At 40.7% G+C, this 144,179-nt stretch overlaps 2 protein-coding genes, 1 long non-coding RNA gene and 1 pseudogene across 5 annotated transcripts; 1 reads left to right on the top strand and 3 right to left on the bottom strand.

Moving 5' to 3' along the window:
* Positions 1 to 1,234: 1,234 nt before the first annotated feature.
* On the bottom strand, positions 1,235 to 2,944 carry LOC127216518 (zinc finger protein 664; the record flags this gene model as incomplete). The annotated part of the gene is made up of 2 exons (XM_051177220.1): positions 1,235 to 1,592; positions 1,761 to 2,944. Coding segments are annotated over 2 exons (1,515 nt in total), but the record flags the coding sequence as incomplete, so codon positions are not given.
* A 37,545-nt stretch (positions 2,945 to 40,489) lies between these two features.
* On the bottom strand, positions 40,490 to 100,860 carry LOC127216548 (zinc finger protein 431). 3 transcript variants are annotated; one of them, XM_051177255.1, is made up of 5 exons: positions 100,727 to 100,860; positions 89,585 to 89,711; positions 89,319 to 89,379; positions 87,961 to 88,778; positions 40,490 to 41,111 (listed from the first exon to the last, which is right to left on the bottom strand). In XM_051177255.1, the coding sequence occupies exons 1-5, from the start codon at positions 100,727 to 100,729 to the stop codon at positions 40,822 to 40,824; spliced, it is 1,299 nt and encodes a 432-aa protein (XP_051033212.1). In that variant the 5' UTR covers positions 100,730 to 100,860; the 3' UTR covers positions 40,490 to 40,821. The 3 variants fall into 3 exon arrangements, with proteins under 3 accessions (XP_051033212.1, XP_051033210.1, XP_051033211.1); XM_051177254.1 differs by lacking the exon at positions 40,490 to 41,111 and adding an exon at positions 87,172 to 87,876; XM_051177253.1 differs by lacking the exon at positions 87,961 to 88,778 and having other exon boundaries at positions 40,490 to 42,532.
* Positions 67,897 to 69,472, bottom strand: LOC127216592 (uncharacterized). The gene is made up of 3 exons (XR_007834036.1): positions 69,347 to 69,472; positions 68,304 to 68,344; positions 67,897 to 68,065 (listed from the first exon to the last, which is right to left on the bottom strand). It is a non-coding gene; the product is annotated as an uncharacterized LOC127216592 (long non-coding RNA).
* Positions 100,861 to 111,802: 10,942 nt separating the features above from the next.
* On the top strand, positions 111,803 to 122,181 carry LOC127216517 (eukaryotic initiation factor 4A-I-like; annotated as a pseudogene).
* The last annotated feature ends 21,998 nt before the right edge of the window (positions 122,182 to 144,179 follow it).

The raw sequence follows: 144,179 nt of genomic DNA, 5'->3' as shown, positions 1-144,179 counted from the left end.
ACACACACACACACACACACACATCTTTGCACCACTTGCATACCTGGTGTTTAAGGAATCCAGAAGAGTACATTAGAGCTCCAGGATAAGGTTTATAAGTAGTTCTGAGCCAACTGATGTTAAGAACCAAACTTGTTTAGCTAACAGCAGCAGTAAACTGAGTAAAATCCTCAATTCTCAAATATGTCATTGTAATGAAGATGTGCCATTACTCTTTCTGTCTTCTATCACTTGGAGGTGATGAAACTCTCTGCTATATGGACAATGAAGGATTGAATGGATTTCTATTCCTTCATGAACAATCTTTGCACATTGTTTATTATTGTCATTGTTAACATAATTCTCTTAATGTGAATGAAGACAATGAAAGACTTGAGATGATGCAAGACTATATTAGATAAAGTTTCATAATGTGATACATTCTTTTTTTGATAATTTATTTTACATGCACAGGTATTTTGTTTGTATGTAAGACTGTTAGGGTGTTGGGTAACCTTGAACAGGACTTACAGAGAGCTTTACCACATTGATTACATTCATAGGGATTATCTCTTTGATGCCTGTGGGCTCTGTGCCTTCTGGAAGAACAGCCATTGTGTTTAATTGCTGAGCCATCTGTCCACAACTTTTTTTTTCTTATTTTAGTTTTTGGAATCTTAGATTTTTGGCAATGAAACACAATGACCAAAAGGCAAGATGGGGATGAAAGGGTTTATTTGGCTTACACTTCAGCACTGATGTTCATCACTGATGGAAGTCAGGACAGGAACTCCAACAGGGCAGAGACCTGGAGGCAGAAGCTGATGCATAGGCCATGGAGGGGTGCTTCTTAATGGGTTGCTTCCCATGCCTTGCTCAACCTTCTTTCCTTATCTATCACATTTAAAAATATGCCCAACAGCCAGATCTTATGGAGGCATTTTCTCAAATGAGTTTCCATGAATATAACTGTAGTTTCTGTTTGAAATTGACATAAGACTAGCCAGTATGACTGACCACTTGTCAACTTGACACAAAAACATCACTTTTATTCCACCTTCCCTTTCTTATTCATTCCCAAGATTTCACATTGAAAACATAAATAACCTTAATTAAATTCAACTCACTATATATTCAAAATCTCTTTTAAAAGTTCAAAGTCTTTCAACTATTTTACAATTTTTGATTTGTAAAAATCAAAATTAAATCAAATACCTTCTCCCTTCAAGAGGGAAGCAGCAGGGCAGCCATAGTCTGAAAAACAAAACCAAATTGACTGGTTCTATTTCACCACTACTAACGGTCTTGGTGGACACCCCATGATACTGGCATCTCCAAAATGATTGTCTCTGTCTAGTGTGCAAAGGTTTACCTCTTTTTTATGTTCATGGGATTTTTCTCTAGTATGTATTTCATGATTTTGAAGATGAGTGTTACATGCAAAAGCTTTACCATATTGATTACATTCATACGGATTCTCTCCAGTATGACTTCTTTCATGTCTGTGAAGATGACTCTTCTCTGCAAAGGCTTTACCACATTGAGTACATTCATAGGGTTTCTCTCCAGTATGAGTTTTTTCATGACTGTGAAGATGACTCTTCTGTGCAAAGGCTTTACCACACTGATTACATGAATAGGGTTTCTCTCCAGTATGACTTCGTACATGCTTTTGAAGAGTACTGCTATCTGCAAATGCTTTTTTACATTGTTTACAAACATAGGGTTTCTCTCCAGTATGACTTCTTTCATGCTTGTGAAGATTAATCTTTTGTGCAAAGGCTTTACCACACTGATTACATTCATAGGGTTTCTCTCCAGTATGACTTCTTTCATGCCTTTGGATGCTACTAGGATATGCAAAGGCTTTACCACATTGATTACATTCATATGGTTTTTCTCCAGTATGATTTCTTACATGTTGTTTAAGATTGCTGGAATTTGCAAAGGCTTTACCACATTGATTACATTCATAGGGTTTCTCTCCAGTATGATTCCTTTCATGCTTGTGAAGACTACTGCTATCTGTAAAGGCTTTGCCACATTGATAACAAACATAGGGTTTCTCTCCAGTATGACTTCTTTCATGCCTGTGAAGATTACTCTTCTGTGCAAAGGCTTTACCACATTGATTGCATCGATAGGGTTTCTCTCTAGTATGAATACTTTCATGCCTATGAAGATCATCAGTACTTGCAAAGGCTTTGCTGAATTGGTTACATTCATAAGGTTTCTCTCCAGTATGAATTATTTCATGTGTTTGACGAGAATTGCAACAATGAAAGGCCTTATCACACTGATGACATCTATATTGTTGCCCTCTAGAGTGAGTTTTAGGTTCTTGAAGATAACTATGACATGCAAAGGCATTATTACCTTGATTGTATTCATAATATTTTAGTTTCAAAGGCGTTCTTTCATGTAATTGTAAAGAGGAATCAGATTTAAATGTTTTATCCCCTTGTTTACATTCATAAGATTTGTCTTCATTATGGGATCTCCTGTATGTTTGAAGATACCTGTGATGGTTAAATCCTTTAGCACATGACTCACATTTACAGCATCCTTTACCCATATGAAATATTTTACGTGTTTGAAGAGAAGTAGAACTCAGAGCTTTACCACACTGGTTGCATTCATAACATTGTCCTATAGTGGGAATCACATTACATGTGCAACATGAACCAGGACAGAGAGAAGAATTTCCATATTCCTTGTACTCATAAGGCTTTTCTCCAGTGTAACTATGTTGATGTATTCCCAGTGAAGATGGAAATCCAATTAATTCTACATTTGTATCATGAACACACTGTCTACTAATAGTGTTAACTACTACATATCTTCTAATTTTTCTGGGAGAGAGAGAGGCACATTGCTTCTTTCCATATCCCTCATGCTCATTTGGCTTATATCCAGAGTGACAGATGATATACCTATTAAAGGAACAATTACAAACAAAAGGTTTTCACATTGCCTTCACACACTTCAAAGTTTTGTTCCTCATAGAGATATGGAATAGGGATTAAGATCTCTTCACTACAACTTTCTTGATTCTCATAAACTGTCCTCATTACATTGTGGTAAGTCACTAGGAGTATATGAGCAACACTAGCTTTACTGTGCACTATTTGCTTATAAAAGGTCTTAGATATATCCTAATACCCTAATGAATGTGAATGCCTTCACAATACTTGAATGGAATGAAACTGTATGAATAGGTATTTCTGCAACATGGATCTCAGGGGGCTATAATTAATATGGTGATATTTGTTAAGGCATTCTTTCCTTGTCTTGTTTCTTTGAAGACTGTATTGTAAACACGGATCAGCTACCTGAAACAGAAGTACACAATGTTTTAAGAATGTTTTAAATATTTATTTATTTATTCATTATGTATACAGTGTTCTGCCTTCATGTATGCCTGCAGGCCAGAAGAGGGCACTGGATCTCATTATAGGTGGCTGTGAGCTACCATGTGGTTGCTGGGAAGTGAACTCAGGACCTCTGGAAGAACAGTCAGTGCTCTTAACCACTGAGCCATCTCTTAGACCCAATGTTTTAAGAACTTAGTAATCACCATAAAGCTGTAATTATTTATACTGTTGCTTTTCATTAAATATTAGGGCATATTAAATTTTTTTCAAAGGCATAAATGTATGTCTTTGCACATGAAAATTACCTTCCATATCTTCTAGAACTCTGACAATGTTCTTCAATATTCTGGTCTTCCCATTTGTAGCCTAAAACATATTACCAAAAATGTATGATATATTATTGGAAATTATGCCAAGTTTGAGTTATTTTCAGTGATTGTTTTACAAGCATGCCTGACTCATTCACTACATTCTTCTTCTCTAACAGTCAAAATCACAGCAGAACACCAATCTCAAAGAAAGGTTAGTCTTAAGTTACAAAGATACAGAAAGTTGGCATTCTTACCTATAGAAATGAGGTTCTCACAGGTTTCCAGCATCACATCTTTGTAGAGACTCTTCTGGGAAGGATCCAGCAAAGCCCATTCTTCATGAGTGAAGCTCACATGCACATCCTCATAGGTCACTGCATCCTAAAGTATCCGATATTGAACATAATAGAAATGTTGAGACTGACTTCATTGTAAATGTAAACTCCACTGTGAATATATTTACACAATTCTGTGTGCTGAAAAATTTATTTAATAGCACAGAATTTCAAATGCACTCACCAAGTCATTTTAGAAGGAAACAGAAAAGGTGGACCATGACTCTCATTTCTGGGCCCTCTGAATAGTATATGACATGGCAAGAAATGCTGACTTACACATTTATAGAGACATATAAACAGAGCAATAGTACTGAGCAAACATCATCAAAATTGTATCTAAGTTACTGACATCAAAAAAGGATGGACAAGGTGGGCATGGTGGTGCACAGTTTTAAACCCAAAACTCAGGAGGCAGAGGCAAGTAAATCTCTGTGATTTCCAGGCCAGACTGGTCTGGCCAAAGGTACATATTGAGACCCTGTCTCAAACAAAGAAGAAGAAAGGAGAGAGAGAGAGAGAGAGAGAGAGAGAGAGAGAGAGAGAGAGAGGGAGAGGGAGAGGGAGAGGGAGAGACAGAGCGCATTCAGGCTCACTCTGCATTCCACCAATGAGATAAACACTCACTCCATAAATGTAGTTGTCTTCCAGAAAACTGGAGTGCCTCATGTAAACTCTAATGGTCATATGATATTCCTATGAAGGATTGTATTTTTAGTAAGCTAATGACTGACAGATCAAAAGTGTTCTAAAAACACTAGTAAGTAAAGATTAATCCCAAAAAAAAAAAAAAATCAATCAAACAAACAAAACCCAGTACAGTATAAAGATGCTTAAAGAGTTACAATTACTTGTTACTTTTGCATTGGACTTGGAAAAATCCCAGCACTCGGAGCTTCTAACAATTTGTAACTACTGATCAAGAGAATTCTGACTTCAGTGAATACCACACACACACACACACACACACACACACACACACACACACATGACTCATGCACACATTTCAAAATTTAAAAAAAATAAAACATGCATAAAGATATGGAGATGTTATACATCGGCAACGTAATGATTCAGGAGATCAGTATTAATGTCATGGATGCATGCCATCCTGGTAGAAACATGATACTTTTTTTTGCCAAATTTTAAAAGTAAAGACGTGGGTAAAGCTCAGCATAAGAGTAAATGCTTCACACATATAAGAACATCATTCTACCAGTATAAATAACAAATAAAAATATCATGGAAGAAAAATGGCTTAGCAAAAAAAAAAAAAAAAAAAAAGCAATCACATCGATTTTACTTTACATTATTTAGGAATGGGGTCTGTTATGGTGGGGATGTAGTGGCTTTTTGTCCTACTGGGCCCATTGTTCCGCTGCTCTGGGTGAGCACTGGGCCAGATGTGGGTCCAACAACCCTTCCACATCCATAGAACTTCCTGGGTCTTCTCTGAGCACACTGGACCTGCCTACCCACATGGGAGCAACCTGAGGCCACACTGGCCTGATCTTTGGACCACATCGCCAGCCCTCTGCTGGAATAGAGACCTACAAGAGAACTTGGATCATCCAGAGTACAGACATCGAACTCCTGACCCAGCTACAACCACCTGGAGAGCAGGATGGAGAGAGAGACTCCACCTGCACTCACTGGAAGAAGTGATGGGAAGATGGTAATACAAGAAAATACCCAAAAATAGAAAGACAAGCATGACACCACCGGAATCTAGGGATTTTACACCAACTAGACCTGAACACACCACAGCAAATAAAGCAGAAGAGAATAACTTAAAAAATAACTACATAAAAATGACAGAGGCCCTCAAAGATGATATGAGACAATCCCTCAAAGAAATGGAAGAAAATAAAATTGGAAGAAATAGAGGAAAAGACCAAGCAAAAAATGCAAGAAATGAACAAATCTCTTTAAAAAAGTAAGGAAAGCCAAGAAAAACAAACAGATGAAAGAAAAATATAAACAGTTCAAGACCTGAAAACTGAAATAGAGACAATAAAAAGAAAAAAAAAAAAAAACTAAGGGAATGCTGGAAATAGAAAAACTGGGTAGACAATCAGGACTACAGACACAAATATAACAAACAGAATACAAGAGATTGAAGAGAGAATGTCAGGTGTGGAAGATAAACTAGAGGAAATAGATTAATCGACCAAAGAAAATCATAAATCCAACAAAACCTTAACACAAAACATCCAGGAAATATGGGACACCATGAAAAGGCCAAATCTAAGAATAATAGGCATAGAAGAAGGTGAAGAAGCCCAGATCAAAAAGTGCAGAAAACATATTCAACAGAATCATTGAAGAAAACTTTCCCAATCTTTAGAAGGACATGCCTATGAAAGAACAAGAAGCATAATGAACAAATAGACTGGACCAAAGGAAAAAGACCCTTCGTCACATAATAATCAAAACACTTAAAATACAGAACAAAGAAAGAATACTAAGAGAAGTGAAGGAGAAAGGCCAGGTAACATAAAAGGCAGACCCACAAGGATAACCCCAACTAACAATCTGAGCAACAGTGGAAAGGCTACTTTATATGCCCTTCTCTGATAATGAGATTGATAACCAACTTATATGCCATCATGGAGCCCTCATCTAGTAGCTGATGGAAACAGAAGCAGACACCCAAAGCTAAACACTGAGCTGACCTCCTGGAATCCAGTTGCAGAGAGGGAGGAGTGATAAGAAAAGGGGTTAAGACCAGGCTGCAGAAACCCATAGAGACAGCTGACCTGAACAAGGGGGAGCTCATGGACCCCCAGACTGATAGCTTGGAATCCAGCATTGGACCAACTCAGGACCCCTGAACATGGGTTTCAGTCAGAAGGCCTGGGCAGTCTAAGGGACCTCAGACAGTGGAACCAGGATGTATTCCCGGTGCATGAAAGGGCTTTGGGAGCACATTCCCTATGGAGGGATACTCCTTTACCCTAGAGGCAGGGGGGAAGGCCTAAACCCTACTCCAAATGATTTGACAGATTTTGATGATCCCTCTTAGAAGGCCTCACCCTCCCTGTGGAGTGGGGGGGGGGTTGTCATGGGAGGGAGATGGGAGTATGGGAAGGTGGGAGGGAAAGGGAAATGGGATCATATGCAACAATATTAAAATATATTTACATTTAAAAAAGAAAAAAATTAAAATCTCAGATTTAACATTTGGATTTCTGGCTGGAGAGAACTAAGGATCCGCTGTTCAGAGTAGATAATGTTTTCTCTGGTAACTCAAGTTTAATTCCATGACCTATATCAGGCTGAGAGAACCTGACTCAAAACAAAGTACAGAAACATAACTTTAAGATAGACTCGCACTATGCAGCAGTTGCTGGCCTAGAACTTTCTAGGTACTGTTTGGGAAAGAATAAAGAGACCAAGCACCTAGGAGAAAAGCTAGAAATCAAAGCACAATTAATACAGAGTCAGTTTTGACACCTGCGGTCAGGAAACCCAGAAGTCTGGCGTTACCAACACAGATGACTGGACCACCCTGCCATCTCCATGCAAATGAGTTAATGACACAGACTTTACGCCCTGCACAGAATTAACTGCAGGCGGATCCTACACCTGAATGGTCATTGCCAAATGCAGAACTTCTGGAAACAGCAGAGAAAGCAAGGCTCCTTCGGTTAATAATCTGCCTTCCACTGCAAAGATGAAAGCTGCGCGTGCGCGTGCACTGCATGACGACGTCAGCAACAAGGACAAATCATCACACAGTCCACCCAAGCCCGTGAGTGGAGGGAAACAGCACTGACCTCACGTGACCTCACCGGCCCTGGTTCCCACAGCCCCAGGATGACCGAGACCGGCTCCCGTGGCTCCTCCCCGCGTGGGGACGGCGGCCCCTCGCTCACCATGGCGGGTTCCGAGCTCACCCCGCTCTCCTCACAGCTCCTGGCAGCGGACTACAGCGCAGAAGAGAAACACGAGAAACTCCTTGGAGCCTCCGAACCTGCAGCATGGCGGGCCGGAAGTACCTCCCCATTTTGATTGGCAGTCCTCTTAGAGGCCCTGATTGGGTAGTGATGCCTGAGTGACAGGATCAGCTCCTTTAGTCACAGAGCTGATAAAGGACACAGCATAGTTTTCAGCCCTAGTCACAGAACTGCCCCAGACATACACAGGTGGGCATTGCAGCAGAACTTCAAAGATCCCCGAGTTTTGTAACAGTCCCAACATTGTTCCAAAGTCCAAAGTTTCTTCTGATAATCAAGGCAATGTCTCAAATGTGGCATCTTGTAAAATTGAAACATAAATTATATATGCCCAACATGCAGTGGCACAGAATACACATTTCCCTTTTAAAGAAGGAAGAAATTATCTGACCATGGTGAGACTGAAACCCTTCAGGGAAAACGCCAAATCCTGCAGCTCCCTATCAGACACTAGGGGCTTCATTTTCAAAGGGCATAGATTGCTCTTTTTTGTGTAACTTCTCATGCGTCTCTCTCGAGCTGCTTCTACTACTTTCACACAGCTGATCTATTCTCTTCTTTCTTCGTTATTTTCTGCTATGCAGTCTCAAAGATGGCGTATCTCAAAATGCTATGTTCTCAAATGCACCCAGGCACAGATGCATGCAATGAATTATCATAGACTCCTCACTGGGGCCTTGACCCTACCAAACAGATGGCTGCAGGAGGAGTCCATGACATTTAAATATTTCATCTTTCTTTGTTCAAGAAAATGTAGCACATAGATAATAACACCACATGGGGTTCCAGCTTTGAATGGACCTGGCCTCAGTGGAACAGAACAGCAGCAGATTCTGTATGAAATTTGGTTTGGGGGCTAGTAATCACTTTCCTTTTCCTTCCACAGTTAAATGCTCGGCTCAATAGGTCAACAGCGTTTGTATATTCCCAAGGAAGAGCAGGTATCTTCTCTTTAATGGCCTGAACAACCTTGATGATCACAGTCACTGTTTCAGCACATGACTGACATCTGAAATTACCTGTTGTGGGTTTCTCTTTCCAAACCGCACAGGTTTCATTAATTTCTGCCTCTGTTATTGGTCTTTTTCATTATGGATCTGTATGAGTCATCAGTAATAACTGTGCCATGACTAGATGTTTTTTTTTCTTTTTTTTGTTGTCATCTTTGATCTTTTTTAAATTTATTTAATTTATTATTTTATATGTCGATCCCGGTTCCCCCTCCCTTCTTCCCTCCCTCCCTTTTACCCTCTCTACCCTCTCACATGCACCCTAACCACCCTTCCCTCCCATCCCCCACCCCAATTCCATATGTAGGGGAATGCCATTCAGTTGGGGTCATGTAGATCTGACAGGTCATGTGAAGTAGGGACTAGGGCTTCTCTCCTGTCTCGACTAGATGTTTTTTCAAGACAGTTCATTACACTTTAATTCAGCTTTACTTATATCATAGGACATGGGCTCAGTACAAAGAGACAACACACCAAAATATTACAGACAGTCTGGCTTAGTGACTTTTCTATTGCTGTGAAGAAACATTATGACCAAGGTGACTTTTATACTTGAAGGTTTGTAATTTGAGGTTTGATTGCAGTGACAGAGGATTAGTTCACTCTCATCACGAATGGCAGGCTCACAGTGGGGAGGTTTGACACCGAGATTTACATATTGATACATAGGCAGGCAGAAAGGAACACTTCCCTTTGCACGGGTCTTTTGAAACTTCAAGTACCATCTATAGTGACACACCTTAATAAACAAGAACACACCTACTTCCACAAGGGTATATATCCTACTGTTATAACTAATATTTCAATGTAAGGCCTGAGCATAATATAAATTATGAAAGGAATATATCCTAAGTAGAAAGGCTCTATAGGAAAGACAGAGTGAATGAGGGAGAGAGAGAGAGAGAGGGAGAGAGAGAGAGAGAGAGAGAGAGAGAGAGAGAGAGAGAGAGATCAAAGGAAGCAAGCAAACATTTCTCAGAATTAGGGTGGATCCGGTTCCTTTGTCAGGGCAATAGGCATGCTTAATTTAACCCTTTCTAACCCATCTAAGAAGAAATTAAACAATGTAAGGCCTCCAAGCTTAGCATGGCATTATCCCTTGTTTTCCTCCGTGTCCAGTTGTCTCAGGAAACCTTGGACCAGGACTGGTGGAAGCAAAGAAGACAGTATTTTGGTGTGGTAAAGGGTGACTGTTGCAAATGATGACATCTGGAAGCTGCATTAACTGGGTAGAATTGCCTCACAAATTTACTAAGATTTTAATTTAACTATTTTAACAAGTTCAAATGTAAAGGCATGATGATTTATTTGATAATAGGTTGCTGTAGGCTCACAATGGGCAGCTCAGATTGCCTGGTAACTTCATGACCCATTTTCAAAAATTCATCTTTTCCCAAGGCACACAGTAGATGAAATCTGTTTCTCAAAAGGAGAACAGTTGTCTGAAGATGATGGTACAGTCTTATTTAGAAATTTCAAAAGTCACTACCCTTCCATGTGGAACATCTTGAGCCTGCCGTCACCTGACTTTTGGGCCCCTTTGCCTAACTTCTGCCTGAGGCGAGTCTGCGATCAGCCCAGGCCAACCCCTCCCCACATTCTTTCCTGGGAAATCCTTGGGTTAGTGCCACATCTCAACCCACCTATACTCTTGGCCTGAGGGGTCCAGTCCTGGTACTCTGGACCATCCACCACCCAGAGCCTGCCTTCCCCTCATCCTGGGCCCTGCTCGGGGTAAGCATTTGGTCAGAGCTGGGTCCAACACCCCCATCCTCTCCTTGGAACTTCCTGGGTTAGCTCTGATCATACTACACCTACCTTTCCACAAAGGTCAATCTTGAGCCTGCCATCACCTGATCTTTGGGCCCCTTTGCCTGCCTTCTACCTGAGGTGAGTCTGGGACCAGCCCAGGCTGAATCCCCCCAATTATTTCCTGGGAACTCCCTAGGAATAGCTCCACATCTGGACCCCCCCCCCCATACCCTTGGCTGAGTGGCCCAGTCATTGGTACTCATACAGTTCACCCTCTGGAGCCTGCCTTCCCCTCATCCTTGGCCTTTCTGGGCCCACTGCTCAGGGTGAGTGCTTGGCCAAAGTGTGGATACAAAACCCCCACCATCCCCTTGGAACTTGGTCTCTAAGCATACTGGATCCGCCCCTCCATGCAGGACCATTTTTTGCCTACTCTCACCTGACCTTTGGGCTCACTTGCCTGCCTTCTGACTGGGTGTTTGAGATCATCGGGAGCCTGCTTTCCTCACATCATTGACCCTGCTGTGGCCTCTGCTTGAGGGACATCCAAGAGAGCTCGGATCATCCAGAGTTATTGGCATCAACCTCATGACCTGCCTACACCCACTGGGAGAGCAGGAGAGAGAGGGACTCCAGCTGCTTCCACTGGAAGAAGCAAAGGGAAGACAGCAATAAAAGAAAACACTCAACACTAGAAAGACCAGTATGACACTACCAGAATCTAGAGACTCTACACGAACTAGACCTGAACACACCAAAGCAGAGGAAGCAGAAGAGAATGACCTAAAAAATAACTCCATGAGGAACCCCATCACTGGGCCTCTCCCAAAGAGGCCTCAGCAGGAGGGTGCCAGGCCCCAGCTAGATCTGCCTATCAGTGCAGAAACATCCTGAGTATCAGCCTAATCTTTGACCCCCATCGCCAGGCCCCAGCTAGAGGTGAGTCTGGGACCAATTGGGGTGGACTCCCCCCACTGTTCCCTGGGAACTCCCTGGATTGGCACCTGAACTCTCTCCCCCTATGTCCTGTCCCGATGGAGAGCGCTCTTGGAGCTCTGATACACACCCACCCACCCCTACCAAGAGCCTGCCCTCCCTCTACCCTGTGCCCTACCCTGCCCACTGTCCCACCGCTCTGCTTGAGCACAGGGACAGAGGGTGGAGTTAACAATCCTGCCACCTTTTGCGGAACTTCCTGGCGCTGCTCTGAGCACACTAGACCTGCCTATCCACACGTGACCACACGGAATCGGAATCCCCACCTACCTGATCTGTGACCCCCCACTGCCGGTGGTCTACTGGAGTTCTAGGCCCCTCCCAGAGATCTGCATATCCCCATGGGGCCACTCTGAGTGCTTGTGGGCTGGAACCTTGACCCCCATCGCCAGGCCTCTGCTAAAGAGGCTTCAGCTGCAGAATGCCAGGCCGAGGCTAGATCTGCCTGTCGGGGCCCTGGATAACCTGAGTCCCGTAAAGAAATGGAAGAAAACATAAACAAAAAATTGGAAGAAATGAACAAATTTCCTTTATTTATTTATTTATTCATTTTTATTTTTACATGTCGATCTCAGTTCTGCCTCCCTCCTTCCCTCCTCCCTCATCCCTCTTACCCTCTTTTCCCCCTCACACGCACCCTGAACACCCACCCATCCAATCCCCCCACCCCCATTCCACATGTAGGGCTATACCATCCAGGTGGGGTCATGTAAATCTGTCAAGTCACTTGAAGTAGGGACTAGACTTCTCTCCTGTCTCTAGGTTAAGGGAGTATCCCTCTATGAGGCTTGTGCCTGCAAGGTCCTTTTGTGTACCAGGAATACATCCTGGTTTCACTGTCTGAGGACTCTTAAACTGCTCAGTCCTTCTAACTGAGATCCATATTCAGGGAGTCTGAGTCAGGCCCATGCTGGATTCCCAGCTATCAGTCTAAGGGGACTGTTAGCTCCTCCTTGTTCTGGTCAGCTGTTTCTGCAACCTGGTCTTGTTCTCTCTCTGCATTTGGATTCTAGTTTGACTCAGTGTTTAGTTATGGGTGTTTGCTTCTGTTTACAACAGGTACTAGATGAGGGCTCCATGATGGTGGGTAAGTTAGTTGTTGATCTCATTATCAGGGAAGGGCATAAAAGGTGTATTCTAAGAGATTCATATAAAGTCCCTCACAGAAGGGGGAAGGGACAAGTCCCCCAGAGCACATGGGAAGTGGGGCGGGCAGTGAATGGAGAGAGAACTAGGAGAAAGAGAAAGGGAGGAGAGGAAAGCACATACGACTAGGAAGATTGAGTCAGAGCATGAATAGAAGACAGGAGAGAGAGAGAGAGAGAGAGAGAGAGAGAGAGAGAGAGAGAGAGAGAGAGAGAATAAAGAGGGAGCCACTATTGGTTTGAAGAGAAAACTGAACCTAAAGAAAGGTCTAGAGACCTACAAGACTGGCTACAACTAACAAATTTCTTAAAGAAAGTACAGAAAACCAAGAAAAAAACAATTAAACAGGTGAAGGAAATGGTTCAAGACTTGAAAACTGAAATAGGGACAATGAAGAAAACACAAACTGAAGGAATGCTGGCAATAGAAAAACTGGGCACATGATTGGGAACTACAGACACAAGCATAACTAACAGACTACAAGAGCTGGAATAGAGAATCTCAGGCATGGAAGATAAACTAGGGGAAATAGATTGACCAAACAAAGAAAATTGTAAATCCAACAAATCCTTAACACAAAACATCCAGGAAATGTGGGACAACGTGAAAAGGCCAAACCTAAAACTAATAGGCATAGAGGAAGGCAAAGAAGCCCAGCTCTAAGGTGCAGAAAACATATTCAACAAAATAATTGAGGAAAATTTTCCCAATCAGAAGAAGGACATGCCCATGAATGTACAAGAAGCATACCGAACACCAAATAGACTGGACCAAAGAAAAAAAGACCCCTTGACACATAATAATCATAACACCTAACATACAGAATAAAGAAAGAATATTAACAGCAGTGAAGGAAAAAGGACAGGTAACATATAAAGGCAGACCTATCAAAATTACACTTGACTTCTCCATGGAAACTCTCAAGGCCAGAAGGTCCTGGATAGAGGTTCTATAAATACTAAGACTTTATGGATGCCAGCCCAGGCTACTATACCCTGCAAAACTCTCAATCACTATGGATGGAGAAAACAAGATATTTAATGTCAAAGCCAGATTTTCACAATACATATCTACAAATCCAACCCTACAGACAGTTCTGGAAGGAAAACTCCAACCCAAGGAAGTTAACTACACTCACAAAGACACAGACAACAGATAATCCCACTTCACCAGAACCCAAGGGTAAAGCAGAACACAATACCACTGCCAAGAAAAAAATCTAAAACAAACAAGCATTAACAATCAATGGTCCTTACTATCTCTCAACATTAATGGTCTTAACTATAAAAAGACACAGGCTAACAGAATGGATACAAAGACAGAATCCATCCTTCTTCTGCATACAAGAAACACATCTAAGCTTCAAAGATAGACATTACCTCAGGGTAAAGGGCTGGTAAAAGATACTGTGGCCTTGTAAAAAGAGTTTGATAATGAACCTTCTGTTTCTATTGTGCGGAACAATTTAAGGAGTATTGATATGAGCACTTCCTTGCATTTCTAGTAGAATTATGCACTGAATCCATTTGGCCCTGCGCTTTTTTTGGTTGGAAGGCTTTCAATGACTGCTTCTATTTCATTAGGGGTTATAGGTCTATTTAAGTTGTTTTCTGTTCTTGATTTAATTTTGGTAAGTGATAGTTTTCCAGAAATTTGCCCATTTCCTTTGAATTTTCAAATTTTGTGGAGTACAGGATTTCAAAGTATGACCTGAAAATTGTCTGGATTTTCTCTGTGTCCATTGTTATGTCCCCCCTTTCGTTTCTGATTTTGTTAATTTGCATGTTCTCTCTCTTCTTTTTGGTTTGTTTGGATAAAGGTTTGTTTATCTTGTTGATTTTCTCAAAAGATTTTTTTGTATTGTTTTCCTGGTTTCTATTTTATTTACTTCAGCCCTCAAATTGATTATTTCCTGAGGTCTACTCCTTTGGGGTGAGTTTCCTTCTTTTTGGTCTAAGGCTTTCAGTTGTGCTGTTAATTCTCTAATGTGACTATCCTCTATTTTCTTCATATGGGCACTTAGTGCAATGAACTTCCCTCACAACACTGCTTTCAAGGTGTTCCAGAAGTTTGGGTATGTTGTGTCCTCATTCCCTTTGAATTTTAGGAAGTCCTTAATTTCTTTCTTTATTTCTTCTTTGACACAGGTATGATGCAATTGCGCATTGTTCAGGTTCTATGAGTTTGTAGGGTTTCTGTGATTTGTGATGTTGCTGAATTCCAATTTTAAAGCATGGTGGTCTGATAAGATACAGGGGACTATTCTAATTTTTTTGTATATGTTGAGGTTTTTTATGTCACCTAGTATGTGCTCTGTTTTAGAGAAGGTTCCATGTGGAGCAGAGAAGAAGGTATATTCTTTTGTGTTTGGATGGAGTGTTCTATAGATGTCTGTTAAACCCAATTGAGACAAAACTTCCGTTCTTTTGTTTCTTTGTTAAGTTTCTGACTGGTGGTCTTGTCTAGTGGTGAGAGTGGTGTGTTGAAGTCTCCTACTATAAGTGTGTGAGGTTTTATTTGAGCTTTGAACTTTAGTAGCCATCCAGGTGGGGTCATGTAGATCTGACAGGTCATGTGAATTAGGGACTAGGGCTTCTCTCCTGTCTCTAGGTTAAGGCAGTTATCCCTCCATGGGGGATGTGTTCGCAAGGTCCTTTTGTGCACCAGGGATACATCCTGGCTCCACTGTCTGAGGTCTCTTAGACTGCTCAGTCCTTCTGGCTGAGACCCATATTCAGGACGATCTGAGTCAGTCCCATGCTGGCTTCTCAGCTATCAGTCTGGGGGCCCGTTAGCTCCTCCTTGTTCAGGTAAGCTGTCGCTATGTGCTCTGCAGCCTGGTCTTGTCCTCTCCATCTGCATCTGGGTTCTAGCTCGACTCAGTGTTTATGTATGGGTGTTTGCTCCCGTTTCCAACAGGTATTAGATGAGGGTTCCATGGATAAGTTAGTTGTTGATCTCACTATCTGGGAAGGGCATTTATGCTAGCCTTTCCACGGTTGCTCAAAATGTTAGTTGGCAGCAGTCTGGTAGTTCTCTAGACCTTTCTTTGTGTTCAATTTTATCTTCAAACCAATATTGGCTCCCTGTTTTATGTTCTCTCTCTCTCTCTCTCTCTCTCTCTCTCTCTCTCTCTCTCTCTCTCTCTCTCCTGTCTTCTATTCCTATCCAGGCTCAATCTTCCTAGTTGCCAGTGTTTTCCTTTCCTCCCCCTCACTTTCTCCTACTTCTCTCTCCATTTGCTGCCCCCCCCACTTCACCTGAGCTCTGGGGGACTTGTCCCTTCCTGGTTCTGTGAGGGACTTTATATGAATCTCTAAGAATACACCTTGTATCCTAGTTCCTCTGGTGGTGTGAATTATAGGCTGGTGGTCCTTTGCTCTAGGTCTAAAATCCTTTAATGAGTGAGTATATACTATGTTCCTCTTTTTGTGACTGGGTTACCTCATTCAGGATGGTTTCTTCAAGTGCCATCAACTTGCCTGCGAATTTCAAGATACCATTATTTTTTTCTGCAGAGTAGTATTCCATTGTGTAGATGTGCCACATCTTCATTATCCATTCTTCAATTGAGGGGCATCTAGGTTGATTCCAGGTTCTTGCTATTATAAATAGTGCTGCTATGAACATAGTTGAACAGATGTCTTTGTTGCATGGATGTGAATCCTTTGGGTATATGCCTAAGAGGGGGATTGCCGGGTCCTGTGGCAAACTAATTCCCATTTTCCTGAGGAACTGACATACTGGTCTCCAAAATGGCTGTATGAGTTTGCACTCCCACCAGCAGTGGAGGAGTGTTCCCCTTTGTCCACATCCTCTCCAGCATGAGTTGTCACTGGTGTTTCTAATTTTAGCCATTCTGCCAGGAGTAAGATGGTATCTCAACCACACAGTTCTTATTATATAGGCCTTTTACTTGTTTGGTAAGAGTTATACCAAGATACTTTATGTGGCTTGTGGTTATTGTAAAGGGTGATGTTTCTCTGATTTCTTTCTCTATCTCTTTGTTGTCTGAAAAAAGTAGGGCTACTGATGTTTTTGAGTTTATCTTGTATCCTGCTAGTTTGCTGAAGGTGTTTATCAGCTATAGGAGTTCCCTGGTAGAGTTTATTTGGTCGCTTATGTAAACTATCATATCATCTGCAAATAGAGACAGTTTGACTTCTTCCTTTCCAATTTGGATGCCCTTGATCTCCTTTTGTTGTCTTATAGCTTTAGCTAGAACTTCCACTACGATACTGAGAGATATGGAGAGAGAGGGCAGCCTTGTCTTGTTCCTGATTTTAGAGGAATTGGCTTAAGTTTCTCTCCATTCAGTTTGATGTTGGCAGTTGGTTGCTGTATTATGTTGAGGTATGTTCCTGTTATCCCTGACCTCTCCAAGACCTTTATCATGAAATGGTGTTGAATTTTGTCGAAGGCTTTTTCAGCATCTAGGGAGATAATCATATGGTTTTTCTTTTTCAGTTTGTTTATATAGCGGATCACATTGATAGATTTTCATATGTTAAACCATCCCTGCAATCCAGGGATGAAGCCTACTTGGTCATGGTGGATGATTTCTCTGATGTATTCTTGAATTCGGTTTGTCAGTATTTTATTGAGTATTTTTGCATCGATGTTCATCAGGGATATTGGTCTGTAGTTTTCTTTCCTAGTTGTGTCTTTGTGATGCTTGGGTACCAAGGTTATTGTGGCCTCATAAAAAGAGTTTGGTAATGAACTTTCTGTTTCTATTTTGTGGAACTGTTTGAGGAGTAGTGGTATTAGTTCTTCCTTGAATGTCTGGTAGAATTCTTCACTGAATCCATCTGGCCCTGGACTCCTTTTGGTTGGAAGGTTTTCGATGACAGCTTCTATTTCATTGTGGGTTATAGGTCTATTAAAGTTGTTTTCTGTTCTTGATTTAAGTTTGGTAAGTGATAGTTATCCAGAAGTTTGTCCATTTCCTTTGAATTTTCAAATTTTGTGGAGTACAGGTTTTCAAAGTATGACCTAAAAATTGTCTGGATTTCCTGTGTCCATTGTTATGTTCCCCTTTTCGTTTCTGATTTTGTTAATTTGCATGTTCTCTCTCTGCTTTTTGGTTAGTTTGGATAAAGGTTTGTCTATCTTGTTATTTTTCTCAAAAAGCCAACTCTTCATTGCATTGATTTTTTTGTATTGTTTTCCTGGTTTCTATTTTGTTGATTTCAGCCCTCAAGTTGATTATTTTCTGCCCCTTTGAGCTGGGCTTCTTTGCCTTCCTCTATGCCTATTATTCTTAGGTTTGGCCTTTTCACATTGTCCCACATATCCTGGATGTTTTGTGTTAAAGATTTGTTGGATTTACATTTTTTTTTTGGTTTGATGAATCTATTTCGTCTAGTTTATCTTCCACGCATGAGATTGTCTCTTCCATCTCTTGCATTCTGTTGGTTATGCTTGTGCTTGAAGTTCCTGATCATTTGTCCAATCTTTCTATTTCCAGTATTTTTTCAGTTTGTGTTTTGTTTAATGTCTCTATTTCAGTTTTCAAGTCTTGAACCATTTCTTTCAATTTTTAATTGTTTTTTTTTGTACTTTCTTTAAGAAATTTATTCATTCTTCCAATGTTTTGTTTGTTGTTTCTTTCATTTCTTTAAGGGATTTTCTCACTTCGTCTTTGAGGGCCTCTATCATTTTTATGACCAAAATTTTTAAGTCTTTCTTTTCTGCTTCATCTGCTTTTGGGTTTTCTGGCCTAGATGGTGTAGAGTCCCTAGATTCTGGTGGTGTCATGCTTGCTTTTCCATTGTTAGGTGTTTTCTTGTATTGCTGTCTTTCCATTGCTTCTTCCATTAGGTGTAGGTGGGCTCTCTCTCTCTCTCTCTCTCTCTCTCTCTCTCTCTCTCTGGTACTCTACAGGTGGGCTTAGGTGGGTCAGAGGTTCGATGTCTGTAGCTCTTGGTGGTTCAAGCTCTGTAGGAGGTTTCTCTTGAGGCAGGGGCCAGGTGATGGGGATCAAAGATCAGGATCCAACAGAAGACAGGCGATGGGAGTCAAAGATCCCAAAGGCTGGGACTCAGGATGTTGCATGGGCTGATAGGGAGATCTAGCCTGGGCCTGGCACTCTCCAGCTGAGGCCTCTTTAGCAGAAGCCCAGTGAGGGGGTTTAAGGATCCAGCCTGTAGGGGCTCAGGATGGCCCTGAGGGGATAGGCAGATCTCTAGAAGGGGCCTGGAACTACAGTACAGGACTGGCGGTGGTGGTCAGAGGCCAGGCAGGTGGGGATTATGTGTGGTCCTGCATGGCTAGGCAGGTCTAGTGTGCTCAGAACAGCTCCAGGAAGTTCACCAAAGGTGGCAGGATTGTTGGCTCCACCCTCTGTCCCTGTGCTCAAGCAGAGCAGTTGGACAGTGGGCAGGGTAGAGCACAGGGTAGGGGGAAGGCAGGCCTTTGGTGGGGTTGGGTGGGTGTGTATCAGAGCCCCAGGTGTGCTCTCCATGGGGACAAGACACAGGGGGAGTGAGATCCAGGGCCAGTCCAGGGAGTTCTCAGGGCAGAGTGTGTGTGTGGGGGAGTCCACCCGAATTGGTTCCAGACTCACCTCTAGCAGAGGCCTGGTAATGGGAGTCAAAGACAATGGGGGTCAAAGCCTGAGCTCCTTCTTATATACCTCTTTAGTGCTGGGATTAAAGGCATGAGCTCTCTTTCTTAAACTGATTCACCCTCATATAGCCTTGAACCCACAGACTTATGTGCTTCTGCCTCCTTTGTCCTGGGGTTAAAAATGTATGCCACCACTGCTCAACTTCTATCTGTGGCTATCTTTGCATTTTGATCTTCAGTGGCTTTATTAATTAGATCATAAACAATATATCACCACAGCTGAGAGGTGTGGGCAATTCTAGGCATTCCTTATTGAAACGGATGATGCCTAGTGATGTGTATTGCCAGAGGCCACTAAGAATACAACAGATGACAACCAATAGTCTACAAGCCGATCCACCAGATTAATACCTCTCTGCTGAGAGCCACACTAGACAAAGACCATGGGGTTACTGGCTGTGGAAACCGCCTTCTTCTGCCTGTAATTTTTCTCATACATATAGTAGCATCTCACCTTCCCAGTGAATTTGTGTTAGTGGAAACACCCCTTTGTGCGTGGCTTCAGGTGTGGATGTGACTTCTTGAAGGTAAAGAAGGAAGGAGTGCCCACTCTCTTGCGTTGTGGGGTTCACTGGAAGGGCAGACTGCCTCTTCTGAGGCAGGAATGCTGCAGCTGTTCTTTATATTATGTATGTAAGTTGTTCCCCAATAAAACACCCCTTTATCATTTATCTTGGGTCTAGTGAACTCATTATTACACTGCCTTCAATTGGCACCCATATGGGTGAATTCTCATGATCAGCCAGCATGGCCAGCTTCCAGGAGTTCCAGAGCTAACCACATCTACCAGGCTCACTGCGTTCTGGGGTCCCAGAAAAGGACTACATATGTTTCTGTAGTCTGTGCTGCCCCAGTCTGCTAATTATCTGAAGTCCAACTACATGGGGGGATTTGCGTGCTAAGCTTGAGTGGGAGGTTGTGTGTTGTGATTTAACTGTGCACGTGTGTAGGAAGTAGCCACAAAGCTTCCTGAGTTGCAGTGGTTTTCCTTTCTGTTGTGGATTTTTTTAAGCAGTTGCAGGGTTCCCTGAGTGGCAGGAGCTGTAAAGAGCTTCTAGCTGGTAAAACTGCTGCTCAGGTCCACTGGACCAGAACCACTGGTAGTTTGCATGAGCTTTGTCCCCTCTCTTCTCTCTAATAAAAATTCATTTGGTTTTGTGTTTGTTGAGTGTTGTTTAGCAATTACAGATTGTAACACCTTAGAGACAAGAAAGACTTGAGCTGCTTTGCCTCTGGACTCCTTTCAGTGGTACACCTGCGGCACATGCTGGCCAAACATAGTTACTGCAAGTTAAGATAAACAAGCAAGCCCGTAAGCACCCAGACCTCAGCCTTCCGGGATTTTACTAAAGCTAATAAATAAATCTATAATACATATAATATATACATAATAATACATATATAATACATATGTTTCATTTATCAACCACTAAGAGAGACACATATAAGAAGGACATCCTCCATCATCCAATGGTCCTGGGTTCTGTATGAAACAGGCTTGGCAGGCCATGGAAAGCAACAGAGTAAGCAGCCCTCATCTATGACTATTGTATCTGCATCCACTTCTGCCTCTGTTTGAGTTCCTATTATGACTTCCTGTGATGATGAAGAATGAGAGAGAAGTGTAAACCAAATGCAATGTTTCCTCCACAATTCATGTGTGGTCAGGATGTTTCATCACAGCAATACAAACCAAAACTAAGACCTCTAACAGACACCTGCCTTTTGTGAAATTACCATTTGTGAAAAGTCAAATAAATTTCTTAATGACTGGGAGACATTGGAGAATAGAAGAAAATACAGACTAATGATTTATGTAAAAAATAAAAAGATAATACTGTAGTGCTTACATGAGGATGACCCCCATAGGCCCATGTTTTAATACTTAGTCATCAGGAGTGGTGCTTCTAAGGAGGGATTAAGAGGTGTGGCATTGTTGACATAGGTGTGGCTTTATTGGGGGCAAGTGTGTCACTGGGAACAGGCTTTGAGGTTTTAAAGGCCCAGTAGAGGCACAGTGCCTTGCTCTCCTCCTGCTGCCTACAGATCTGAATGTAGAACTAATAGCCATTACGTCTGCCTGTGTGCTGCCATGCTTCCCACAATGATGACCATACAATAAATATTTGACAGTATAATTATATTTTTCTTTAAAATAATTACTCTAGTTATTTTTTCTCTTCACAGCAATAGAATACTGGACAAGAAAGAGTTTGGCACCAGGGAGCAGGCCAGACCATGTTGCTTGTCTGCAGAATGTGTTCTTTGGGCTTTGGATTAGTATGTGGACTAGAGAGACTTTTCCTGTCCTGTCTTTTTGGCAAAAAAATGTGGCTGCTTTCTGAAGCAGGGTAAATATAAGGTTTAATTAATTGCATTGGCAAAAGAGATGTCAAGAAATCCTAATATCACAAGACCCTGTCTTGTGATGTTTAGTGTTCACTCTTGTGCAGTTATAATGAAAGTCACAAATCTGAGCAAGGAAAAATATACACTTTTGAGCAGGAAAGCAAGGAGATCCAGGAAGTATAATGGAGCCAGTTCTGGTCCACAAGGAGATAAAAAGTTTAAAGAGAAGCCTGATGATAAGTGGAATAAAGGGAGTGGTAACCTCACAGCAAGGATCCACTTAGCTAAGATTCCACATTGTGAAAAGGAATTCAAGAAAGCACAAGCAGGTAGGCCATCATCAGCAATGGAAAGCTTGTGCAGATGTAATTGAAGAGATGACTAAGTTCAAACCCAGCAAGCAGCAGAACTTGACAGATATGGCCTTTGTTCTGGCTTAATGTCAAGAATATATATAAAAAAGTGTTGTGAATTCTCCCTGTCAGGCTAAGAACATCTTCTGAAGCCAGGCATGTGCCAAGGATTTATCTCCATGGAAGCACAGAGAAACCATTACATGAAGCTCTGAAGGTGAAGCTTGGATATTGTTGGAGACCCCAAGATGTTGGAGAAGCCAGAGTCATTAGACACCTGCCAAGAACACTTGCTTGCAGGGTGTGGAACCAGCCCAAGGGAGGGAAGAGTGCAGTGAACCAAGATGAACTGAATGGAGATCTGAAGAGTGCTTTGGCATCAGACACGGAGCTAGAAAATTTGTAGTCTGCTAAGTTGCTTTTTGTCTTATTTTGTTTCAGTATTTCCTTACTGTGCTTCCATTTCACCCTTTTGTGACAGTAAAGTTTATTCTGGGAAACTGTAAGCTTGAAGTATATGATCTTTTGTAGAGTATCCCCAAAGGGAAAAAAAAATTGAATGTTTAGATCATGGAATGCTTTGGAGGGATTATGATGTCTGGCCTTTTGGCATAAAGATGCTCTTTTTTGAGGAAATGTTCCACTGTGGGTGATCTTTCAGGTTTCAAGGTCCCAAGCTAGGGTCCGAGCCTTTATCTCTTCCTGCTGCCTATGAAGAAGGATGTTGAAGTCTTAGGCAACATGTCTGGTTATGTACTGTTATGTTCCCTGTGATGACAAAAATGGACTAATCATGTGAAATTGTAAGCAAGCCCTGGTTAAGTATTTTCCATTATAAGAGGCCCCATGGTCATATTGTCTCTTCACAGCAATGGAACACAGACAGATGCCACCACTTAGCTTTAAAATGAGATGAAGTAACTATAGGACGCTTAACTGTTGTATAATGTTTGTACATTGTGTGAAGGTGTTGCTGTGATTGGTTTAATAAAGAGTTACATGGCCAGTAGCTAGGCAGATGGTATAGGGGGGACTTCTGGGCACAGGAAAAACTCTGAGAAGAAGGCAGAGTTGCCAGGCATTGCCAGTTAGACTCAGAGGGCGTCAGAGTTACAGAATGCAGGGAAGGCAAAAAGCTGTATGGTGGAACATAGATGAAAAGTTAGTTAGAGACAAGCCTAATCTAAGGCTGAACATTCACAATTAGTTAGAAATCTTTGTCATTAGTTGTAAGCTGGCTGGTGGGATAGAGAAAGACTCGTTACACCTAGCAATACTGAATTATAAAAGACAGTAGCATCTTTCCTGGTAATGAGAATACCAATAGCAATAAATTGTATTTCCCCACCATATGTAAAATTTTAGCTTGGGAGTGCTACATGCTGAAACACAAGTCACAGCCAAATGGCCTTGTGTCTCAGTCTTCTCACCAGACTGAAAGTGAGACAATCAGGTTTCCACTTACCGATAGGAGGGGTGCCCAGTTGGAAATTTCACTGGCTCAAGCTAACCTCTGCAAATTTTATACCCACCTATTTGGTTTTCCTTCATTCATGTGTTATGAATTAGTGTGTGTGAAGAACCTTCTTTATAACAGAGACTGGTTCAGCTCACTGACATAATCTTAAACAACTTCTAATGTAGCTATTACCTAGATAGTTTCCTTCTTCTGTGTACACAATGAACTTTCCCTTCTATTCTTGTCTCAAATGAGAAGTTGTGCTGCACACACTAATTATTTACCTGTTATTGCAATGGACAGTCCATTGTGTGACTCAAATGGCTTCTATCAGAATTGTCTCATGTTACAAGCATTTAATACAAGAATTTAGGAGGTTGAGTCAGGAGGACAACAAAGTCAATACCCTGTGTGACTACACATGGGGATAAGGAAACATAACTTTCATAAGAAACTGTCTCAAAAGTATCTTTCTAAAAGGCTTTGGTGAACCTTTTTTGGATTTAATGTGCCTTCCCAATGGTAAATCATGCCACACACATAGCTTAATGAAAAAACAGGTTCTTTAATAATTACTATTCTGTATACTGCTGAAGAGGATCTCTCCAGGAACACATTTGTTAATGCATATACACAATAGGCTTAGGCATTGCACATATGGTGTAAATCTGGAGAAGTGCTTTCTGCCCTGCTGCTACCATAAACTGCTCAGTTTCCTTTCTTGTACATCTAAGGAGCAGCTGCCCAGGGAGAGTGGCACCAGCTACAGTATGACACTCCCTATTATATTAATCATTAATCAAGAAAATACTCTATAGACTTGCCTACATGTCAATTTGTTGTAGGAATTAAGCAGAGTCCCTTTAGCTAGGGTAAACATTACAGTGAATAATTGTTTTCAGTATGTGGCTTTGAATATGCATGTACGCATGCGTGTGCGCGCATGTACACACACACACACAAATTTTGATAATCTGTTCAGTTCAGAACTAGAGATATTGCTTAGTAGTTAAGTCTACTTCCTCTTCCTGTAGAAGATATGAATTTAATTCCAAGCACTAATACTGTGGCACTCAATCATGCCTATATCCTGTTATAGGGGATCTGATACTATTTTCTATGGGCACCAAACATACAAGGAAGCAAAACACACAAAGAGGTGAAATAAACATATATATATATATATATATATATATATATATATACATACATACATATACATATACATATACATATACATATACATATATATATATATATATATATATATATATATATATATATATTAGACTAAAAGGATTCCCCTATGTTTCTTTTATGTCACAATGAACAAAACTGCCAGAAATGTATATAAATGTTAAAAAAATATTTATAGGACTAAACCATGCCACCTCTTTGAGGAATCTAGATAGAGCTTCAGTCCTAAAAATGCCCCATAATCTTCCTTAGAGTTTCCTATGCAAGAGTATTTACCCCTAAGTCACAACATTTCCTGGTTTCCTTAAATATTGCATAGCACTCATGTTTACTGCCATAACTGAACATGTTCCTCATAGTTTTAAAATGTTTGGGAATGTAAAAAATCCAAATAAAGAAATATTGTGTGACACTTGAAGTGATTCCATATCACCTTTTGATGTTCATCAGTAAAGTTATGACTCACAGCTCTGCCTACTTACAGTACAGATTTCAGACCCTGTGTGACCTAAATGTCAGCAAATGCTTTGTCTATCCATGCCTCACCTATTCTTAAGGTCTCCGTTGGCACAATTCAGGAAAAACTAGAGTCTCAGGGAACACTAGAGTCTGGATTTGCTTGGCCATGCCCAGTAACCCATAATGTCAACTTGGATTTTACTATCAGATGTTTGGTGACATCCACACATGCACATGCATACAACAAGCACAAATTACTCACCTGGGGGCAAGACACTTGCTGGCAAGCCTTTCTTTCTACCTGAGCTCCATCTCTGTGACCAACATGGTTAAAGAAAATGGAATTAGGTAAGTTATTCACTGACTTCCATACATGTGTGGTCTCACCCCTAAATTAATAAATATATGCAATCTTAAAACTTTCCAAGTGTACTGATGGGAAACTTGGGTTCAAATCCTGGCATATAATGCAGTTAGTGGCTGTGTAACTTTGTGTGTGTGGCTGCATCTCCTTGTCCTTGTTATTAAGAATGATGTAAACACACCACACTTGTTACCATAGTTATAACAGCCAAGCATCAGTAATCAGAATTGTTCCAGGTGAGACTCTCCTTCTTCGTATTTCAGTTTCCCATGTGAAAAGTGGGAGGCTTTTGCAATACCTAGGCATCTGGGAGGTTTTTCAGTTTTGTATAATCTCAGTTTAGTAGGCCCTGACAGTGAGCAGGAGGGAACCCCCTTTTTGTCATTTTTATTGTCCTTGCCCAAAGACGCCTGAGCATAGCTCTGGACCTGGCATGCTCCTTGGGCTCTATAAGAGGCCACTGAAACTGCAGCTTGGCCATGGCCAGGTGGCCCTCTGTTGTGTCCCTCTTTCTTCATAAACAATACTTCACATTGCATTTGTGGCCTTAGTCCACATAAGATTCTCAGGACATTTAGACTCCAAAGAGGAGTGGATCCTGGGCCTCTTCCCCCCCTTCTAGGCTGAACTGATGGCATTGCACCGCAAGGAAGGTTCTGAATTCCAACCTGAACCTAGGACATTTCTAATCTTGACATGCACTTCTGGCTATGTATTCCCAAACAAAAAGTTGAGCCTCTCAGTGCCCTTGCTTCCTCCCTTGGTTGTCCAGGCCTGTTCTCCTGTTACTAAGAAGCTGAGGTGAAGAGGCAGGAGAAATTTAAGGGCTACAGTGTGGGTTCTAAGCCAGCCTAGGCAACTGATATTCTGACTCAGAACATATACACACTAATTTTTAATAACATTTTTTTTCAGACGGGGTCTCAGTGTGGATCAGTGTATCAAAATGTCAGTTACATGAATGTTTTCAGCTCAGATGGGTCTCATTCAGTAGATCAATAGCTCTGCATATATAGAGCATGCTATTGAAACCTGTCATCCCAGCAACTAGAAGTGAAGGCAGGAATGCCATGATTTCAAAGTAAGCCTGAACCTCATGAGCCTGTTTTAAAAACCTCAAAAGCAATGATTAACAAAAGAGATCAAGGCTTGCAACCAAGTCTGGTGGATGTGGTTTGGGTCCACATGGCAGGAGGGGAGGACTGTGTCACACAGCTTTCATCTGATTTAAAAATGTACACATTCACAAACACAAGAATAATGCATCAAATCTTAAATAAAAAGAGATACAAGATGGTTTCCCTAGTTTAGGGATTATCCTGCTTGACAAGGTTCCAGAGTTTCAACATTGTAGACCACAACTTTCCAGCATCTTTTTACTTTCATTTGTAAAGAATTCTCACTATATCTTACGGGATTTTCCTTATGGCTTTTCATTTGGGAAATTTTCCGTGGGCTTCAGTGGGGGAATAAGAATGTATAAAATAGCAGTCTCTTTGGAAAAATCCCCACTACCATTGAACCATATAGCGAGGTAATTCTGCCTACTCCACATAAGAATCTGCATTGTGACCCCAATGACACAGAGTAGAGAACTGGACACACTTGGTCCCAGGGATGAAAGCACAGTATGGATGGAAACAGGCTCACATCCAGATATACATTTAGATACTTGCTGAACCTACTGCTTTTGCTTCAGGAAAAATGCTGTGATAAAGTTGGTGGCTGCTTTCATGCTAGAATCATTAAATCTACTTTCAATCTTGCTTGTGGCTAAATTATTTTCCAATCCTAGAGTACAAAATGTGTGTGGTCCTTTTAAAATAAAACACCAGTTATCCTCATTCACCCCCAGATCCTGTCAGTCTTCTTCTTTTGCTGACTCCACAGCTCCTCTTTGGGACCTGAACTCCAATGGAGCTAGACTCTGGCAAGTTTCTCTTGAAGTAAAGAGATTATTTCCAGCACCTACATGGCAGCTCACATCTGTAAGTTCAAAGTTCCAGGGAATTCAACCACCACTTCTTGCTGAATGGATAGTGCCCTTGTGTGTGGACAGAAATGCAGATACTCATGCTCATGGCTGGACCCTGGGTTCACCAGCTGCCTCTACAGTTGGGTTTTTTGGTCTGGCAGGATGTACAGACCATGTGCTCCAGCTCTTTTTTTTTAATTTTTTAATTTTTATTTTACATATAGATCCCAGTTCCCTCTCCCTCCCTCCCTCCCTCCCTCCTTCTCTTTCTCCCTCTCCCATCCTCGCATGCACCCCGACCACCCTCCCCTCACATCCCCCCCATTCCACATGTAGGGGATGCCCTCCAGGAGGGTTCATATAAATCTGTCAAGTCTTTTGGAGTAGGGACTAGGACTTCTCTCCTGTGTCTAGGCTAAGGGAGTATCCCTCCATGGGGGATGTGCCCACACAGTCCTTTTGTGCACCAGGGATACATCCTGGTTCCACTGTATGAGGTCTCTTAGACTGCTCAGGCCTTCTAGCTGAGACTCATGTTCAGGGGGTCTGAGTCAGTCCCATTCCAGCTCTTACAGGGTGAACTCACCACCTCCCAAACAGAACATCTTTATGCATGTTTGTGCAATTACATATTTGTAAACTATCACATTTTATTTCTTTTGTATGTATCTGCAAGTGGATACACAGATGCCACTTTGCATAGGTGGCAGGCAGAAGACAACTTGAGAATTGGCTCTAACTTTCTACAATGTGGGAAGCAAACTTAGATAAGTAGGGTTGGGATCAAGCAACATAGCCTGCTCCATTTTGCTGAATTTGACTATACATTGTGAGAAATATGGAAGTATTATATTATAGTAGGTATCTTGAGTATCACTGGCATATTTATATACATAGGGAATGTGTGATTTGTGTGTCAGCTTGGATGCCATCTTTGCTTGTGTTTGGAAGTCTTCATGGGTGTTTGGATTTGTGGGAGTCTTGTTGTGAATACACAAGTTTGTCTGTATGAAGCTCTAGCAAGTCAGGGTGGCCGGGTACTGACAGACCTGGTCAAAATTATCAAGCCCAGCTCAAGTGTCTTGGCTCCTGCACTTGTAGTTTCAATTTCTCTCCCTGTCCCAGCCTCTGCCCTGACCACTAATGGATCTACCTTGGGTGTGGCTCTGCACAACTTGCCAATGCCAGCACTAGCTCCAACCACTATGAGGAATGCCCCAATCAACCCTGTCCAAATGCTTCACCAACTGTCCTCAGACTTCATCCCATATCCAAGTGCCCAACCACATATACCCTCTATTCCTGTCCCCAGCATCTAACCCAACTCTTCCTATCCTCTGTCTCTGTGCTCACAGCAACACCCCAATATTTTTCTTCCCCTTCTTGCATAATCCTCCTGAGAACCACCAACTTTTCTGTATCCATAGGTAAATAATTGGCAGCAGGGGAATTGTATCAAGAGTAAAAACCTTAATATTGTCGCGCCCAACCTCGACCAGCGAGGAAGACGAAACTCAGGGGAGATCTTCTTCTAGCAGTTTATTCAGGATCCTTGAATAAGCTTCTTCTCTAACTCCGGGGAAACGCCCGCACAGGCTTAAATATCCTCGTGCTTACCAACTCTAGTGAGCCACATGGACCCTGCAGATAGGCTGCTCTTATACAGAAGCAAGCAAGCTGAACAGGCTTAGCCAAATAAGGACTTGTTTATGACAGAGAGTGCTCACCATCGGAAAGGTGGAAGGCGGAAGCCAGCACCATCTTTAAGGCACGGCACTTCACAGCTCTCTACATAATATAACTTGCTTGTGCCTTCAGGACATTCTCTGGCAAATCACAAATATATCACTTCCATTTGATAATAGATTGCTGCCGTGAACATTCTATTGTGACATGATGGGTCAAAAACCCACCCAGGTCATGATGGGAATGCAGGTTAGTTACATACATACTAAGTTGTATGTAACTTAGTGGCCCATTTTCAAATGTTCAGTTTCCACTAAGGCCCAACAGTAAGCCAATAGCTATTTATAAAAGCAAGAATACTTGTCTGCAGATGGTTAGTAGAGCCTTTCCAAAGAGCCTAAAGGTCTCTTCTTTGATACAACTACACGGGACTGGCAAAGGCTCCTAAGAGAATCCCTATTTGCCACTGACACTTCATGTACCATCAGTATGTCAGTCCAAGTAGTACAGAAGCCTGTACAGCAGCCTGCACTTATTGTAGAGCCTTCTCCTGTTCCAGGCCTACACAAAGCTAGGAGTTTTGTATATCACTTGATATATGAACCAAAATAACACATCCAAGAGAGCAATGTGCTGCCATCAGAATCCGAATAGGCACACTAAACATAGGGCTTCTTTCTTGGTGGCGGGAGGGGGCAGATGCAATGACTTGTTCTTCACATTAGAAGAAACTTCTCTGCATGCCAATCATCACTGTACTCTGGTTTCTGCACCATTATTCTTACTCACCCCCTTCTCTGAGGGTTCTCATTCTCTCATTTTCTAGAGAATTTCTTATCCCTGTTCAAGAGCCACTTGTCACCACTAAGGAGACAGAGGGCTCAGGGAGAACTGAGCTGACAAATGAGGCATATTAAAGACTCATGCTAGAGCTTACTTTATTCAGAGCCTCAGATAATTTATACTCTTGAGAGTTAAGAAAGGTTATGTGAGTGGAGTTCTAGTGTGTTCAAACTATATATAATGACAAAAACAATCCACATGGGACAAACATTATTTTTCAATGAGCATAAAAAGTATAGTTTAATTGAATAAAACAACAAACAATATGAAGTGAACTTACTCCTAACTACTATGTGGTGAGGAACAGGAAAATATATCCCAAGAACAATTCTGTTTTGAAGAAACTAAAGTCATAATTGACTTGTCTTGTTTTCTTGAAGTGTACACACAAGCTCTAAAAATTCTCATATGACTTCATCCAGGACAGTGTTCTGGATGAACAAAAGTAATTTTAAGAAAAATAAAAACAAAACAAAACAACATGCCAGGTGGTGGTGGTACAATCCTTTAATCTCAGCACTCAGAAGGCAGAGCCAGGTGGATCTCTGTGAGTTCAAGGCTAGTCTGATGTACAGATCGAGTTCCAAGACAGGCTCCAAAACTATAGAGAAACCCTATACCCTCCCCCACCCCCCAAAAAAGAAAACAGATGTTCATGAAGAAAGCTTTTTTTTTTTTTTAAAATACAGAGTCTCTCTTCTCTAACACACACACACACACACACACACTTACTTGCCTTAGGTCCATTAACATACCTGGTGCCCAAGGAAGGCATAAATGCACATCAGACCTCAACCAGGATTTCCAGGTATGACTCTGAGCTACCTGATGTGAATTCTGGGAACCAAATTCCAATGCTCAACAGCAGCAGTGCTGAGACAACTCTCCAGCTCCCAGAAAATGAAGATGCCCCTGCCTCTTTATTCCTTCTGCATTCCATCATTTGAGGTGATGAAAGTTCTTGCTACTTGTTCAGTGAATAATTGAGTGAATTTCCATCCTTTTGTGAATGGAATCTGAACATTGCTTATTTTAATTGTTGTGACTGACCCCAACAAATGACTTAGCTGAGTAGAAGTGAGTCCACATTATGCTATAGAAAGAGTCACAATGTGACACATACTTTTAAAAAAATGATCATTACTTTTACAAGAAAAAGTGTTTTGATGGAATGTATGTCTGTATGAGGGTGTTGGATCCCCTAGAACTGGACTTAATTGACAGTTGTGAACTTCAATGTGGGTGCTGAGAATTAATACTGGGTCCTGTGGAAATGCAAACATCTTTCTAGATCCCTTTTATGGATTTTTGAGAAGAAATATCTCTATTCAAAGGCTATCCTACAAGTCAATATCAGGAAATCAGGTTTAGCAGCAATCACATTTACTTAAAAATTTTCTGCCATTCACTTGTATTTCTGACAATATGTTAAGAACAAGTATTTAACTGACAGCCACATCCAGGGGGCTTGGTTCAGTCCTATGCTCGTTCTCCAGCTGTCAGACTGGGGTCTATGAGCACCCACTGGGGTCAACTGTTTCTGTGGGTTTCCCAAGCATGGTTTTGACTTTCTCTTCACTCCCCTCTCTCTACAACAGGATTCCAGGAGTTTGGTTCAGTGCTTAGCTGTGGGTGTCTGCTTCTGTTTCCATCAGCTACTGAATAAAGCTTCTAGGATAGCATTTAAGGTAGTCATCAATGTCATTATAGGGGAAGGGCATTTAAGGTAGCCTCTCTGTAGAGAGCTGCAAAGTGCCACGCCTTAAAGATGGCACTGGCTTCTGCCTTCCACCTTCCCAATGGTGAGCGCTCTCGGTCAAAAACAACTCCATATTTGGCTAGGGCTGAAGATCTGGCTTGCTTCCGCGTATGTGGACCTGTCTGCATTCACCACGTGGCATGCTGAAGTTGGCTGCCCAAAGGCTTTTAAGCTGTGGGCTGGCTTTCCCTGGGATCAGAAGATTGTTCAAGGTTCCTGAATAAAACTGCTTAAAGAGTCCGAGCTACTGGGGAAAAGGATTTCTATTTTTGTTTCCACAGAAAATGAAAAGATGTGGATTCCTTCCAGACTAATGCGGTTTGATCAAGCCAAACCACCTGAAACAGAGTACCAGGTGATCCCACATTCAAAACAGCTGGACAAAGCAGCCTTACAGACTACAGCAAGGATTTTTGAATCTTCTTCGAATCCCCCATGACAGCACCTCTTACCAGCAGGAAGTAGTTTGGAAAGAATGGCACCCAAATTCCAAAATATTGTCTATAAATGTGTTTTCATTTAAATGCACTTGGTTATATAAAATAAATAAATAAAAACAATTAAAAAAAAAAAGAGTCCGGGCGTTGCGTCATCCTTGCTGGTTGAGGTGGTCCAGACAAGTGGTGGCCCGTACAGGGACCCTCTCATCGGAAGACTCAGAACTTTCTGCAGTCAGGGCAGTGCACTGGTGAGTTCCCAGGTAAAGTGGGAATCTTTGACAAAAGCGGGTATTTTGCTCCTTTGTGGATAAAAAGGGAGTGGGAAGAGTTTGTGGCAAAGTGAACCTAAAGTAAAAGCTTAAAAGGAAACTTTGCAAGTTTAGCCATAGGCGCTTCTCAATCACACCCAATTTTTTTGGTTCTGAATGAGCTGCTTCTTTCTAAGAATTTAAAATTAAGAAAAACACCCTAGAGAGGTTCGTGGAGGAATGTGATACCATTGCACCTTGGTTCGCGGTCTTACAATCCCTTCATGGGAAAAATTAGGGAGAGATCTTGACTTCACTGCCGATCGAGGAACGCTTAAGGGCAGCGTGAGACCTGTTTGAAAATTAGTGAGAAGCTGTCTTGAGGACCAACGATGCAGTGAGGAGGTGGAGAATGGACAGGCTGCCTTAGAGATGCTACAGGAAGAAAGGTCAGAACAGGCAAATAGTGAGAAAGGAGATAAGACAAAGAATAAATTGTACCCAGATCTCACAGAGTCAGAAGACTCGGAGTCTACAGACTCTGAGGAAGAGCTACAGGCTCTCATAGAGCAGATGGAAAAGACAAGAATAAGAAAGAGGGAGAAAAAGAGAGACAAGGATAGGCCCAAAAGTGGAGATCGCTGCGGGTCGCCCCCAGGTAAAGCAATGCCGTCCGCGCCCCCCCCCCCATATGTGGAGGGAAGGAGTAGCAGTATGGGGTGCTTTCTGTCCTGAGATCTGGAAGGCAGTGAGAACAGAACTACGCTTGGCCTATCCAATGTTTCAAGATCCACAAGGGAACAGATATGAAGAGCCATTAGATTTTAAGGTGATTAAGTCTCTGGCTGAATCTGTAAGAACATATGGGATTACAGCCTCTTTTACTGTGGCTCAAGTGGAAGCCTTGCAGAGACACTGCATGACACCCAGTGATTGGACAGGGCTAGCTCGTGCATGTTTGAGCCCAGGCCTTTTTAATTGAATATGCCAATGATCAGGCTGCCGCTAATCAGGCCACAGGAAATCTGGCCTGGGACAGAGACATGTTACTGGGACAGGACACTTTGCTAATCAGCAGACAGGATACCCAGTACAAGTCTTTGAGCAAATTAATCACACTGCTATAAAGGCTTGGGAATCTCTGCCTGACAAAGGGGAAGTGAGCGGCAATCTTACTAAGATCCTACAGGGTCCCATGGAGCCATTTTCAGACTTTGTTGCTCGCCTGGTAGAAGCCGCAGGGAGGGTGTTTGGTGATCCTGATGCAGCTATGCCTTTGATTAAACAACTTGTTTATGAGCAGTGTACTAAGGAGTGTAGGGCTGCCATTATACCTTCTAAGAGTAAAGGATTGGAGGCATGGCTGAAAGTCTGCAGAGAGCTGGAGGGGCCACTGACTAACACTGGCCTACCAGCAGCTGTAGTTCAACTGACTCAAAATAAAAGAGGAAGTTCATGTGCCTGCTTTAAGTATGGCAAGATGGGGCACTTAAAGCGACAGTGCCCTGAAAGAGGAAGTGTAGTTGAAGCAGGAGGGGGACAACACCCTAAGCATCTTGGACTGTATCCTAAGTGTAAAAAGGGAAAACACTGGGCTAATGAGTGCCGCTCTGTGAAAGACATTAATAGGCAACCTTTAACTCAAGGGTATGGTGGTGCTCATCCAAAAAATGGTCAGCAAGGCCCCCGCCCTCAGGGCCTGCAAATATATGGGGCAGTAGAGAATCAGGACAAAGAGTGGAGCCAGGAGAGGTGGCCAACCCTTCGTCATCCCAAGGACCGCAGAAAGCCACTGCGGGTTCAGCAGGATTGGACCTCCGTTCCACCACCAGACTTGTATTAACTCCCCAGATGGGGGTCCAATTGATAGAGTCAGACTTTAAGGGACCCCTTGACCCAGGTACAGTTGGGCTACTTTTAGGAAGATCTTCTACAGCCTTGAGAGGCCTTAGAGTCCACCCGGGAGTGATTGATCCAGATTATACTGGAGTGGTGAAGATCATGGTCGAATTCCCAAGAGGGATTTCAGCCATTTCCCCTGGAGATAGGATAGCTCAACTCTCACTTCTACCCAGTTTACATGAACGCTTCACTGCACAGTCCAAAGAAAGAGACAAAGAAGGGTTTGGATCCACAGGGACAGACTTAACATTTCTGTCCCTAGACATGGATCAAAGACCAGTCTCAGAGCTTGTTGTAGATGGTAAGAAGATCCTAGGCTTGCTAGATACAGGCGCAGATAGAAGCATTATTGCCAAGAAAGACTGGCCTACAGGCTGGCCAATACAAGTCTCCTCTCAAACTTTGCAAGGTCTGGGTTATGCCAAGGCACCAGATGTGAGCGCAAGACAGTTACAATGGAAAGATGGGGAGGGGGCATTCAGGAGTCATGCAACCCTATGTGTTGGAACTTCCAATTTCCCTATGGGGAAGAGATCTTTTGAAAAATATGGGCTTTAAGTTGAGCAATGAGTATTTCCCTGCTTCTCAGAGGATGATGAAAGACAAGGGTTACCATCCAGATTATGGTTTAGGGAAGTTCTTACAAGGAAGAAAAAAATCCCATTAATACACAACAAAGAAATCCTAGACAAGGTCTGGGTTTTTCCTAGGGGCCACTGAGGAAGGTATTCCCATTACTTGGAAGACAGAGGAGCCAGTGTGGGTTCCTCAGTGGCCGCTGTCCTCTGAAAAATTAAGTGCTGCAAAAGATCTTATGGCTGAACAATTATCCTTGGGACACATTAAACCATCAGTGTCTCCACCTATTTTTGTGATTAAAAAAAAAATCTGGAAAATGGTGCTTATTACATGATTTGAGAGCTATTAATAATCAGATGCAAATTATGGGCCCAGTACAGCAGGGCTTGCCATTGCTATCATCCTTACCAGCATCCTGGCATATAATTGTGATTGATATAAAAGATTGTTTTTTCTCTATTTCCCTGTGTAGCAGGGATAGTGAGAGATTTGCCTTTACTGTTCCATCTTATAATCATGTGGAGCCGTATCAAAGATTTGAATGGGTGGTTCTGCCACAACATGCCCCATTATGTGTCAACTTTATGTTGGAGAAGCTATTGGACCATTGAGAAAAGAATTCCCTGATTTGAGATGCATTCATTACATGGATGATATACTACTTGCTGCAAAGGAAGAACAAATGCTAGAGTGGGCCTATATAGATTTAATTAAATTGCTTGAAAAGAAAGGGTTGTTTATAGCTCCTGAAAACATTCAGAAAGATAAAGTGGTAAATTATTTAGGAGCTAAGATTAGTGGGAAACAAATTATTCCACAAAAGGTAGAATTAAGAAAAGATAATTTAAAAACCCTAAATGATTTTCAAAAATTGTTAGGAGATATAAATTGGATTAGATGTTATTTGAAATTACAAAATTATGAATTAAAATCCTTGTATAATGTTTTGAATGGAGATTCTGCCCTAGATTCTCCTAGACAATTAACTGTAGAGGCAAGAAGGCTTTTCAGAAAGTAGAAGAAAGATTACAGAGCGCCTTTTTACAGAGGTTAAAAGAAGGTCAAGACATTGTTATGTGCATTCTTCCTACATATTATCAACCTACGGGCTTATTATGGCAAGAGGGACCTTTACTTTGGATTTATCTTAAAATATCTCCTGCTAAATCTATTGAACATTATCCCACTGCAGTGGCTAAATTAGCCTTGAATGGAGTCCAACAATGCTTGCAATATTTTGGAGTCGCTCCAAATATAGTTATAGTGCCCTATTCCAGCCATCAAGTTAAAATTATTTGTGCCACAGTAGATGATTGGACAATTTTGCAGTGTGGATTTGATGGCACTATACATAATCATTACCCTAAGCATCCATTATTGGGATTTTTTTAAGGAACACCCTGTAATATTTCCCAAGGTAACATCATCTGAGCCTATTTCAACGGCTCCAAATGTATTTACAGATGGTTCTAAGACAGGCTGTGGAGCCTACATGATAGAAAGACAGGAGCCTGTGTTGCATCAGTTCCAGCCTGGCTCCCCTCAGATTGTAGAATTAAAGATAGAAGTCTTTAAGGCCTATCCTTTTGCTTTTAATCTGATATCTGATTCAGCTTATGTTGTTAATGCCATTAAGGTTTTAGAAGTGGCTGGACCTATAAAGAGTGCCAGCTCGGTTTGCCTTTTATTTCAGCAATTACAAAATTTAATTTGGCAGAGGAAAACTTGTTTTTTTTTTTTTTTTTTTTGTTCAGCATGTTAGAGCTCATACAGGCCTGTCAGGGCCTTTAAGTAAAGGTAATGATAAAGTTGATCAGTGGACTAGGATGGAATGTATATTTTTGAGTTCTACCTTAGAAAAGGCAAGGAATTTTCATAAGACTTTTCATGTAAATGCCAGAGCATTACAACAAAAATTTCATTCTTCTTGAGCAGATGCTCGACAAGTGATTCTGGATTGTCCTCAATGTGTGATTCATCAACATCCACCCAGCATGGGAGTAAATCCAAGGGGTTTGCTCCCTCTAAAAGTTTGGCAAATGGATGTAAAACATATATCTGAATTTGGAAGCTTGTGGATACCTGTTCAGGCATCATACACACCATGCCTTTAACTGGAGAAAAGGCAGGCAATGTCATAACTCATTGCCTAGAAGCTTGGGCTGCATGGGGTAAGCCCCAGCAGCTAAAAACCGACAATGGACCAGTTTATACAGGTCAAGCCTTTGCCTCCTTTTGTCAACAAATGGAAGTGCAGCTCCTTCATGGGCTGTCATACAATCCTCAAGAACAAGGCATTGTGGAGCGTGCTCATCGCACATTGAAAGAATGCCTTCAAAAACAAAAAGGGGGAATAGGCCACGGCCGTACCCCAAAGGACTTTCCCTTGCTCTATTTACTATTAATTTTTAAAATTTGGATGCTCAAGGCCGCTCTGCGGCTGATAGACATCAAGATTATCATGGCCCCACAAAAGGGATGGTCAAGTGGAAAGATATTCTGACAGGCCTCTGGCGCAGGCCTGATCCCGTGCTGACACGGGCACGAGGTTTTGTTTGTGTTTTTCCACAGGACCAACAAGACCCGGTGTGGGTGCCAGAACGCCTGATTAGAAAAGTACAACATGAACAGCGTCATGACTGTCAATGTGATGACCCTCCTGCTCCTTCCTATGATGATACAGCTGGGGATAGTGCAGCAGAGATGGGGGGTTTTGTCAGTGTTTCCAAAACCGATGCCGGTGATGTATAATGCTCAAGTTTTTCCTCACTTTTTTACTAGCAATAAAAGTTTAGGTATTGCATATTTACCCATAGATAAGCAACAAAGTCCTATAGAAGGGAATAGAAGTATAAATGTACAGGGTAGCTTGTGTTTTGTGTTGATTAGAAGTGTTAGTGAAAGGTTTGAATGTGTTCAATTTTATAATCAGTCTGCAGGCTGATTTGAAGCTCCATGGAATCCGGGGAGTACAACTGTTAATGCCTCCTGGTTGCTAGGATGGTGGCCAAGTAAAGATGGTGAAAGCCTGCCCCCACCACAGCCTATGTGGGCCCCGTTTTGCGAAGGGGATATAGGGGGCGAGGGAAAATTTCCAAGGACAGGGTGTCAGAGTAGAAATGCAGTTTGGGTTAGAGAGGGTTATTTTTCCTTTTCCCCTGCTATTAGCACTGGATTTACTAACTCTTACTCGGGAACTAATTTTACTAATCAAGATCCCGTTGCTGTTGATTTTGAGAATCTTTTTGATTTATGGTTGCTTTGTGGAGTAAATGGGAGTTGTACAGATCTCACTCCTTTTGCTATGATTGGAGGGGCCATTCAGGATCTTGGACAATTTAGTTGGATTTATCATCAAAAATTTGGAGACTTTTTTGATCAGTCGCCACAGTCCGAGCCTACTATTTCTCCTACCAAGGATTTTGTAGTGCTTCGGGGTGCCAAGAGTACCTTTAGGGGTTTGTATAATACGACTTTTTCTCCTACCCCTGTGTGTGTTTGGCCTCCTTTTGTGTGGTTGGTTAGTAATGGTAGTGTAGAGGGGAAATGGCTGAATTGTACCCCAGCCACATGCTATTATGCCTTGTGCTGGGATGCCAGTAGTTTTCCATTGGCAGTTGTCATTCTTATGTCCCGATATGTGCCTGTTCCTATAGTAGCGCCTAGCAGCATGACCCTGCTTAGGCCCAGGAGGGATTTTGGCATTACAGCCACCATGGTGACTGCTATCGCTGTTGCAGCCACTGGGGCTACAGTGTCAGCTATAGCCCTGTCTAATACTGTTCAGACTGTCTCTGCCTTGAATATTTTGTACGCCAATGTGGCTCATGCTTTGGACTTACAAACATCTCTCAATTCTCAAATAAAAGGAGGGTTGATGATTGTTAATCAGCGCATCGACCTAGTGCAAGAGCAAGTGGACACACTTTGGCAGATAGCTCAGTTAGGCTGTGAATGGAAAATGCAAGGACTGTGCGTTACTTCTGTTCAGTATGTTAATTATACAAGAGCTGTAAACTTGTTGAGGGCTTTGTCCAGTTTTCTGTTACAGAATTGGTCAGTTGAATTTGAAGATACCTTGAAAGAGCTGAGGCTGGCTGTGGTTAATGTGAATTCTATTAGAGTGGACCTTTCCTTCACGTCGGGACTGTCATCTTGGCTGACTTCTGCTATGAATCATCTGAAGGAATGGGTGGGCACGGGAGCGTTAGCAGGCCTCTTGGTGTTGGCCTCCTTAGTTTTCCTGTGGTGTTTGTGTAGGATCAGAATTACACAGCAGCGTAATGCAGCTATGATCATTCAAGCCTTTATAGTCATTGAAGCAGGACAGTCCCCCCCCCCCCCCCAAGCATGGTTAGCTACCATTAAGAATTAAATCTTCATGCTCAGGATGCGAGGTGAAGCACTACACTCGGGTCAGCACTAGCGGCCTGGAGAAGAGCATGTCTGATTGCATGCGGGTTGATACCCCAGGCCCTGCCTCTGAGAAAAGGGTATCGGATGGGTCTGGTACTCATTTGGGTGGGTGACATTTGGATGAGGATCAGTACAAAGGTCCCTAGGCATCAGAGATCACCTTTACTCTTGCCTGTTCCATTTTATAAAATAAAAAGGGGGAACTGTAGAGAGCTGCGAAGTGCCACGCCTTTAAGATGGTGCTGGCTTCCGCCTTCCACCTTCCCGATGGTGAGCGCTCTCTGTCAAAAACAACTCCATATTTGGCTAGGGCTGAAGATCTGGCTTGCTTCCGCGTATGTGGACCTGTCTGCATTCATCACGTGGCATGCTGGGGTTGGCTGCCCAAAGGCTTTCAAGCTGTGGGCTGGCTTTCCCCGGAGTCGGAAGATTGTTCAAGGTTCCTAAATAAAACTGCTTAAAGAAGAGTCCGAGCGTTGCGTCTTCCTTGCTGGTCGAGGTGGTCACAACAACTCTCCACTATTGCTTAGATTGTTAGTGGGGGTCATCCTTATGTGTCTCTTGATAGTTCCCTAGTGTGTTATTTCTCTTTAGTCCTGTAATGGCGCCCTCTACTAGGGTATCTCTGGTAGTGGAACAAGCATTTATTCCTAGTGCATGAATGGACTTTGGGAGTGAGCCCATTCCCTTTGGAGGGATACTCTCTCAGCCTATATACATGAGGGAGGGTCTAGGCCCTGCCCAAAATGATGTGACAGAGTCGGATGATCCCCCATGGAAAGTCTCGCTCTCCTGGGGAGTAGATGGGGGTGTGGAGGGGGTTGGTGGGGGACATGGGAGGGTGGGAGGGAGTGGAAACTGGGATTGATATGTAAAATAAGATTGTTTCTAATCTAAATATATATATAAACAAATATTTAGTTCACAGAATTAAGTAACATGACCCAAAATAGATGACAGTATAAATATTACTTTCATTCACAAAACATTTTATTATTCAAATTATCATGTGTTTCTGTTATTCTTAGACTATAATGTTTACTAGAAAAAGAGACAATATTTTAACCAAGGAGTAGTTCTACTAACCTTATTCAAGCACCATTGAGATAGCTCGGTTCGGGAAAATGTATGTGGACTGCAAGGCTTGGCCTCATTTATTAGATTCATGGGGATTTTCATCAGTGTGAAAATTTTCATGGTTTTGAAGGACAATGCAACATGGAAAGACTTTACCACACTGATTACATTCATTGGGTTTTGGTCAAGTATGACTTCTTTCAGGATTGTGACGATGACTGTACTAAACAAAGTCTTTATCACATTGAATACATTCATAAGGTTTGTCTCCATTATGAGTTCTTTCTTTTATTTGAAGGGGACTGTTACATGCAAAATCTCTACCACACTGATTATATCCATAGGGTTTCTCTCTAGTATGACATCTTTCATGACTCCGAAGATGACTTTTACGTGCAAAAGCTTTACCACATTGGTTACATTCATAGGGTTTCTCTCCAGTATGACACCTTTCATGCCTGTGACGATTACTGCTACATGCAAAAGCTTTACCACATTGATTACATTCGTAGGGTTTTTCCCCAGTATGAATTTTTTCATGAATAAGAAGATGACTCTTCTTTGCAAAGGCTTTACCACATTGTTTACATTCAAAGGCTTTGTCTCCTGTATGGCTTCTTTTATGAATGAGAAAATTCTCCTCCAGTGCAAAGGATTTAGCATGCTGATTACACAGATAAGGATTCTCTCCAGTATGTCTTCTTTCATGACTGAGAAGATTACTCTTCTGTGCAAATGCTTTACCACAATGATTGCATTCATATGGTTTCTCTCCAGTATGAATTCTTTCATGACTTCGAAGATTACCTTTCTGAGTAAAGGCTTTACTACACTGATTACATTTATATGGTTTCTCTCCAGAATGAATTCTTTCATGACTGCGAAGATCACTCTTCTGTGCAAAGGCTTTATCACACTGATTACATTCGTAGGGTTTCTCTCCAGTATGACTTCTTTCATGACTGAGAAGATTGCATTTCTCTGCAAAGGCTTTACCACATTGATTACACTCATAGGGTTTCTCTCCAGTATGAATTCTTTCATGAATGAGAAGTTTATACTTGTGTGCAAAGGCTTTACCACAATGATTACATTCATAGGGTTTCTCTCCAGTATGAATTCTTTCATGTCTGTGAAGATGACTCTTCTGTGCAAAGGCTTTACCACAGTGATTGCATTCATAGGGTTTCTCTCCAGTATGACTTCTTTTATGTATTTGAAGATAACTGGAGCATGCAAAAGCTTTATCACATTGAGTACATTCATAGGGTTTCTCTCCAGTAAGAATTCTTTTATATATTTGAAGATAACTGGGACTTGTAAAGGCTTTATCACATTGGTGATATTCATACTTTTTCACTCCAGAATGAGTTGTATATACTTGATAAATATTGTGACTTGCAGAGACTTTATCACTTTGATTATATTCATAGGGTTTTTCTTCCAAATGAGTTCTTTGGTGTATTTTTAAAAAAGAATCATATCTAAAGGCTTTACCATGTTGATTACATTCATAGAGATCCTCTTCATTATTGGTTGTTTTGTGTGTTTGAAGATATCTGTGATGGCTAAAGTCCTTAATACAAGGCTCAAGATTACCACTTCCTCTTCCCATATGACTTTCTTCGTGTCTTTGAAAAGAACATGAAGGACTCAGAGTTTTAGCACAGTGATTGCAGTCAAAACATTTTTTAAAACTGTGAGTCACATTACTTGTGCAAAGTGAACCAGTACAGACAGAAGATTTTCCATATTCCCTGTACTCGTAAGGTTCCTTTTCAAAGTGAGAGAATAAACTTTTATCATAGTCATCATGTCTGCTTAGAGTGGGGACTACAACATATCTTCTAATTGTTCTGGGAAAAACAGAGGTATGATTCTTTCCATTTCCCAGATACTCACATGGCTTGTATCCAGAGTAACAGATGATATGCCTATTAAAGGGACAATAACAAATAAAAGGTTTACTTTACATTCACATAGTCTAATATTTTATGCCTCAAAGACATGGTATATAGATTCAGGTTTCTACAAGAGGAAGTGTGCTCCTCTCACTAAATTATAGTAAGTCACTCACTACACGTATATGAGGAACACTAGATTTAATATAGAAGATTTATTTATAAAAAAATCTTGGAGATACTCTAATCCCCTTTATCAATTATTGAAGGGCATGGCAATTCTACAACATGACCCTCATATGGCTGATTAAAACTGTGACATCTGTTATGTCATTGTTCCCTTTTCTTATCCTTAAAGGAATGCTTTCCATACTCCTGACATTGGAGTATATGGTGTTGTGAGAATTAAACCATCACATAGCTGTGCTAATTTACACTGCAGCTTTTCTTTAAAAGTTCAGGGTACATTAACATTTATTCTAAGGTACATATGTATGAGTTTGTACATGAAAATTACCTTCCATGTCTTCTAGAACTTTGACAATGTTCTTCAATATTGTGGTCTTCCCATGTGTAACCTAAAATACAGTACCAAAACATATGTGATATATTACTTGAAACTAGGCACAACTGAAATTACTCTTTTGTGAATCATTGAACAATGCCTAAATTATTCACCTGATTCTACTTCTTTCACATTCAAAATCACAGAAGAGAAACAATCTCCAAGAAAGGTTTGTTCCCTTAAGTTAAAAACTGACAGAAATATCACATTCCTACCTATAGAAGTGAGGTTCCAATAGGTTTCCAGCATCACATCTTTGTAGAGACTCTTCTGGGAAGGATCCAGCAAAGCCCATTCTTCATGAGTGAAATTCACATGCACATCCTCATAGGTCACTGCGTCCTAAAGTATCCCATATATGTACATAATAGAAATGTTGAGACTGACTGTATTGCAAAAGCACACTTCATTGAGAATATACTTACACAATTCATTGAGCTCGATTATGATAAAGGTCATAAAATATCAAATGCAGTCCCTAGCACATTTTAAAGAGAAACAGAAAAGGAGACTTATGCCTTCCATTTCTGTGCTCATAAAATATAATAAGGCATTGCGTGAGAAATGCCTATTATATGTACAGAGAGACATGCAAACCGATTAACACTATTTAGTATACATCAGCAAAATTTTATCAAAATTATTAACTTCAAAAAAGGATAGACAATATGGGTATGGTGGTGCCAACCTTTAATCCCAAACCTCAAGAAGCAAAGACATGTGATACTGTGATTTCCAAGCCAGCCTGTAGAGATTTCTAGGACAGCCAGAGTACATAGTGAGTCCCTGTCTCAAACAGACAAACAAATAGAAAGCAATCAGAAGCTCACTCTAAAGTCCTCCACAGAGTTAAAACATTCACTTCAATTCTGTACTTCTCAATCATAAACTAGAGTGACACCTAGTAAATTGTAAGGCTAATAATTCTAGAAAGGAATGCATTTTTAATAAGTTACTAACTGATAGATCAAAGAGTTCTCAAAAACATTAGTAAATGCTGATTGTAAAAAAAAAATAAAAAAGATGGAGTATATAAAGGTGTGTCAACAGATATGATAACCCGTTGCTTTTGAAGAAGTCCTAGATCAGTTCTTTGCACTCACTTGTGTGTCAAGAGAATTTAATGTTCTCGTCTAACATCAGTAAATACCAGGCAGACAAGTGACAGTCACTCACAACCTTCTGTAACTACAGCCCTAAGGGATGTATGGGTCTGCATGGGCATACACAGTGTACACTGGCATGTAAGTAGGCAAAACAGTCATACATACATACATAGCAAAATTATAATTAATATCTTAATAAAAGAGAAAAAGGGGACCAAAGTTGTATTTCAGTTGGTAGCATTCTTGCCTAGCATGCATGAGTCACTCAGTTCAATTCCTGTTCCATAAAGAGGACAAGGATTGGGATGCCTGTTATCATAGCACTTGAGAGGTGGAGGTAGCAGGATCAGACGTTGAAGGTTATTCTTGGGAACATAGGAAGTTTGAGGACAGCCCGGGCTATATGACACCATGCCTTTAGAAATGAAACAAAAAGAATCAAAAGGATGTCCCAGGAAAAAGAAGAGCAAAATAAATGGGACACAAGTTACTAGAGTGTTATGAAAGGCCACAAATCTGGAATAGGTATTGATCTCATTCACAAGGGACAGAAATGGCAACCAGGGTGTGGAAAATGAACTCAGTATTTTGCAAATGTCATAAGCATACTTTCTACTGAGCCATCTTCCCAGCCCCTAGGAACTGTTTAGGTATAACATGGCTTCAGTTTCTGAATGTTATTACTAGCAGAAGACATATTTATCTTGGAAGAAGACTTGAACTTCCTGCACCTGCCTCCAAAATAAAACATGACAGATGTGAGCCCTCATGCTCTCTTAATTCAATATACTAATTAACAAAGATACATTGCAAAGTCATGAAGAAGGGCAAAAATACAGTGAAAGTGACAGTCACTTTAAAATCTCCTAACTCTAGCTAATGGAGTCTAACCATGTAACAGGTATCACCACTTGGTTTCCCACTGGCCTAGAAAAATTCTGCATTTTATTTCTAAACAACACACTGTAGAATTTGCACAACATGTTCCCTGGTGAGATCTTGGTCCTATAATGACAAAATTGTTCTGTGTTTTTGGAGCATGCTCAGGTCTGGCCTCAAGCTAATGGTGATCCTTCTGCTTCAGCTGGGACTGTGAGTCACTATGACTGGCTCCAGGAAATACTCTATAAAAGACACATCATGTGTGAACCACTTTGGTTTGGCCCATAGCCTACAGGGGGAAAACTGTGACACCCATTGCTCATATCAAATGCCCATAAGCATAGAAAATGTATGTGAGGCTCTTCAAAGAAAAATTACTTGAAAGAGATGGGGAAGGGCACTGCATATTTATCAAAGGGAAAATCCACCATGATGACATTTCAATTTCTAACAGCTACTCCCAAAACACAAGGACACCCTCATTTGTAAAAGAAACACTACTGCAGCTTAAATTGAATATTGGCCCTCACACACTGATAGTGGAAGGTGTCAATACCCCACTCTCAACAATGGACAGGCCATCAAGATAAATGGTAAACAGAGAAATACTGAAATTACTGCTTCAGAGCAGTATTGCTGCCATGCTTCAGATCCCAACATCAAAGACTAAGAAACAGGTTCAAGAATTCCTCAGTGCAGCTGAACATTGCTGCATCTGGATATCAGAGATTGTGGGAATGGCTAAGTGTATATAACACACCAGCACAAAGGTGGGCTATGAGCCCCTAATCTGGACTAAGTCTAAACAAAAGGCATTTAAGGTTTTAAATAGTTTTGACTTCTGCACCAGCCATAGAATTTCCAGATGTCTCAAAACCTTTTCATCTGTTTTTTCCATAAAACAAAAAGACCAAAGGGATTTTAACTCAAGCTTTGGACTATAGAAATTCCCTGTGACATATCTGTCCAAATGATTGGACAGAGTTACAGGTTGGCCCACCTGTCTAAGAGCAATTTTAGGTACTGCTACTTTAATGAAAACAAACAAACAAACACGTTAACTCTTGGTCAAAATATTATTTTGACAGTATACCATGACATGGTTGAGGCCCTTCTCTGAGGAGCACCAAAACACTGACTGTCTAATGCCTGTGTGACCCAGTACCAGGCCCTAGTACTGGCCCAACCAAGTCTAATTTGAGAAACCAGCTGCCATCAATACAGCTATCCTCTTGCCTAATGACACAGATACACCCATGACTGCCAGGAGATATAAAATGAAACCAGGTACCTTGGAAGATCAGCAGTTGCATAAACTGAAATAATTTGGACTGTATAGGGAGAGATTTACCCCCTATAACATTATGTTTGAGAACCCTCCCCCGACCCCAGCACTGCTTCCCAGGCTGAAAGACAAAGAGTTGGCATAACCTTATTTTTTCAAGGCACTCAAGGCACTCCAGTCCTCCATAATGGCTATTCGTTGGCCTATCCAAGAGATCCAGGTGACCTCTGAGTCTACCACCAGGTTTCCCTTGTTCTAGTGCAATGATACTGTCTAGGTCAAGGGAGTAGGTAAGGATACTAGACCTAACCTGGAAAGGAGCTTAAAAAGTGATTCTCGCCACTCCTGTGGTAGTGAAGATAGCTGGCATTATACCATGGATCCACTACACCCAAGAAAGCAGAAGATGCAGATGCTGCCAAATGGAGTGTCTCTGGTCACAGGATCCATTAAAATTAATGTCTCTTTTGGTTCCCAAGCCCTTCTACTTCATACCCCTCAAACTCCTCCTGAGTCTTACATTTGGTATGAATACAGAGTCATGTTCCAACCCCCACAGGCCTTCCTTAGGCCTGAACCTGGGAACTAAGAAAGACAGACACAGAGAAGGTATTACCTAATTTAACAACAGACTAGCAACTCATATTCCTTTTGACTTTTGCTCTCTGAAGCCTGAAGGGGGGTGTCCAAACACTGTTTGGCCAATAGAGGCAGGAAGATAGGTGGAACCAGGAGATTAGGAGAATTCTGGGAACAGTAAGCAGAGAGAGAGACAATGAGGAGATGCCATGTAGCCGCCAAAGGAGTAAAAGGTCCGGGCATTCTCTGGTAAGCAAAGACCATGTGGAAATACACAGATTTATAAAAACAGGTTAATACTTAAGACAGAGCTAGACAACAAGAAGCCTTAGTCATCAGCCATCAGTTTAATAATTAATATATATCTCTGTGTGCTTATTTTGGGGTTGAAGGGCAGTGGGACCTGGTGGGGCAAAAGAAAAACTCTGGCAACAGAAGCCCACTTTAAATGTCTGGTTGTATTAGAGAAAGGAAAGATATGGAGGTTTATATTTGATACAAAAATACAGCTTTTACAATTCTATGCATGCCCTGTGGCTGGGGCCCTTGGTTGCCTGAGACAAGGGAGTTTACATCACAAAAATTAGGTTTGTGAAACTGAGGCCTGGAAAAGTTCACTGAAAGTTTTTGGCCTTTGGGAAACAGGAAAAACCTTCAGATTCAGACTCTATCTCATAGGAGAGATCCTTGGGGATGGAGTTAATCATTTCTAGCCAGAAATCGGCCAGAATTTACAGGTTATGCTTAAATACCTGGCCCCTGTCATACTACATAGGGATAGGAACTAACCAGACTGTCAGCCCATTGACTGATAAAACTCACTGTGACTGGGGGGCAGCCCAAATTAATGTTCTACTTTATAGGTTAATTCATCAGGAATAACAACATTACTGAGCCCTGAACTGCTTGGTAGGGCATACAGCAATGGTTTCACTAAATGTGCCTCTTCTGATGCTTCCCAAACCAAGTAGACAGGTTGATCAGGAGCAGATGGCATTAAATGTTTACATTTCTGATTTAAATAAGCAGTTAGATTCCCTTATAAAAATACTCCTACAAAATTGGAAAGACTTAGACTTACTTCTTATGATAAAGGAAAGTAGTATGGCTTTGGAAGAAACCTGATGTTCCAATGATCAGGAGTAATTTAAAAAAAAATATTGCTCACCTGAGCAACAGTGGACAGGCTACCTTAAATGCTCTTCCCTAATAATAAGATTGAGAACTAACTTTTATGCCATCATAGAGCTCTCATCTAGTAGCTGATGGAAACAGAAACAGACACCCACAGCTAAACACTGAGCTGACCTCCTGGAATCCAGTTGTAAAGAGGGAGGAGTGATAAGAAAAGGGGTCAAGACCAGGCTACAGAAACCCACAGAGACAGCTGACCTGAACAAGGGGGAACTAATGGACCCCCAGACTGATAGCTGGGAAACCAGCATTGTACCGACTCAGAGCCCCTGAACATGGGTCTCAGTCAGAAGGCCTCGGCAGTCTAAGCAATCTCTGACAGTGGAACCAGGATGTATTCTTGGTGCACAAAAGGACTTTGGGAGCACATTCCCCATGGAGGGATACTCCCTTAGCCTAGAGGCAGGGGTAAGGGCCTAGTCCCTACTCCAAATGACTTGACAGATTTTGATGATCCCTTCTGGAAGGCATCACATCACCCTCCCTGTGGAGTGGGGGTGTTTGCTCTCTCTGTAAATAAAGAGGGAGCAGCAAGATCCACGACAAGAGTGGATAATTTGCTCTTCTTGGTAAACAAAGAGGGAGCGAGAAAAGTTCACTGCTCAGTGAACCGAAAGTAAAAACTTAAAAGTAAACTTTGCTAATTTAGCAATGGGCGCTTCTCAGTCGCACCCAATTTTTTTTTGGCTCTGAATGAGCTGCTTAGTTCTAAGAATTTATAGATTAAGAAGAGCACTCTAGAGAGATTCCTCGGGGAGATTGAGAAGGTTGCTCCCTGGTGTTATGGTAATTTAACCATTAGTTGCTGGGACAAGCTTGGGAAAGACCTAGACTTTTGCCTGGGAACAGGGAATGTTGAGACCAGGGACAAGACCAATGTGGAGGCTTGTTCACAGCTGCTTAGAGGATCAAAGGTGCTGCAGGGCTGTGTAAAGGGGCAAGAAATGTTAGAACAGTTGAAAGAAGAGCACCCCATGAAGTCAGAAAAGGAAAGCTCTGGGGAAAGTCTAGAGGAAAGTAGCTCAGAATCAGAGGAACTAGAACCGCCCCCTTCTCCATACAATGTAACTTCTTTGTTAGATGATCCTGGAGGGTGGTCTTTCTGCCCAGAGGTCTGGAAGGAGGTTAAACATGAATCTTGTTCCAAGCCTCATTCTCCTAGACAGGGCTTGGATTTTTCCTAGAGGTATTCCCATTACTTGGAAAACAGAGGAGCCGGTGTGGATTCCTCAGTGGCCACTTTCCTCTGAGAAATTGAATGCTGCAAAAGAACTCGTGGCTGAACAACTGTCCTTGGGACATATTAAACCCTCAGTGTCTCCATGGACTACTCTGATTTCTGTGATTAAAAAGAAATCTGGAAAATGGCATCTGTTACATGATTTAAGAGCAATTAACAATCAGATGCAAATTATGGGCCCAGTACAACGGGGCTTGCCACTGCTATCATCCTTGCCAGCCTCCTGGCATATAATTATTATTGATATAAAAGACTGCTTTTTCTCTATTCCCCTGTGTAGCAAGGATAGTGAGAGATTTGCCTTTTTGTTCCATCTTGTAATCATGAGGAACCGGATCAAAGATTTGAGTGGATAGTTCTGCCACAAGGCATGGCCAACAGCCCTACTATGTGCCAACTTTATGTTGGAGAAGCTATTGGCCCATTAAGAAAAGAATTTCCTACTTTAAGATGTATTCATTATATGGATGATATACTATTGACTGCAAAGGAAGAACAAATGTTGGAGCGGGCCTATATAGATTTAGTTAATTGCTTGAAAATAAAGGGTTGTTTATAGCCCCGGAAAAGGTTCAGAAAGATAAAGTTGTAAATTATTTAGGAGCTAAGATTAGTGGGAAACAAATTATTCCACAAAAGGTAGAATTAAGAAGAGATAATTTGAAAACCCTAAATGATTTTCAAAAATTGTTAGGAGATATAAATTGGATTAGATGTTATTTGAAATTACCAAATTATGAGTTAAAACCTTTGTATAAGGTTTTGATTAGAGATTCTGCCCTAAATTCTCCTAGACAATTAACTGTAGAGGCAAGAAAGGCTTTACAGATGGTAGAAGGATTACAGAGCGCCTTTCTACAGAGATTTACAGAAGTTCAAGACATTGTTATGTGCATTCTTCCTACATATTTTATCAACCCACAGGCTTGTTATGGCAAGAGGGACCATTACTTTGGATTTATCCTAAAATATCTCCTGCTAAATCTATTGAACATTATCCCATTGCGGTGGCTAAGCTAGCCTTGAACGGAATCCAACAATGTTTGCAATATTTTGGAGTCGCTCCAAATATAGTTATAGTGCCCTATTCCAGCCATCAAGTTAAAATTATTTGTGCCACAGTAGATGATTGGGCAATTTTGCAGTGTGGATTTGATGGCAATATACATAATCATTACCCTAAGCATCCATTATTGGGATTTTTAAAGGAATATCCTGTAATATTTCCCAAGGTAACATCATCTGAGCCTATTTCAACGGCTCCAAATGTATTTACAGATGGTTCTAAGACAGGCTGTGGAGCCTACATGATAGAAAGACAGGAGCCTGTGTTGCATCAGTTCCAGCCTGGCTCCCCTCAGATTGTAGAATTAAAGATAGAAGTCTTTAAGGCCTATCCTTTTGCTTTTAATCTGATATCTGATTCAGCTTATGTTGTTAATGCCATTAAGGTTTTAGAAGTGGCTGGACCTATAAAGAGTGCCAGTCCGGTTTGCCTTTTATTTCGGCAATTACAAAATTTAATTTGGCAGAGGAAAACTTGTTTTTTTTTTTTTTTTTTTTTTTGTTCAGCTTGTTAGAGCTCATACAGGCCTGTCAGGGCCTTTAAGTGGAGGTAATGATAAAGTTGATCAGTGGACTAGGATGGAATGCATATTTTTGAGTTCTACCTTAGAAAAGGCAAGGAATTTTCATAAGACTTTTCATGTAAATGCCAGAGCATTACAACAAAAATTTCATCTTTCTCGAGCAGATGCTCGACAGTGATTCTGGATTGTCCTCAATGTGTGATTCATCAACATGCACCCAGTATGGGAGTAAATCCAAGGGGTTTGCTCCCTCTAAAAGTTTGGCAAATGGATGTAACACACATATCTGAGTTTGGAAGCTTAAAGTATGTACATGTGTCTGTGGATACCTGTTCAGGCGTCATATACGCCACACCTTTAACTGGAGAAAAGGTGTACAATGTCATAACTCATTGCCTAGAAGCTTGGGCTGCATGGGGTAAGCCCCAGCATCTAAAAACTGACAATGGACCAGCTTATACAGGTCAAGCCTTTGCCTCCTTTTGTCAACAAATGGAGGTGCAGCTCCTTCATGGATTGCCATATAATCCTCAAGGACAAGGTATTGTGGAGCATGCTCATGGTACATTGAAAGAATGCCTTCAAATACAAAACGGGGGAATAGGCCACGGCCGTACCCCAAAGGAGAGGCTTTCCCTTGCCCTATTTACTATTAATTTTTAAATTTTGGATGCTCAAGGCCGCTCTGCAGCTGATAGACATCAAGATTATCATGGCCCTGCTAAAGGGATGGTCAAGTGGAAGGATATTCTAACAGGCCTTTGGCGTGGGCCTGATCCCGTGCTGACATGGGCACGAGGTTTTGTTTGTGTTTTCCCACAGGACTAACAAGACCTGGTGTGGGTGCCAGAAAGCCTGATTAGAAAAGTTCAACATGAAGAGCGTCAGGACTGTCATCTTGGCAGACTCCTGCTATGAATCTTCTGAAGGAATGGGCGGGTATGGGAGCATTAGCAGGCCTCTTGGTGTTGGTCTCCTTGGTTTGCCTGTGGTGTTTGTGTAGGATTAGAATTACACAGCAGCGTAATGCAGCTATGATCATTCAAGCCTTTACAGCCACTGAAGCAGGACAGTCCCCCCAAGTATGGTTAGCTACCATTAAGAACTAAAATCTTCATGCTCAGGATGCGAGGTGAAGCACTGCACTCAGGTCAGCACTAGGGGCTCTGAGAAGAGCATGTCTGATTGCAAGCGGGTTGATACCCCAGGCCCTGCCTCTGAAAAAAAGGTATCGGATGGGTCTGGTACTCATTTGGGTGGGTGACATCTGGATGAGGATCAGTGCAAAGGTCCCTAGGCATCAGAGATCAGACCTCTACTCTTGCCTGTTGCATTTTATAAAATAAAAAGGGGGAACTGTAGAGAGCTGCGAAGTGCCACGCCTTTAAGATGGTGCCATGCTGGCTTCTGCCCTCCACCTTCCCGATGGTGAGTGCTTTCTGTATTAAACAATTCCATATCTGGCTAAAAGCTGAGAATCTGGCTTGCTTCTGTGTATGTGGACCTGTCTGTTTTTGTTTTTCACCGCATGGCATTCTGGGGTTGACTTCCCAAGGGCTTTTAAGCTGTGGGCTGGGCTGCCCCGGGCTTCAGAAGATTATCCAAGGTTCCTGAATAAACTGCTTAAAGAGTCTGGGTGTTGTGTTTTCTTTGCTGGTCAAAGCAGATGCGACAGAGGGGCACTAGAGAAAGTAGGGCTCTTTGAGTTAGCCTTCCACAGGGACATAAAAGCAGTTCATGGGTGCTTTGAAGAGTGAGATCAACAAGGACATTTCTATACCTGGGCCCCTGTTCCCCTGGCTCCGCCCAGGTCCAACCTATGGAGTAATATCATTCGGTGACTACAGGTTCCTGCACAGCCCAGGAGTGACAGTAAACAACACTGTTACCATAACAACTTCCATGGTGATGATGAAAGCAGTGCACATGTGTGTCCTGCACGGTCACCTCAGCAACAATGATGTTTCCACAGAAGTGGTTTGGCTCCCCATGCTCAGATCATTCACAATGCTTAGACTCTGGCCTCTGGTTCCTACAGCCCTAGAAGGAACCCACAGCTGTCCTGTGGCCCCTCCCAGTGTGGGGACTTCCACCCTTTGCTCATCATGGTGCAGATTCCCAGCTCATCCAACTGTCCTCATTGCTCCTGCCGGGAGAGCCTCCCTCAGCACCAGAGATCCTAGCTTGCATGGTAGACCAGAAGTTCTCACCCCCATTCTGATTTACAGTCTACCTGGAGGCTCTAAGTGGCTAGTGCTCCCTGAGTGACAGGGGTCCCCTCCCTTAGGGACACAGTACTGCTAAGAGGTTCCCTGCCCTGGCTTCCACCCCAGGTACACAGCTGTCTGAATCTGCAGAGATTGGCACTGCCACAGAACTTGTGTCTGGACTGTAAAGTCTGATAACCGCAACTTCTCAGGCTGAAGGGCCTGGACCCCATGACTCGTTCAAGAGGCTAGTTCAAGCACAGCTCCAGACCTTGCCATGTCTGCTCTTGAGCAAAAATGAAGAACTAATTTTTCCCTTGGGCCTCTGAGAAAGCCTTGGATTGACCTTAGTCCTAAAAGTCCCATCTACAACCTCAACAAACAAAAATACATATGAAAATGGAAACAAAAGGATTAGTGCATGGAAAGGAAGGGAAAACAAAGATTAAGTAGAGCCTGAAGACAAAAATCCACATAATAGGGGATAAGAAATTATTGACACCAAAAGTTCATTTTTTAAAAAGCCTTAATTGACAAACCTTTAGTTATATTACTTTCAAAGAAGGCAAACTCAAATTACTAATTTCCCACATGAATTTAGAGGTGAGAGTGGCAATGTGTAAAGTCCTTGAGCCTCACTACATGGAAGGCTGAGGCAGGAGCATCACAAGTTTAAAGCCTGGTATGGCTACAGACAAAATTGACAAAAACCTTGGGCAACGTAAACAGACCCTGCATAAGTATAAGGAAGGAAAGAAGGAAGGGAAACAAAAGCAAGTTGGCAGAGAAAGACTGGGAACCTTTTCCAACCTGGATTCCACGTAACAGATGACATGTATAAGAAAAGTCTGGGATAAAGTAGAAATGCTGGGTATTATGTAAATAACCTATAAAAGATCAGGGAGTGGGAGAATGGCTCACAAGGAAATACACGCTTATTCTGGAAAGCATCCCTTTGAGTTCAGCATTGCTTCCACTGAGTGGATCCTAGCCCAGTCCCTTGTCCTGTCTCCCCATGATGGCTATTCTTGGTTGTCCACTTGATTACATTTGAAAAGAAATAAAATGCAAACATGGAAGGCACACCTATAAGGTGTTTTTACTTGATCTGAAGTAGGTAGATCCACTCCTAATATTTAACTGTGAGGTAGGAACACACTGGTCTTTAATCTGCATCCTGAAGCTAGAAGATGCACCCTTATTCTGGGCAACACCTTCAGAAACTTTCACTCTTTTTCCTCTTTCTCTCATCTTCATATCAACTCCACTTTTTCATTGGCATTGGGGCATACTTAATTCCAGACAAAAGGGTTTACTGATGACTAACAAATTCATAGACATTCATGAACTGAGTAACTTCTGTATTCTTAGATTTTTCCAATCACAGCCAGCCATTGTTAGATTTGTTGTATTGTTGTCCAAAGATAATTTCTATAAATCCCCTTTCTGTGTGTGTGTGTGTGTGTACACATATACATATGTATAATCATTGTGTAAGTTTTGTTACTCTGATTAACACAAAATTGATATTAGATATCTCCAACCATTGTACATTTTAATGGAAGATATTTTGGTTGGACTAATTTAACTGATCAGTCCAAACACTATAAAACAGACTTCAACATAATTAAGTACTTTTTAGAAAGCTGATAATGAAAATTATAATACTATAAAGAAAAATGGAATATCTGACACATTGCTTACTAAAGTTATTACTGTACCTAGAAAACAGCTATCTGTTGTCAATGGTTTAGAAAATACCTTCTTTTTGCATATGGCAGTAAACAAGAACAATCTTTTAGTCTCAGAGGAGACCCATCTATTCCTGGGCTCTTAAAAAGAAATTTATTTGTCACAGGAGTCAAACATTATGATTGTGCACAAATAACTGGGGACAATATAGAATCTTCCCATACACACACGCATGCACACACACACACACACACACACACACACACACACACACGTGTATGTATACATACATACATACATACATACAATCTCCGATGTTTTTCTATCACATTATTTATGTACTTGTATCCCTTCTTATTGAAATTCTGTTCACACTCTTCCCTTTACTAAACAACTACTTTTGGTATGGACATTTTGATTTTGGGGGAGTGGTGCCACTTATACTTCCCTTCCTGTGGACTATAAAGGTTGAAGGATGACAATTATTTTGCTCAGCAAATATCTGCAACAGATCAACAGAATTACAAGGCATATTCCTGAGAACTGTGATGATTCTTGGCATTTGTTGGATCCTGTAGCCATTGCAGCCCTGTGGTGATATATTATTTATGATTTATTAAAGCTTGTCTGAGGGTACAGAAAGCAAAGCCAGCCACACTAGTAAGCTATAGAAGCCAGTGGGTGGTGGTACATACACCTTTAAGCCCACCACTTGGGAGGCAGAGGTAGACAAATCTCTGTTAGTTCAAGGCCACACTGAGTCACACAAAATTGATCCAGTCCCAAAGAGAAACAGTTCACACAAAGACGATCTCAGCACTTGGGAATACATGCCTTTAATTCCAGCACTAGGGAGGTCTAAAAAGCAAAAGGTCTCATGTGGAGACTGATTCTCCAGTCACACTGAGGAGAGGCAGCAGTCTGAGGCTTGGTGGACAGCTCATGGAGGCAGGATCAGCCTTTTCATACTGAGGTAGAGGTAAGAGCTAGCAGCTTGGCTGCTTAGCTTTTCTGATCATCACCTTGAAGCTTGAACCCCATTATCAGTCTCTGGGCCTTTTATTATTTGTAGTACACAGCCCCATGTGGGTCTTTTATTGCATATTCCAGGATTAGTTCCTGGAATACAAAGAGTCTCAAAAACGGCCTGAGATTAGTATGAATGCAAAAATTACACCAAACATACTAGCAGAAGTTATCTAGGGATGGGTGAATTGGGGAACACAGTTTTACAAAACAGCTACTGAAGGTTATCTGTTACTCAAGCAAAATCTTGGTCTCCAACAATTACCTGGCATGTATAACTTTAAAGTCAGACTTTCTCCCATACTATTAATGGCCAAATTAATGACCCACACCACAAGAAAGATCTCTCAAGTGACCTTTGAGTGGTCTTCTTGATTAAGATGACTTGCCCCTTTCTTTGATCCTGTTACCTATTCTTATAATTCTCTTATGCTTGTCTATATTAATTTTACTACTCATGAAGGAAATCCATTCTGCTATGGTCTCTATTATGGCCACTATTTTATTTGCTTAGAAATGGGGAGATGTAGAGGTCACAGAGAAGCACTAAAAGTAGCAAGAATGTTAATCAAGCAGGGGTGTCTTCTCAATGGAGGAGAGGAAATCAAATACTTGTAGTCCATCAAGAAATCTGAGTGTAGATTTTGGTTAACGACTTAGTGAACATTTTGCTATCTGTAAGGATGCAACTCATCTTAATTCCCCAAATGATTATTTCACACTGTTCCCTCAATACACCATTACCTATTTTAAGGGAGATATCACATGTACTCTATGGTCTGCTGACCCCTTATGCTATATTGGTTAAAGACTACATTAGATTCTAGATCTTTTTGGGATAGAACCTAACTTTATGGTTGGGTTAATGTACAAATGATTTGTAAAACAGTTTCTAGGTAGTCATATCTTAACCTTCAGTTTTCACTGGAAATGAAATGATTTGGAGGATTATTGTTGCCTGGAAACCTTTCTCCAAATTCTATTGTGTATACATATGCCTACAATAAAGTACCTGATATTAGACTCACCAGAGCCTGACCAGCACTGGGTTCTCATCTCTTCCTGTGGTTCAATTCCTTGTCTGACACCTGCATGCATTGATAAATAACTACTCCAGCATTAGCAACTACAGCAATAACAGCAGTAATTCTCAACATCATAGCAATAAGTACTTAAACCATTCTTTTAGTCTTTTTCTTCATTTGATACAATATATAATGAAGGACAGATATTGAGAAAGATTCTTCCCAGGCTCAATCCAATCTGTACAGGCATCAAACACCAATCTGAGCTCAAAGTACATAAATGCTCTGGGAACTCAAACTAATGGAATACTAGCATTTAAACATGCATATAAAGAAAAACTGGAACAAGACATGTATCCTTTAGATTGATTCTAAGTAGTTTTCCCAAGCAAAAACAAATAAGGAAGATGAACACAGGCCATAATATGAACCACACTTTTTTGAATAAGGGGACATAGACTCATTGTAAGAAATATTTTTCCATATATTCCCTTCCAAGCCTAAATGTTATCTAATGCTGATATTAGTTTCTACAGATGTTCTTGAGTAGCTCCTCCCTCTATATGAGAGTAGGCTCTTGCCATTTGAACCCCTCAGAACCATTACTATGGATGGTGATGGCATTATTATTACTGAATCCCATCTTAATTCCTTGCTTCCCCATTTGATGTGACCAGAACCTACATGATTCTACTCTATGAAACCACCACAGGAAGTATTAAGTCCTTGTACCTTTGGTCTTCTACATTGTTCCCAATTTATCTACTTAGCTGAGACAACAGGAGTGATTCCAAGGGGGAGTATGAGATGGAATGAAAAGATTGTTAGTAATATTTCCTTTAAACCCTTTTAGCTATTGAAATGAGTCTGTTCTTCTCCCTTCATTTTTGTTCCATTATGAATAATAGGCAACTATCCTCTAGATATGACTTTCACACAATGGTCTTCATGTCCAGTAGAGATAGGAAGTCCTTCCATTCCTGTATCATAAGATGAAATCAAATTTAAACCCTCTTCATTGGGAAACAAAGGATCTCTACAGTCACAGGATCCTGATCCAATTAGAGTTGTTAGTATAAATTGGAATACTGGGAGCCCGTCAATGCACTACTGGGTTCAAGGGAGGGTTAGGAATATAAGCACAGGAAGAAAAAAAAAAAAGAAAGAAAGAAAGAAAGAAAATCTTTCTTTTACTTACTTGAACAGTAGTGATGCTAACAGGGCCAAGAACAAGGATTCAGGTGTTTTATTTTGCCCATATAATGAACCATCTCTTCTTCATAGGCTATTTTTTTTTTTTTTTTCCAGCTGCCCCAGGTAGGAAAGGTAAAAATCACTGTGGAAGGGAATGGTTTGGTCATTGTTATGGGAGTCTGACCCAATGTCAGATGAGCCATTTGTTCAGGAGGCAATTAAGTGTAAAGCCGTGGTCACTTGCTCATCTCGCAATTTCAACAGTCTTTCTAATATCTAACCATAATATGTATCCGTGCAAACATAAACATAGACTTTTCCTCATTTATAACATTTCCTTTTTCCATTGTAAAGAGTCTCCTTTATACCAAATATGTTGTAGTACATTACCCTCAACATTTTCTCCAATAATTGATAATAAATTTCAGCAGGCATAAGATAGTTATCATTATAATTTGAAGAAGTAAATAATGAGTAGAATAAGATATTCATAGAATTAAGGGCTGTCTTTCTCCCCTTTAGTTTAATTAACATGGTTTTAACATTCTGTCTTTCAACGATAGGATGTCCTTGAGGAATATAAGGGACATGTAATATGTTTAATATTTCAATGTTGTATAAATTCTTGAAATATTAATGACATATAAACTGGAACATTATCCATCTAATTTGCTGAAAACTACCCATGATATTAAAAGCTTTTTAATTCCAAGAACAATTTTGCATTTTGAAGGAACTGAGGTCACAGGACTCTTTTATTCTTGGAGTATTCTTGTAAATACTCACAATTCTCCTCACATGGCTCCATTCCTGGACTGTGTTCCTACTGTGTGTGCATACGTGTACACACACACACACACACACACACACACACACACACACACACACACAGAGTATGGAGGCCAGAGATTGATTTTCGGTATCTTCAATGTCATACTTTTTGAGAATCACATACTAAATGAAGAATGCATGATTCACTGAAGAGTGCATGATTTACTTAATCTGGCTGGCCAGCACCAGCTGGGGCTTCTGTTGTCCTGCCTCCCCAGGGGTAGCATTATAAGTTATCTCTCTGGGAGTTTTTTATGTGGATCTGGGAGGTTGAATTCAGATCATTGTGTTTAGGGGACAAGTACTTTACAGATAGTTTATTTCACATTACACATTATTGCTTGCTGCTTTTATCAATTAATTGTTTAAACTATTCTTTATATGCCTCTATGAAAAAACATAATTTTGCCATGTACAACGTGTCCTTGTGATTGTATACAGCCTGAACTTATGAGAACTTTACTCATGTGATTTTTATTAACCCTCAGAGTATAAATCCTATGATGCTCTGAATAAAACTGGCTACTGCATGAGGGTAAAAAAAGTGTAATATAACTGATGGAGCATTTTTATTACTCAATGCAGTGGTCCATTGAAATGTTGAAAATGTATTAATACAATGATGTAGGTATTACAACCAATCAAAAACTTCCTTTTCTCAAAGCAGGGTTTCTTCATGTAGCTCCTGTTGTATTGGTACTCATGTTGAAGATCAGGCTGGCTTTGAACTCAGAAATCCACTGCCTCTGCCTCCCTCGTGGTGGGATTAAAGGTGTGGGCCACTACCACCTAGCTACCAAAAAATTTTAATGTTCACTGCATCCATCTGCCATATCTCATTCAATATATCACCTCTAAGGTATTAACCAGAAAGTAATGAAGGCCTATGAAAAATTTGACAAGATTCACAATGTAATTAATTTTGCAATTTTCGTTTTAAAGCATTCCATTTAGCATGTGATTCTGTATGAAACTTAATAGCTTTAGGTAAAGAGGTACAATAATATAATTGATATGCATTGACTAATGAATCTATAATTGATTAACATTGGCTATAGAACTGGAAAATTAGTGTTACGAGAAAAGTAATAAAATGGCACCTGCTGCCAAGTACATGGCAGTAACTTCAGGAAGGTAGGCAAGGAGTAAAGTGTGGGGTGTGTGGCCAGAGGCTGGAGGCTAGACCAGAAGCTGGGTGTGGCTGAAGCTTTGGAAGGGGATAGAAATGGGAGGAAAGTCCTCAGAGGGCAGGCACAATGAGGAGAGGCATCATTGAGGAGAATAGAGCCAGTGCTGGAAGGGGTTGGGAGAGGTCAGGGTGGAAAGAACCATAGCACAGGAAGGAGCAGCAGCAGGCAGGGAAGGAGGTCAATCAGAGAAAGCAATGGGAAGGGCCAGGGCAAGGGAGGTAGAGCCAAGACAATTGGGCATAGCTTGATAATTAAAATGTGGGGCAGAGTCCCCTTCAGTTGCAGACCTACAGAGGCATGGAAGAGCTTCACAGGCACAACGGTGCATCCACAATGCACCTGTCACATCAGCCTTCTATAAACCCACACACCCATGACTTCATATACACACACATCACACAAGCAATGATGCCAACCATGCTGATACAGACAACACACATGGCCCATACATGTAAATCTACACATAGGCTACTCCCCACAAACACACATTCACATGTTTTTCAAAATGTATAATTAGAGTCAGGGAGATGGATCAGCTGATAATGTTGCTTGACACCAACACTACACCTGAATTTGTTTCCTGCATGATGAGAACCAATTCTTAGATTGTCCTCTTACTACCTACCACCTATGCACTGTGGGTGTGCTCCACAGATCGAATGTTTGGAAAAAAAAAAAAAATCAGTCTATTACTCTTGCATTTAGCCTTACAAGATTTTACAAGACATGCACAGATACAGAGAAATAATATGACAAAATATTAATGACTACTCAGACCAGGTTAGTCTTGAACTCTGTAGTTGCTTCTAAAGTACTAGGTGTGAGGCCACATGCTCAACTAATTAAATGTTCTGAACAAATTAAAGTATAATAGAGAGATATATGGCAATTTCCCGAAGAACAGGAAAAATAAAAGAAAAATGACAGAGTAATTTTAAAATTTTTTAACTGTTGCAAATGGAAAATCTAACCATGTAAGAGGCATTACCACTTGGACTCCTATAGGCCAAAGGAACCTCTGCATTTTATCTCTCAATGACACACTGTAGAATGTGCATAGCAAATGCCTTGGTGAGATCTTTGTTTTCCGTTTTTGGAGTAAGGTCTCATTCTCTGAACATTCTGGGATAACCTCAAACTAATGGTGATTGTCCTCCTTCAGTTTTTCAATGTTGGAATTACAGGCCTGAGTCTAAAGGAAATTCTGTATAAAAGCTGACCTTGTGTCAGATTATTTGCCTGGCAAGTGTAAGGCCCTTGGGTTTGAGCCCTAGTCCTGGAAAACAAAACTAAAGAAAAATCTACCAGGATGATGTTTCAATTCTTAACATCTATTCTGCAAACAAAAGCTATCCTTGTTTGTAAAAGAAACACTACTACAGCTTAAATCATATATTGACCCTTACAAACCAATAGATGAAGATGTCAAAACCCCATTCTCACCCATAAACAGTTCATCTAGACAAAAACTAAACAGAAATAATGGAGTTAGCAGACATTAAAACCAAATGGACCTAACAGACATTCACAGACTATTTCACCCAAATAAAAGAATATACCATCTCAGCACCCCACGGAACTCTCTCCAAGATTGGCTACAAGTTCCCATACAAAGCAAGTTTTGACAGATATCAGAAAACTAAAATAACCCCTGCAATTTGTCAGACCACCACAGATTAAAGCTGGATATCAACAACAGCAGAAATATCAGAAAGCTACGAACTCGTGGAATCGGAAGACCTCTCTACTTAATGAATAATAGGTCAAGATAGAAATAAAGTAATAATGTAAAGACTTTCTAGAAATAACCTTACTGCAGATGGAATGTTTGGCCAAGAAATCAGTCCATTACTCTTGCACTGAGCTTTATTCAATTTCACAGGGCATGGGCAGAATACAGAGAACTAATATACCAAAATATTACACAAACAACCTGTCTTAGTGATCAGTCTATTGCCATGAAGAAGCACTATGACCAAGGCAACTCTTGTAATGGAAGGCTTTAAATTTTGAGATTGATTATACTGACAGACATTTAGTCCATTATCACCTTGAAATGAAGCTTCAGGTGGCATGTACACATAGGCAGATAGGCAGGCATGCAGGCAGGCAGAAACACTTGCCTTCCACTGGTATTTCTTAAACTTAAAAGTTCACCTATATTTCCATGCTTATACAAACAAGACACACTTACTCCCACAAGGTTATACCTCCTAATTTTACACAATTAGTTCCACTCTTTGGGGACTAAGAATTCAAAGACAGGAACCTGAAGTTGTTGAGAAAATTTAAACCCTGACAGAAACACAACATAAGAAAGAGCTCTAAAGGAAAAGAGTGAAAGTTACTGAGGGAAACAGAGAAATGGGGGAAGGGAAATGAAGAAGAAGGAAGAGGAGGAAGAGGAGGAGGAGGAAGAGGAGGAGAAAGATTTCTTTCAAATAGGTGGAGGGTGAACTTCTCTGGCTGGGTTACAAGATTCCTTTATAAAACATTCCCTACGCCATATAAGATTTTTTTTTTTTTTTTTTTTTTTTTTTTTAAGCATTCAACTCATTAGTCTGTAATGTATGTTTTGGAATAAATGCAGATATTTAGTAGAGATTTTCAGCATGTCAAGTGTAGTTTCTGTTTTGATTCAGTGAATGTCTGGATATTAAACAATGCTGAGTAAGTCTGGAAGAAATATGGTTAAGGAATTCTTGATATAAGAAGTAAAAATTTCCATTGCAATTATTAGGAATACACAGTCTGTAAATTAACAATGGTTAAATAATATGTTTGCGAATTTTTAAATCATCTCCCAGTATTTTCTTATGAAATAGTTTCTAAAATAAAAAAAGTTACATGAAGAAATTAAAAAATTTGAGGCCTCCAAACTCAAGGTTACATCTCTATCATTTCACTGAATTTATGGCATTATCCCTTGTTTCCCTTCCTACTCAGTTCCTTCAGGGAACATGGCAAACCCTGAGTCAGATCTGGTGGAAACAATAAAGAAAGTCTCTTGGTGTGGTTATGTGTGACTACTGCAGATGATGCCATCTGGAAGCTGCATTTCTAAATGAGTAGAAGTGCCTCACAAGGCTACTATGGACTTAAATTTGATTGACTATTTTAACAAGTTAAAATCTGAAAGTCTTCACTTACAGCTAACATGGAGTGTCAGGCATATGTTTAATCATACCAGAGACCATAGTCAATTGGGATAAAATGGGGCCAAGCAACACCTTGTGTTTGGGCACAGAGAGGAATATGAGAGACCTAGATGACAATGCTAGGCTTCTACAGTACAATCTGTGTGGTAAGACACATGGACTGACGCAAGTATCTCTGTCTGAGCCCAGGGACTTCTTTCCTCTATTCCTTAGTTGCATGAGGCCTACCTGCCAAGATCATAGGTACATAGGTAACATCTCCTTATATTCATGGTAACCTCACAAAGGTGTCCTTTGAAAGAAAGGATGTTACAGTGCACATTTAACCTTTAAGAAGTGTGGATCCCACTAGGACTTGTACCTGATGGAGGATGGGTATGCCTTAGCAGTGAGTAGAGAGCAACCTTGTGGTTTGCTGCCCTCTTAGCTATTACGTCAACAGTATTTTTCAACAATACAGAATTTGAGTTATCATTTCAATAACAGTCCAATTAAAACATCTAACAATTCTACAAGAAACAGAAAACTGATGAGATCATCATGAATGAACAACACAAAATTGAATAAATAGCACACAACAGTGACAGTGATACCAACTGACTTCAAAACTTAGCATACAACTGGAATAAAGATGGTACTATGTGGGAAAGAATAGAGATCATCAAAGCTTGAGAGGAAACAGAAAAAAAAAAAAAAGTAAAACTGTAATTAAAATAGTCAGGTTTTACAAATGAGGAGAGGAAACCTAGTAACTAAACAGGAAGATATGATCACTGTGGCACCTACATGCAAATGTGTTCATGTCTTTATTGCTCTGCACAGAATTAATTGCAGATGGACTCTATACCTGAATGTTCAGTGACAAGTGCAGAACTTTAAGAAGACACTAGAAAAACTAGGGTTCAGGAAGTTGGCAAATCACTCTTCCCTGCCAATAAAAGCACCCAAGGCTCACTGCATGGTTGTGTCAGCAACAGGGATGTTTCCACCCTGCTCCCCATGCTCTAAAAATTGCAACAAGTGGAACTAAGTCACTCAGAGGTCCAGCTTCCCACAAAGAGCTAAAGACTTCAACGAACCAAACAGTATGGCACCAGACACTAAGTGTGGCCACAGGTTCCCATCTGTACCCCGCTACGCCTAGATGAACTCTACAAGGGCTCCTGAGGCTTCCTTCCTTGTGGGGACTATAGCCCTTAACTCATCATGGTGTGGGTTCCAAGTTCGCCATGCTCTCCTCACAGTTCTAGGCAGCAGACAAGCAAACATACAGGAACACCAGATCCTCCCACAGCCCCTGAACCACTTAGTCTGAATCAGGGTAGACTGGAAGTGCCTTCCCCATTCTGAATATGGGTTGGCCTAGCTGGTCTGCCAGGACACCTATTGGCTAGTAAGGTCTGAATGACCTCCTTTAGGAACAGAGTGCCATGAAGAGACACATCACAATGGAAACAAGCCCTGGCTTTCTTCACCACAGGAACAGAACTTTGCAGAGATTTGCCTTGCAGTTAATACTTGTGCCTGGCCTCGGCAACTTGACCCTACATTCTTCCAGCACTCAGCAGGCACCTCCCTTTCCTCCTCCTGGGCACAGGGTCTCTAGAATACACAAGCCATTACTCAGTGTGCAGTGGAGTATTCCCTGCCTCACAATTGAAAAGGAACCTAATCAATCCAGTTCAAATTTAAATTACCTAATTGATATTCACCAGGATTCAGCAATTCTAAAAAGGCTCACCTTATAGTTTTTCATACCTCTCTCAGCTGCACATTGATAATCAAAACAATAACAACTTCCCAGCCTTCTCTGCTGGCACTGGCCTATGATGCCAACATTTGGGAGGTCGAGATAGGGTATCAATTGGTCTATGACACCAAAGGTCAACAATTAGGATCACAAAAGGGAAGGTGACCAGGGTGAGGATGTGGGACGAGATATAAAACATAGAAAGTTTGGGATCAACATGTCTTCCATAAGCTGATGACTCATGCTTAAGTTTCTTAAGATGTGCCGTTCTGATACACCGTTTTTAGGTGGAGAATGATAAAGTCAGTGGAAAGGTAATTTAGCAATGTTGGAAAAAGCACCACAACATTCTTCAGACAGAGTTCATAGTGGCTATGAAGAGCCTGGTCCCCTTGACTCCTTCATGATGCTCACTTAAGCACTGGACCAGACTTTCCCAAGTCAGCCCTTGGGCAGGACAAAAAAGTCATGTTTGACTGGTGCTTTCATCATGGCATCTGAGAAAACCTTGAACAGGCCAGGCTCCCAAAATTCTCAACTTCAACCTACACAAACAAAAACACATATGAAAATGGAAACATAGGAATTAATGAAACAAAGGGCTTAGAAAGAAAAAAGACTAGTAGAGCTTGGAAGTGGACCCTACATAATAGGGAATAAAAAAATATTAATGACACCAAAAGGTGATTTTAAAAACTATAATTGATATACCTTTAGCTATAATACTTTTAAAAGAAGGCAGATTCAAATTCTATTTTCTCACATGAATTGAGAACTTGGAGTGGCAGGGATCCTGGAATCCCACCACACGGACTGTTGAGGCAGGAGCATCACAAGATTAAGGCCTGGTATGGCTACAGACAAAATAGGAAAAAAACAAAACAAAACAAAAACAAACAAAACTTGGGCAACTTAATCAGATCCTGCCTCAAAATAACTATCGTTTAAACCTCATTGACAGACACTGGCCAAGCATGGGAGTGATCTAGAATGAGTACCCAGTATTCTCTACTCCAGAAATGAAAATAGAGCAACTACAACCTATATACTAAAATAGGTGTGTTAGGAGCAGGTGTTATAACAGGAACCAGCTAGTTAGCCAGCGAATAAAGAAAGGTACAAACAACCAAGTCTGACAGTCTGAGGTCAATACTCAAGAAAGAATCTACATCTCCAACTTGTCCTCTGACCTTTACACATGTGCTGTGGCATGTGTGTTCATTCACACATGTCTCAATGATCCAAATCTTTTTTAAAAAAAGCAATGTACCAAAACTAAAACAACCACCAAAATAGCTAGCTATGTTGTAGCTCAACAACCAATCAAAATAGAACTCCAGAACACAGCCATCCTGTGGCAATAGGAATCAAAGCATTCATAGTTCACTTCCTACAAAGTCATCAAGTTATCACTGCAGAGCTCCCTTAGGGTGAAATGGGAACAAGTAGATTTTCACAGCAATGCTTATCTCCTAGCCACTTTCCTTTGGATTAAACAACTACCTCAACTCCAAACTGGCAAAGAAAAGCAAAAGAAAGATGGAAAGCATAGAAATTCATAACATGATGGGCAGGAGAGATGGCTCAGGCATTAAAGGCTATGCTCACAACCAAAAATATAAGAAATTCATAACAAGAATGATACATGCAACGTCTGTCAAGTCAATCCCTTAGCAGGATGCACCAAGGTCTGTCTCTGTGTATGGACTTTGTCTCAGGCCTGCTCAGGCAATGCTTATACAGCATCCAGACTAAAGACTGAGTCTGCTCTATGGCCATCAGCTCATTATAGAGCCCCTTTCTGTTGGGCACAGTCTATTGTGGATACTTCTCACCTCTGAGAACATGTGATCTTAAGAGTGTGCTATTCAACACACATCTGGGAAGTGACTTCCTGTGAGGCTAAAGTGCTAGCTCATATATGAGTCTTCCTCACTGTTGTCCTGTGCCTATGACATTTACATATGTCATTGGCGTCTTCACAGTGATGGAGAGAGGTGAGAACCACACATGGTCATCCTCCTACTGTGGCATTGTGTAGATGTGGGACAGGTGGATGCCTGCATGCCTTCCATCTGACAAACTCCACTCTGCAGTCCCGAGAACCACCACCAAACATCATCATGATGCTGTGCTGTCTAACAGACTCTGTAGCTTGTATTGTTAGCACCCAGGATAGACCACCCTTTTGTGAAGGCTATGCAGGTATTCCACTCTGGGATATCTCTTACCTGGCAGGTGAAGTGATACCTTGCTACTTTCCCCAGCCCTGCTTGCTGATAGTTGGTTTCTTTGACATCTGGGAACAGAAAGTTGTGAGTGGTATAAGGAAGTGTTTATTTAAACTTTATTATACATGTATGAGTGCTTTGCCTACATGTATGTTTGTCCTTCACATCTGTGAAACGTCCTCAGAGATTAGAAGACCCTTGGTGGATCTGCTGGGACTGGAATTGCAGACAGTTAATGTTCACCATGTGGGTACTGGGAACTGAACACAAATCCTCTGGAAGGACAACCAGTACTTTTTAACTGTGGAGCCGTATCTCTCGCCCAGGTAGAATTAAGTTTTCAAAATGGCCTATAGTGAAAGATTTTGATGTAATTTTGACTCTTAAGTTGCTTCTGGAAAAAAAAAAATCAGTATTATTTATCTGAATAAAGGGCTGGAGAGATGGTTCATTGTGTTAAGAACCACTGGCTGCTCTTGAAGAGGAACAAATTTCAATTCATTAAATCCACATGCCAGCTCAAAACCATCTGTATCTGCAGTCCCAGAGAACCTCACTCACATCCTTTCCCACGTTCTTCACAGCACTGAATGCATGTGGTTATGTGCTTCATATACCTGCAAACACCTCTGTGCAATAAGATACCTCCTTGGCCCAGTCTATCCAATTACAACCAACCTTTATTTTTTGTTGTTTGGCTGTGTTGTATTCTTGCTAGCATAAAACTCATCATTAGATCGGGGTGGCCCTGAACTCACAGGAATCTGACTGTCTCTGTATCCAGAGTGCTGGGATTAAAGGGATGCTGTTAACAACACTGGGCTATAAAGAAAAAACACAGGATGAACTCCACACTTTTGTTTCCTTAACCAAAGGTGGCCACATGTAAAACTCTCTTAGCACTGGCTTTTCAACATACACTTGTGCACACACATATAAAGTTTTGAAAATCTGTCAAGTTTAGGGCTAGAGAGATGACTCAGCAGTTACTACTCCTTATTGCTGTTGTAGAAGTCCTGTGTTTTCTTCCCAACACTAACACGGTGGCACACAATCATACCTAGATTCTTATGCAGGGGATCTGAGGCCTCCTTCTGTCTTCTGTGGGCACAAAACACACGTGGTGAACATACATATATGCAAGCAAGTCACTCATACACATAAAATAAGATGATAAGAAAATTAGAGGCACACACATTCATATTTCTTATAGGTCATCATAGATAAATAAGCCAGAATTACACAGAAATGTGACAAATACCTGCAGCCAACTATAACATTGTAGTTAAAGAACACAAGAAACTTGGTAAAAGGAGAGAAAATCCATAATTGTAGTCAGGAAGCCTAAATGTTATTTCAGTACAGAATATGAGCTATAGATTCTGCAACACTCAAGTAAAAAGAAACAACTTTTCCCATCAACAACAGAAAAATGATGACAAAGGTCATCATGAATAAAAACATGATCAACACAAGATTAGGTAGGTAAACAGGACATACAGTGACACCATCTGACTTCAAAACTTCCCATACAACTGCAAAAAGATTGTACTGTGCGAGAAAGACTTAAGAGATCAATAGAAAGTAAGAGAAAACTTAGAAACAAAATCACCATTAAAACAGTGTGGATTTGAACACATGGCGTCAGTAAACAAGTCTGGCGTTACTAACGGGTGACCGGACCACCCTGGCATCTCCATGCAAATGTGTCCATGTCACAAACTTTACACCCTGCACAGAATTAACTGCAGACGGATCCTTCGCCTGAATGTTCAGAGTCAAGTGCAGAACTTCTAGAAGACACTAGAGAAAGTAGAGGTCTGTGAAAACTTAGCAAATCCGCCTTTGAAGGCGATGATACAAGTGCTGCGTGGTGACGTCACAATAAGGAACTATCCAGGCACAGTACCCGCATCCCCGTGTTCTGTGCAGCCTTAGCCACAACCCGCAGATGGAAGTTATTCAGAGGCCCGAGCTGCTGGGACAGCAGGGGCCTCACGTGACCTCACGGGGAGCCGCGTCCGCCGCTTCCCACAGCCCCGGGAGGACCCACACCGGCTCCCGCGGCTCCTCCCCGCGTGGGGACGGCGGCCCCTCGCTCACCATGGCGGGTTCCGGGGTCACCTCGCTCTCTTCAGAACTCCCGGCAGCGGATCGCAGCTCAGCACACAGAACAGAAGCGTCTCCCTGACTCCAGAGCAGGCGAGCCTACAGCATGGCGGACCGGAAGAGCCCGCCCTCATCCTCACCGACAGTCTGATCCGGAGCCCTGATTGGCTAGTGTGAACTGAGTGACAGGTGCAGCTCACTTCGGGACAGAGCGTTGTGAAGGGACTGGAGCACAAAGGTACCCAGCCCTGGCTTCCGCCCCAACATCAGAACTGTCACAGTCCTGCAGAGCTTGGCATTGCAACACAACGTGGGGCTCAACTGCAAAGTCGTCCCTGCGCTTTTCCTGCACTAAGCTTTTCTTATTCTCCCTCCTGGGCCCAGGGTGTTAGGTCTCAAGCCTAGGACAAAGACTGAAGTGCCTATTTAACATACAAAACTACACGCTGGCTGCCAGGTTCTCCCTGCCTCCCTCAGTCCCTACCTGTTACAAGCTGTGGCTGCCATGCCCCACCCCCTACCCAGAACTTCTCCAGCCCAGGGATTGAGCAGTCCTCACTTAAAAATCCACCCCATCTACTATTTACCTTTCTGGCCTCTTGGTCTCCCTCTCTCCCAAACTCCTCTTCTCACATCGCTCAGGCTCATGACTACTCTGAACTCGCCCAAATTTCCCTGTATCTCCTTATAATCTCCTTTTTTTTTTTTTTTTTTTTTTTTTTTTTTAATCAACAAACCCTTTCTCCTCCACCATTTCCAGGAGCAGTCCTATCCTTTCCTTTTTAAGTTTTTCCTTCCTTCCTTCCTTCCTTCTTCCCTTCCTTCCTTCCTTCCTTCCTTCCTTCCTTCCTTCCTTTCCTCCTCCTCCTCCTTCTTCTTCTTTAAACTTTACTAACAGTTTCTCTAGCACACACAGATAATTAATGAAATGACACCCAGTCCCATCCAGGTCAACTTTAAACCTCCTGATTGACATTTCACCAGGCATCAGAAATTTCAATAATGCTCACCCAGGATTGTACACACCTCTCTCATCTGCAGATGGTCAGCCAAACATGAACACTTTCCTAGCCTTCTGTTGGCTCTGGTGTATCATGCCATCATTTGGCAGGTGAAGGAAGGTCATGAAAAGTTTAAAACAGTACCATCTATGACACAAAACACCAGACATTTTGGTCCTGAAGAGGAGGTGACAATGTGGGTTGTAAATAGGTCATGGAAAAGCTGATGGATCATGCTAAAAAAAAGTTCATTAAGGTCTGATACACTACCTGTAGGGGGAGAATAGGACAGGCAGCAGAAAGCTAATTAACACAGGATATCTCAGACTGAGCTGACAATGGGCTGATGATAACATCCTCTCAGCTGAAGAGCCTGGATCCCTTGACTCCTTCAAGGAATTTCATGAAGGGGACACTGAAGGTGCAGCAGCCCTCACAAGAAAGCTTCATGGGGGAAGAGCTCTGTGTGGCCAGGTGATAGCCTTGCAGCAAGTGACTGAGATCCTGGCTCTGTGGAGTAGGGGTCAGGTGATGGACACCATAGACAGTGCTGTCAGGATGCTGACAGGATTGAGGCTGAGGAGTGCACCTCAGGGTCACTTTCCTGAGTCAGTCATCAGTGGCCAATGAACAAGGAGTTTGACTGTGGTATAGAGTTCTGTAAGTGTGCCTCGCTATGGATGAACCGCCCCTTCCACAACCCCTACTCTCCTTCATTCCATGCCCTCTTCCTTTTTGTTTCGTGGCAGGAACTTTTGTACACAGGATGACCTCAAATTCACTATGTAGCTAATGATGACCTTGAACCTCTGATACCTCTGCCTCCCCATCATCTTACCCTACAGATGGAGCCCAGGAACATGGTGCAGTGGCGGCTTTCTACAACAGCCATCTCCTGTATGTCATTCGAGTAAGTTCCCTGACTCTTGACTCCATCTATGAGCTCCCACTCTCTTTCACCATTTATCTGGGCCTCAGTTTCATCTTCTGTTCTGGGACAGGCTTATGGCTTTTGGGAACATTCCTGTCTACAGGCCTAACACATGAAGAATTAACCAACTTAGGTTTCAGTGGGGGAAATGTAGGGGTGGAGCACCCCACAGGAGCATCACGCTGTGTCTCTGACTGTTTCCCTTACTATTTCACTGCAGGGACAGATGTAAGAGGACATGAAGTGCATTGTCAGCCTGAACCTGCACATGCAGCAGTTGAAGTCAGCGTCACTGACAACACAGCTCAGGTATTAATTCTACATCCTTTACTTCTGAGTCCCCAGGGTGATGAATGAGACTTGGGATGTACTGGAAGGCAAGCCTGGTGGTTTACCAATGATGCCCAGCTATCCCATCATGCTACACAAGCAGCTCCATACCCTCAAGACTTAAGATTCACATCATCCCTTATCTGATATGATTCCCCTTATGCTACCTGCATTAGAACATCCATCCAGGAAAATAAGGTCACTGTAAGGGGGAGGAATCACCAGTGTAGAGTGCAGGCATTGGTGGCTTCAAAAGAAAGTCTGATAACCTGGACCCAAACCCAGTTATGGCAATAAACATGATTTCAGTATACTTTGTACATACTTAGGTATGGAGTTGTTGCTCAGGTAGAGACCATGCCTATGATACACCCACCAAGTGGCTGGAGGCATGCTGTGGAGTTGAGTCTCTAACTAGAATACCCCAGAAAGGGGCTGGAGGTGTTGTCCTGTGTTGTTTGTTATCACATTAATAACACCAGTGGTACCTGGGACAATGGAGCCATAATTGATGCAGACTGAGTCACATGTAATAGCCAATATTACTTACCTTCTCAGCTAATGTATATTCTGAGGTTTAAGGCAGATGGCATGAGTAAATGTATCCTGACTTTAAGCAGTATACAGTCAGTAGGACAATCAATATATGACAAAAGCATCTTTTACTATAGAGACATAAACATTTATTTGAAAAACTGCATCAAGGCTTTTTCTTTTTTTTTTTCCCTATCACCGGGCCTCTGACAGAGGACCACCCTCAGACCTGCCTGCCTGATCTTTGATCCCCTTTGCCAGGCCCCTGCAGGAAGTGAGTCTGTGACCAGTTCAGGCCAAACCCCACCCCCATTCCCTGGGAACTCCATGGGTTAGCCCTGAATCTCACTCACCCCTATATCCTATCCAAAGATAGTACAGCCCTAGTACTCTGATCCACAAACCACCCCACCCAGATCCTGTCCTCCCCCTACCCTGTGTCCTATGGGGCCGCTGCTCCACTGCTCTGGTTGAGTACTGGACCAAAGTGTGGGTCCAACAACCCTTCCACCTCCAGGGAACTTCCTGGATCTGCTGTGACTCACCTATCCATGCGGGACCACCTTGAATCCCTGCCTGTCTGTTGTTTGACCCCCATTGCCTGGCCTCTGCCAGAAGAGAGACTTCCTAGAGAGCTTGGACCATCCAGAGTTATAGACATGGAATTCCTAGCCCACCTATGCCCACTAGGAAAGTAGGGAAGAGACAGAGAGACTCCACCTGCACCCACTGGAAAAAGCAATAGGAAGATGGCAATACAAGAAAACACCTAACAATAGAAAGACAAGCATGATACCACCAAAATCTAGGGACTCTACACCAACTAGACCTGAACACACCAAAGCAGAGGAAGCAGAAGAGAATGACTTAAAAAATAACTTCATAAAAATGATAGAGGCCCTCAAACATGATATGAGAAAATCCATTAAAGAAATGGAAGAAAAAACAAACAAAACATTGGAAGAAATAGAGGGAAAGACCAAGCAAAAAAATGCAAGAAATGAACAAATCTCTTAAAGAAAGTAAGGAAAGCCAAGAAAACAAAACAAAACAAAAATCAAGCAGATGAAGGAAATAATTCAAACAGTTCACAACCTGAAAACTGAAATAGAGACAATAAAGAAAACATAAACTGAGGGAATGCTGGAAACAGAAAAACTGCGTAAATGATCAGAAACTACAGATGCAAGCATAACCAAAAGAATACACGAGATTGAAGAGAGAATCTCAGGTGCTGAAGATAAACCAAAGGAAATAGATTTATTGACAAAAGAAAATCTTATATCCAACTAATCCTTAACACAAAACATCCAGGAAATGTGGGACACCCTGAAAAGACCAAACCTAAGAAAAATAGGCATGAAAGAAGGTGAAGAAGCCCAGCTCAAAGATGCAGAAAATATATTCAACAAGATCATTGAAGAAAACTTTCCCAATCTGAAGAAGGACATGGCTATGAAAGAACAAGAAGCATGCCGAACACCAAATAGATTGGACCAAAGAGAAAAGACCCCTCAACACATAATAATCAAAACACCTAACATACAGAATAAAGAAAGAATATTAAGAGCAGTGAAAGAAAAAGGCTAGGTTACATATAAAGGCAGACCTATCAAAATTACACCTGACTTCTCCATGGAATCTCACAAGGCTGGAAGATCCTGGATAGATGTTCCACAAGTACTAAGAGTCCACAGATGCCAGCCCAGGCTACTATACTCAGCAAGACTCTCAATCATTATAGATGAAGAAAACAAGATATTCAATGAGAAAGCCAGATTTTCACAATACATATCTACAAATCCAGCCCTACAGAAAGTTCTGGATGGAATACTCCAACCCAAGGAAGTTAACTATTCTCACAGAGGCATAGGCAATAGATAGTCCTACTTCACTAGAACCCAAAGGATAAAGCAGGGAAAATATATCCACAATACCACTGCCAACAACAAATCTAAAACAAACAAGAATTAACAATCAATGGTCTTTACTTTCCCTCAACATTAATGGTCTTAACTCACCTATAAAAAGACACAGAATGAATAAAAAGATAGAATCCATCCTTATGCTGCATACAAGAAATATATCTAAGCTTCAAAGACAGACATTACCTCAGGGCAAAGGGCTGGGGAAAAATCTTCCAATCAAGGACCCAAAAAGCAAGCAGGTGTGGCTATCCAATATCTAACAAGTTAGACTTCAAGCCAAAATCAATCAAAAGAGATGAAGACAGTCATTTCATATTCATCATAGGAGAAATCCAGCAGCACAAAGTCTCTATTTTAAACATCTATGCCCCAAATACAAAGGCACCCACATTCGTAAAAGAAACACTACTAAAACTCAAAGCTCATATAAAACCTCACACACTCATAGTGGGAAACTTCAACACCCTACTCTCACCACTAGACAGGACCACCAAACAGAAACTTAGCAAAGAAACAAAGAACTAACAGAAGGCATGTTCCAATTGACTTTAACAGACAGCTATAGAATATTCCATCCAAACACATCTCTGCTCCACATGGAACCTTCCCTAAAATAGACCAAATACTAGGCAACATAACAAACATCAACAGATACATAAAAATTGGAATAGTCCCCTGTATCTTATCAGACCACCATGCTTTAAAGTTGGAATTCAACAACAACACAAATTGCAGAAACCCTACAAACTCATGGAAACTGAACAGTGTGCTACTGCACCATACCTGGTCAAAGAAGAAACAAAGAAGGAAATTAAAGACTCCCTAGAATTCAACAAGAATGAGGTCACAACATACCAGAACGTATGGGACCCTTTGAAAGAAGTGCTATGAGGAAAGTTTATTGCACTAAGTGCAATATGAAGAAAATGGAGGAAGGATAGTCACATTAGAGAATTAACAGCATAACTGAAAGCCATAAAACAAAAAGAAGCAATCTCACCCTGGAGAAGCAGATGCCAGGACATAATCAATTTGAGGGCTGGAATCAATAAAGTAGAAACCAGGAAAACAATAAAAAAATTAATGTAACAAAGAGTTGGTTTTTCAAGAAAATCAACAAGATAGACAAACTTTTATCCAAACTAACAAAAAAGCAGAGCAGAGAGAGAACATGCAAATCAACAAAATTAGAATCGAAAAGGGGGACATAACAATGGACACTGAGGATATGCAGACAATTTTCAGATCATACTTTGAAAACCTGTATTCCACAAAATTAAAAAATTTAAAGGAAATGGACAAATTTCTGGATAGTTATCACCAAAAGTAAATAAAGAGCAGATAAGCAAATTACATAGACCTATAACAACTATTGAAATAGAACTACTCATCAAAAACCTCCCAACCAAAAGTTCAAGGCTAGATGATGTCAGTGCAGAATTTTACCAGAAGAAGAGCTAATACCAATACTCCTCAAATTGTTTCACTAAATACAAGTAGAAGGTTCATTACCAAACTCTTTTTACAAGGATACCCAAACCACACAAAGATACAACTAAGAAAGAGAACTACAGATGGATATCCCTCATGAACATTGATGCAAAAATACTCAATAAAATACAGACAAATTGAAACCAAGAACACATCAGAGAAATTATCCACTATGACCAAGTAGGCTTCATTCCAGGGATGCAGAGATTGTTCTACATTTAAAAAATATATCAATGTGATCTACCATATAAACAAACTGGAAAAAAAAAGTCATATGATCATCTCAATAGATGCTGAAAAAGCCTTTCACAAAACCAAACATCTTTTCATGATCAATGTATTGGAGAGATCTTGGATAACAGGAACATGCCTAAACATAATAAAAGCAATATACAGTAACTAACAACCAACATCAAACTGAATGGAGAGAAGCTTAAGGCGATTCCTTTAAAATCAGGAACAAGACAATGCTGCCCATTCTCTTCATGTCTCTTCAATATTATAGTTTTAATTCTAGGTAGAGCAACAAGAAGGAGTCAAAGTGTTACTATTTTCAGATGATATGATCATTTACATAAGTGACCCAAAATACTCTACCAGGTGACTCCCACAGCTGATAAACACCCTCAGCAAAAAAAGCAGGATACAAGATTAACTCACAAAAATCAGTAGCCCTAATATGTATGTATGTATGTATGTATGTATGTATGTATGTATATGTATACACACACACACACATACACACACACATATGAATGAGATAAAGTGGCTGAAAAAAGAAATCAGAGGAACATAATCCTTTACAACAGCCACAAACAATATAAAATATCTTGGGGTAACCCTAACCAAACAAGTTAAAGACCTATATGGCAAGTGCTTTGTGTCTTTAAAGAAAGAAATTAAAGAAGATACCAGAAAATGGAAAGATCTCCCATGGTCTTGTATAGGTAGGATAAACACAGTAAAATGCCAATCTTGCCAAAAGCAATCTACAGGTTCAAGGGGAACCCCCATCAAAATCCCAGCACAATTCTTCACCGACCTTGAAAGGATAATACTCAACTTTATAGGGAAAAAAACATAAGACTCAGGATAGCCAAAAGAATTCTGTACAATAAAGGAACTTCAGGAGGTATCACCAATCCCCCAGTTCAAGCTCTACTATAGAGCTATAGTCCTGAAAACAGCTTGGTAATGGCACAAAAATAGAGAGGTATGAACACCAGATTTTTGACAAAACAGTTAAAAGTATACAATGGAAGGAGGAAAGCATCTTCAACAAATTGTACTGGCACAACTGGATGATGGTGTGTAGAAGACTGCAGAGAGAACCATGACTATTGCCATGCACAAAGCTCAAGTCCAAATGGATCAAAGACATGAACATAAATCCAGCCACACTGAACTTCTTAGAAAAGAAAGTGGGAGGTACCCACGAGCTTCCTGAATATAACGCCAGTAGCACAGACACTAGGATCAACAATTAATAAATGGGCCCTCCTCAATCTGAGAAATTTCTGTAAGGCACAGGACATAGTTGGACAAGACCAAGTGGTAGCCCACAGACTGGTAAAAGATTTTCACCAACCCCACATCTGACAGAGGGCTGATCTCTATAATATACAAAGAATTCAAGAAACTAGTCACCATAACCCAAATAACCCTATTAAAAACTGGGGTACAGAACTGAATAGAGAATTCTCAATAGAGGAATCCAAAATGGCTCAAAGACACTTAAGAAAGTGTTCAACATTCTTAGCCATCAGGGGAATGCAAATCAAAACAATTCTGAGATACCATCTTATTCCTGCCAGGATGATTAAAATTAGAAACACTAATGACAACTTATGCTGAGGATGTGCAGAAAGGGGGAACACTCCTCCCCTCCTGGTGGGAGTGCAAACTTGTACAGCCATTTTGGAGATCAATATGGCAGTTCTTCAGGAAAATGGGAATCAGTCTACCACAGGACCCGACAATTCCACTCTTAGGCATATACCGAGATGATCCACATCCATGCAACAAGGACATCTGTTCAACTATGTTCATAGCAGCATTATTTGTAATAGTAAGAACCTAGAAGCAACCTAGATGCCCTTCAACTGAAGAATGGATAAAGAAGATGTGGTAAATTTACACAATGTAATACTACATAGAGGAAAAAAACATGGAATCTTGAAATTCATAGGCAAATGGATGGAACTAGAAGAAACCATTCTGAATGAGGTAACCCAGTCACGAAAAAAGGAACATGTACTCACTCATATATGGATTTTAGACATAGAGAAAAGAATTATGAGCCTATAATTCACACTGCTAGAGAAACAAGGATGCAAGGAGGAACCTAAGAGATTCACAGAAGGTCCCTCATAGGAGGGGAAATGAATAAGATCTGAGCATATTAGGAATGGGGGTGTGGCAGTGAGTAGAGAGGGAGGTAGGGGAAAGAGAAAGGGAGGAGAGAACATGTGGAACCAGGAAGATTGAGTCGGGTGAGGATTAGACGAGAGGAGAAAAAACAAGCAAGCAAGCAAGCAAGCAAGCAAGCAAGCAAGCAAGCAAGCAAGCAAGCAAGCAAGCAAGCAAGCACAAATACAGACATACCACAATAGAGGGAGCCATTATAGGTTTGAAGAGAAAACTGACTCTAGAGAAATGTTCAGAGACCTACAAGGATGACCCCAAGTAACAATCTGAGCAGCAGTGGGAAGTTTACCTTAAATTCCCTTCCCTGACAGTGAGATTGCTAACTAAGTTATATGCCATCATAGAGACCTCAGCAAGTAGCTTCTGGAAACAGAAGGAGACACCCACAGCTTAACACTGTGCTTAACTCCTGGAATCCAGTTGCAGAGAGGCAGGAGTGATGACAAAAGTAGTCAAGACCAGGCTACAGAAACCCACAGAGACAGCTGACCTGAACAAGGCAGAACTCATGGACCCCCAGACTTGATAGCTGGGAAATCAACATTGAGCCAACTCAGACCCCCTGAACTTGTGTCTCAGTTAGAAGGCCTGGGCAGTCTAAGCAACCTCTGACAGTGGAACCAGAATGTATCCCATGTGCACGAAACGACGTGCACATGGAATACTCCCTTAAGATAGAGGCAGGAGGGAGGCTCTAGTCCCTACTCCAAATAACTTGATGGGTTTTGATGAACCCTCCTGGAAGGCTTCACCCTCCCTGTGTGTGTGGGGGGATGGGAGGGTTGGAGTTTTCGGGGAGGCATGAGAGTGAGGGAGGGAGAGGAACTAGGATCAATATGTATAATAAGAAAGATAATAATGTATATAAAAAACTATGATAATCCTTGGATAGGAGAAGTGACTTCTAAAAATTTTAAGAAACCTCAAAATGTTAGATATTTTAATTGTGGTAAAGAAGATCATCTGAAATTGAGTGGCAGCCAAGGCCCTAGGAACAATATTTTTTCTAGAGGGAAACCATATATAAGGCCCCAGCATTCTTGAACATGCAGAAGGTGTGTCAAATTTCAATGCTATACTAATATATGTAGATCCTCAACAGACTGGCAAGGTAACTTTTTGCCATGAGGAAATACCACAGGGGGCCTTTTGCCGGCCCCCATATCAAATTTGGTTCAATCATTCCTTGATAGCTTTGGAGAAAATACTCCACAAAACACTTAAAACACTTAATGCCTATCATGCAAAATCATACTGCCCTGAATGAGGACAGCTTTAGAGGATTAAAAATTACATAAGAAAGCATAAAGGAAATATTTTGGTGAACTCATATAAATGATCAAAGAACAAAGGTAAAAATACAAATAAATAACATTTTAATTGAGGGTTTGTCAGAAACAGGGGCAGATGTAACATAATTGCACCAAAAATTTGGCATTCAAATTGGCCTCTTCAGGAGGTAAATGTTTACTTTTTAGGGATTGGAACTATATCTCAGGTAAAAGAATGCATGAGATATGTAAAATGTATAAGGCCAGAAGGACAGGACAGGAAATTGAAGCCATGTGTGGTTATCATAGCAATGACTTGATATAGCAATGAACTACCCAGATTAACATTTCTCTAATTTCAGAAACAAACTATAAACTAACATATGTTTCTGGGGAAAATACTAAAAGCAGTTAGAAAGAACAATCAATAACCATCTGGGTTGTATGTAGACAGAGCACAACAGCTGCTGATCTTTCAAGGTTACCAACAGCCCTACATTTGACACAGTAAACTGACAAACCTGTCTGGGTGGAACAGTGGCCTTTGATATGAGAAAAATTACAGGCCTTACACAGTTGGTACATGAGCAGCTAAATGCTCAATATATCAAAGAGTTGACAAGTCCTGGGAATTCTGATATTTGTCATTTAAATAAATCTGGAATATGGAGAATAGTAACAAATCTAAGAGCTATTGATAAGGTGATTCAACTAATGGGCTCTTTACAGTCTGGAATATCCCCAAACCAAGAGACTTCTTTATAAAGAGAACTAATTGAATCCTTTCTCACATTGTACAGGGAAACACCAATTTCTGAAGCTTCTACATTTTATAGTGGTGCAAAAAAAAAAAAAAAAAAAAAAAAAAAAAAAAAACAGAAAAGGCAAGTTATAAGTCAGGAAATTTAAGTAAAGCCTTTATGATTGTGCTCAAAAACCAGAATTATGTGCAATTCTAATGGTATTATCATATTTTACAGACTCTCTTAATATAGTTACTGACCCTCAATTTGCAGAAAGCATTGTTTTACATACTGAGACTGCTGAACTTATTCCAGATGGTTTTGAATTAACTTTGTTTTCAATTCAATTACAATACATAATAAAAAATAGAAATCGTCCCTTGTCTATAACACATATCAGATCCCATATGGGTCTACTAAACCCTCTAGCACAAGGTAATGATGAAATTGATCAGCTATTGGTAGGAACTATGATAGAAGCCTCAGAATTTCAAAAAAAGCACATTAATAGCAAGGGTTAAAAAAATTACATCATTTGGCAACAAGCCAAGGAAATTATGAGTGTGTCCTACTTGTTCTTTTTATAACTATACTCTACTACCTGCATTATGTAACTCTAAGGGCACTCAAATAAATGAAATTTGGCAATTGGATGTGTTTCATTTTGCCAAATTTGGAAAATTAAAATACATATACAATACCATTGATTCAGAATATCAGTTGGCAACTGCTTTGAATTCTGAAAAGGATGACTCCATAATCACTCATCTATTAGAAGTATGGCCGTCATTGGGACATCTGTAGAAATTAACTCTGACAATGCTCCAGCATATTCTCTAGTAAAATGAAACAGTTTTTCATATTACAATATAAAGCCTACTCCAAGCATACCACAAAATCCTACAGGGCAAGCAGTTGCAGAAAGATAGGATCTCAGTCTAAAAAATATGTTTAATAAAGAGAAAGGGGTAATATAGACCCTCAGAGACAGACTGTACAGTTTTTTAACTTTAAATTTTTAAGTGCTAATTTGAAAGGAATGAGAGTTGCAGAGAGACATTATACAATAGACAACACTGGTGAGATGGGACCACGTGGAAAATATTGGATTGGTAGAAATCGGTTGATATTGCAAGAGAGCTGGCCAGTGGGAAGCCCTAGTCATCAACCAATAGTTTAATAATTAAAAAATAAAAAAATGGGATATGATATAGAAATGAATACATTGGTATGGATTTTGGTTTATTGATACAAATATAAGGGAAATTGTGTTATATGTATATTTCTACTCTTGTTTAGGTATTGTTTATACAGATCATTTAAAAATGATTATAGTCACCTATAATAGCCAAAACTTCTAGTTTGTTAGTTAGATTTTTTAGATATACAGAGATACATTTAAAATGGATAGTCTTCAAACCTTTAAAGACCTACAGAATATGGCATTTAAAAATGGTTTAGGGTTTTTCATGGCAAAGAGACACAACTGCTCTTGGCAATATCAATTGTGTCAGAAAGGAGGATGGGGATTGAGGAAACTTGTTATGGAATTTGCTTTCTATATGGCAAGACTAGCCATTTGGGCAAGAGTTATGGAATTTGCTTTCTATATGGCAAGACTAGCCATTTGGGCAAGAAACTGCTCTTGCCTGAATGGTTTCAATGTATGCTATCCAAACTGGACATACAGAACCCACAGGAAAGTGCTCAGCACGAACAAGATGGGACAGACCTGTGGGGTTCTTGCATCATGGAAGAGTTTGCCAGACATTCTGCAGGACACAGAGAAAAAGGACTGACAATCTGCCAATATAGGCAGGCAGTTTCAAAATTTTCTTCTTCACTGAGAAGTCTGCCAGACACACTGTGGCCTATGGGATGAAGATGGATGCTTCAATGTTACAGAGAAACTTTGGGTGATGGCCCAGGCAGCCGGATGTCTCTGTCAATTCTAGAGTTTATATACTATCATTCTGGAGTCTTTGATGGAGTTGAAGACACATAGTTATGGTTTTCCTAAGTTATGATAAAAGTTAAGTTACATATAAAACTTTAGACTCACAAAGATAGACGATGGAATGTTTTCTTAATCTTGCCCAATGTTAATGGACTAAATATTGTTAACTATAGTTCTTACTTGGTAACTGTTTTGTTATATATAATTTTACTATGTTAAAGTTAAAACCCTTCTTTTTACTTAGACAGAAGAGGGGATGGTGGGGGATGTCCTTCTGTATATACATTTCTTTTATTGGTTGATGAATAAGACAGTTTGGCCAATAGAGGCAAGAAGATAGGTGGGACTAGGAGATGAGGAGAATTCTGGGAAAGGCAGGTAAAGAGAAGTACCATGAGGAGATGCCATGTGGAAGATGAGGTAGTTATGAGTCTGGATCCTTCTCCAGTGAGATGGGACTGCATGGAAATGCTTAGATTGGTGGAAAGGGTTGATAATAGGGAAAGAGCTGGCCAGTGGGAAGCTCTAGCCATTGGCCAACAGTTTTATAATAATACACCATCTCTATGTGTTCATTTGGGGGTGAAACATTGGGACCCAATGGGACAAGAAACTCTAGCAACATGCTGACACACAAAATTTTGATTATCTGTCAAGTTCAGGACTGGAGAGCTAGATCAGCAGTTAAGTCTCCTTACTCTTCTACCAGAAGACATGAATTTTATTCCAAGCACTACACTGTAGGTACATAATCATGCTTACATCCTGTTGCAGGGAATCTAATGCACTCTCCTCTCTCCTATGGACACCAAGCATACATGGATGCAAAATATACATACAGATGAAATAAAATATAGTAAATTAAAAACACCCCCACATTTCTTTTATGTCACAATGGAAAACAAGCTAGAAATACATAGAAATATGACAAACATCTATAGGACTAAGCCATGCACCAAGTGCTTCATTGGGAATTCTAGGCAGAGACTTTACCATAAGAAATGCTTCAAGATCTTAATTGGGGTTTTCTATACAGGGTATTTACCACTGAGCCACAACATTTCCTGATTTCCTGTGTACTGTCATACCTGAATTTTAGGTCCAAAAGCTGAAACTATCTTCTGTCCCTACTTACCCAAACTCTGCTATCACCCAGTGATCCCATTCAGAGTGAGCTAATACTTCTGGGTGGATGTAGGTGGCATAATGGAAGTTGTGTCATGTCAGCTACTAAAGAGTGATGGGAATCAGGTGGGAAGACTGTGGATAGCCATGGTGTGATGAGGTCAGCTGCACACCATTGGTAAGGTCCCAGGCTGGTCTCCCAGTGTATGATGAATCCCATTCATTATCCTGCAGGCCAGAGAAGGTGGCCCCTTGCAGAGGTAAATGATGGAGACTGAACAACTGAGCTGTGTTCTCAACAGACCTGAGCCCACACCAAACTGCTTCATCTGAATCAGAACCCCAACTTCAGTGGCCATAGGTGGCTGAAGGAGGGAAATGTTCTTGAGGCAAGTTTACCAGCCTGAATCGAACAAGCTATCCCTGTCTGTACAGCTGTTAAGAATGATATAAACTACACTTGTTATCATAATTACAATAACCAATTAGAGCATAACCAGACTTGCTTAGAGACTCTCTTCCTTCTCTTTGCCTATTTCCTATGTGAGAATTGGGAGGCTTTTGCAGTACCTCGGCATCTGGAAGGTTCTTCAATTTTGTGTAATTTCAGTTTACTGGGCCCCAACTGTGAGCAGGAGGGAACCATCCTTTTTGACATTTTCCTTGTTCTTGTCCAGGGACTCTTGGGCAGTTTGGATTCTGGCATGTTTCTTCAGCTCCATATGAGGCCACTAAAGCTGCAACTTGGCCATGGCCATGACCTCATATGGCATTTCTAACCCTAACCCATGTAGGAGTCTCAGGATATTTAGACTCAAAAGAGAATTGGATCCTGGGTCTCTTCTTATCCTTCCAAACTGAACTTAGAGCATTCCACCTCAAGGAAAGTTCTGGATTGACTTGAATCTAGGGAAATTCTGACCTTGCCAGAGATCTCTGGCTACTAGTAGGTGTTCCCAGACACATAGTTAAGCCTTTCTGTGTCTGACTTCCTCCCTTGGTAGTCCAGACATGTTCTCCTAGTATTTAGGTGGCTGAGGCCAAGGAGTAGTTCAAGGGCTACAATGTAGGTTCTAGATCAGCCTAGGCAAGTGAGAAACTGTCTTAAAATAGATACACACAACATCTTCTAACAAAAATTTTTATTCCTTTGAAGTTTTTGTTTTCAAGATGAGGTCTTAGTGTGGACCAGTGTATCAAAATGTCAGCTACATAAATGTTTTCAGCTCAGATTGGTCTCATTCTATACAGCAATAACCCAGCATTCATTCACTAGGCCTCTGCATAGAGAGGGCATGATATCGAAACCTGTCGTTCCAGCAATATAGGAAGTGAGGGCAGAAACATTGTGATTTCAAGGTCAGGCTGAACTTTGAGCCTGTTTTAAAAAGAAAACTTCAAAAGCAACGATTAACAAAAATGACCAAGGCTTACAGCCAAGACTGATAGATGTGGTTTGGTTCTTATGACCCATATGGTAGGAGAATAGGACTGCATCAAATAGGTTGTCATCTGATCCAAATTACACTCTACATGTGCATGCACAAAGACAAGAATAATGAATTAAATCTTAAAAAAATAAAATGAATTTTTGCATGGTTCCACAGTTTAGTACCTGCAATGGAGCACACAGCAAACATTGCTGTTTGGCAATTGCTTTCTTGGTGGCTGACTGGCATCTCCCTGACTCTACACTTCTCCCCATATATCTGCTTACATTTCCCATCTGGATCTATTCTGTCTGGCTATTGGCCTAATCAGCTTCTTCATTAACCAATGGTAATAAAACATATTCACAGCATACAGAGGGACATACCACATCCTATCCCCCTTTCTGTCTAATCAAAAAAGGTACAGTTATAATATTTAGTCTATTTGTATTTGAATAAATTAAAAAATACTCTATTATATCTTTGCAATTCTAAAGTTTTATATCTACTTTATCTTTTGTCATAACTAAGGAAAACTGTAACTATAGCTATCTGGTCTTCAACTCCATCAAAGATAATATTACCCAAGAAACTGCTAAATGAATTGTAAGTAACTTCCAAAACTCTAAAAATGTCAGTGATATCTGCCTGACTGGATGGTCACCCAAAGTTGTTCTGTAACATTGGGGTATCCATCTTCAGCCTACAGGCCTAGAGTATCTGGCAAATTTCTCAATGAAGCAGGAAATTTGAAGCTGTCCCACCTATAATTTGCAGTTTATCAGTCATTTTTCTCTACATACAGTCAAGCAGTTCAGACAAGAGCAGTCTCTTGTTCAAATGGCTAGCCTTGCTACATTGAAAGCAAACTCTATAAGGAGCTTTTTTGATGCACATTATTCTCTTGAAGTAATTGGTACTGCCAGTAGACATGTCTCACAGTTGAGAAAGTCTAAGGTCTTAAAACATTTTAAATGCCATATTCTATAGGTCTCTGAAGTGTTTCAATAGTACCTATATGACATATATCTTTGCATTACCTTGGAAACCTAAGTAACATGAGTACAAGTTTAATAGATATGGGTGACTATTAGCTTGTATTACTTTATTATCCTGAATTAGATTTTAAGGATCAAAACTTCATATTGCATAATTAAACAAGCTATATAGGTATCAGCTGTATAGGTAATATCATAAGCAAAAATAGAAAGATATGCAGTATGAACACAGTACTTTTAAATTTGTACTGATACAGAAAAATCCATGCCAATGCAAAATATCTGAGATTAATGATCTTTACATCCTATATTCATACACACACACACACACACACACACACACACACACACACACACACACACATATATATATATATAATCTATCTCAAATATCCATTATCCACCAAATAACCAAAGATCATGCATAAGCCCCAACTCTTAGGGATGTGGATGTCATTTTCTCCAAATTGCTTGTGCTGTTTGTGGATGAAGTACCTTTATGATCCCTGACAAAATTTTGAGATAATGAAAAAGTGCTGGGAGGACAGTGGTAACCTGTGCTAATAGATATCATCTGTCAAGTTTGAGAAGGTCTCCTTAATCAAAGTTGGTCCATCTTAACCTGGAACAAATCCATAGGCTCTTGTTTCCTGTGGAAAGGCAAAACCACTTCTCCAAAGCAATGCATCTTTTTATTTGCATTTTACAAATATACTTTTTGACTTATGTTTTAAAGATAAGGCATTTTAAAAATATTTAGATTGGTATATTTTATTACTATCTCTTCTAATCCCATGTCTCCCAGCAGCTGTCTCTTGCCTGCCAGCCATCAAAAATTCAAAATCATCACTATAATATACATAATCAAGACTCCCTGTGTATTTCCCATGTTTTTGTGGCTTTTTTCTTTTATATCATTTTTACTTTATCTTTTAAGGCTTTATTTTTTAACTATTTATTTTAATACTGGTCTACACACTTTTTTTTTTTTTTTTTTTTTTTTTAAAGCCAGATGGACAGTTTTTAAACATACTTTGACTCATTTAGAGGTTTTTTTTTTGGGGGGGGGGGAGTCTAAATCTGTCTTTATTGCAAATCTGTAATCACTGATTAATGTTTTAAATTGGTAAGTGGGCTTGGCTAGGATCAAAATGGCAGCTTTGCCTGTTGGCTCCACCAAGTTTGGCTTTTCAACATGGTGGAGGTCCATTCACTGCAAGCTCTGACAATCACATTTCCTCACTGCTAAAATTCTCTGCCATTCATTTGTGTGTCTGAGAATATGATTAGAAGAAGTACTTAACCTTGCAATCTAATACCACGATCCAAAAATAATGGAACAAGAGGATAAATAAAATTTTCTATTGCAAATACATTTTATTACTCAAATTATCATGTGTTTCTGTATTCTTGGAATATGTGTACAACTTGAAAAAGAGACAACATTTTTCCTATGGAATGGCTCTACTAATCTTACTGAAGCAGCAGTGAGATAAGTCTGTAGGGAAAATGTACGTGACAGTAAGACTTGGCCTCATTTATTAGTTTCATGGAGATTTTCATCAGTTTGAATGCTTTCTTGATCTTGAAGAATATGTCAATGTGCAAAGGCTCTACCACACTGATCACATTCATAACATTTTTGTCAAGTTGATTTTTTCTTGCCTGTGAACACTGATTGCATTCATAGGACTTGTCTCCAGTATGAGTTTTCTTTTATTTGAAGGTGACTGTTAAATGCAAAGTCTCTAGTACATTGATTATATCTACAAGGTTTCTCTCTACTATGAATTCTTTCATGCCTGTGAAGATGACTTTTACGTGAAAATGCTTTATCACACTGGTTACATTCATAGGGTTTCTCTCCAGTATGAATTCTTTCATGACTCCGAAGATGACTATTGTGTGCAAAGGCTTTCCCACAAAGGTTACATACATAGGGCTTCACTCCAGTATGAATTCTTTCATGACTGTGAAGATGACTCTTCCTTGCAAAGGCCTTACCACACAGATTGCATTCATAGGGTTTCTCTGCTGTATGACTTCTTTCATGAATGAGATTATTGTTCTGTGCAAAGGAATTAGCACTTTGACTATATTCATAAGGTTTCCTGCAAGTTTGTCTTCTGTCATGACTGAGAAGATTACTCTTCTGTGCAAAAGCTTTTCCACATTGAGTACATTCATAGGGTTTCTCTCCAGTATGAATTCTTTCATGACTTCGAAGATTACCCTTCTGTGTAAAGGCTTTATTACACTGATTACATTCATAGGGTTTCTCTCCAGTATGAATTCTTTCATGATTGTGAAGAGAACTCTTCTGTGCAAAAGCTTTACCACATTGATTACATTCATAGGGTTTCTCTCCAGTATGACTTCTTTCATGACTGAGAAGATTACACTTCTCTACAAAGGCTTTACCACATTGATTGCATTCGTAAGGTTTCTCTCCATTATGAATTCTTTCATGAATGAGAAGCTTATACTTGTGTGCAAAGGCTTTACCACATTGATTACATCCATAGCGTTTCTCTCCAGTATGACCCTTTTCATGCCTGTGAAGATTACTCTTTTCTGCAAAGGCTTTACCACATTCATTACATTCATAGGGTTTCTCTCCAGCAAGAATTCTTTTATATATTTGAAGATAAGTGGGACTTGCAACGGTTTTATCATATTGCTGATACTCATACTTTTTCATTACAGAATGAGGTGTATGTACTTGATGAAGACTATGATATTCAGAGACTTTATCACTTTGATTATACTCACAAGGTTTTTCTTCCCAATGAGTTCTTTGGTATAAAGAGGAATCGTACCTAATGGCTTTACAGTCATACAAATACTCTTCATTAATGGTTGTTTTGTGTGTTTGAAGATACATGTGATGGTTAAACTCTTTAGTACAAAGCTCACATTTTTCACTTCCTCTTGCCAAATGAGTATTTTCATGTATTTGAGAAGAACTGGAAGAACTCAGAGTGTTAGGACAGTGATTACATACATAACATTTTCTTGTACTGTGAATCACACTACTTATGCAAAGTGAACCAGTACAGACAGGTAAATTTCCATCTTCCTTGTTCTCGTAAGTTTTTTCTTCAAAGTTAGAGTGTAAACTTGTTTCACAATCATATTTTCTCACAGTAGTGATTACATCATATCCTCTAATTGTTCCAGGAAACACAGAGGTAGCAGCCTGCTTCTTTCCATATCCCTGATGCACACATGGCTTGTATCCATACTGACAGTTGATATGCCTATTAAAGGAAGAATATCAAATAAAATGTTTTCACATTACATTCACATTAGTCTAACATTTTGTGCCTCAGAGATGTGGTATATGAATTCAGGTTTCTACACCACTATACATTTCTTGTCTCTCATGAAGTGCTCCTCTCACTGAACTGTGGTTAAGTCACTGACTACATGCATATAAAGAACACTAGCTTTAATGTGGAAGATTTGCTTATTAAAGATCTTAGAATACTGCAATCCCCTTATCAATGTCTTATATAATGATTGAATGGCACAACAATAAATGGATGGACAGTTCTACAATATCCCACTTATGTAGCTATGATTAAAATTGTGACATATTATGGCATTGTTTCCTTGTCTTATTCTTAAAGGAATGCTTTCCAAACAGCTTCCTGCCATTGGACTACATGGTGTTGTGACAATATAATAATCATCACAAAGCTGTGCTAATTTACATTGTTGCTTTTCTTAAAAAGTTCAGGGTACACTACATTTCTTCCAAATATGTCCATATATGTCAGCTTGCACATGCAAATTACCTTCCATGTCTTCTAGAACTTTGACAATGTTCTTCAATACTGTGGTCTTCCCATTGGTAACCTAAAATACAGTACCATAAAATATATGAGCTATATCACTGGAAATTAGGCACAACTGAAATTATCATCTTTTATGAATCTTTGAACAATGCCCGATTTACTCACTAGATTCTTTCTCTTTTCCATTCAATCTCACACAAGAACAACAATCTCCAAAAAGGCTTGTCCCCTTAAGTTAAAACCTGACAGAAATCTCACATTCCTACCTATAGAAGTGAGATTCCAATAGGTTTCCAGCATCACATCTTTGTAGAGACTCTTCTGGGAAGGATCCAGCAAAGCCCACTCTTCATGAGTGAAGTTCACATGCACATCCTCATAGGTCACTGCATCCTAAAGTATCCCATATTGTACATAATAGAAATGGTGAGACTGACTGTGTTGCAAAAGTACACTTCATTGAGTACACATTTACCTAATTTATTGTTTAGTTATATTCTATGAGTATTAAAATACCAAAAGCAGTCACCAACACATTTTAAACAGAAACACAAAAGGATAATCATGCTCTTTATAAGTGTGCCCACAAAACAGAATAGGGCATTGCAGGAGAAGTGCACAGTGATAAATACAGAGAGACATGCAAAGAGAATAACACAATAACATCAACAAATTTTATCAAAATTATTAACTTAAAAAAAGGATAGATAACATGGGTATGGTGGGGTCCACCTTTAACCCCAAACCTCAGGAGGCAAATGTAGGTGATACTCTGTGATTTCCAAGTCAACCTGGTCTGTGTAGAGATTTCCAGGGCAGCAAAAGGCACAGACTTCAGAAGCATATACCTCATGGAGGGATACTCCCTTAGCCTCCCTTAGACATGGGGCAGGGCCTAGGCCCTACCCCAAATGATTTGACAAACTTTGATGATCCCTCATGGAAAGCCTCCCCCTCCATGAAGAGTGGATGGGGAATGGGATGGGGTGGTCTGTGGGGGGACTAAGAGGATGGGAGGGAGAGGGAACTTGGGATCTATGAATAAAGTAAGAAATATTAAATATAAAATTTAAGAATTTCAGCAGGCATAAGATGATTATCATTACAATTTGAAGAAGTTTAAGTAAATAATGAGTATACTAGGAGTTCATAGAATTAGGGTTGTCTAGTACCTTTTTAGTTTAATTAATATGTTTTAATGTTTTGTTACATCTTTCAATGATGGCCTGTCCTTGAGGAATATAAGGGATATAGGGACATAATGTTTCAATGTTGTAAAGATTCCTGAAGTTTTGATGACATATAATCTAGAACGTTATCCACCTAATTTACTGAAAACTGCACGATATTAAAAGGTTTTATAAAAATGTAATATAACTGATGAAGCTTTTTTTTATTACTTAATAAAGTGGCCCACTGAAATGTTAAAAATACATCAATATTATGATGTAGCATTACAACCTATCAAAAACATCCCGGTTTTTTTGTTGTTGTTTTTTTTTTTTTTTTTTTTTCTCCAAGATAGGGTTACTCTGTGTAGCTCTGGCTGTACTAGAACTCATTTTGTAGACCAGGCTGGTCTTGAGCGCAGAAATTCACTGCTTAGTGGGACACCACCTCCTAGCTATTAGGATGTGCATTACATCCATTTGCCATATCTCATTTGATACATTACCTCTGGGGTAATGAAAGCCTATGAAAAGTTTGACAAGTTTCACAATGTGGTATTACTAATTTTGCCATTTTTTCAGTTAAAGGAAATTTTCTTTTTAAGGCACTGCATTAAGCATGTGATTCTGTATGTAACTTAATATTTTACTTTAGGTAAAATGGTACAATAATGTAATTAATATGTATTGATTAACAAATCTATGAATTGATTAACTTTGGCAGTAGTAGGACTGGAAGATTAGAGAGTGCTATGATAAGAGTAATAAAATTCCATTTGCTGCTAAGTATACGGCAATAACTTCATAGATGTAGGCAGAGTGTAGGATGTGGAGACAGATTAGAGTCTCAACCCAAGGCTGGGAGTGGCTGAAGCCTTGAAGGGGATATGGGAAGAAAGTCTGTGGAGGGCAGACACAGTAAGTGGGAGGTCATGGTGGACAGGGATACAGTATAGGAAAAGCAGCAGTAGACAGGATAGGAGCAGGGAAGAACCAGGGCAAGAGAGGTGAAATAAAGACTACTGGCTGTGTATTGTTACTTGATATTTGGGGTAAAGTTTCCTTGAGTGCCAGACCTACCTAGAAATGCAAGAGCTCCACACACACACTAAGGTGCATCCACAACATCACTGTCACACCAGCTTCCTATGAACCTACACACCCATGATTTCTTCATACATACACATAAAACACACATGCAATGATGCCAGCCATGCTAATACAAGCAGCATGCATGCCCCAAACAAAGGAATCTACACACAGGCTACTCCCCACAAAATAAAACAAGATACACTCACATATTTCTCATAATGTATAACTAGAATCAGGGAGAAGGCTCAGCTTGAGGCCAACATCTAAATTTGCTTCCCATATGAGAAGAACCAATTCTCAAGTTGTCCTCTCACTGACACTTATGTATTGTGGCATGTGTGTTCCACAGATGAAAAGTTTGGTCAAAAAAAAAAAAAAAATTAGTCTATTACTTTTCCAGTCAGCTTCACAAGATTTCACAAGACACACATAGATACAAGAAAATAACATGAAAAAAATATTAATCACAATTTGGATCATGTTAGTCTTGACTTCTGCTGTTGCCTCAAAATACTAGGTGTGAGGTCACATGCTCAACTAATTAAATGTTCTGATTAAATGAAAGTATAATAGATATATGATAAATTCCTGAAGAACGGAAAAAATAAAAGAAAAATGAGTAATTTAAAAATCTTTTAACTGTTGCAAATGAAAAAATCTAATCATGTAACAGGCATCATGACTTGGACTCCTATTGGCCTAAGAAACCTTTGTGCAGCAACAGTGGAGTCTGGGGCAGGTCCAGGCCCATGAGATGAAGACAGAGGTGGAAGCTATTACCCAGCACCTGACTTTTGAGACAGGAGAGCAGAGGACATGGCACGGTGTCTGGCACAGACCTGAAGCAGCCAGAAGACTCAGACTCTGAGTATGAGCTGGAGTGGGGGGGGGGCAGTTAAATGAAAGCATGGACCATGGGGGAGTTGGACCATATAAATTTGGCATGGGACACTGTGAGAAATTTATAATCTCAGAATCTAGTGTGAACACTGGGCCAGAAAAAAAAAAAAATCAGAACGAAATGTTTTTGAGCTACATCAGGTACTTGGTAAATGGGGCTATGGAAAGGGTTTTCAAATATGAAAAGTAACAGGAGCAAATACTGGGAAGATGTTTTCCAAGAAGGGGCTTAAAAAGACAATGACAATAAGAAATGCTAAAGATATACAGCTCATACAAAAAGGAAAGCGTAATATTCTGGAGGAAGTAAAACATCCCTTCATTGTAGATTTAATTTATGCCTTTCAGACCAGTGGAAAACTCTACCTCATCCTTGAGTATCTCAGTGGAGGAGAACTATTTATGCAGTTAGAAAGAGAGGAAATATTCATGGAATATACAGCTTGCTTTTACTTGGCTGAAATCTCCATGGCTTTGGGGCATTTACATCAAAAGGGACGTATTATAGAGACCTGAAGCTGGAGAACATCATGCTTAAGAACCAAGGGCATGAGAAACTAACAGACTTTGGAATATACAAAGAATCAATTCATGATGGAACAGTCACACACACATTTTGTGGAACAATAGAATACATGGACCCTGAAATCTTGGTGAGAAATGGCCACAATCCTATTGTGGGTTGGTGGGGTTTGGGAGCTCTAATGTATGACATGCTGACTGCAGCATCTCCATTCACTGGAGAGAATAGAAAGAATACAATTGACAAAATCCTCAAATGTAAACTATATTTGCTTCCCTATCTCACACAAGAAACTTGAGATCTGCTTAAAAAGTTGTTGAAAAAAAAAAAATGCTGCTTCTCATCTCAGAGCTGGTCCTGGGAATACTGGAGAAGTCCCAGCACATCCATTTTTCAGACACATTAACTGGGAGGAACTTCTAGCTCTGAAGGTAGAGCCTCCCTTTAAGCCTCTAGACAATCTGAAGGGAATGTGAGTGAGTTTGGTTTAAAGTTTACATGTCAGACAGCTGTTGACAGCCCAATGACTCAACTATCAGTGAAAGTGCCAACCAGGTGTGTGTGTGTGTGTATACATACATACATATGTGTGTGTGTGTGTGTGTGTGTGTGTGTATATATATATATATATATATATATATATATATATATATATATATATCTGTACTTGAAAGTGTGAAAGAAAAGTTTTCCTTTTAACCAAAAAAATCCAAATACCTTTTATTGGTAGCCCATGAACGCCTGTCAGCCCTATCAGAATCTCTCCTGGGATATTTCAGAGGACCAGCTGTTTCAGCCAGCATGTCAAATCCTCAGACGCCTGTGGAGTACCCACTGCATACAGTGGAATAGAGCAGAGGGGTATGACAATAAGCTGGGAAGAAGCATCAGCACCACTTCCAATCCCACAGCTGAACTATGCCCCCCCCACACAAGCTTTTTCCATGATCTCCACAAGGCCAGAGTATCTGCATATGAGTCCCTGACAAACAACACTTTCATTGATGCAAAACAAAACAAAACAAAACAAAAAAACAAAAATAAGGGCAAAGGATGTGCCAGCATCCTGAACATTAAGATTAGTATCAAAATGGTGGTCTTAAAGAGTCAGTGCTGTTACCTAGAATGCTTTGGATGGAAGAAAAAAATAAACATGTATTTTAAAAAAATCAATCAATGGTGCAAAACAAAACAAAAACAAACAAACAAGCCTCGAGCCTATTGCGGAAGCCACACACTCATTGGTTGACTGGTTCCTATCTAGTGCCATTTCATTATTAGCAAGAGTTTTCATGTTGATGGCTCCAAACTGACAGTATTAAGGGTAGGATGCTGCTTCTGAATCAACACTGCAGCCTGATTATGTGAGGGTATTCTTTCATAGGCAAAGCATGAGATTGCTGTATTACTTCCAACAAAGAACAAATTAGCCTGCAAGATTTGTCAAACTTTTCCCCAAAACACAGAATCAAAGACAAAAGAAACTTATCATTTATGTTTTACATGCAAACAACCTGAATCTTTTTCTTACATAAATATATATTTTTCAAATAGATTTTTGATCCAGCGCATTATGCAATACATCCCAAACTTTAAAATGCAAAATTATTTTTTGATGTGAAGAAAGCCAACATCTGGTTCTTCTCTTGATGAAATAAAGCACAAATGAATCATTGTTTAAAAAAAAATACCTAAATGATATTTACTATGATGCAGCAATTCTAAAAAGGCTCATCTATATTATCTCACACCTCTCTCAGCTGCACCTTGGTATTCAAATCAATAACACCTTTTCAGCCTTCTGTGGTGACACTGGCCTATGATGCTTGCATGTGGGAGGTTGAGACAGGGCATCAAAAGGTCTATTACACCAAAGACCAACAAATAGAGCCACAAAAGGGAAGGTGACCAGGGTGAGGATATGGGGATAAGATGTTGCCAGGATTTGGTAGTGCATGCCTTTAATCCCAGCACTTGGGAGGCAGAGGCAGGTTTGAGGCCAGCCTGGTTTACAGAGCAAGTTCCAGGACAGGCTCCAAAGCAATACAGAGAATCATGCTTAAGTTCCTTAAAATGTACACCTCTGATATATAATTAGTAGGTGGAGAATGAGATAGTCAGTGGAAAGACAATTTAGTAATGTTGGAAAAAGCAACACAAGATTCTTCAGACAGAGCTCACAGTGGCCATGAAGAGCCTGGTCCCCTTGACTCCTTCTTGATGCTCACTCAAGCACTGGACCAGCCCCCCCCCCCCCCAAGTCAGCCCTTGGGCAGGACACAAAAGTCATGTCACAAAAGTCATGTTCCAATGGTGCTTTCACCATGGCATCTGAGAATATATATATGACATCAAAAGGTGATTTTAAAAACTGTACTTGATATATCTTTAGCTAAAATACTTTTAAAAGAAGGCAGATTCAATTTGTTAATTTCTCACATGAATTGACAGCTTGAAGTGGTGGTACATCCTGAAAACCCACCATATGGAAGGTTAAGGCAGGATCATCACAAGATTAAAACCTGGTATGGCTACAGACAAAACTGACAAAAAAACTTGAGCAACTTAATCAGATCCTGACTCAAAATAACTTTTTTGTTTAAAACTCAGTGGACAGAAGGTTGTCAAGCACTGGAGTGTTCTAGAATTAGTACCCAGTATTCTCTACTCCAGAAATGAAAATAGAGCAATTACAATCAATATATTCAAATAGGTGTGTTAGAAAATAGTTTATAACAAAAACCAGCTAGTTGGCTCAGTGAAAAAGGAAAGGAACAAGCAACCATTCCAAGGGCCTGAGGTCAATACCCAAGAGAGAATCCACATCTCCAACTTGTCCTATGAACTTCACACATGTGCTGTGGCATGTGTGTTCACACATGTCTCAATGGCCCAAATTTAGATTTTTTTTTTTAAAAAGAAAAGTATAAACAAGAAGACAGAACTGCACCAAACTAAAATGACCATCAAAATATCTAGCTATGTTGTAGCTCAACAACCGACCAGAGATCCAGAATACAGTCAGGATGGCAATAGGAATCCAAGTATTCACAGTTCACTTCCTACCAAGTCATCAATTATCACTGCAGAGCTCCCTTAGGGTGAAATGGGAACAAGTAGATTTTCACAGCAATGCTTATCTCCTAGGCACTTTCCTTTGGATTAAACAACTACCTCAACTCCAAACTGGCAAAGAAAAAAAAAGAAAGATGGAATGGAAAGTATAAAATTCATAACAAGATGGGCAGGAGAGATGGCTCAGGCATTAAAGTCTATGCTCACAACCAAAAATATAAGAAATTCATAACAAGAGTGATAAATGCAGCGTCTGTCAAGTCAATCCCTTAGCAGGATGCACCAAGGTCTGTCTGTGTATGAACTTTGTCTCAGGCCTGCTCAGGCAATGCTTATATAGCATCCAGACTAAAGACTAAGTCTGCTCTATGGCCATCAGCTCATTATAGAGTTCCTTTCTGTTGGGCATAGTCTATTGTGGACACTTCACCTCTGAGAATATGTGAGCAACCCACCCTGGTCTCCATGCCACAGATATCCTGAAACCCACATAACATAAAGACACAACAAACGGAATCAAAGACAAGTTTTTCATCAATGGTCATCAAAATACTCAAAATCCAACTCTAAGGACTCAGCAAAAAGATCACCCACCCATGATGACCAAGTAGCCTTCATCCAAGACAGGCAGGGATGGGTCAAGATTCAAAAATGAAGAAATGTAATCCATCATATAAACAATCATACAGAAAAAAATAACACTCCATTGTCACCACATTATATGGAGGAAAGGCTTTTGACAAAAATCCAACACTTCTTGATAAAAGTTCTACAGGGACAAACCTAACACCAAATGAAGCAATTTCTAACAACATCAAATTAAATACAAAGAGACTAGTGGAGAACCCCAAAACAATTTGAGCCTTGATTCCTCCCCCACAGGGAGAGGTGCATGCTGGGGCTTCTCCTGCTCCCCCCTCTCCTCATTAGAAGCCCTTGGCTAGAGCACATCAACCCATCCTGCCTGCAAATGGCCAGAGAACTGGGGGAAGGCCCAAATCATCCAGCACTGCATCTCCCACCATTGGAGCCTTTTTCCTTGTCCCACTGGGAGAGGAAGATCAACCACCTAAGAAACAGGCCCCACCTGCACTCACAGGAGGAGGAGATGGATAGACGGCAGAATAAGAACCCATTCAACAGGAACAGTAATATGATACCACCAGAGACTAGGGGATCTACACCAGCAAGACTTGAACGTCCCAACACAGATGAAGCAGAAGAAAATGACCTTAAAAATAACTTTAAGAAGATGGTAGAGGCCCTTTCAGAGGAAATGAAAAACTCCCTTAAAGAAATGGAAGAAACAGATGAAAGACAAACCAAAATATGGGGAAAAAAATCAGCAAATCTCAGAAGGAAAGCCTGGGGGGGGGGGAACAATCACAGGAAGAAAATGACTCAAACAGTTCAAGACTTGAAAACTGAAATAGATGCAACAATGAAAACACAAATCCTTAACACAAAATATCCAGGAAACATGGGATACCAAGAAAAGAGCAAACTTCAGAATAATGGTGGAGAAAAAGACAAGCTCAAAGGTGCAGATCAAGATCAAAGGTGCAGAAAACATATTTAACAAAATCATAAAAGGAAACTTTCTTGACCTAAAGAAGGGCATGCCTATGAGAGTACAAGAAGCTTACAGAACACCAAATAAGACTGGACCTCCAAACAAAAAAAATCTCCTCACTACATAATAATCAAAATACCAAACACACAGAATAAAGAAAGAATATTAACAGCTGTAAAAGAAAAATGACCAACTAACATATAAAGGCAGACCTATCAGAATTACACCTGACTTCTCCATGGAAACTCTGAAAGTCAGAAGGTCCAGGATAGATGTTCTACAGACACCAAGAGACCACTGATGCCAGCCCAGACAACTATACCCAGTAAAGCTTTCAATCACTATAGATGGAGAAAACAAGATATTCCATGACAAAACCAGATTTAAACAATACATATCCAATAATCCAGCCCTACAGAAAGTACTGGAAGGAAAACTCCAACCTAAGGAAGTTAACTATACTCACAAAAACATAGGCAATAGATAATCCCAATTCAAAAGAAACAGTGGGAAAATCCACACACAATACCAACTACAACAAATCCAAAACAAACAAAAATCAACAACCAATGGTCATTAAGATTCCTCAATATCAATGGTCTTAACTCTCCTATAAAAAAAAAACACAGGCTAACAGATTGGATATGAAGACATTGCTGCATACAATAAACACACCTCAACTTCAAAGACAGTACCAATCAAATGGACCAAAGAAACAAGCTATCAGAATATCTAAACTTACAACTAAATTTTATTAAAAAAAATGAGGAACGACATTTCATAGTCCTCTGAGGGAAAAAATCCATCAAGATTAAGTCTCAATTCTGAACACCTATGCCCCAAACACAAAGGTACACACACACATTCATAAAAGAAACATTACAAAGACATAAATCACACATAAAACGCCACACACTTATAGTGGGAGATGTCACACCCCATTCTCACCACTGAACAAGACTAGCAGACAGAAACATAATAGGGAAATAAAGGAACTAACAGAAGTAATGACTCAACTGGGTTTAATAGACATCTATAGAACATTCCATCCAAACAGAAAAGAATAGCCCTTCTTCACAGCACCCCATGGAACCTTTTCTAAAATTGACCACATACTCAGCAACAAAGCTAACCTCAACAGATGCAAAAAACAAAGCAAAACAAAACAAACAAACAAAAAAAAATGGAATCCCCTGTTTCTTATCAAGTCACCATGGTTTAAAGCTAGAATTCAACAATACATATTACAGATACCTTACAAAATCATGTAAGCTGAACAATGATCAATTGCATCATCCCTGGGCCAAGGAAGAAATAAAGACTTTCTAGAATTCAATGAAAATAAAAGCAAAACATACCCAAACTTATGGAACACCCTAAAAGCAGCACTAAGAGAAAAGTTCATAGCACTAAGTGCCCACATGAAGAAACTGGAGAATAGTCACACTAGAGACTCAACAGTACATCTGAAAACTCTAGAACAAACAAACAGAAGCAAAGTCACGGAGGAGGAGTAGATGGCAGGACACAATCAAATTGAGGGCTGAAATCAATAAAGTAGTAACAAAGAAAACAATACACTGACCTGAACAAGGAGGAGCTAACAGTCCCCACACTGATAGCTGGGAATCCAGCATGGGACTGACTCAGACACCCTGAACATGGATCTCAGTTAGAAGGCCTGGGCAGTCTAAGGGACCTCGGACAGTAAAAGCAGGATGTATCCCTGGTGCACAAAAGGACATTGGGGGCACATCCCCCATAGAGGAATACTCCCTTAACCTAGGGGCAGGAGGAAGTGCCTGGTCCCTACTCCAAATGACTTGACAGATTTTGTCCCCTCCTGGAAGGCATCATCCTCCCTGTGGAGTTTGGGGGGGATTGGATGGGAGGGTTGTCGGGGAACATAGGAGGGTGGGAGATAGGAAGGGAAGGAGGGTGGGAGAGGGAACTGGGATCGATATGTAAAATAAGAAAAATAAATAAATAAATGAAAAGAAAACAATATAAAGAATCAATGAAACAAAGAGTTGGCTTTACGAGAAAAACAAGATAGACAAACCTTTATTCAAACTAAAGGACAATTCTCAACTTCAAATGGAACAACAGAAAACCAAGGATAGCTAAAGTAATTCTAAAGAATAAAAAAACTTCCGGAGTTTATATCATCCCAGAATGCATGTTGTACTACAGAGGTATAGTAATAAAACCACAATATTATTGACATAGAAACAGACACATCAAACAATGGGATAAAACTGAAGACCCAGACATGAACCCATTCCTGTGGATAACTGGTGTTTGATAAAGAAGCTAGAAATACACACTGGAAAACAGACAGCATCTTCAACAAATGGTGCTAGTCAAACTAGATGTCTGTATGTAGAAACAGATCTATACTCATCCTGCACAGACTGAAGTCCACATGTGTAAGAGACTATACGACCCTGCAATGTGTAAAATGTTAGGTGCTTACACACAAGCCACGGCCAGATGCTCAGTGTCTCAATCCTCTCCCCTGACTAAAGTGAAGCAACCAGGTTTGTAGTTGACAACATGAGAGTTGCCCAAGGCACAATATACAGAACATGACAAATATCTGTAGCCAAAACTGTACTTTTGTAATTAAAGAAATACTTGATCAAAGGGGAGACATCCCATGATGGCCTAACAACCTTTCCTATCAACAACAGAAAAAATGATGATACAGGTCATCATGAATGAAAACATCCTTCACCTGAATGTTCAGAGTCAAGTGCAGAACTTCTAGAAGACACTAGAGAAAGTAGAGGTCTGTGAAAACTTAGCAAATCCGCCTTTGAAGGCGATGATACAAGTGCTGCGTGGTGACGTCACAATAAGGAACTATCCAGGCACAGTACCCGCATCCCCGTGTTCTGTGCAGCCTTAGCCACAACCCGCAGATGGAAGTTATTCAGAGGCCCGAGCTGCTGGGACAGCAGGGGCCTCACGTGACCTCACGGGGAGCCGCGTCCGCCGCTTCCCACAGCCCCGGGAGGACCCACACCGGCTCCCGCGGCTCCTCCCCGCGTGGGGACGGCGGCCCCTCGCTCACCATGGCGGGCTCCGGGGTCACCTCGCTCTCTTCAGAACTCCCGGCAGCGGATCGCAGCTCAGCACACAGAACAGAAGCGTCTCCCTGACTCCAGAGCAGGCGAGCCTACAGCATGGCGGACCGGAAGAGCCCGCCCTCATCCTCACCGACAGTCTGATCCGGAGCCCTGATTGGCTAGTGTGAACTGAGTGACAGGTGCAGCTCACTTCGGGACAGAGCGTTGTGAAGGGACTGGAGCACAATGGTACCCAGCCCTGGCTTCCGCCCCAGCATCAGAACTGTCACAGTCCTGCAGAGTTTGGCATTGCAACACAACGTGGGGCTCAACTGCAAAGTCGTCCCTGCGCTTTTCCTGCACTAAGTAAGCTCTTCTCATTCTTTCCCCACCACCAATCTACTATTTATCTTTCTGGCCTCTTGGTCTGCCTCTCTCCCATCCCCTCCCTCCTTCCCTCACATGGCTCAGGCTCATGGCCACTCTGGACTCTCCCAAGTGTTCCTGTCTCTCCCTATAATGTCCCCTTTATCAACAACACCCTTTCTCCTCTACCATTTCCATGAGAATTCCTGTCCTTTTTAAGTTTTGTTTTGTTTTGTTTGTTTTTTCCAATCTGGTGTCCAAGCCAGGGTCCAGTCCTTTTTCATTTCTTTTTCCTATTCCATTCACAGTGTCTCTAGCATACACAGATAATTACTTAATGTTTAGTGAATGATTCCCTCCCTCACAGATGAAATGATGCCCAGGTCATCCAGGTCAACTTTAAACCTCCTGATTGACATTCACCAGGCATCAGAAATTTCAATAATGCTCACCTAGGATTGTACACACCTCTCTCATCTGCAGATGGTCAGCCAAACATGAACACTTTCCTAGCCTTCTGTTGGCACTGATGTATCATGCCAGCATTTGGCAGGTGGAGGCAGGACAGGAAGTTTAAACCAGCACCATCTAAGGCACAAAACACCAGACATTTGGTACTGGTAGAGGGGTGATTAGGGAGGTATCAGTCGGTTCTTCAAAAGCTGATGTGCCATGCTAAGGAAGTGTATTAAGAAGTACTCCTTTGATACACTATGTGTAGGGGCAACATGGAGCAGTCAGTAGCAAGCTATTTGAGCCATATTGTTAGAGCAACACAGGCTGTCTCAGACTGAGCTGGTGGTAGGAATGAAACTTAACAGCCTCTGAGGCAGAAGAGCCCGGTTCCCTGACAACTTCAAGATGCTCACTCAACCGCTGGATCAGACATTGCCAAGTCTGCCCTTGGACAATGACATAGAACTACTGTTTCCTTGGAGCTTTCATCAGGGCTTCTGTGAGAACCTTATGTTGGCCTAGTTCCCATAAGGCCCATCACCAACCTAAACAAAACCACATATGGAAATGGAAACCAAAGGGTTAATGCATGGAAAGATAGGGCCTAGAAAGAAAAACTAGTAAAGATTAGAGATGAATCCATACATTAGGAAATAAGAAAACATTAATAACACCAAAAGTTAATGTTAAATGTTAAAATCCGTAATTGTTATACCTTAAGATACACAACTTTTACAGAAGACAGATTCAATTTGCTGATTTCCCACATGATTTTAGAGCCGAGAGTGCTGGTGCAGTCCAGGAAACCCACCACATGGAAGGTTGAGGTAAAAGCATCACAAGTTTAAAGCCTGGCATGGCTACATACTGAGTTGATAAAACACTTGGGCAATTTAACCAGACCTTGACCCAAAATAAATTTTTGTTTAAAACTCAGTGGACAGATGCTTGCCAATCATGGGAGACCTCTAGAGTGAATGGCTTTTATTTTCTACCCCAAAAATGTGAATAGAACCACTACAACTACTAAATGGGTAGGTTGGAAGGGAGTGCTACACCAGGAACCAGGTAGTTGGCTCCTGGTAAGTAAAAGCACATGCAACCAAGTCTGAGAGTCTGATTTCAAACCAGGAGAGAGCACACATCTACTTGTCCTATAACCTTCACATGTGCTTTGGTATCAGTGTCTACACATTTCTAAATGTCTCAAATCAGAATGAAAATATACAGAAAAGTAACCAGCTATGTGGTACTTCATTGATCAAAATAAAACTCCTTTGAAACACTGCCTGAGGAAGTGTCTGGACTGGCAAGCCAATGCTGCCTCCAAGCCCTTTTTACTATATAGCAGCCTGAAGAAAGAAGTGAGGGACTCCCTCCATCCCAACTAGAAGGAGCAGTGTAGTACTTAGAACCTTATCTGGGACCAGCCACCTATTGGCTCAGACTTCAACCCTGATCAGCTTCATGATAATTGAGGACTCATTTCTGGAGCACTAGTCAGGTTTGCTATGAAACAGAGTAATGACAAAGAAATCCTGCCAGTTTCACAGAAAGCCATTACTCACACCAGTTGTGGAAAATGTGCTATAATTTTCATTTTTTTGTAAAAATAAAATTCAATTAAAAATATCTATCAAAAATCTTCAATTTCACTTTTGGAAGTGGAACCAGTACACAAATAGACTTCTGTGGTGTTTCATTGTACAGTGTGAGAAAAGTATCTAATTTGTTCTCTTTATAAACTGAAGTCTCTTGATTTGGGGATATTTGTTACTAATATCTCCCCCAAAATTACTTTAAGCTGTCTGTAAATGTTCATTTTTAGCCCATAATGAAGAAATTTCAGTATTAGTAAAAAGTAACATAATTTCTAGTGGATCAATTCCTGCTAATTGATAAAAGTGTAATTTTTCTTTCATGATCAATTCTGAATTTTTTCTACATAGGTCTTTTTAAGTTTGTGTGTGCAATTAAATATCCATTCTATCCCATCCCACATAGAGGGATACTTTCTTAGCCTAGACACATGGGGGGAGGGCCTAGGCCCTGCCCCAAATGATATGACAGACTTTGAAGACTCCCCATAGAAGACCTCACTCTCCCTGGAGAGCAATAGGGATGGACTCGGGTTTGTTGGGGGTCATAGGGGAGGATGGGACGTGAGAGAACTGAGATTGACATGTACAGTAACATTGTTTCAAATTTAAATATAAAAAAGAAAAAAATATTCTAAGAAATTACCTTCTCTCTGTATTAAGATACCTGTAGGAAAATGTTTAGAGAAGGTAAAATAACCAGAATATAATCAAGCTGTGGATCCAACAATGCACATGTGCATCGTGTAATTACTTTTCTATTAGATCCAATTCTATCAGCCTCAGTGAATAATTTTCTAGTACTATTTAAGTTCTTGTCACTTTGGAGGTGTAGAAATAAATTACTAGTGCTTGAGTTGTCCATCCAGTTTGAGCTATAGCCAGCTAAAATCTCCCAGCAATTTTTCAAAGTTATTCAGAGTGTGTAATTGATCTCTTCCGATTTAAACATTCTGTGATTGAATGTTTTGTAAACCTATATTATATCTTAGGTAATTAATAGAATCTTCTCTTTGTAGTTTTTCAATAGCAATTTTTCCCCAACAAGGCAAAAATGTTCTTAACTTCTTCTAATATGTTTTGTAAGGTATCTGCATCTGAATCAGCTTATTAGGTATCATCCATGTAATGGTAAATTATAGATTGAGGAAACTGATTACAAATAATTCCCCATTGCTTTTGTACAAAATATTGACAGAAGGTAGGGCTATACAACATTCCTTGTGGATGAATTTTCCACTGATATCTTTTAATAGGCTTGGAATTATTGTAAGTAGTCACCGTGAAGGCAAATTTTTTCTATATCCTGTTCTTGCAAAGATATAGAAAAAAAGCCATCCTTTAAATTAATCACTCTAACAAACCATCATTTAGGTAATAATGAAGGCAAGGGAATTCCAGAATGCAAAGAGCCCATTGGTTGAATCACCTTATCAATAGCTCTTAGATCCGTTATCATTTTCCATATTCCAACTTTTTTAAAATGACAAATACCAGAATTCCAAGGACTGGTCAACTCTTTGGTATATTGAGTATTTAGCTGTGCCTGTAATTTTTCTCATGTCAAAGGCCACGATTCCGCACAGATAGGTTTTTCAGTTTCCCATGTTAAACATGGGTTGTTGGTAACTTTGAAAGATGGCAGCTATTGTGCTCTGTCTGTATACAACTCAGATGGTTGTTTACCGTTTTTTCTAATTACTTTTAATATTTTATCCAGAAACATATGTTAGTTTATAGTTTATTTCTGAAGTTAGAGGAATATTAGTCTGGGTAGGTCATTGCTGTAACAAATCATGTCCACAGAAATTCATTGCTATGTTAGCAACACATGACTTCTATTTCCTGTCCTGTCCTTCTGGCCCTATACCTTTGACATGCCTCATACTTTGTTTTACCTGAGATAAAATTCCAGTCCCTAAAAGCTGAACATTTACCTCCTGAAGAGGCCGAATTGAAGGCCAAAGTTTCCATGCAATTATTGTCCCTGTGTCTGCAAAACCATCAATTACAATATCATTTATTTGTATTTTCAACTTTGGTCTTTGATCATTTATATAAATTCACCAAAATATTTGCTTTACTGTTTCTCATGAGTTTTTTTAAAAATGTTCTAAAGCTTTCCTGACATTCAGAGCAATATGATTTTGAATAATAGGCATGAAACCTTCTAATTGTTTTGTGGATATTTTTCCCCAATGCTGACAGGGAATGATTGAACCATCTTGAAATGGGGACCTGCAAGAGGCCCCTGTGATATTTCCTGATAGTAAAAGGGTTACCTTGACAGCATTCATTAGTCTAATGTTGAACTTTGTCACACCTTCTGCATATTCAAGAATGCTGGGTCCTTAGATTTGGGTTCTCCCTATCGAAATTATTGTTCCCAAGAACACCTTCTCTACAGTTTCTTTTTTGATGACCTGCTTTACCACAATTGAAACATCTAACTTTATGAGTTTTCTAAAAAATTTTAGAAATCACTCTCCTATCCAAGTATTCAATATCACATGTATTTCTAATCAATTCATCTATGGACACAAATCTCATCTTTTAAGGCCTGGTCTCCCTTTTACATTCTAAATTAGCATTTTCAAAAGCAAAGATTCAATTAATATTCATCTAACTTCTGAATCTGTTATTCTATTTACAGGTGACGTTAACCTTTGTTTAAAAAAAAAAAAAATCAGAGAAGGCTTCCTTTGGGCCTTGTATAAATTTAGTAGATAGATCAGTCCTCTCTCCTGATTCTTCAATCTTATCCCAAGCATTCAAATCTGCTATATGGCATAGGACCAAGGTGTGATCATCAAGCCTAATCTGTCTTTCCATATTAGCATAATGGCCCTCACCAAGGATTTGATCTTGGAAACTTTTATAACATCTAACCCTACCTCATTGTTCAATGGCCCTAGCTTTGTCTCCCCACCAGGTTCTCCACTGTAACTGAGGACCAGCTTTCAACACTGCTGTAACTAAATATTTCCAATCTTAACGAATGTTTGTTTTACCAAGTGGCCCATGAATTTACAAAAGATGAAGCATACCATATGAAAATATTGCTTCCTTAAATTGCTTCAATCTAACATTTGTATAGGATCTCAGTTTATTTCTGAATAGCCTTTAGAATAAATTAAGGTTGTTTTTTATTAACCTTGTCCCACTCCTCTTCAGCTTCATAAAGCAATGGTGTGATAACTTGTGCTCTAACCCCTCAGGTTGTGTGGGAATATTTTCTTAGTTCCATTAGTCTGTCCTTCTAAGGATTTTATCTAATCAGTCAGGTTTTCATATTTGGTCCTGATATCAACCAACATTTGAGGGAATAAAATAAAATTTGCCAAACAAGTAATAATTATAATTGGCATTATGTAAATCCCAGCTAAGTATCCCTTCATTTAATTATTCCATTTTCAAACCTTCCATGATGGAAACATACAGATACCTACCTCCTTTCATTGTAAATATTTTTTTCCCATTTAAACACGAGGGGAAAAAATATAGCTTTTCAAACCCAATTTCTCCCCTATAGAATTCCAGTTGTCTAACCAAATCTGCTGACATTGACAGTGAGGCACAGGCTGGCTGTCACTGCACACATAACACAGTTGGGCAGAGAACACAGCTTGTGGACAGTCTTGCTGAGGGAAGCTGCAGCTGCTGTCATGTAGCTGTGACCTGAGAGGGTATGGAGGTCTAAACACTAGAAGCATGAGCAGGTGTGGAGTTGGCAAACCTAGTGTATCAGCAGCTTAAGAAGAGGATCCAGGAGGACTCTAAAATCCATGTGGAGGAGGCCCATGGAGCTAGCCACCTGAAAAACAGACACAGAGTAATATGTGGAGAAGCATGTGTGGCAGAGACTGCCTGATGGCAGAGCTGGCTGGTTGTTGGAAGCTAACACCAGTGCTTGGAGTCCAGGCACATGTGGGCCTTGGTATTTGGGTCACACCTGGGGCTTGTTTTACAGAGGCTGCAAGAGGAAAATCACATACTTGCTTACAGGGCTTAGGGGAAGGGAGGAAAAGCCAGCCAATTCTGGTGGCTGAGGATGACAGTGGTGGTTACACCTGCCAAGACCAGCAGCGTTTGCTGCAAAGAGAGGTGCAAGTGGCTGTCTTATGATTTCCTGCCCCAGGTTGGACAGCAGATGGACTGTTTATCTAATTATTCTTTAAAACTAACAAATATGGGCTCAGATATCAGGGTAAGAACAAGAATGATCAGAGAAGCCATGGAGAAGCCAGCAGTGACCTCTCCTCCAACCCTCTATCCAAACAACAGAGATTCTATCTCAGTCTTGCCTTACCACTGTAGATGGGAGGTTTCTGAACAGCCTGGTCCCACAGCCCTTAGTCCTAAATAAACACATAGGGGCTCATATTAATTATAAACTGTTTGGCCAATGGCTAAGGCTTCTACTGGATAACTCTCTCTAATTATTAACCCATTTCTATTAAACTATATATTGCCACATTGCTGTGGCTTACTATGCAATGCTCCGGGATTTTATTCCTTCTGCAGCTACATGATGTGCCCCACTCAAGACTCACTTTCTGCCTTCCTTTTCCAAGTCTTCTCCTAGTATGGTAGCCCTGTCTATGCTTTCTGCCTGGCTACATCCTGCTTGTCAATTGTCCACAGCAACTTTATTCTCTAACCAATAACCAATAAGAGAAACATATTCACAGCATACAGAAGGACATTCTCCCATCATACCACTTCCCATCTCCTATGTGTCCTCAGTGCTCTGGGACATCTATGGGAAATTTTGGGCAGTTTAGTAGCTAGCTCTGTCCTCTGGTTCAAAGCAAACTTTATTGTCGGAGTGTGATCAATATGTCACACAACACGAGAAGGATTTGTGTGTGCAACACAGCTTTTCATTTGAAATCAGAATAGAAGGAATAGTTTAATGTGTACACTGCCAACAGAAACAGTCTAGGCAATACCTAGATTGGAGGTTGTTTCAGATTAAGTTGGTGAGCCACACCACATTTGGTTATAAAGGTGGTTCTGTGGGGCAGAGTGCCTTTCTGTGTACTTACCCAGCATGTGCTAATACATACAAAATGAATGAAGTAAAACCAAATTACACAGGTTAGCTTGAGCCAGTGAAATTTCCAATTGGGCAACTCTCTAATATTGGTAAATGCAATTAACATGATTAACTCTCTTCAGTCTGGTGACAGGACTGAGACACAGGACATTTGGCTATGGCTTGTATGTCAGCATATTGCACTCACCAGCTAACATTTTATACATGGTAGGGTCAAACAATCTCGTATTCATGGTATTCTTACTACCAGGGAAGATCACATTCTCTTTTGGAGATAAATATTGCTAAGTGCAGTAAGTCTTTCTCTGTCCCAACTGCCAGGTCCTGAATAATGCCATGGAGACTTCGAATTAATTATTAATGCTCAGCTTTAGGTTAGGCTTCTCCATAACTAGCTCTTATAACTTAAATTAACCCTTATTTTTATCTATGTTTTACCTCATGGCTTTTACCCTCCCTTCATTCTCTACCTCTGATTCCCTCTGAGTCTAGCTGGCAACTCCTGGCAAATCTGACTTCTTCTCAGAGTGGTCCCTGTGCCTAGAAGTTCCACCGATTCCTCCTGTCTAGCTATTGGCCATGTCTGACATCAAAGCCCTCTTCGGGTCTTCAGTTCATTTCAGCATGGCTCATTTCAGCACTCTTCTCTAGCTTGGGCTGGTTCTACACCTTGTTAGCAAGCTTCTATGGTATCTAATGACTCTTGCTTCTTCAACATCTTCTGGTCTCCAACAAAATCCAGACTTCACCTTCACAATTTCACACAATGTCTTCTCTGGGCTTCCATAGAGATAAAGCCATGACATATACCTGGTCTCAGCAGCTGTCCTTAGTCTGAGAGGGAGAATTCACATTTTTTTTTTTTTTTGTGTTCTTGACTTTAAAGCCAGAACAAAGGCCATTTCTATCAAGTTCTGCTGCTTGCTGGATCTGAAGTTAGCTAGCTCCTTCAATTATATTTGCACCAGCTTTCTATTGCTGTTGATGGCCTACACATCTTGTGCTTTCTTGAATTACTTTTCACAATGTGGAATCTTAGCTAAGAGGGTTCTTGCTATGAGGTCACTGGTCCCTTTACTCCAGTTAGCATCAGGCTTTTCTTAATTTTTTTTTTATCTACTTGTGTACCAAAATTGTCTCTAATATACTTCCTGAGTCTCCTTTCCTGCTCAAAAGTGTACATTTTTTCCTTGCTCAGATTTGTGCCTTTCATTTTTAACCGCACAAGAGTGAACACCAAACACTGCATGACAGAGTCAATATTAGGCTGTTTTCACAGCACTTCTGCCAACGTAATTAATTACTCATCTTATAGATATCCTTCTTCAGAAACCATGGCATAAAGCAGCCACATTCTTTCCCAAAATATCACAAGAAGTCTCCAGCCTACTTACTAATGCTCTCCTCTACAACCTTTTAATTAGTAACATCAGAATCTATATTTTTCTCAATACCACTGTCATTCATGCTTCTTTCTAAGATTGCTCATTAAGACCCACTTAAACTGTTCAACCACTTCCCTAATCCAAAGCACAAAGAACACATTCCACCAACAAGTAGCATGGTCTGGCCTGTGACACTGTACCTTGCACCCTGGTACCAAGTTCTTTCTTATCCAGTGTTCTATTGCTGAGAAGAGATAACATGACTAGAGAAAGAATTTTAAAGGCAACATTTAATTATATTTTCAGATATGCTTTGTATTATCATCATTGTGGGAAGCATAGAAACACACAGGCAGACGTGATGCTTGAGAGTGCTACATCCAGATCCACAGGCAGTAGGAAGAGAGTAAGGGCGCTGTTCTCTCTTGGGCCTTTGAAACCTCAAAGCCTACCCCCAGCGACACACTTGCCCCAATAAAGCCACACCTATGTCAACAATGCCACACCTCTTAATCCCTCCTTAACACCACTCCCTGATGACTAAGTATTAAAACATGTGCCTATGAGGTTCGTTGACATTTAAACACAGTATCACCTTTTTAATTTTATTTTACACAAAAGACTAGTTTTTATTTCCTTCTATTCTCCAATGTCTCACAGTCATTAAGAATTTTATTTGATTTTTCACAAATTGTTACTTAGTTTTTTTTTTTTTACAGCAAGGTGTCTGGTTGTTGTCTTAGTTTTGGTTTGTATTTCTGCAATGATGCATTATGACCTCACATGAATTGTCGAGGAAACAGTTTATTTGGCTTACACTCTGTCATTCTTCATCATCACTGGAAGTCAGAACAGGAACACAAACAAGGCAGGAACCTGGAGGCAGAAGTTGATGCAGATGCAATACATGAGGGATGCTTACTCTATTGCTTTCCATGGTCTGCCAAGCTTTTTCATATAGAACCCAGGACTACTGATGCTTGGGCCACACCTACTCAAAATAAACTGGGCCATTTATCATCTTTAATTAGGAAAATGCTTCACATTCCAACATACAACCTGATCTTATAGAAGCATTTTCTCAATTAAGGTTCCTTCTTCTCAGATGATTTCAGCCTATATAAAGTTGACAACAAACCAGCGCATTATGCCAGACTTTCCTTGCGCTGTGACATGAAGAATTGTTTTGAACACGTAAAACTGCCTGTGCTGGGAATACAGTTGTACAGGTCAGTGAGAAGGGGAATAAGACAATGGAATGGTTGTCCTAATGGAGCCTAGTCTTTTGCTGGAGTTCCCAATGCATATTGATCTCTATAAGAATCAGAATGCATTGTCCACTTGCAAGTTGGTAGAACCACAGGAAAGAAAGGCAGGTGACAAGAAGGAGGTTGAAAGGTCTAAATTTGTTTAGAATTTTGATTTCCATTGATTATTCAGATAATCAACTTTCGGTGATCAAAAATGTCCTAATAATAAAATTTAGGTTGTCTATATGCCAGGACTTTGAAGAATTTGCAAACAAGTGAATTTCCTTCTAGAGACCTAATTACTGTAGTTGCACTATTTAAACAGAACAAAAGTGCTGAACAAATTCATGTGACTCTATCTGCCCTGTTATTTTTTCTTGCTGAAAATGTACAGCTAGAGGGGAAATGTGTAATCAATCCTTGATATTTTCCAATAAAATATGTAGTTCCTTGGGCACATGCTTGATTTTATTACTTTTTTAAAATAACTTTTGAGATTATAATTGTTAGATCTTAAATTCATGACAAATCGCTATGTTTCCATTTAACATAACAAAACAGCCAGCAGCTTCCAGTATCTTTGTACATCAGGAATACATCAGGGCATATTCTCCCCATCGACCCTGAGCTCTTCATCCCCAATCTCTGGTCTCTTTGTACATTAGAGGAGCCTTTGTAATCACATGGAATAAACCATATAGAAGATACACCAAATTAATATGTTTGATGCAATAACCCTTTGCACCTTAGTGAAATCTTGAAACACAAGAAATAAATCCTACCTGTGAGGAATCCTGTGAATACAGTCTATGTAGTAAAGACTTTGCAGGAAAAACTCAGACTGGAAAATAATCCATTAATGTAATAAATGCAGTAAAACCTTTCATACGACTCATTTTTCACACTGAATCATCTCACCGGTGCTCAAGAAGACTAGAAGAATCATTAAACAGAGATTCTAAGGAACATGTCTGAAAGTCAGGATCCTCTATCGAGAGACAATGACCATGACAGGATGGAGCCTGAAGGCATCATTGAGAGTAACTGGAATAAGATTGTGGATAGCTTTGATGACATGGATCTCTCAGAATCCCTCCTCCAAGGTATTTATGCCTATGGTTTTGAGAAGCCCTCAGCCACCCAGCAGCGAGCAATTCTTCCTTGTATCAAGGGATATGATGTGATTGCTCAAGCCCAGTCTGGGACTGGGAAAACAGCTACATTTGCCATATCAATTCTGCAGCAGATTCAGTTAGATCTGAAGGCCACTCAGGCTTTGGCTCTGACAACCACTCGTGAGTTGGCTCAGTAGATACAAAAGGTGGTCATGGCATTGGGAGACTACATGGGTGCCTCTTGTCATGCCTGTATTGGGGGCACCAATGTGCATGCTGAGGTGCAGAAGCTGCAGATGGAAGCTCCCCATATCATCGTGGGCACCCCTGGCAGCATGTTTGATATGCTTAACTGGAAATACCTGTCCCCCAAATTCATCAAGATGTTTGTACTGAATGAAGCAGATGAAATATTAAGCCATGGGTTCAAGAACCAGATATATGATACAGTTCAAAAGCTTAACAGTAACACACAGGTAATTTTATTGTCAGCTACAACACCCTCTGCTGTCCTTGAGGTGACCAAGAAGTTCATGAGAGACCCCATTCAGATTCTTGTAAAGAAGGAAGAGTTGACCCTGGAGGGTATGCATCAGTTCTACATCAATGTGGAAAGAGAAGAGTGGAAGCTTGACACATTGTGTGACTTGTATGAAATCCTGACTATCACCCAGGCAGAAATCTATATCAATACCAGAAGGAAGGTAGATTGGCTCACTGCGAAGATGCATACCCAGGATTTCACTGTTTCTGCCATGCATGGAGATATGACCAAAAGGAATGAGATGTGATCATGAGGGAGTTCTGGTCTGATTCTAGCAGAAATCACCTGGAGATGCCACCATTCCTGACTTCAAGCTCTACTATAGAGCTACATTTATAAAAACAGCTTGGCACTGGCACAAAAACAGACACTGAATTGAACTAAAGACACTGATACTAATCCAAAAGCCTATGAATACCTGATGTTTATACAAAAGAGCCAAAATTGTACAATGAAAACAAAAAAGCTTCTTCAACAAATGGTACTGGTATAAGTAGATGTCAACACATTGAAGAATTCAGATAAACCCATATCTATCACCATGCACAAAAATCTTATCCAAATGGATTGATGACCTCAATACTAATCCAGGTACACTGAACCTATAGAAGAGAAAGTGCCAAGTAGACTTGAATGCATTGGCACAGGAGACCACTTCATAAATACAACACTGGTACCATAGACTCTGAGAGCAACAATCAATAAATGGGACCTTTTGAAACTGAAAAGCTTCTGTAAGGCAAAGGATATGGTCAATAAGAGAAAATGACAGCCTATATAATGGGAAAAGAACTTCATCAATCCCACATCTGACAGAGGACTGATCTCCAAAATACATAATAAAACTAAAAAAATCTGGACACCGAAGTACCAAATAATACACTTTAAAAAGCTAAGCAGAGAATTCTTAGCAGAAGAAACTGATATGACCAAAGATATTTAAGGAATTTCTCAATAATCTTAGTTATCTAGGAAATGCAGCTGAAAACATTTCTGAAATACCATCTTACACCTATCAAAATGGCTAGATAAAAAATATTGATGGAATGGAGAAGGGCTCTGAACTGTCCTTCCCCTGTAATAAGATTGATGATTACCTATATTATCATCATAGAATCTTCATTCAGTAACTGATGGAAGCAGATGCAGAAATCCACACCTAAGCCCTGGGCCATGTTCCCAGAGACCAGTTGAAGAGAAAGAGGAGCAATAACATGATCAAAGGTGTCATGATCAGTTTTCTTTTTTGCTCTCCAAAATGGATTTCAAGTTTGCACTTCCACCAGCACTGGAGGGGTGTCACCTTTCTACACATCCTCTCCAGCATAAGCTGGCATTGGTGTTTCTAATTTTAGCCATTCTGGTAGGAGTAAGATGGTATCTCAAAGTTGTTTTGATTTGCATTTCCCTGATTGCTAAGGATGTTGAGCACTTTCTTAAGAGTCTTTCAGCCTTTTTTTTATTTCCTTTATTTAGAGTTCTCTATTCAATTTTGTACCCCATTTTTTATAGGGTTATTTGGTGTTTTGGTGACAAGTTTCTTGAGTTCTTTCTATATTTTGGAGATCAGCTCTCTGTCCTTTGCTTTACAGAAGCTTTTCAGTTTGAGGAGGTCCCATTTATTGTCTATCTCAGTGTCTGTGCTACTGGAGCTATGTTCAGGAAGTGGTCTCCTGTAACAATCCATTCAAGGGTACCTCCCACTTTCTCTTCTAAAGGTTCAGTGTGGCTGGATTTATGTTGAGGTCGTTGACCCATTTGGACTTGAGTTTTGTGCATGGTGACAGACATGGTTCTCTCTGCAGTCTTCTATACACCATCATCCAGTTGTGCGAGCACCATTTGTTGAAGTTGCTTCCCTCCTCCCATTGTATATTTTAGCTGTTTTGTCAGGTGTTTGTTAAGTGTGTGGATTAATATCAGGATTTTTTATTTTATTCCATTGATTTACTTGTCTATTTTTGTGCCAATACCAGGATATTTTCAGGACTATAGCTCTGTCGTAGAGCATAAAGTCGGGAATGGTGGTGCCTCCTAAAGTTTCTTTATTGTACAGGGTTGTTTTGGCTATCCTGGGTCTTTTGTTTTTCTATATAAATGTGATTATTATCCTTTCAAGGTTAGTGAAGAATTGTGGTGGGATTTTAATGGGGATTGCATTGAATCTGTGATTGCTTTTGGCAAGATTGCCATTTTTACTATGTTTATCCTACCTATCCAAGAGCATGGGAGATCTTTTCATTTTCTGGTATCTTCTTTAATTTATTTCTTTAAAGACACAAAGTTCTTATTATATAGGTCTTTCACTTGTTTGGTAAGCATTACTCCAAGATACTTTATGTTGCTTGTGGCTATTGTAAAGGGTGATGTTTCACTGATGTCTTTCTCTGCCTCTTTGTTGTCTGAATAAAGTAGAGCTACTGATTTTTTTGAGTTTTATCTTGTATCCTACTAGTTTGCTGAAGGTGTTTGTCATCTGTAGGAGTTCCTTGGTAGAGATTTTTGGGTCTTTTATGGAAAGCATCTTCAACAAATGGTGCTGGCACAATTGGATGATGGTGTGTAGAAGACTGCAGATAGACCCATGTCTATTGCCACACACAAAACTCAAGTCCAAATGGATCAAAGACCTCAACATAAATCCAGCCACACTAAACATCTTAGAAGAGAAAGTGGGAGGTACCCCTGAACAAATTGTTATAGAAGACCACTTCCTGAACATAGCTCCAGTAGCACAGACACTAAGATTGACAATTAATAAATGGGACTTCCTCAAACTTAGAAGCTTCTGTAAGGCAAAGGACACAGTTGACAAGACAAAATGGCAGCCCACATACTGGGGAAAGATTTTCACCAATCCTATATCTGACAAAGGGCTGATTTCTAAAATATACAAAGAACTCAAGAAAGTAGTCAACAAAACACCAAATAACTCTATTAAGAAATAGGGTACAGAACTGAAGAAAGAATTCTCAATAGAGGAAATAAGGCTGAAAGACACTTATGAAAGTGCTCAACATCTTTAGCTATTAAGGAAATGCAAATCAAAACAACTTTGAGATACTATCTTACTCCTGCCAGAATGGCTAAAATTAGAAACACCAATGACAACTTATGCTGGAGGGGATGTGGAGAAAGGGGAACACTCCTCCACTGCTGGTGGGAGTGCAAACTTGTACAGCCATTTTGGAGATCAGTATGGTTCCTCAGGAAAATTGGAATCAGTCTACCACACGACCTGGCAATCCCCCTTTTAGGCATACACCCAAATGATCTACATCCATGCAACAAAGTCATGTGCTCAACTATGTTCATAGCAGCATTATTTGTAATAGCAAGAACCTGGTAGCAACCTAGCTGTCCCTCAACTGAAGGATGGATTAAGAAAATGTGGCACATTTTACACAATGAAATACTACTCTGCAGAAAAAACAATGGTATCTTGAAATTCACACGCAGGTGGATGGAACTTGAAGAAATCATCCTGAATGAAGTAAGCCAGTCACAAAAAGATGGACACGGCATGTACTTGCTCATATATGGATGTTAGACCTAGAGCAGTGGATCACCAGCTTATAATTCACACCACCAGGGAACTAGGATACAAGGTGGATTCTAAGAAATTCATGTAAGGTCTCTCACAGAAGGGGAAAGGGACAAGATCTCCTGAGCATATGGGGGGAGGGCAGTGACTGGAGATGGAACTAAGAGAAAGAGAATGGGAGGACAGGAAGGCATGTGCAACTAGGAAGATTGAGGCAGGGGAGGAATAGAAGAGAGAGAGAGAAAGAACATAAAAGAGCGAGACATTGCTAGAGCAAAGGATCACCAGCCTATAATTCACACCACCAGAGGAACTAGGATACAAGGTGTATTCTAAGAGATTCATATAAAGTCCCTCACAGAAGCAGGAAGGGACAAGTTCCCCAGAGCACAGGGGAAGTGGGGGGGCAGTGAATGGAGATAGAAGTTGGAGAAAGCGAAGGGAGGAGAGGAAAACACATGCGACTAGGAAGATTGAGTCCGGTTAGGAATAGAAGACAGAAGACACACGCGCGCGCATGCGCGCGCGCGTGCACACACACACACACACACAGAGAGAGACAGAGAGAGAGAGAGAGAGAGAGAACATAAAAGAGGGAGCCAATATTGGTTTGAAGAGAAAATTGAACCCAAAGAAAGTTCTAGAGAACTACAAGACTGCTACCATCTAACAATTTGAGCATCCGTGGAAAGGCTACCATAAATGCCCTTCCCAGATAGTGAGATCAACAACTAACTTATCCATGGAGCCCTCATCTAATACCTGTTGGAAACAGGAGCAAACACCCATACCTAAACCTGAGTCGAACTAGAACCCAGATGCAGATGGAGAGGACAAGACCAGGCTGCAGAAACACATAGAGACAGCTTACCTGAACAAGGAGGAGCTAACGGGCACAAAAGGACCTTGTGTATCAATCCCAGTTCCCTCTCCCTCCCTCCCATCCTCCCTCCTTCCCCCACTCTTTCCCTCTCTCCCCTTCTCACATGCACCTCGACCACCCTCCCTTCCACCCCCCCCCCATCACCATGTAGGGTGATGCCATCCAGGAGAGGTCATCAAAATCTGTCAAGTCAATTGAAGTAGTGACTAGGACTTATCTCCTGTCTCTAGGTTAAGGCAGTATCCCTCCATGGGGGATGTGCCCTCAAGGTTCTTTTGTGCACCAGGAATACATCCTGGTTCCACTGTCTGAGGTACCTTAGACTGCTCAGTCCTTCTGGCTGAGACCCATAATCAGGGGGTCTGAGTCAGTCCCAGCTATCAGTCTGGGGGCATTAGCTCTTCCTTGTTCGGGTCAGCTGTCTCTATGTGTTTCTGCAACCTGGTCTTGTCCTCTCCCTCTGCATCTGGATTCTAGTTTGACTCAGTGTTTAGGTATGGGTGTTTGCTTCTGTTTCCAACAGGTATTAGATGAGGGCTCCATGATGGTGGATAAGTTAGTTGTTGATATCACTGTCTGAGAAGGGCATTTATGGTAGCCTTTCCACATTTGCTCAAATTAGTTGGTAGCAGTCTTGTAGGTCTCCAGACCATTCTTTACATCCAGTTTTCTCTTCAAACCAATAATGGCTTGCTCTTTTTTTTCCTTTAATTTATTATTTTACATGTCAATCCCAGTTCCTTCTCCCTTCTTCCCTCCCTCCCTTTATCCCACTTTGACCTCTCACATGCACCCTAACCACCCTCCCATCCCATCCCCAACCCCAATTCCATATGTAGGGGAGTGCAGTCCAGTTGAGGTCATGTAGATCTGACAGGTCATGTGAAGTAGGGCTTCTCTCCTGTCTCTAGGTTAAGGCAGTTATCCCTCCATGGGGGGGGGGATGTGTTTGCAAGGTCCTTTTGTGCACCAGGGATACATCCTGGCTCCACTGTCTGAGGTACCTTAGACTGCTCAGTTCTTCTGGCTGAGACCCATATTCAGGGGGGACTGAGTCAGTCCCATGCTAGCTTCCCAGCTATCAGTCTGGGGGCCCGTTAGCTCCTCCTTGTTCAGGTAAGCTGTCTCTATGTGTTTCTGCAGCCTGGTCTTGTCCTCTCCATCTGCTTCTGGGTTCTAGTTCGACTCATTGTTTAGGTATGGGTGTTTGCTCCTGTTTCCAACAGGTATTAGATGAGGGCTCCATGGATAAGTTAGTTGTTGATCTCACTATCTGGGAAGGGCATTTATGGTAGCCTTTCCACGGATGCTCAAATTGTTAGATGGTAGCAGTCTTGTAGTTCTCTAGAACTTTCTTTGGGTTCAATTTTCTCTTCAAACCAATATTGGCTCCCTCTTTTATGTTCTCTCTCTCTCTCTCTCTCTCTCTCTCTCTCTCTCTCTCCTGTCTTCTATTCCTAACCAGACTCAATCTCTCTCTCTCTCTCTCTCTCTCTCTCTCTCTCTCTCTCTCTCCTGTCTTCTATTCCTAACCAGACTCAATCTTCCTAGTTGCATGTGTTTTCCTCTCCTCCGCCTCGCTTTTTCCTACTTCTCTCTCCATTCATATAAGTGACCCTGACACTGCCAGGGAACTCTTACAGCTTATAAATACCTTCATTGAAGTGGCAAGATAGATGATTACCTAAAAATAAAAATGAGTACCCCTACTATATACAGACTGTAAATGGGCTGAAAAAGAAATCAGAGAAACATCACCCTTTACAATAGCCACAAACAACACAAAATATCTTGGGTTAATATTAACCAAACAAGTGAAAAACCTGTATATCAGTAACTTTGAGTCTTTCAAGAAAGAAATTAAAGAACATACCAAAAAATGGAAAAGTTTCACATGCTCATGGATAGGTAGGATCTATATAGTAAAAATGGCAATCTTTCCAAAAGAAATCTACATGTTTAGTGCAATCCCCATCAAAATCCCAGCACAATTCTTCACAGATGTTGAAAGAATAATGCTCTACTTTACATGGAAAAACAAAAGACCCAGGATAGCAACAACAATCCTGTACAATAAAGGAACTACCAGGGGCATCACCATCCCTGACTTTAAGCTCTATTATAAAGCTAGAGTCCTGAAAACATCTTGGTATTGGCACAAAAATAGACAGGTGGACCAATAGAATCAAATTGAAAACCCTGATATTAACCCACATACCTAGGAACAACTGATTTTTTATAAAGCAGCTAAAAGTATACAATGGGAAAACGAAAGCCTTTTTCAACAAATGGTGATGGCATAACTGGATGTGGACATGTAGAAGACAGCAGATGGATCTATATCTATTCCATGCACTAAACTTAAGTCCAAATGGATCAAAGACCTAAACATAAATCCAGCCACACTGAACATCTTAGGAGAGAAAGTGGGAGGTATCCTTGAACAAATTGGTACAGGAGACTGCTTCCTGAACATAACACAAGTAGCACAGACACTGAAATCAACAATTAATAAATGGGACATCCTGAAACTGAGGAGCTTCTGCAAGGCAAAGGACAAAGTCAACAAGAAAAAATGGCAGCCCACAGATTGGGAAAAGACCTTCATAAACCCCATATCTGACATAGGGCTGATTTCCAAAATATGCAAAGAATTCAACAAGTTAGTCAACAAAACACTGAATAATCCAATTGAAAAGTGGGGTACAGGTCTAAATAGAGAAATTTCAATAGAGGAACCTAAAATGGCTGAAAGACACTTAAGAAAGTGTTCAACATCCTTAGCTATCAGGGAAATGCAAATCAAAACAACTCTGAGATATTATCTTGCTCCTGTCAGAATGGCTAAAATGCAAATACACCAATGACAGTTTATGCTGGAGAGGATGTAGATAAAGGGGCATGCTTCTCCACTGTTGGTGGGCTTGCAAACTTGTACAGACACTTTGGAAATCATTATGGTGGTTCCTTAGGAAAATGGGAATCAGTCCACCTCAAGACCCAGCGCTTCAACACCTATGCGTATACCCAAAGGATGTACACTAATACAACAATGACATCTGTTCAACTATGATCATAGCAGCATTATTTGTAATAGCCAATCTGGAAGCAACCTAGATGTCCCTCAACTGAAGAATGGAGTACTACTCAGTGGGAAAAAATGGAATCTTAAAATTCATAGGCAAATGGTGGAACTAGAAGAAATCATCCTGTGTGAAGTAACTCAGTCACAAAGAAAAATATGGTATGTACTCACTCATATATGGATATTAGATATAGACCAAAGGATTACCAGCCCACAATCCAAACCACCAGAGAATCTAGGAAGCAAACGGTCCCCAGGGAAGGGGAAAGGAACAAGAAGTCTTTAGCAAATTGGGAGCAAGTGTTAGGGGGCAGGACATTAAGAGAAAGAGAAGGCAAGAAGAGGGGAGATGAGAACATGAGGGAGCAGGACTCGGAGTCAGGGAAAAAGTATAGGAGTAAGAAAAGAGATACCTTATTATAGGTTTAAAGAGAAATCTCGTACTAGGGATATGTCTAGGGATCTACAAGGATGACAGTGACTAACAGTCAAAGCAACAGGGGAGAGGCTACCTTAAATGCCCTTCCCTGATAATGACATTTTGACTATCTTATATATTGTCTTAGAACCTTCATCCAGTAGCTGATGGAAGCAAAAGCAGACACTCATAGGTAAACACTGAGCCGAACTTCTGGAAGCAAGTTTCACAGAGGGAGGAGTGATGAGAAAAAGGGTCAAGACCAGGCTGGAGAAATCTACAGAAACAGCTGACCTGAACAAGGGGCTTATTGACCCCAGACTGATAGCTGGAAAACCAGCATAGGACCAATTCAAACCCCCTGAACGTGGGTGTCAGGAGGACTAGGCAGTCCTCTGGTAGTGGATCAGTATTTATCCCTAGTGTACAAATGAACTTTAGGAGCACATTCCACATAGAGGTATATTCTCTCAGCCTAGACACAGGCAGGAGGTGATAAGCCCTGCTCCAAATGATGAGACAGACTTTAATGATTCCCCTATGGAAGGACTTACTCTCTCTGGGGTGCAGATAGGGGAGAAGATAAGGGGTCACTGGGGGGAAGGGGAAGAGGAGAGGGAGAGGATACTGGTAATGTTTTGTGATACAAGACTGTAATATAAATTTTAAAAATGTAAAAATCAGGTTGGGACCACCTTGTGATCTCACTTGTCTTATCTTTGGATCACATTGCCTCCACACACTGCCAAAGGTGGGTGTGGGACCAGTTCAGACCGACCCCCACCCCCACATATCCTTCTCTGAGAATTCCCTTGGTTAGCTCTGCATCTTGCTCCCCCCCAGCATCCTGGCCCTGGGTAGTACAGTCCTGGTACTCTGCTCCATACACCACCCAGAGCCTGCCATCCCCCTACTCTTTGTCTGGCTGGCCCACTGCTCTGGGTGAGCATTGGGCCAGAGTGCAGGTCCAACAACCCCTTCACCTCTGTGGAACTTCCTGGGTCTGCTCTGAGCACACTGGACCCACTTATACACGAGGGACTACCTTGAGTCTGCACTCACCTGATCTTTGGACCCCATCACATCTGGTGCTCTGGAACCAGTTCATGATGGGAGATGTCATTCTGTATATGTTTCTCATACTGGTTAATGAAAAGCACTGTTGGCACTGTTGGCCAATAGAAAAGGAAGATAGGAGGGACTAGGAGACAAGGAGGAAAGAGGAAGTAGGAAAAGAGGGGTCAAGATGGAGAGTCAGGAGAAGGCAGAACCACCAGCCGCCTCTCGCTGGTAAGACCACATGGAAATACATAGAAATGGGTTAATACTTAAGACAGAGCTAGCCGATAAGAAACAAGTAATGGACCAACAGAATTATATCAAATACAGAGTCTCAGTGTGTTAATTGGGGCGGGTGTGGCGGTGGGACCAGACCAGCGGTGGGCGGAAAAACCCTACTCTTTACAAGTTCAGGCTGAAACACCCCCCATCCTTCCATGGGAATTTCCTGTGTTAGCTGTGCGTCTTACTCCCCCCCCCCCCCCAACTGTATCCTGGCCCTGGATAGTACAGCCCTGTTAGTCTGCTCCATACATCACCCAGAGCCTGTCCCTGCCCCAACCCTTTGTACTGCTGGCCTGCTGCTCCAGATGAGCACTGGGCCAGAGTGCAAGTCCAACAACCCCTCCAACTCTGTGGAAATTCCTGGGTCTACTCTGAGCACACTGGACCCGCCTATGCATGAAGGACCATCTTGAGGCCACACTCACCTGATCTTTGGACCCCAGCACCTGCTCTCTGCTGGAGGAGAGATCTTCAAGAGAGCTTGGATCATCCACCGTTGCAGACATCCAACTCCTCACCCAACTACACCCACTTGGAGATCAGGGTAGAGAGAGAGAGGCTCCACCTACAACCACAGGAAGAAGCAATGGGAAATCTGCAATACAAGAGAACACCCAAAAATAGAAAGACCAGTATGACACCACCAGAATCTAGGGACTCTACAACAACTAGACCTGAACACACCAAAGCAGATGAAGCATAAGAGAACGACTTAAAAAATAACTACATAAAAGTGATACAGGCCCACAGGCAGGTCCACAAGAAGGAATAGTCCACATTCAAGGAGTAACTAGCAAAAGAGGACTCCCAAGCACTTAAAAAAACAAAAGAAACAAAAACCAAAAAACAAGACAACAGGGATTAATGCACACCTTTCAACAACTCTGAACACACATCAGAAGGACAGACTAGCAGACTGTGTTGAATAAAATACAGGGCTCAGAGGTTAAAGAGATTCAGTGAGCAACCCCAGCATTACAAGATCACAGTAGGTGGGTCCCAGGGATTCTCTCGCTCTTCTGGTGTCTACAAGGATGAAAATGTGAGATCTCTGCTTGCAGCAAAGTATTGGTGGTCAATCAAATAAAACTGATATTCCTTTGAAATTAAAAATAAAAATGATGATATGAGAAAATATTTTAAAGAAATGGAAGAGAAACCAAACAAAATAACGGAAGAAATAGAGGAAAAGACCAAGCCAAACAATGCAAAAAATGAAAAAAAATGCAAGAAATGAACAAATCTCTTAAAGAAAGTAAGGAAAGCCAATTAAAAACGATCAAACACATGAAGGGAACAACTCAAACAGTTCAAGACTTGAAAATTGAAATAGAAAAAATAAAGACAACACAAACTGATGGAATGCTGGAAATAGAAAAACTGGGCAAATGATCAGGAACTACAGATGCAAGCATAAATAACAGAATACAAGAGATCGAAGAGAGAATCTCAGGCGCTGAAGATAAACTAGAAGAAATAGATTCATCGACCAAAGAAAATCTTATATCCAACAAATCCTTAACACAAAACATCCAGGAAATGTGGGACACCATGAAAAGGCCAAACCTAAAATAATAGGTGTAGAAAAAGCTCAAAGTTGCAGAAAACATATTTAACAAAATCATTGAAGAAAATGTTCCCAATCTGAAGAAGGACACGCCTATGAAAGTACAAGAAGCATACCAAATACCAAACAGACTGGACCAAAGAAAAAAGACCTCTCTACACATGATAATCAAAATACCTAACATACAGAATAAAGAAAGAATATTAAGAGCAGCAAAGGAAAAAGGCTGGGTAACATATAAAGGCAGACCTATCAAAATTATACATGATTTTCCCATGGAAACTCTCAAGGCCAGAAGGGCCTGGATAGATGTTCAACAAGTAATAAGAGTCCACAGATGCCAGCCCAGGCTACTATACCCATTAAAACTCTCAACCACTATAGATGAAGAAAACAAGATATTTAATGACAAAGCCAGATTTTCACAATATGTATCTACAAATCCAGTCCCACAGAAAGTTCTGGATGGAAAACTCCAACCCAAGGAAGATAACTATGCTCACAAAGACATAGGCAATAGATAATCCCACTTCACCAGAACCCAAAGGATAAAGCAGGGCAAGTATATTCACAATACCACTGCCAACAACAAATATAAAACAAACAAGAATTAACAATCAATGGTCCTTACTTTCCCTCAACATTAATGGTCTTAACTCACCTATAAAAAGATAGGCTAACAGAATGGTTACAAAGACAGCTCACACAAAACCTCACACACTCATAGTGGGAGACTTCAACACTCTGCTCTCACCACTAGACAGGACCACCAGACAGAAACTTAACAAAGAAAAGAACTAATAGAAGTTATGTCCCAATTGACTTTAACAGACAGCTATAGAACATTCCATCCAAACACAAAAGAATATACCTTCTTCTCTGCTCCACATGGAACCTTCTCTAAAATCAACCACATACTAGGCAACATAAGAAACCTCAACAATACAAAAAATTGAAATAGTCCCCTGTATCTTATCAGACCATCATGCTTTAAACTTGGAATTCAACAATACAAATCATAGAAACCCTACAAACTCATGGAAACTGAACAATGTGCAATTGCATCATACCTGGGTCAAAGAAGAAATAAGAAAGAAACTAAAGGCTTCCTAGAATTCAATCAGAATGAGGGCACAACACACCTGAACTTATGGGGCACCTTGAAAGCAGTGCTACAAGGGAAGTTCATTGCACTGGATGCTCATATGAAGAAAACAGAGTATAGTCACATTAGAGAATTAACAGAACAACTGAAAGCCTTAGATCAGAAAGAAAACTCACCCCAGAGGAGTAGACATCAGGAAATAATCAATTTGAGGGCTGAAATTAATAAAGTAGAAACTAGGAAAACAATACAAAAAATCAATGCAACAAAGAGTTGTTATTGTTTTTGTTTTTTGAGAAAATCAACATGATAGGCAAACCATTATCTAAACTAACCAAAAAGAGAGAGTATATGCAAATTAACAAAATTAGAAATGAAAAGGTGAACATAACTGAGGAAATCCAGACAACTTTCAGGTCATACTTTGAAAACCTGTACGCTACAAAATTTGAAAATTCAAAGAAAATGGACAAATTTCTGGATAACTATCACCAAAATGAAATCAAGAAGAGATAAGCAACTAAAATAGACCTATAACTACGAATGAAATGAGTCAAGCAGGACATAAAAGAAAGGACTGCCAAATTTTGCCAAGACAAGATAAAGACATTAAAAAATCACAGGTACACTCAAAGGTTAAAAAGCAACCAACAATGAAGTGGATCCCTATGAATATAAACAATAGGGCCTTAGATCTGATTCCTATTTAGAGTTACACAAAAGGACATATTTGTAAATAGTATGAGCAAGGTAATATAGTCATTGCATGTGATAGTCATCATCAAGTATATATAACTTATATGACAGAAAAAAGTTATTTAAATCAATAATGTGGTAAAGCCTGTGCACATAAAAGTTATCTACATATACATGAAAGAAGTTATACTTGAAAGAAACCTTATGAATGTAATACATGTTGTAAAGTCTTTGCACATCTCAATAATCTTCAAAGACATGGAAGAATTCATACTAGAGAGAATCTCTATGAATATAATCTATGTGGTAACAGTGATCTAAGAAGACAAGAAATAACTCATAATGGAGATAAGCCCTATGAATATCCATTCAAGTTTTCTTGATTATTACACTAGGGCTGCTGCATATGTACACCCATACATCTGCACTATGTGAATAATTTTGAAACTGAAATAAGGGCTAATGAGTTTACTAACTGGATTAAGGCACTGGCAGCCAAACATGAGTGCCTTCATTGGATCTCTATAACTAACACCCAGGAAGTAGAGAATAGCCACCTGTAAGTTTTCTCTGACTGGCACATGTACACCCTGTTATAGGTGTGTATGTGTACACACAGTTAAAACTTTATAGAGTTGAAACTATCAAACCAAAGAAATTAACCCAGATATTTAGAACAATGTTATACCAAAATGAAATTAATATACTATAGGATACAAGAAATATCACTGTTCATCCAATTTATGAGGTTTCTATCACGAATCTTACATTATCATTTCATTTCTGATTCAAGGATGGTTCAATTTAAAAACACATTGGTTGGATGTAGTGGGGCATGCTTGTAATCCCAGCACTTGTGAGTCAGGCATGTGGATCTCTTATTTTCTAATATTTTATTATAAATCATCTTTTACATGTCAATTCCAGTTCCCTCTCCTTCCCATCCTCTTATTCCCCCCACAAGCCCACCCCCATCCTATATGCCATTTACTCCCCATGGAGGGTGAGGTCTTCCATGAGTTACCATCAAAACTCTGTTAAGTTATTTAAGGTAGGGCCATGTATCTAGGCTTATAGACTAACCCTACAGAGGGAACGGGCTTCTTAAGTCCATTCGTGCACCAGCAAAACATCCCGTCTCACTGCCAGAGCCCCCATAGACTGCCCAGTCCTCCTTGCTGACACCCATGCTCATGGGGTCTGGTTTCATCCCATGTTGGCTCCCCTGCTGTCAGACTGGGGTTCTTGAGTTCCTGCTTCTTCAAGTCAGCTGTTTCTGTGGGTTTCCCCAGCATGGTTGACCCCTTTGCTCATCACTCTTCCCTCTCTGAAACTTCCAGGAGTACTTAGCTGTGGATCTCTGCTTCTGTTTTCATCAGTTACTGGATGAAGGCTCTAAGATGGCATTTAAGGTAAACAATATTCTCATTATAGGGGACGGGCACTTAAGGTAGCCTCTCCACTATTGCTTAGATTCTTACTGTGGGTCATCCTTGTGGATCTCTGGACATTTCCCTACTGCCAGATTTCTCTTTAAATGCACAATGGCTCCCTCTATTGATGTGTCTTCTTTCTTGCCCTCCTCTATTCATCTCCCCACTCGACCTTTTTGATTTCTCATGTTCTCCTCCCTCTACTTTACTCCCCTCCTCAGTCTCTTACCTTTCTCCATGTTCCCAATTTGTTCAGGAGCTCTTGTACCTTTCCTCTTCACTGGGGTACCATGTATATCTCTTTTAGGGTCCTCCTTGTTTACTAGCTTTTCTAGAGGTATGGATTGTAATCTGGTAAACCTTTCCTCTAGGTCTAATATCATTGTGGGTGAGTACATACCATGCATGTCTCACTGTGACTGGGTTACCTCACTCAGGATGGTTTCTTCTAGTTCCATCATCCATTTGCTTGCAAATTTAAAGGTTCCATTGTTTTTTTTTTCTGCTGAGTAATACTCCATTGGGCAAATGTATCATATTTTCTGCATCGATTCTGTGGTTGAGGGGATCTAGGGTGCTTCTAGGTTTTGAGTATTACAAATAATGCTCCTATGAACGTAGTTGAACCGATGTCATTGTTGTATGAATGTGTATCCTTTGAGTATATGCCTAAGAGTGGAATTGCTGGATCTTGAGAAACTGACATAATGATTTGCAAAGTGGCTGTACAAGTTTGCACTCCCACCAGCAATAGAGGATGGTTCATATGCTCTCCATATGTCATTGGTGTTTTTCATTTTATCTATTTTGATAGGAGTAAGATGGTATCTCAGAGTTGTTCTGACTTGCATTTCTCTGATGGCTAAGGATGTTGAGCACTTTCTTAAGTGTCTTTCAGCTATTTTAGATTCCTCTACTGAGAATTCTCTGTTTAACTTCTGTACCCCACATTTTAATAGAATTATTTGGTGTTTTGATGACTAGATACCAGAGTTCTTTGTATATTTTGGAAATCGGCCCTCTGTCTGGTGTAGGGTTGGTGAAGATATTGTCCCATTCTGTGAGCTGCTGTTTTGTTTTATTGATTGTGTCATTTGCCTTACAGAAGCATCTCAGTTTCAGGAGGTCTTGTTTATTAATTGTTGATATTAGCGTCTGTGCCTCTGGCATTGTGTTCAGGAAGTGTTCTCCTGTACTAATTTGTTTAACCTACTTTCTCTTCTAAGAGGTTCAGTGTGGCTGGATTTATGTTGAGGTCTTTGATCCATTTGGACTGAAATTTTGTTCATAGCAATAGATATGGACCAATCTGCAATCTTCTACACACCAGCATCCAGTACCTTTTGTTGAAGATGCTTTCTTTTTTTTCCCCCACTGTATAGTTTTAGCTGCTTGGTCAAAAATCAGGTGTTCATAGGTGTTTGGGTAAATATCAGGATCTTCAATGTGATTCCATTGCTCTACCTATCTGTTCTTGTTCCAATACCAAGATGATTTCATTAGTATAGCTTATTGTAGAGCTTGAAGTCAGGAATGGTGATGCCTCCAGAAGTTCCTTTATTGTACTAGTTTGTTTTCGCTATCCTGGGTCTTTTGTTTTTCCATATCAGTATTGTCCTTTCATGTTCGGTGAAAAATTGTGCTGGGATTTTGATTAAGATTGCATTGAATCTGTAGATTGCTTTTGGCAAGATTGCTATTTTCATTGTGTTGATCTTACCTATCCAAGAGCATGGGAGATCTTTTCATTTTCTTTAATTTCTTTCTTTAAATGACTCCAAGTTATTGTCATAGAGGCCTTTCACCTGTTTGTATAGAGTTACCCCAAGATATTTTATGTTGTTTGTGTCTATTGTAAAGGGTGATGTATTTCTGAGTTCTTTCTCAGGTCCTTTAGTGTCTATATAGGAGGTACCTTTTTTGTTTGTTTGTTTGCTTTTTGGGTTTTTTGTTTTGTTTTAGTTAATCTTGTATTCTGCTACATTGCTGAAGGTGTTTATCAGTTGTACAAGTTCCCTGGTAGAATTCTTTGAGTAACTTAGGTAAACTATCATATCATCTGCAAATAGTGAAAATTTGACTTCCTCCTTTCCAATTTGTATTCCCTTCATCTCCTTTTGTTGTATTATTGCCCTAATAAGAACTTCAAATACAATATTGAAGAAATATGGAGAGAGTGAAAAACCTTGTCTTGTTCCAGATTTTAGAGGAATCCACATTGAGTTTCTCTCACTTTAGTTTGATGTTAGCTGTCAGTTTGCTTTATATTGCCTTTATTATGTTTAGGTATGTTACTGCTATCTCTAATTTCACTAGACCTTTGTCATGAAGGGGTGTTGCATTTTGTCAAAGGCTTTTTCAGCATCTAGTGAGATGACTATGTGGTTTTTCTTTTTCAGTTTGTTTATGTGGTAGATTACATTGATGGGTTTTCATATGGTGAACCATCCCTGCATCTCTGTGATGATGCATACTTGATCATGTTGGATGTATTTCTAATGTTTTCTTAGATTTGATTTTCCAGTATATTGTTGAATATTTTTGCATCAATGTTCATGAGGGAGATTGGTCTGTAGTTCTCTATCTTAGTTGTGTCTTTGTGTGGTTTGGGTACCAAGGTAATTGTAGCCTCATAAAAAGAGTTTGGCAATGATCCTTCTGTTTCTATTGTGTGAAAAAATTTGAGGAGCATGGGTATATTAGTTCTTTGAATTTCTGGTAGAATTCTGCATTGAAACCATATGGCCCTGGGCTTTTACTTGTTGGGAGACTTGATGACGGCTTCTATTTTGTTAGGGGTTATATGTCTAATTGCTTATCTGATCTTCATATCATTTACATTTCCAATTTCGTGTGTACAGGTTTTCAAAGTATGACCTGATGAGTCTCTGGAGGTCCCCATTGTCTGTTGCTGTGTCCACCTTTTTATTTCTGATTTTATTAATTTTCATGTTCTCTCTCTGCTTTTGGTTAGGTTGGATATAGGTTTGTCTACCTTGTTGATTTTCTCAAAGAACCAACTCTGTATCATTGTTTCTTTGTAGTGTTTTCTTTATTTCTACTTTATTGATTTCTGCTCTCAATTTGATTATTTCCTGGCATGTATTCCTCTGGAATGAGTTTGCGTCTCTTTGTTCTAGAGCTTTCTGGTGCTTTGGTAATTCTCTAGTGTGGCTGTTTGCTAGTTTCTTTACATGGGCACTTAGTTCTATGAATTTTCATCTTAGCACTGATTTTAGGTGCCCCATATGTTGAGTATGTTGTGCCTTCATTTTCATTGACATCTAGGAACTCTTTGATTCATTCCTTTATTTCTTCCTTGACCCAGGAGTGGTGTAGTTCAGCAGTGTTTAATTTCCATGAGTTTGTAGGGTTTCTGCAATGTGTATTGTTGCTGAATTCTAATTTTAAAGCATGGTGTTTGGATAAGACACAGGAGATTATTCCAATTTTAAAAAAATCATATGATGACTTTCATAAATACTTAGGGCACAGTAATTGGCTACAGTATCCTTTTGGAATGCGTACTTATACAATAAACATTGTATTTAAAAGTATAGAAAGAAGATGACATTGGATCATCCTCAAATAGTGCATGTAGAGAAAAGTAACAATTATAACTATTTTAAACCAGACCAAAAGAGGCATTTCTGCAACATGTTGATTCTGCCTTTACTTATTTTCCTTACTGACATGTTCCTTACAGCTATTATAGCAGAAGATCAGACTATGACATGGAATTTTTACAACATAACCATCAGAAAATACTAGATGCTTTCCTTAGACCTCTTGTTCAATTAGTAAATCAGTAAGGGACCCTATACACACAATTATATGAATATGAATGCTGCTCTGACCCATGTCTTTGTTGTATCAATGTTCATCTTTTAGGTATATGCCTATAGTGGAATTGCTGGATCCTGTGGTAGACCAATTCCCATTTTCCTGAGAACTGCCATACTGATCTCCAAAAATGTCTGTACAAGTTTGCACTACCACCTTCAGTGAAGGCGTGTTCCCCTTTCTCCACATCCTCTCCAGCATAAACTGTCAATGGTGATATTGATTTTAGCCATTCTGAGAGGAATAAGATGGTATCTCAGAGTTGTTTTGATTTGCATTTCCATGATGGCTAAGGATGTTCAGCACTTTAAGTGTTTCAGTTATGTTGGATTGCTTTTATGAGAAGCTTTTATGAGAATTTTCTATTTAGTTCTGTAACCCACTTTTTAATTGGATTTTTTCGGTCTTTCTAAGACCCATCTTTCCATGCATTAATCCGTTTTTTTCCCATTTCCATATGTAGTTTTGTTTAGGTTGGCCTTATGGTGAGCTAGGCCAACTTAAGGCTTTATACTGAAGCCCTTATGAAAGCTCCAGAAGAAACACAGTTCTGTGTCTTTGTCCAAGGGCAGACTTGACAATGTCTGATCCAGTGGTTGAGTGAGCATCTTGAAGGAGGCTCTGCCTCAGAGGCTGTTGTTATGTCTCATTCCTACCACCAGCTCAGTCTGAGATAGCCTGTGTTGCTCTAACAATATGGCTCAAATAGCTTGCTACTGACTGCTCCATGTTGCCCCTACACATAGTGTATCAAAGGAGTACTTCTTAATACACTTCCTTAGCATGGCACATCAGCTTTTGCAGAACCGACTGATAGCTCCCTGATCACCCCTCTACCAGTACCAAATGTCTGGTGTTTTGTGCCTTAGATGGTGCTGGTTTAAACTTCCTGTCCTGCCTCCACCTGCCAAATGCTGGCATGATACATCAGTGCCAACAGAAGGCTAGGAAAGTGTTCATGTTTGGCTGACCATCTGCAGATGAGAGAGGTGTGTACAATCCTAGGTGAGCATTATTGAAAGTTCTGATGCCTGGTGAATGTCAATCAGGAGGTTTAAAGTTGACCTGGATGACCTGGGCATCATTTCATCTGTGAGGCAGGGAATCAGTCACTACACATTAATTAATTATCTGTGTACACTAGAGACACTGTGAATGGAATAGGGAGAAGAAATTAAAAAGTAAACATGACTGGATCCTGGCTTAGGCACCAGACTGGGAAAAAAGAAAGAAAAGAAGGAAGAAAGAAAAAACTTAAAAAGGACAGGAATTCTCATGGAAATGGTAGAGGAGAAAGGGTGTTGTTGATAAATTGAGAGAGTCCAGAGTGGCCATGAGCCTGAGCCATGTGAGAGGAGGCGGGAGGGGATGGGAGAGAGGCAGACCAAGAGGCCAGAAAGGTAAATAGTAGATGGGGTGGGGATGGGGGAGACATTATCAGAAAGGTTGGATTATTAGGGAAGGACTGCTCAACCCCTGGGCTGGAGAAGTTCTGGGTAGGGGGTGGGGCATGGCAGCCACAGCTTGTAACAGGTAGGGACTGAGGGAGGCAGGGAAACCTAGCAGCCAGTGTGTAGTTTTGTATGTTAAATAGGCACTTCAGTCTTTGTCCTAGGCTTGAGACCTAACACCCTGGGCCCAGGAGGGAGAATAAGAAAAGCTTAGTGCAGGAAAAGCGCAGGGACAACTTTGCAGTTGAGCCCCACGTTGTGTTGCAATGCCAAACTCTGCAGGACTGTGACAGTTCTGATGCTGGGGCGGAAGCCAGGGCTGGGTACCATTGTGCTCCAGTCCCTTCACAACGCTCTGTCCCGAAGTGAGCTGCACCTGTCACTCAGTTCACACTAGCCAATCAGGGCTCCGGATCAGACTGTCGGTGAGGATGAGGGCGGGCTCTTCCGGTCCGCCATGCTGTAGGCTCGCCTGCTCTGGAGTCAGGGAGACGCTTCTGTTCTGTGTGCTGAGCTGCGATCCGCTGCCGGGAGTTCTGAAGAGAGCGAGGTGACCCCGGAACCCGCCATGGTGAGCGAGGGGCCGCCGTCCCCACGCGGGGAGGAGCCGCGGGAGCCGGTGTGGGTCCTCACGGGGCTGTGGGAAGCGGCAGACGCGGCTCCCCGTGAGGTCACGTGAGGCCCCTGCTGTCCCAGCAGCTCGGGCCTCTGAATAACTTCCATCTGCGGGTTGTGGCTAAGGCTGCACAGAACACGGGGATGCGGGTACTGTGCCTGGATAGTTCCTTATTGTGACGTCACCACGCAGCACTTGTGTCATCGCCTTCAAAGGCGGATTTGCTAAGTTTTCACAGACCTCTACTTTCTCTAGTGTCTTCTAGAAGTTCTGCACTTGACTCTGAACATTCAGGCAAAGCATCCGTCTGCAGTTAATTCTGTGCAGGGTGTAAAGTTTGTGACATGGACACATTTGCATGGAGATGCCAGGGTGGTCCCGTCACCGGTTAGTAATGCCAGACTTGTTTACTGACGCCATGTGTTCAAATCCACACTGTTTTAATGGTGATTTTGTTTCTAAGTTTTCTCTTACTTTCTATTGATCTCTTTTTTTATTATTTTATTTTATATAACAAAGTCCAATTAAATGAAAACAAACATTTATACACAATATTTGGGAATTTGGGCGTTGTTCTTTCCAAACTACTTCCTGCTGGTAAGGGGCGCTGTCATGGGGGATTCAAAGAAGATGCAGAAATCCTGGCTGTAGTCTGTAAGGCTGCTTTGTCCAGCTGTTTTGAATGTAGGATCAGCTTGTACTCTGTTTCAGGTGGTCTGGCGTGATCAAACCACATTAGTCTGGAAGGAATCCACATCTTTTCATTTTCTGTGGAAACAAAATTAGAAATCCTTTTCCCCAGTAACTTGTCCTTCAACTTAAATTTTGGAGTCAAAGCATTTTTTTTTAATTTAATTTATTATTTTACATGTCGATCCCAGTTCCCTCTACCTCCCTCCCTCCCTTTTACCCTCTCTGACCTCTCACATGCACTCCAAACACCCTCCCCTCCCAACCGCCCCACCCCAATTCCATATGTAGGGGAATGCCATCCAGTTGGGGTCATGTAGATCTAACAGGTCCTGTGAAGTAGGGACTAGGGCTTCTCTCCTGTCTCTACATTAAGGCAGTTATCCCTCCATGGGGGATATGTTCGCAAAGTCCTTTTGTGCACCAGGGATACATCCTGGCTCCACTGTCTGAGGTCTCTTAGACTGCTCAGTCCTTCTGGCTGAGACCCATATTCAGGGGGGGCCTGAGGCAGTCCTATGCTAGCTTCCCAGCTATCAGTCTGGGGGCCCGTTAGCTCCTCCTTGTTCAGGTAAGCTGTCTCTATGTGTTTCTGCCACATGGTCTTGTCCTCTCCATCTGCTTCTGGGTTCTAGTTCGACTCAGTGTTTATGTATGGGTGTTTGCTCCTATTTTCAACAGGCATTAGTTGAGGGCTCCATGGAGAAGTTAGTTGTTGATCTCACTCTCCGGGAAGGGCATTTATGATAGCCTTTCCACGGAAGCTGAGATTGTTAGTTGGGAGCAGTCTTGTAGTTCTCTCGACATTTCTTCATGTTCAGTTTTATCTTCAAACCAATATTGGCTCCCTCTTTTATGTTCTCTCTCTCTCTCTGTCTCTCTCTCTCTCTTTCCTATCTTCTATTCCTAACCAGGCTCAATCTTCCTGGTCGCACATGTTTTCCTTTCCTCCCCCTCATTTTCTCCTACTTCTCTCTCCATTCGCTGTCCCCCCCCCCCCACTTCACCTGAGGTCTGGGGGACTTGTCCCTTCCCAGTTCTGTGAGGGACTTTATATAAATTTCTTAGAATACACCTTGTATCCTAGTTCGTCTGGTGATGTGAATTATAGGCTGGTGATCATTTGATCTAGGTCTAAAATCCATATATGAGTGAGTACATACTGTGTTTCTCTTTTTGTGACTGTGTTACCTCATTCAGGATGGTTTCTTCAAGTGCCATCCACTTGCCTGCGAATTTCAAGATACCATTATTTTTTTTCTGCAGACTAGTATTCCATTGTGTAGATGTGCCACATCTTCATTAACCATTCGTCAATTGAGGGGCATCTAGGTTGCTTCCAGGTTCTTGCTATTACAAATAGCGCTGCTATGAACATAGTTGAACAGATGTCTTTGTTGCATGGATGTGAATCCTTTGGGTATATGCCTAAGAGGGGGATGGTCGGGTCCTGTGGTAAACTAATTCCCATTTTCCTGAGGAACCGCCATACTGATCTCCAGAATGGCTGTATGAGTTTGCACTCCCACCAGCAGTGGAGGAGTGTTCCACTTTCTCCACATCCTCTCCAACATAAGCCATCACTGGTGTTTCTAATTTTAGCCATTCTGGCAGGGGTAAGATGGTATCTCAAAGTTGTTATGATTTGCATTTCCCTGATAGCTAAGGATGTGGAGCATTTTCTTAAGTGTCTTTCAGCCTTTTTGATTTCCTCCATTGAGAATTCTTTCTTCAGTTCTGTACCCCATTTTTAAATAGGGGTATTTGGTGTTTTGTTGACTAGTTTCTTGAGTTCTTTGTGTATTTTGGAGATCAGCTCTGTGTCGGATATAGGATTAGTGAAAATCTTTTCCCAGTCTGTGGGCTGCCGTTTGGTCGTGTCGACTGTGTCCTTTGCCTTACAGAAGCTTTTAAGTTTGAAGAGGTCCAGTTTATTAATTGTTTCTTTCAGTGTCTGTGCCCCTGGAGTTATGTTCAAGAAGCGGTCTCCTATACCAATTTGTTCAAGAGTACCTCCTACTTTCTCTTCTAAGAGGTTCAGTGTGGCTGGATTGATGTTGAGGTCTTTGATCCATTTGGACTTGAGTTTTTGCATGGCGACAGACATGGGTCTATCTGTAGTCTTCTACACACCCTCATCCAATTGTACCAGCACCATTTGTTGAAGATGCTGTCCTCACCCCATTGTATAATTTTAGCTGTTTTGTCGAAAATCAGGTGTTCATAGGTGCGTGGATTAATATCAGGATTTTCAATTCGATTCCATTGGTCTACCTGTCTATTTTTATGCCAATACCAGGCTGTTTTCAGAACTATAGCTCTGTAGTAGAGCTTAAAGTCAGGAATGGTGATGCCTCCTGAAGTTCTTTTATTGTAAAGGGTTGTTTTGGCTATCCTGGGTCTTTTGTTTTTCCATATAAATGTGATTATTATCCTTTCAAGGTCGGTGAAGAATTGTGGTGGGATTTTAATGGGGATTGCATTGAATCTGTAGATTGCTTTTGGTAAGATTGCCATTTTTACTATGTTTATCCTACCTAACCAAGAGCATGGGAGGTCTTTCCATTTTCTGGTATCTTCTTTAATTTCTTTCTTTAGAGTCTCAAAGTTCTTATTATATAGGTCTTTTACTTGTTTGGTAAGCGTTACACCAAGATACTTTATGTTGCTTGTGGCTATTGTAAAGGGTGATGTTTCTCTGATTTCTTTCTCTGTCTCTTTGTCGTCTGAAAAAAGTAGGTCTACTGTTTTTTTGAGTTTATCTTGTATCCTGCTAGTTTGCTGAAGGTGTTTATCAGCTGTAGGAGTTCCCTGGTAGAGTTTATTGGGTCGCTTATTTAAACTATCATATCATCTGCAAATAGAGACAGTTTGACTTCTTCCTTTCCAATTTGGATGCCCTTGATCTCCTTTTGTTGTCTTATAGCATTAGCTAGACCGTCTAGTACGATATTGAAGAGATATGGAGAGGGCATCCTTGTCTTGTTCCTGATTTTAGAGGAATTGGCTTAAGTTTCTCTCCATTCAGTTTGATGTTGGCATTTGGTTTGCTGTATATTGCTCTTATTATGTTTAGGTATGTTCCTGTTATCCCTGACCTCTCTAATACCTTTATCATGAAAGGGTGTTGAATTTTGTCGAAGGCTTTTTCCGCATCTAGGGAAATAATCATGTGGTTTTTCTTTTTCTGTTTGTTTATATGGTGGATCATGTTTATAGATTTTCGTATGTTAAACCATCCCTGCAACCCAGGGATGAAGCCTACTTGGTCATGGTGGATGATTTCTCTGATGTATTCTTGAATTCGGTTTGCCAGTATTTTATTGAGTATTTTTGCATCGATGTTCATCAGGGATATTGGTCTGTAGTTTTCTTTCTTAGTTGTGTCTTTGTGAGGTTTGGGTACCAAAGTTATTGTGGCCTCATAAAAAGAGATTGGCAATGAACCTTCTGTTTCTATCTTGTGGAACAGTTTGAGGAGTAGTGGTATTAGTTCTTCCTTGAATGTATGGTAAAATTCTGCATTGAATCCATCTGGCCCTGGGATTTTTTTGGTTGGAAGGCTTTCGATGACTGCTTCTATTTCATTGCGGGTTATAGGCTATTTAAGTTGTTTGTCTGTTCTTGATTTAATTTTGGTAAGTGATAGTTATCCAGAAACTTGTCCATTTCCTTTCAATTTTCAATTTTTGTTGAATACAGATTTTCAAATTATGACCTGAAAATTGTCTGGATTTCCTCTGTGTCTGTTGTTATGTTCCCCGATTCATTTCTGATTTTGTTAATTTGCATGTTCTGTCTCTGCTTTTTCATTAATTTGGATAAAGGTTTGTCTATCTTGTTGATTTTTCTCAAAAAACCCAACTCTTCGTTGCATTGATTTTTTTGTATTTTCCTTGTTTCTATTTTGTTGATTTCAGCCCTCAAGTTGATTATTTCCTGGCGTCTACTCCTGTGGGGTGAATTCTCTTCTCTCTGTTCTAAGGTTTTCAGTTGCGCTGTTAATTCTCTGATGTGACTATCCTCTGTTTTCTTCATATGGGAACTTAGTGTAATGAACTTCCCTCGTATCACTGCTTTCATTGTGTCCCATAAGTTCGGGTATGTTGTATCCTCATTCTCGTTGAATATTATTAGAAAGTCTTTAATTTCTTTCTTTATTTCTTCTTTGACCCAGTCGTGGTCCAATTGGAAATTATTCAGGTTCCATGAGTTTGCAGGTTTTCTGCTATTTGTGTTGTTGAATTCCAATTTTAAAGCATGGTAGTCTGATAAGATATAGTGAACTATTCCTATACTCTTGTATCTGTTGAGGTTTGTTATGTCACCTAGTATGTGGTCGATTTTATAGAAGGTTCCATGTGGAGCATAGAAGAAGGTATATTCTTTTGTCTTTGGATGGGATGTTCTATAGATGTCTGTTAACCCCAGTTGAGACATAACTTCTGTTAATTCTTTTGTTTCTTTGTTGAGTTTCTGATTTGTGGTCCTGTCTAGTGTTGAGAGTGGTGTATTGAAGTCTCCCACTATAAGTGTGTAAGGTTTTATATGAGCTTTGAGTTTAGTAGTGTTTCTTTTACGAATGTGGGTGACTTTGTATTAGGGGCATAGATGTTCAGAACTGAGACTTTGTGTTGATGGATTTCTCCTGCGATGAATATGAAATTTCCGTCTTCATCTCTTTTGACTAATTTTAGTTTGAAGTCTAACTTGTTAGATATTAGGATAGCTACGCCTGCTTGCTTCTTATTTCCATTTGATTGGAAAATCTTTTCCCAACCCTTTACCCTGAGGTAATGTCTATCTTTGAAGCTAAGATGTGTTTCTTGTATGCAGCAGAAGGATGGATTCTGTCTTTGTATCCATTCTTTTAGCCTGTGTCTTTTTATGGCGAATTAAGTCCATTAATGTTGAGGTTGAGTAAGGACCATTGATTGTTGATGCTTGTTTCATTTAGGTTTGTTGTTGGCAGTGGTATTGTGAATATATTAGTTCTGCTTTACCCTAGGTTTCTGGTGTAGTTGGATTATCTGTTGCCTACATTTTTGTGGGCGTAGTTACCTTCCTTGGGTTGGAGTTTTCCTTCCAATACTTTCTGTAGGGCTGGATTTGTAGATACGTATTGGTAAAATCTGGTTTTGTCATTAAATATCTTGTTCTCTCCATCTATAGTGATTGAGAGTTTTGCTGGATATAGTAGCCTAGGCTGGCATCCATGTTCTCTTAATACTTTTAGAACATCTATCCAGAACCTTGTGGCCTTGAGGGTTTCCATGGAGAAGTCAGATGTAATTTTGATAGGTCTGCCTTTATATGTTACCTGTCCTTTTTCCTTCGCTGCTCTTAATATTTTTTCTTTATTCTGTATGGTAGGTGTTTTGATTATTCTATGTCGAGGGGTCGTTTTTCTTTGGTCCAGCCTATTTGGAGTTCGGTGTGCTTCTTGTACTTTCATGGGCATGTCCTTCTTCTGATTGGGAATGTTTTCCTTGATGATTTTGTTGAATATGTTTTCGGCACCTTTGAGCTGGGCTTCCTCACCTTCTTCTATGCCTATTATTCTTAGGTTTGGCCTTTTCATGGTGTCCCACATTTCCTGGATGTTTTGTGTTAAGGATATGTTTGATTTATGATTTTCTTTGGTTGATGAATCTATTTCTTCTAGTTTATCTTCTACGCCTGAGATTGTCTCTTCCATCTCTTGAATTCTGTTGGTTATGCTTGTGTCCGTAGTTGCCGATTTTTTTGCCCAGCTTTTCAATTTCCAGCATTCCTTCAGTTTGTGTTGCCTTTATTTTCTCTATTTCAGTTTTCAAGTCTTGAACTGTTTCCTTCACCTGCTTGATTGTTTTTTCTTGGCTTTCTGTACTTTCCTTAAGGAATTTTTTCATTTCTTCCACTTTTTTGTTTGTTTTTTCCTCCATTTCTTTAAGGGATTTTCTCACATCTTCTTTGAGGGCCTCTATCATTTTTATGATGGTAATTTCTAAGTCGTTCCCTCCTGCTTCCTCTGTTTTGTTGTTGTGTTCCATTCTAGTTGGTGTAGATTCCCTAGATTCTGGTGGTGTCATGCTTGTTTTTCTGTTTGTTAGGTGTTCTCTTGTATTGCCTTCTTCCCTTAGCTTCTTCCAGTAGGTGTTGGTGGGGTCTCCCCCTCTCTCTATGGTACTTCCCCGATGGGCTTATGTGGGTCTGAGATTCAATATCTGTAGCTCTGTGTGGTCCAAGCTCTCTAGGAGGTTTCTCCGCAGACAGGGATCCAGGGATGGGGTCAAGGATGACGATCCAGAAGAAGATGCCAGCAGGTACTCACAGTGGTCCTCTGGCCAATAGCTCTGGCCAATAGCTCTGTCTAATAGCTGGCGGAAGAGGGCAAGGGCTGAGCTGGAACTTGAGAAGGTTTTGCAGTATAGTGGGATCTCACTGGAAACTGGAACTGTCTAGCTGAGCCCTCTTTCTTTAGCATAGACCCAGATTTGGGGGTCAAGGATCTTGTGGGCAGGAACTCAGAGTGGACCCGCAGAGATAGGCGGATCTCTGGGAGGGGCCCAGGACTCCAGCAGAGGACTGGAGGTGGGGTCAGAGACCAAGCAGGTGGAAATTACGGGTGGTCCTGCATGGATAGGCAGGTCTCCTTTGTTCAGAGTTGCTCCGAGAAGTCTCCGAAGTAGGGTGGACTGTTGGCTCCACCCTCTGTTCCAGAGCTCAACCAGAGCGGCAGGACAGTGGTCAGGGTAGGGCACATGGTAGGGCACATGGTAGGGGGGGCAGGCTCACTGTGGGGATGGGTGGGGGTGTATCAGAGCTCCAAGGGTGCTCTCGATTCGGGACAGGAGACAGGAGCAGCAGGATCAGGGCTACTTATTTATTTATTTTTTTTATAACCAAGTGCATTTAAATGAAAACAAACATTTATAGACAATATTTGGGAATTTGGGAGTTGTTCTTTCCAAACTACTTCCTGCTGGTAAGGGGCGCTGTCATGGGGGATTCTAAGATTCAGAAATCCTGGCTGTAGTCTACAAGGCTGCTTTGTCCAGCTGTTTTGTATGTAGGATCACTTGGTACTCTGTTTCAGGAGGTCTGGCTTGATCAAACCCCATTAGTTTGGAAGGAATCCACATCTTTTCATTTTCTGTGGAAACAAAAATAGAAATCCTTTTCCCCAGTAACTTGTCCTTGAACTTAAATTTTTGAGTCAGAGCATTTTTTTTAAACTTATTATTTTACATGTCTATTCCAGTTCCTTCTTCTCCCTCAATTCCTTTTTATGTCCCTCCCTCTCTCCCTTTTACCCTCTCTGCCCTGTCACATGCACCCTAACCACACTCCCCTCCCACCCCCCCCCCAAACCCAATTCCATATGTAGGACAATGCCATCCAGTTGGGGTCATGTAGATCTGACCTGTCATGTGAAGTAGGGACTAGGGCTTTTTTCCTGTCTCTAGGTTAAGGCAGTTATGCCTCCATGGGGGATGTGTTAGCATGGTCCTTTTGTGCACCAGGATACATCCTGGCTCCACTGTCTGAGGTCTCTTAGACTGCTCAGTCCTTCTGGCTGAGACTCATATTCAGGGGGGCCTGAGTCAGTCTCATGCTGGCTTCCCAGCTATCAGTCTGGGGGGCCGTTAGCTCCTCCTTGCTATGATGACAATTTTTAAGTCGTTCTCTTCTGCTTCATCTGCTTTGGGGTGTTCAATCTAGTTGGTGTAGAGTCCCTAGATTCTGGTGGTGTTATGCTTGTCTTTCTATTTTTAGGTGTTTTCTTGTATTGGCGTGTTACCATTGTTTCTTCCAGTAGGTGCAGGTGAGGTCTCTCTCTCTGTGATACTCCTCCGGTGGTCTTAGGTCCTTCAGGAGTTCGATGTCTGTAGCTTGGGTGGTCCAAGCTCTCTGGGAGGTCTCTCTTCTAGTAGATGCCTCTCTCAGAGTCCTGGAATTGGGGGTCAATGATCCTGCAGGTTGGGACTCAGGATGTTCCAGCGCAGATAGTTGGATCTATCCAGGGACTGGCACTCTCCAGCTGAGAGGCCTCTTTAGCAGAGGCCCGATGATGGGGGTCAAGGATCCAGCCTGCATGGACTCAGGATGGCCCTGAGGGGATAGGCAGATCTCTGGGATCAACCACAGCATTGGGACAGTGGGCAGGGTAGAGTACATGGTAGGGGGAAGGCAGGCTCTTGGTGGGGGTGGGTGGGTGGTTACCAGAGCACCAGGAGTGCTCTCCCTGAGTACTCGACACAGGGGGAGCTGATCCGTGAGGAATCCAGGGAGTTCCTAGGGAAGTATGTGGGGGGATTCTACCCGAATTGGTCCCAGACTCATCTCTAGCAGAGGCCTGGCGATGGGGTGTCAAAGATACCGACTTTTTTTTTTTTTTTTTTTTTTTTTTTAAAGACTTTTAATGATTGCTTCTATTTCCTTAGGGTTTATAACTCTATTTAAATTGTCTGGTCTTGATTTAATTTTGGTATGTGGTACTTACCTAGGAAATTTTCTATTTCTTTTAGATTTTCCAATTTAGTGTAGTACAGATTTTTTTATTGTATTTTCTAATTTTACATATTGATCCCAGCTCCTCCTGGCCCATTCCCCCTCCCATCCTCCCATGCCCTCCTGTCCCACCCTCACCCTCCCATTCTCCATCCATTCCACAGGGAGCGTGAGGCCTTCCAGGAGGGATCATCAAAATCTGTCAAAGTCATTTGGGGTATGGCCTAGGCCCTCCCTTGTGGTTCTAGGCTAAGGGAGCATCCCTCCATGGGGAATGTGCTCCTGAAGTCCTTTTGTGCACCAGGGATACATCCTGGTTCTACTGTCAGAGGTCCCATAGACTTTCCAGGCCTGGGTTGGTCCTATGTTGGTTTCCCTGCTGTCAGTCTAGAATCCATGAGCTCCCCCTTGGGGTCAGCTGTCTGTGTGGGTTTCTGCAGCCTGTTCTTGATCCCTTTGCTTATCACTTCTCCCTCTCTGTAACTGGATTTCAGGAGTTTGACTCAATGTTTAGCTGTGGCTGTCTGTTTCTGTTTTCATTTGCTACTGGATGAAGGCTCTAGGATGGCATATAAGGTAGTTATCAATCTCATTAGCAGGGAAGGGCATTTAAGGTTGACTCATGGGGTACAGTGTTTTTGAAGTATGACCTAATGATTGTCTGGATTTCCTCAGTAGTAATATTTTCTTTTCATTTCTGATTTTGTTGACTTGGATATTCTCTCTCTGCCTTTTGATTAGTTTGGATAAAGGTTTGTCTATTTTATTTTCTCTAAGAACCACCTCTTTGTTCTATTGATTTTTTTTTTTTTTTGTATTCTCTTTTATTGAGTCTAGCCCTCAAATTGATTATTTATGGTTGTCTGTTCCTCCTGTTTGAATTTGCTTCCTTTCTTTCTAGAGCTTTCAGGTGTGTTGTTAAATCACTAGTGTGAGAGTTCTCCAGTTTCTTTATGTAGGTACTTATTGCTAAAAAGTTTTCTCTTATCACTGCTTTCATAGTATCCCCCAACTTTGGATGTGTTGTGCCTTCATTCTCATTGAATTCTAGGAAGTCTTTATTTCTTCCTTGACCCAGTGGTGATTCAGTTGAACATTATTTCTGTAATTTGTGTCATTGTTGTATTCTAAGTTTAAGTCATGATGATCTAATTGATACAGGGGGTTATTCCAATTTTTTTCTATCTATGGAGATTTGTTTTGTGACTGAGTATATGGTCATTTTTAGAGAAAATTTCATGAGGTGCTGAGAAGAACTTATATTTTTTGGGGGCGTGGTATGTTCTATAGATATCTATTAAGCCCATTTGAGTCATAATATCGATTCCCCTATTTCCCTGTTAAGTTACTGTCTGGCAGACCTGTCCATTGATGAAAGTGGGGTATTGAAGTCTTCCACTATTAGTTTGTGGGGTTTGGTGAGTGATTTAAGCTTTAGTAATGTTTCTTTTGCAAATGTGTGTGCCCTTATATTTGGTGCATAAATGTTCAGAATTGAGAAGTCATTATTGATTTTTCCTGTGATGAATATGAACTATCTGTCTTCATCTCTTCTGATTAATGTAGTTTAAAGTCTATTTTGGTAGATATTAGGATAGCTACACCAACTTGTTTCTTAGGTCCATTTGATTGGTATATCTTTTCCCAACCCTTTACTCTGAGGTAATATCTGTCTTTGAAGTTGAGTTGTATTTCTTTATGCAGCAGAAGCCTGGATTCTGTTTTTGTGTGTATCCTGTTAGCCTGTGTCTTTCTATAGATGAATTGAATCCATTGATATTAACAGATATTAGTGACCAATGATTGTTATTTTTAGTTTTTGTTGTTGTTGGTGTCATGTGTATGTGTTTCCCATCTTTGGGATTTGCTGTTGTGGGATAATCTATTGCCTGTGTTTTCCTGGGTGCAGCTAACTTCCTTGGGTTGGAATTTTCCTTCTAGTAGTTTCTGTAGGGCTGGATTTATGGATAGGTATTGTTTAAATTTGGGCTTGTCATGGAATATTTTGTTTTCTCCATCTTTGTTTACTGAAAGTTTTTCTGGGTATAGTAGTCTGGGCTGGCATCCATGGCCTTTTAGTATTCGCAAAATTGAGAATTTGAGTGTAATTCCAGTATGTCTGCCTTCATATGTTATTTGGCCTTTTTCCTTTGATGTTCTTTGTATTCTCTCCTTATTTTGTATGTTTAGTGTTTTGATTATTATGTAGCAAGGGAACTCCCCCCCCCCCCCCAGTTTATTTGGTGTTCTATAAGCTTGTATCTTCACAGGCATGCCCTTCTATAGGTTGGGAAAGTTTTCTTCTATAATTTTGTTAAATATATTTACTGTGTCATTGAGCTGGTTTTCTTCTCTTTCTTTCCCTATTATTCTTAGGTTTGGTCTTTTCATGGTGTCCCAGATTTCCTGGATGCTTTGTATTAACACTTTGTTGGATTTAATATTTTCTTTCACCAATGATTATCTTCCATCTCTGACATTCTGTTGGTTATGCTTGCATATGTGGTTCATGTTCAT

Source organism: Phodopus roborovskii, unplaced genomic scaffold, assembly GCF_943737965.1.
Source record: "Phodopus roborovskii unplaced genomic scaffold, PHOROB, whole genome shotgun sequence".
Classification (NCBI taxonomy): domain Eukaryota; kingdom Metazoa; phylum Chordata; class Mammalia; order Rodentia; family Cricetidae; genus Phodopus; species Phodopus roborovskii.
Note: the sequence above shows the minus strand (reverse complement) of the source record. Positions and strands in the feature narration are given on the sequence as shown.

Bases quoted from the DNA above. Each gene is read 5' to 3' on its own strand.
- LOC127216548 (XM_051177253.1), bottom strand. The intron at 89,380-89,584 runs GTAGGAATGTGA...ACTGTATTTTAG, and splicing joins TTGGAATCTCACTTCTATAG to GTTACCAATGGGAAGACCAC. The intron at 42,533-89,318 runs GTAATTTGCATG...TCCCTTTAATAG, and splicing joins AGTTCTAGAAGACATGGAAG to GCATATCATCTGTTACTCTG.